General features: G+C 40.9%; 5 protein-coding genes and 1 pseudogene across 8 annotated transcripts in view; 4 read left to right on the forward strand and 2 right to left on the reverse strand.

Moving 5' to 3' along the window:
• mdn1 (midasin AAA ATPase 1) overlaps positions 1–14,408 on the forward strand; it is a 62,468-nt gene extending 48,060 nt beyond the window's left edge. The window contains exons 75-102 of the mRNA XM_087852653.1: positions 1,287–1,433; positions 1,527–1,653; positions 2,079–2,184; positions 2,310–2,425; positions 2,629–3,033; positions 3,121–3,347; positions 3,432–3,569; positions 4,076–4,266; positions 4,452–4,613; positions 4,695–4,829; positions 4,915–5,050; positions 5,145–5,317; positions 5,476–5,607; positions 5,784–5,931; positions 6,138–6,436; positions 6,525–6,680; positions 8,149–8,250; positions 8,330–8,528; positions 8,635–8,805; positions 8,906–9,063; positions 9,369–9,464; positions 9,845–9,960; positions 10,094–10,268; positions 10,477–10,550; positions 10,707–10,821; positions 12,216–12,282; positions 13,178–13,320; positions 13,403–14,408. Of these exons, the coding sequence (XP_087708779.1) occupies positions 1,287–1,433; positions 1,527–1,653; positions 2,079–2,184; positions 2,310–2,425; positions 2,629–3,033; positions 3,121–3,347; positions 3,432–3,569; positions 4,076–4,266; positions 4,452–4,613; positions 4,695–4,829; positions 4,915–5,050; positions 5,145–5,317; positions 5,476–5,607; positions 5,784–5,931; positions 6,138–6,436; positions 6,525–6,680; positions 8,149–8,250; positions 8,330–8,528; positions 8,635–8,805; positions 8,906–9,063; positions 9,369–9,464; positions 9,845–9,960; positions 10,094–10,268; positions 10,477–10,550; positions 10,707–10,821; positions 12,216–12,282; positions 13,178–13,320; positions 13,403–13,588 (4,400 nt within the window). The 3' untranslated portion in view covers positions 13,589–14,408. The remainder of the gene's footprint in view (positions 1–1,286; positions 1,434–1,526; positions 1,654–2,078; positions 2,185–2,309; positions 2,426–2,628; positions 3,034–3,120; positions 3,348–3,431; positions 3,570–4,075; positions 4,267–4,451; positions 4,614–4,694; positions 4,830–4,914; positions 5,051–5,144; positions 5,318–5,475; positions 5,608–5,783; positions 5,932–6,137; positions 6,437–6,524; positions 6,681–8,148; positions 8,251–8,329; positions 8,529–8,634; positions 8,806–8,905; positions 9,064–9,368; positions 9,465–9,844; positions 9,961–10,093; positions 10,269–10,476; positions 10,551–10,706; positions 10,822–12,215; positions 12,283–13,177; positions 13,321–13,402) is intronic.
• A 1,363-nt stretch (positions 14,409–15,771) lies between these two features.
• lyrm2 (LYR motif containing 2) lies at positions 15,772–17,429 on the forward strand. The gene is made up of 3 exons (XM_006796256.2): positions 15,772–15,865; positions 16,858–16,998; positions 17,157–17,429. The coding sequence occupies exons 1-3, from the start codon at positions 15,821–15,823 to the stop codon at positions 17,235–17,237; spliced, it is 267 nt and encodes an 88-aa protein (XP_006796319.2). The 5' UTR covers positions 15,772–15,820; the 3' UTR covers positions 17,238–17,429.
• A 7,712-nt stretch (positions 17,430–25,141) lies between these two features.
• On the forward strand, positions 25,142–28,241 carry LOC148098573 (uncharacterized). The gene has a single exon (XM_087852168.1). The coding sequence runs from the start codon at positions 25,209–25,211 to the stop codon at positions 27,906–27,908; it is 2,700 nt and encodes an 899-aa protein (XP_087708294.1). The 5' UTR covers positions 25,142–25,208; the 3' UTR covers positions 27,909–28,241.
• An 11,660-nt stretch (positions 28,242–39,901) lies between these two features.
• On the reverse strand, positions 39,902–100,442 carry ankrd6b (ankyrin repeat domain 6b). Of its 4 annotated transcripts, none has more exons than XM_087852656.1 (16): positions 100,293–100,442; positions 82,594–82,944; positions 72,676–72,774; positions 63,319–63,417; positions 60,361–60,459; positions 59,836–59,934; positions 57,524–57,622; positions 55,383–55,481; positions 53,985–54,062; positions 53,453–53,557; positions 52,344–52,451; positions 51,065–51,235; positions 48,876–49,028; positions 46,226–46,339; positions 43,276–43,564; positions 39,903–42,414 (listed from the first exon to the last, which is right to left on the reverse strand). In XM_087852656.1, exons 2-16 carry the CDS (start codon positions 82,717–82,719, stop codon positions 41,837–41,839), a joined length of 2,316 nt encoding a protein of 771 aa, XP_087708782.1. In that variant the 5' UTR covers positions 82,720–82,944; positions 100,293–100,442; the 3' UTR covers positions 39,903–41,836. The 4 variants fall into 4 exon arrangements, with proteins under 4 accessions (XP_087708781.1, XP_087708780.1, XP_087708782.1 ...); XM_087852657.1 differs by having other exon boundaries at positions 39,904–42,414; positions 43,276–43,561; XM_087852655.1 differs by lacking the exons at positions 72,676–72,774; positions 82,594–82,944; positions 100,293–100,442 and adding an exon at positions 72,241–72,663 and having other exon boundaries at positions 39,902–42,414; positions 43,276–43,561.
• Positions 67,074–68,197, reverse strand: LOC148098574 (uncharacterized; annotated as a pseudogene).
• A 19,708-nt stretch (positions 100,443–120,150) lies between the features above and the next one.
• On the forward strand, positions 120,151–121,639 carry zgc:112001 (ankyrin repeat domain-containing protein 9). Its single transcript, XM_006796258.2, has one exon. The coding sequence runs from the start codon at positions 120,273–120,275 to the stop codon at positions 121,200–121,202; it is 930 nt and encodes a 309-aa protein (XP_006796321.2). The 5' UTR covers positions 120,151–120,272; the 3' UTR covers positions 121,203–121,639.
• The last annotated feature ends 9,583 nt before the right edge of the window (positions 121,640–131,222 follow it).

The raw sequence follows: 131,222 nt of genomic DNA on the forward strand, positions 1-131,222 counted from the left end.
AAGCCTACTACTGCAGGCTACAACTGCAGTCATGCAGTCCTATGAAAAAGTACATCTAACGATTGAATAAATTGTGGAAACACCTTAAGCAGCAAGAACCTTGATGAGTAGCCGTTTTCAGTAGGACTACTATTCTCTCAAAATGTTGTGGAGGAATTTTGGCGTAGTTCATTAAAGTTGGTGGGTTTATTCATGCACAGCTGTCTTAAGGATTGAAGTCTGGATTTTAACTAAACCAACTACCACCAACCTTCAATCATTATTCTGTAGATTGGTGCTGTGCTTGGAGTCACTGTTATCTTGCATGGCTCGGATACGTTTAGTTTTCACCAAACATTGTTTGGCAACTTTGCAGAGATGAGCCGTGCTTACATGTTATTTCTTCCAAGCAACTTATACGATTCCCTTCTTGTTTTTGTTTTTTTTGTTTGTTTGTTTTTATTATTGTTTGTTTTGTTTTGGGGTTTTTTGTAGGCACTTTTATACTCTAATAGTGTCTTCATTTCATTGTCCTTCCCTTGTCTGGAAACCCCCAACCTTCCAATTATAGTACATTAGCTCTGCGTTCTGAGTTACAGCCACCACATTGACCTCGGGATCTTAGGATGTTGTTTTCTGGAAAAAATATGACATTGTGTTTACAAACACCTGAATATTCTTGTAAATGCCTGAGTGCTTCACATGTTCCATATTTTTGTTTTGTTACACACTTATTCCAAAATGGATTAAATTCATTATTGATCTCAAAAATTCTGTACACAATACCTCACAATGACAAAGTGGGGAAAAAAATTAGCATGAAATTAGTGAGGATAAAAGATACTTGAGGCAGCAGAAGAGGAGGAGCAGTCAGGAACCATCATGGAAGGTCAGGCTTCTGCACCGCACGCACCACCATTAGAACAGAAAGGCTAGACTGAACTCTTCTAAAAAAAAAATTTAAAAACACGTCTAAAAAACATTGATTGGACAGATGAAACCAAGATTAACCTCCACTAGAATGATGGCAAGAAAAATGTATGGAGAAGGCATGGAGCGGCTGATGATCCAAAGCACACCACATCATCTGTAAAACACGGCAGAGCCAGTGTGATGGCTTGGACGGGCATGGCTGCCAGTGACTGTTACACTAGTGTTTATTGATGATGTGACAGAAGAAGCCAAACAAATGCTGAGGTGTTCAGACATACTGTCTGCTCAAATCCAGCTAAATGCACTGTGTGAACTTTTATTTATATATACTGTAAATGTAAAAAAAAAATCTTTATACAATTTTTTTCTTTCAGGTGAGATCATCAGCAACTTGCGGGACCTGCAGAGCCTCACAATAAACACATCAGCAGATAAAGACAAGCAGAAAGCTGAGATAAAGCACATCCTACAGCAGAAACAGAGGGCATTGTCTGACCTGTTCAAGATGCTCACAGAAATAGGTCGGTTCCCCACACTGACTTACATTTTCAATTAACTTATATACTTTTTTTTTAAATAGAATTAATTTTTTTTCTGTATGATTGGCTTTTAAGGTCTGTCGTACCGCAAAGGCCTAATATGGAACAGGACAGCAAAGGCAGAGAAGGCTCTGTACATGCAGCCGCTGGAGATGACGACCGCTCTCTCAGCTGTCAAGACTCAGGAGAATGCAGAGAGCATGTAATTAGAACTTATTCACAGAGGCCTTGTTCTGAATCAGTGCCTCATGCGTGCATGAGGGTTCTGTCTTTCTGTCGTGCAACAGTGCTTTTATTTTGAAGTTATTAAAACAAACACAGAAGTAAGCCACATTGAGTAAGCCACAATATTAATGTTAATTTTAATATTTCAGTAGTTACCTCAACATTAAACGAATTACACTCCAACACTCAAGAACAGATGTAATTGTGAAGTGTGTGGATGGATTCTATCAAACAAGCAACACGTGTAGCTAGCTATTGCTTTACAGAACAGATGGCCAGTGACATACTGCACAATGAAGAGATTAAAAGAGCTTCAAAGGACAACTACAGCGTCGCCTGTAATTGTGTGGACATGCTCTGGTTTTTCAGTGAGACACTGTTTTCTCTTTTTTCCTATTGTAGGTTGTTTGCTGAGTTGCTGACAGCATGGGATGGCTGTCAGAAGTACTTCTATCAGTCTTGGGCCAGGAACACTGCCCTGCAGACTGCTTTGCAGCACGCTGCCAAGGTGCGACATGCACAACTTACACTTGTACCTATGAACTAGATGAAAATCAAGCATCACAATGAGGAACTTAAAGTTCAGCATGTGTTATCTTCATTGTGATGCATGTGTGTCAATGTTCGCTGTAGGAGCTGGGTCTGGGGAATGTAGAGCGATGCAGAGGTTTCTCCTCTCACCTCTTCAAGCTGCTCCTCAAACAGAGGCGACGGCTGGCCAAACTCACTGAACAGTGGGTCCATCTCAGGTCAGTACGCTAGTATAACATGTCAAAGTGTAGGTTTGCTTTTAGAAGTAAAGGCTGCTGTGGCACAGGTGCATCACAGCCTATTCAGTCAGAACATCATTACTGTTTCTTTTTAGATTTACGTTTTATATCAAACTAAAAAAAATAAGATGTTGCAATTGAAACTTTGCAGCATCTAACCTAATTGTTATCACTTCACCCAGGAGGCTAACTGACAATGTCCAGGGCGTCAAGGCCCACCTACAAAGCCAGAGTGAGGAGCCAGGCTGCACCCTCCCACCCCAAGCGTCTCTCCAGGACTGGGTGAAGAGGGGCCAAGCGCTCGCAGCCCAGTGTAATACCCTTTTGCAGCAGCTGGCCTGGTTGCTGCACTGCTGCCCCGAAGACCTTCAGAAGGAGGAGGTGAGCAGCTGCAAGCAGCACACCCTGAGGTGTCCATCCCCACTGGCAGCGCAGCGACAACCCCCTGGCTGCTTGATGAGGAGGGGTGACGCTGCATGGTGCCAACTACATCAGCGTGTCACTACAATGCTGGAGGAGACGCAGAGCCTGAAGGTGGAGCTGGACTGTGCAGCACAGTCAATCTCTGATGGTGTTCTTCATACATGGTAAGACGTTATTGTCTGGCGTTTTTCAAGTCTAACATTACAGCAAGAAATACAAAACAATTGCAACAGCTTTGCTGTTTCCCACAGGAACTACTTTACCGAATGCTGTTCGGCCTTCAACCGTCTGGGAGCTATAGGGGCTCAGATGCCCATTGTGGAGCAGGTCTTCACCTCAGATGTGTGTATCGGCACTCCAGACAACCAACCAGCTGTAATCCAGAGTCTCCAGTATGTGAGAGGACAGGTGGAGGCCACCGTCACAGAATTCACCACGTGGAGGATTCATGTGCTCTCCCTGGGACACGATGACACAGGTCAAAGCACTGAGCAGCCGTACGAATAACTAACAGTGTTTCAGATAGGTCAGCAGTTCATGTTTTATTTTATTTCCCTTACAGATCACCAACAAACCTTCTGTACGGAGTTCTCTGCTGAGCTTGAAGCAAACATCAACACATTGTTGTGTTCTGTCCAGACACTCGTGAAGAAACGGGAGAGAGTACAACAAAGGGAGCAGCATGGAGACACCAAGAGAGGTCAGAAGGTTGCATTCAAACCAGCAGTGGTAACCTAGGACCTGTTAAAATGTTGAGTCAGAAAGCATTATATTAGTCTAATGCTTGACCCTAAAAGTAATGGGGTGCCTAACTGGATACTTACTGTAGATGTCATTAATCTTGGCCTCGTGTGATATAATAGTCGAGCAATGTGAGAATGAATTCAAATTTGTTTATATTTGTTTTTAAATGTATTTAAAAACTTGCTGGAATAATATAAACATGTTTATGCACATTTTTCAATGTTAGAGCCCCGACTTGTGTTCAAGAGAGTGAGGTGGAGATGAGGGAGGAGAGAGCAGTGGTGGATGGGGCAGAGGAAGAAGCGGATTTAGTTTTTTATTCTAACTGTTTTTAATTTATCCTGAGAATAAAATCCTTAGTAGGTCTTACAATGGACACTGGCTGTGTCCAGCCAGTTCAAGTGTATATACAGTGTTCATAATGCAATGATGGTTACCTCTTCCGTTTATGTATTATCTCAGAGGGTGCCAAAGAGGACAAGGAGGAGCCTCTGGAGGACCTGCTAAAGCCTGGTCACCTGACTCGCCTGCTGGAGGAGGAACTGGAGGCTGAGGTGGAGGCTCTGCGTGTGGGAGATGTTAGTGCTGGGCTGGAGAGGCTTCTGTGCCACCTGAAGACACAAAGGGACTCCTCTCAGCCGCCACACTTCCAGGTACCAAGAACATCTGGAACTGTTCAGAGATGTGCTTTCAAAGTATAAATTCATTATAGGTTAAATAAATTAAATATTAACCTGTGAATGGAAGTTTGAGTGCACTCAAATCTGTTTAGGTGCAATGAAAGGGCATTTTTATTTTCAGAATCTCTTCACCTTAACATGTTTCTGCTGACTTTTAGGAGGTAAACAGGGCGTGCAGGATGCTGGTTCGTCTGGAGCCTCTACTAGGAATTTACTCTGACCTTGTATGCTACTACCTGGCTGTGTCACTGGGAGCACATAGAAGCACAGGCAAACTTCTGTCTGTACTGGCCAGCATCTTCACTGAACTCGCTCAGAAGGTACTCGCATGGTCCTATTTAAGAAATAATAATGCCATCAGTGTAATTTTAACTAAGCAGTTGATGTGGTGTCCCCTTCAGGGTTTCTGCCTGCCTCAGGAGCTTATGGCTGGAGATGGAGAAGGAGCAGAACAGTTTCACGATTATGAAGGTGGTGGTATAGGAGAGGGAAAGGGCACGAAAGATGTCAGCGACAAGATCGAGAATGAAGATCAGGTGATGAAAATACTGGCATCTAAGCAGTGTGAGCTGTATGACTGTTTACTTTGACTCAAGCCTTCCTGCCCTTTGCTTCCTTCAGCTGGAGGACACCTTCAAGGACGGGGAAGAAAAGACTGAACAGCACGAGAAAGAGGATATTAAGTCAGAAGACAATGCCGTTGAGATGTCAGAGGACTTTGATGGCCAGATGTGCGACGCTGATGAGAAAGAACCAGGTCAGTTAAGCTGGATAGCACAAGCTGGTTCTATATGAGATAATTGGTAACCATGATTGAATTTTTTCTCTGCATTTCTTTGCTCGATTTGAAGGTGACGGCGAGGAATCAGATAAAGAGGACGACGAAGAACTGGACAAAAAAATGGGTGACCTGGGTGAAGGCCAGACAGATACACTGGATGAAAAAATGTGGGGAGATGATGATGATGAGGAGGAGGAGCAAGGAAGTGACAAAGAGGAGGAGTCTGGTCAGGGCATGGATCAGGTATCTCCACAACATTAACACAATTTAAAAAGTACATATGACAGAGCAGTTTGCATCCAACCTTAAACCTTCATTTATATAAAGCAGCCACCAGAAAGATTTAACTAAAGTTTTCTCTGTGTAACATCATGAATGGTGATTTATTTATTTTTTTTCAGGGTGAGTCTGAGTTGGTTGCCAAAGATGACAACCTGGATGCAGCAGACCCCAAAAAAGATCACAAGAACCAGGATAAAGACCAACAGATGGACGAAGAGGAGAAAGACATGATCAATGAACAAGGAGATGAGGTTTTTCTTCTCACCTAACTCCCATCATTTCCATTTTAATACGTGTCAAAAGTAAAATCGTAATAGTTAACAAACAGTCGTTAGAGCTTTGAACTGCAAATGTCGGTGTGAGCGAAGAACAGGATTTGCATGGATGGACAAGTGTGTCATGCTCTGTGTTTTGTTATTTGTCCCAGAGAGAGTTTGATGAAAATGAAGTAGACCCCTACCACGGTCAACAAGACAAGAGACCTGAGCCCGAGGCCATGGATCTGCCTGAGGAACTCGATCTGGACCAGGGTGACAAGGATGGAGATGATAATGATGATGGAGATGAGGGTGAAGGTGAAACTTGCTGCTTAAATTATAGCTTTACTAACACAGTCGAGAAACACTCATTCATTATTATCAGTGATGTCTTATGTGGTCTGGCTTTAGACTGGGTCATTGTTAGCAAGTAAGTGTAGTAAGTGTATTTGTAAAGAGCTTTTCACAGATATAAAAGCCACAAATTGCTGAAAATGAATGATTCAATTTTTTTCCTTTTTCAGAGGAAACTCCATTTAACATCGATGACAGAGGGATGGAAGCAGATCAGGATGAGGAGGAGGATGGTGAGAAAGATGGAGGAGAAAACGAGCAAGGAGCAGAGGAGCTGGACAAGGACCAAAATGGAGAAGAAAACAACGGGGAGCCTGAAACTGCAGAGGAGAAGGAGGGAGGAGAGGAAGCAGAAAAGGATGATTCGGCTGATAAAGATGAAGAAGAGAAGGACGAGGAAAGGGAGCGGGAGTCGGGAAGAGACGAGGACACTAAGACTTCATCAAATGAAAAAGGGCATGAACCAAAGGTGTGCATGTTCAAAAATAAGTACACCAATGCATGGCGTGAGCAACGGTATTGACTGATGTGACTTTTTATTTAATGCGTGTATATAGGAGGAGGAGGAAGGTGGCGGTGAAGATGAGGAGCTGCCCGAGTGCGCTGAGAGGAAATGGCACGACACCGACGGTCAGACAGGAGAGGACAACATTCAGAGCGACACCGCTGTGGAGCTGGCAGGAGAAGCCTCGGAGAGAGACGAGGCCAAAGAGGTAACATTCAAATCTATACTGTACTCCAGATACTCTGTACATTGTGTGGGCTCGAAGTGACTCTGATTGATTATGAAGTGATTCACAGCGGAGTCTCCCATGATCGGGAGCATATTCCTTTGTAAGTGCGCATGCGCCATTAGCGTGCTGCCTGCTGTAAGCCTAATTTCCTTCGGGATTAATAAAGTATTCTGATTCTGATATTTGATGGTCGCGTATGTGACTGAATATCCTGATGCTGCTGTTCATTAGCAGCGTCGTAAAGACCATTCACAAACATTCGCTGAACAGATAGTTGGAAACTCGTATGCTACGCTCTGGTAAACCCGATACATTTGCCGTGTGGAGGATAAATGGCTAGGTGGAATTCTGATTCTGAAAGGTCGATTACAATAGCCTATGTGAATTGTGAGTTAAATGACAGAGCGCTTTGTGTGTGACAGTTCTGAATGTGTACTTTTTTCCTTCAATACACAAAGAGTACAGAATAGGACAGAGTGTGACGATCTGTCTTTCTTTCTGAATGAGAAAGTGGGAGGAGTGAAAGCACTGGTGAGACTCCCCTCTTTCTGATTGGTTGTTTGTGTGACAGAGAAGCTGTTACACAAACAAGTTGTCCACCCTTGAAGGGCCTTCTTGTGTGCCACAGTGCAGCTTGAGAGCCACACAAATGCTGACGTATTGTATTTTATAATACGTTCTGTGTGGAGCACAAGTTTTTCTTTTGTTACCCCAAAACACAATGCAGTGTCTGGGGATTCTTGATAGTACTTGGAGAGTCTCGTCTCTCTGGTCTAGAGGAGAGGGGGACTGAGAGAGGCCTGATGATCTGGCAACCTCAGGAGCCTCTGAACCATGAGGTAGGAGAGAGAGCTGACAGGGAATACTGGAGGCGTGCTAGGTTGAACACTTCTTTTTTCCTTCCCTGGGATGTGACGGCTCGTTCTTTGCAATAGTCACTGCAAAGGCCTTGGGTTTTCTACCTCAACTTGCCTGGCAGACTGTGGTCCTGGTCCTTGTCTTGTCTGTATTTTGGGCTCACACACACTGCCTGACCTCACAGCAGCTGCTGTTGCTGCAAAGCCCGCTCCTGGCACCTGGTGGGGTTGTGGGTAAGGGCATTTTGAAAGCTTCTCCCTCTCCATGGCTGCACTGAAGAGATCCAAATTTCTCTTTCTAGATATAGAATATAGATCCTAGATGTAGAGTTTTACTTGCACTTGTGGAAAACATTATTAACTGCTAATGGTTTCAGAAATTGTCCTGAAGGCGTATAGATGAAAAAGTGTCACTGTTTTGTACAGCGATTTACAATAGATGATGGCATCCACAAAAATTGCTTGGTTACTTTCACAGAGCGGTGAAGCCCTCCACACCAAACTTTAGCTGGGTTTGGTTTTTGTACACATGTATAAAATATGTCTGCCATGATTTTTGTATCTATATTTATGCTATTATGGTTTTACAGGAGCATGGCAGTGGAGCAGCTGACGCCAGCCAGTCTGAGGGCCACCAGTCAAAGCTGACAGCAACAATGGCTTCACACAGACAAACTCAGAGTCAGACTCAGGTGTGGCAAAATTCTCTGCCTCACCGCTTCTGTTCGGTGTCCCTTTATTCCTCTTAATTACTGTTTTCTTCCTTTCCAGAGCTTGAAGAGGAAACCTGGTCAAGCAGATAGCGAGCGCTCTATAGGCGACTACAACAAGCCTGTCAACAAGCGCCTACGCACAGTCGAAAGAAGCAAAGAGAGCCTCGAGAACAACAGGCAGAGCGACACCCAGCAGGTGTCAGACCTGTACGAGCACATTAAGCACGGAGACCCAAACTACGACACTCAGACATATGGTAGGTGATCACCTGGAAGCTGAGTCTGTGATGGTTTGGCTGGAGTTTAAACTAAGCTTTTCAAAGCAATTACACAACTGTTGTTTGTTGGTGTGACTGCACCTAGATGTGGCCAGTACAGAGCAGGAGAGCACAGCAGGGCCTCGGGGCCAGGATGAAGATGACAAAGAAGAGGATTTGTCCATGGAGACAGAGGACCAGGAGGTTGATCTCCAAGCGGCTGAGGTCCAGGAGCTGAAGCCTGAACAGCTGGACTCCTCAAAGGCTTCCCAGACAGGTGTCAAATTCTCTTCTTCTCCTGCTCGTTTTTTTCATTTCAACAATTTTTAAACTTCTCAGATGTGAAGCATCTCTTGACTAGTGTTGCTGTTGTGCAGGTGCAGACCCTGGAGAGATGGAGGTGCAGAGGCAGGGAGAGGAGCAGGAGGACGAGAGGTGGAAGGAAAAACAACAAGCCGAAGAAGAAGAGCGAGCAAGCAGAAGCACAGACTCTACAATTCATGTTGTTCCTGAGCTGCTTCTGGACTCTGCGCAGGTAGACAGTACGCTCTGTCTAAGGAGTTGCTGTCAAGTGTTGTAGAAGTGAACATATTTGAAATTACTGTTAATTATTGATTATTGTTACATATAACTGAGTAATGTGGACAAAGAGATGATTTACAGTGATGTAAATAAGTGTAGGCCACATTACACTTGTGATTTTCGTACACTGACCGCCATAAAGAGTTAATTACATTTAAAAAAGTCACAAAGCCTTCAGTTCCACATCAGTTCATATCAGTTTAATGTTACACACGTGAAGGATAACTCTGTATGTCTGTGTGTGTGCTTATGTGCCAGGAGAAAGCACAGAAGAGAGACCCAGAAGAAACAAGGAGGGAGATGGAGCTGCAGCTGGAGGCCTGGCACAAACTGGCCCCAGGGACTCAGGAGGAGGTGAGGGTGACCCGGGAGACTCAACCAAACATGTTCAACTGTGGCTGTCACGTAGGAAAGTGTGATTTGCACTGCTATTCTTCAGTTAACTGAAGAAGAGACTCGAGAAGTTTTGTCTTTTATACGTTTTTGTGGCATTTGTTGAAGAATGCTGACACAAACACGCTGCAGATTCAAATATGTCAGCAAATGCTGTCCTTGTGAACATAACGAGGATTATCGGCTCATGTGAAAGTTGGAAATATATTTGATGTATTTTCTAAAACACAAAGCTTCACTCAGGAGACGGTGGAATAGTTAAATGTGTCTCAGAGTGATGGCATAGAGGGAAAACGTGTGGTTCTTTCCTGTGATTAACTGCAACTGCCACTGTGTTTCAGGAGACTGTAGCGGCTTCCATGTGGCATCAGTACCAAACTCTGACCTCGGCTCTCTCTCAGCAGCTGTGCGAGCAGCTCCGTCTCATCTTGGAGCCCACACAGGCCGCCAAACTAAAGTCAGTAAAGCACACAGGAAATCTTGATTCTCTCTGCTGTGGTGAAACTGGCCCACTGTTAATGTGAGCTGATGCTGTGTGTGTGTGTGTGCATCAACTGTATCTTTGTGTCTTTATATGTGCTTGTCCTCAGGGGTGATTACCGAACAGGAAAGCGTCTGAACATGAGGAAGGTGATCCCTTATATCGCCAGTCAGTTTCGCAAAGACAAGATCTGGCTAAGGCGGACGAAGCCCAGCAAGAGAGAATACCAGATCTGCCTGGCTGTGGACGACTCCTCCAGCATGGTGGACAACCACTCTAAACAGGTTCGAGGCTCCAGTTACAATCAGATGGCTGGTGATAAATGCAAGAAACGATCAGTAATAGTAACGGTGTATTTAGTGCTTATTATTGACTGATGGTTTTTCATGTGTCATTTCCCTATAATGCCCAACTTTTGCTTCCCATATCTTATCTAAAGTTTGCATTAATTAAAAATTGCATGTGTGCTTGTGTGTCTGCGTCCATGCACAGCTGGCATTTGAATCCCTGGCAGTGATTATCAATGCCCTCACTCTGCTGGAGGTAGGCCAGGTGTCTGTCTGTAGGTAAGAGCTTCATCTTTCTGTATGTTGTGATTTGATTTTAATAGCTGTGTGATATGATCTAAAACCAAAGAAACAAACCAGCGTGAATATGGCTTCATGTACTGTACAGTTGTGATGTCATCATTAAAATAAATGAACTTTTGCTCTTGTATGCAGCTTTGGGGAGCAGGTGCAGCTGCTGCATCCCTTCCAGCATCAGTTTAATGACGAGTCTGGGGCTCGGATTCTCAGGCTCTGTCAGTTCCAGCAGAAGAAGACCAGAATAGCACAGGTGGGAATCCTCCTCCAGCTATCTGAATCATCACACAAAGAACAAATAATTATACTTTAAAAATATTTTCAATGCTTATATGAGGAAAGTAAGACACAGTAATGCAATATGATAACAAAGCTACAGAGAGCCAGTTCATCTAACAATAAATAGAATGGTACAGAGTTCAGTTAAATTGTTTTATTTATATAACACCAAATCACAACAACAGTCGCCTCAAGTCACGTTATATTGTAAGGTAGACCCTACAATCATAAATACAGAAAAAAACCCAACAATCATGTGACCCTCTATGAGCACTTTGGCAACAGTGGGAAGGAAAAACTCCCTTTTAACGGGAAGAAACCTCCAGCAGAACCAGGCTCAGGGAGGGGCGGCCATCTGCCGAGACAGGTTGGGGTGAGAGAAGGAAGACAGGATGAAAGACATGCTGTGGAAGAGAGCCGGAGATTAATAACATGAGCAAGCACTTGACAAAAGTGGGAAAGGAAAAGCTCCTTTTAACAGGAAGAAATCTCTGGTACAACCAGGCTCAGAGAGACGTCTGCTGTGACCGACACGCTGTGGAGGAGAGCCAGAGATGAATAATAACGAATGAATAAATGCAAAGTGCTGTATAAACACATGGAGAGAGAAGAAGACCCCAGCAGCATAACTGAGGAAAGGTTCAGGGTCACCAGGAAAAGTGTGTTTTCTCCCAAGTCCAAAGACATGCATGTTAGGTTATTTTGTTATTCTAAATTGGAAATGGTTGTGAAGTCTTGTAGCCTAAATAGTCAGTCTGCCCTTGTGCCTCTAAAGCACTCAAATCTAAATGTCAGTCCAGTCCAGCGGTTTATGAGGCAAACTCAGAAAAGGAAACAAGAAAGGCTGGTTTCTTTAAGAGCAAGAATATAAAATAGATAGGACAGAACTGATTTGTACTGTGGAAAATTCTCTGTATGTTAGCGTGAGTAGAAGTATTTGGGTTTTTTTTTTTCTGCTTGCCTGCCTTTTGGTGTAAATGTCAGAGGAAACTTCTTTAGCAAAGGCTAACGATTTCATTCGGAGCGACATGATCTCAAAGCAGCAGCTCTTCCATGGGCGTGGTGCTGATCTAGAACAAGAATCACAAAGTAACATGGCTCTGAATTACAGTCATATACAGCTGGATTATAGAAATGTAATATTTATTTACAGGCATATAAATATTATGTTTGCATTACATTACTGTTGACTGGTACAAAGTCAGCGACTTGCCTTCAGTGAGCTATTATAATGTGTGCGTGATCATTGGCACGGCCCTGAGCGCAGCTCTGAATGTGCTCATACTGTAGCTTCTGCTTAAACATGATGACATGTGGTGAACATGTTGCTGTGTTGCTGCATTCATTCTCTCTGTCTGTCATTTACAGTTTTTGGAGACCTCGGTTAAAATGTTTCTGGCAGCACGGCAGCAGATTCCAGGATCTATGAACTCAGGTGACTCCTCACTCTGCTCAGCTTATTGGACCTCACACTAGATCAAACACCTGAGAAAACAAAAAGGTTACAGGCAGTATGCAGATTAGAATATATAATGAACCCTAACAGTCATGGGATTGTCACATGAATGTGACACGTGAAGTGTTTATATTGTACAAGTATGTATACAACCAAATGTGTTAAATGTTTTATAGTTTTGTTAATTTTTTTCACCCATGACTAGCCAAACATTTCACTTGGGTAAGTGTTGATTATCAATATCGATGCCTAATGCACCTAACAGCCAGCTGCCGTTACTGTGTACGAGCGCTTGAAAACAAACGTTCTACTGTCCTGCCGAGTAGATGTGATCCAGTTCACATTTAGGTTCTCTGAGATTCAACTAATTAGAAGTGCAATAGGAAGTCGTTTAGCCACTTAGTTCTGTATTGAGATGCTCTGTTGTGGGCTTAAAGGACTATTACGTGCAGGACTGTGGCCTCTGTGGAGGCCATGAGTGTGCAGCTGTCATAAAATACTCACTGTAGTCCTACATGAGCAGCATTTTTTTAAATAAACATTCTTGAGGTTTTCATGTGGAGCCTCTGATTACACGTGATCAACAATTACCCTTTTCCCCCCTTTTAAAGCTGAAATTTTGATCATTATATTATATTAACCAGTTTTACCCAGAGAAAACTGTAACTTCTACATAAGGATAGTTCAGCTTCTCTGAATGAGTCTCAGGTGGAATTTCTGTCAATGAAGAAGAAAGTCTGATAGACAGATGCTGTTTGTTCTCTTTAAACAAAGAGGTGGAATTTGTCATAGTCATGAACTAAAGAGGAGCCTGTGGCTCATCCATACTCACCAGATGTCCAGTCTTAAACTGATCTGTGATATCCCTCCATAGAGACAGCCCAGCTGCTTGTGATTGTGTCTGATGGTCGGGGGCTCTTCCTGGAGGGAAAGGAGCGGGTAATGGCCGCTGTGCGTGCAGCACGCAGCGCTGGTATCTTCATCATCTTCATGGTGCTGGACAATCCGAACTCCCGGGTACGAGACCAGAATGTGATTGTTGGGTATTTTCCAAAGTTTAAGTCTCAAATCGTAACTAAACCTCGATACTGTGCTGCAGGATTCCATTCTAGACATCAAGGTGCCCATCTTCAAAGGGCCAGGAGAGCTGCCAGAGATCCACTCCTACATGGATGAGTTTCCCTTTCCCTTCTACGTGATCCTGCGAGACATCAACGCCTTGCCAGCAACGCTTAGCGACGCACTCAGGCAGTGGTTTGAACTTGTCACTGTGGCTGAGCAGTAGGCTGATGAGGAGCCATCTTTTTACAGGAAAGAGGGAAATGGGCAGCAGCCACCGAAAAATGCCAGTCTGCTGCTAGCCTGTCAGAGATCAGAGACTGAGCTGTAAATGTGCCTTTATTTTCTTATTATTACTGTAGGTTCTAGTCGAGTTGGATAGCAAGTGTTGCTGTTTTGTCTGCATCAGGGGAATTTGGTGTCTTTTGTAATGTAAAAGGATTGCTTTAACTTGCACGTCTGAAATTAAATAACAGAAACAAAAATGTGATTTCCATGTGCGTGAAATACCGTAGTTAAGCATCAATAAATACCTCTGCCCCTGTATGATAGCCCTGTTTTACATTTGTTTGAATGTTTAGTCAGTGTTATGAAGATCAAAAAATTATCTTCACCCTGAGCACAACAGCAGGACTGAGCTTTGTATAATAGAAGCCTTTTTCAAGGCTAAACTGAACAGTAGCATGCCGTAGCTGATACTGAAGGAACTCAAACATGTGCCTTGGAAAGAACAGCACTGCATCTCATGTCACACCTCAAGTAGCAGGTGACAGATCAGGATTTTTACTAGTTTGTTTCAGTCGTGTACTGTGAAGCACAGCAGCTGCAGAGTCCGCTTTTTATAAAGGCCTGTGGGAGAACCCATCTTTGTGCTTTAGAAACACTTCAGCTGTGTTCATCTTCCCTTTGTAGTGTGACACAGCTGACTGTCTGTGGAAACATGTTCATGATGTGTACTGAAATGTGTGTTCTTTAATGTGGACATACATGTAGACATGTTTAACGAGTTAATTGCATCTGTCTATTAAATCATGAGATGAACAAGATCCCACTGTCTGTGACTCACTTGTTTTAAAAGCCACAGAGAAGAGAACCACCCAAACCTTGAACCTCGTTTTAACAGAGATTCAGCAGTCGAAGAATCCTGAGCTATTGGAGAATTCCACAAATCAAAGATGATGGAAGACTGTTGACTTTTTCTTCAAAAAAGAAAAATCCCCAAATATGTTCTAACCTCCTAGGACCTGGCGTCCACAATTGTGGACATCACATTTTGGGTTATTTAGACCAAAATACTCAATTTTGCTCTACAAGGGCCTGATATCCACTTACGAGGACATTACACTGCTACATTTCTATCAAAATTTTAAACGAATATCCTCATATGTGGCTCTTATTTTTCTTAGAAACAAAAATAAGGTAAAAAAAAAATAAATCTGCTAATTCTTTGTTTTTACATTCATCGGGTCCCAATATGCCCAAATATCAAAGAGCAATTAAAAATACATGCTGTGGAAGAGTTCGGGTCTTAGGAGGTTAAGATTGCTATCACGGCCCACGTCACCCCTACTATATTGACGTGAAGAAGTACAATGCAATTTGGCCCTTGAAGTTACATTTTTCTTTTAGGGAGCTTTGTTTGTTGTTGAGTGCAATATTAAAATAAGTTCTTTTAAAAGCAAAAATTATTTAATATGAAGGCAATATGAGCAGAGAGTACAAACAAGCTGATGGAACAAGTAGAACAAGTTGTGGCACATTTCTGGGAAACCTCACAAAAATGGTACAAGCAAAACTGTCAAGAGCATCTCTGCACTGAGTAATGCACACCATCTTTTGCATTACTTTTTGCCTTCCTTAAGTACTGTTTAGAAGTCTGGGGAAATACATACTTCAACCTTTATGTAAACTTTATGTAAACTTCAGAAAAGAACAATTGAAATAATTAAGCATGATTTACAGACCACACACTAAAACTATTTTTGTAGTCAAAAATCTTGAAATCTTAAATTCAAGAACAGTTAATGTATTAAACAGTTAATCTTAAAATTAATCTTAAAATATAAAGCACACAAATTATGTATAATGATAGTAAAGTAATATGTTGCCAGGAAGCGTATCGACACAGAAGGGGGCGATAATCTGATGACATTTTGTATTTCTATTTATTAAAACTGTGGATGGACCCGTTCAACCATTATTCAGTTTAAAAAAAACAAACTGGAACGTGCTTTTGGAAGAACATGAAATTGATGACTAGTAGTATGTGTAATTATTATATATTTCTACATATTTTTCCGTTTTTTCTCTCTCTCTTGCCATCAAATGCCACAAAAATAAAACTTAGCACTTTCTGTCGGTACATTCTTGTTATGTCCTCCGCTCCACCAGGGGGCGAGAAACAGTGAAGCGCTATTAGCGTCATCTCAACATCCGCCTGTGAAAGTGACGAGTAAATATGACCGTTTCACGGTTGCCGTCTGCTGCGCTTTCTTTAAAGCAGGTAAATATATATATATATGATATAAAATATCTACAGCAGTGGTAGGTGTAAAATCTAAAAAAGTTGAGTAGCTAACAGGCTAGCGTTATTAGTTCTCTGTACCCTACTACTAGCTAGTCCCAATGTACGCACGTCACCTAGCAAACATGGTGAAAAAGCACAACACCGGCGTCATGTTTTGGCCCAAAGTGTTCAGGGTACCCCGGCAAAAACGAAAGTCGACATTTTTGCCTTCTGTTTAGAAACCTTTTCACCTTTTATTTTGAAACTGTTTTTCAGCCGCTGCAAGACATCGTGAAAAAACGAGTCATTAAAGGTCCAAATCTTTGCTGGGATAGCATACTGTGGCATCAGTGGCCTTTTCTGAAGAGTCGTACAAAAATAACCCGTTCTTAGTGTTTAGTTTTTCCTTCTTGAAGAAAAAGTTATCGAACTTTGGAATAAACACACACAAACGTGTGTAAGGTTAAATTCCACAAAATGTCACAAATATCAGACACTGGACAGGCCATTAGGGAATACAGACATTGTCAAAACAAATGAAACGAGTAGATGGTAAGATATTTTTGTGAGAAAGAGCTGACCAATAAAATAAGAGCACAAAGTCATCTATCTAAATTATACCAAATGTTGAGATTATATAGTCTTCTTAGTTAAAATAGTATTTAGGAGTTCTGTAAAAACAATGTAGAAATGAAAATATTTACTCAATAGAAAATTACAAATGTCCTCTTCTTTCTATGTGTCGCAGAACAACAATTTAAAAATTTTGTGGTTACTTGGTGCAGGGATGTTGTTTTTAAGTATGTTGTTTCATACTTAGGTTAGAAGAGTCTCTAAGGAATCTGTACATATTATCACAGCAATACTGGATGTTTTTAAATAAGTTTCAAACGTTATTAACAGTGGCACTAAAAGCATTAAACCAGATTTGGTCCTAGCACAACTGCATATATTAAACTGTGTGCCCTAATAGCATATGTTTGTCTAAGTTTTTACACAGGCAGAATGTGTTGGGGATCTACAGAAACATGCTGAGGACCATACGACGGGTGCCAGATGAGGCAGATAGGAAGTTCTTGAGAGACTGGGCCAGAGAGGAATTCCATAGGAACAAAAATGTCACACATGAGGTACACAGTTGTTGTTTTTTCACTTTTGTTTTACCAGGTCCACTAAAAGTCATTGTGTCATCAGATCAGAAGTTAGGTATAGGTAAAAGAAAATGAACAGTGAGCAGCATAGGAGTTTTTCCCCTCTTGGACTAAATGTGTCTGTCTGGTCAGTTCAGGATGCAATCCGTATGATGATCACACAAGCTTCCAATCACCTGGAGGAGCTGCAGAAGTCTCTGGCGTTGGCCCACAGTTAATGACTGTAAGCTGCTGGAGTTCCTGTTTTGTACTCTATTTGACTGGTTTTTAGTGAGGAATAATATTTGGTGTGGGAAATGTGGGAATCGAGACCACCTGAGAGTCTGATTGAACCCATCTGCCGTGTGTGTATATTGGCACTGTTTATACTGTACATGTGTTAAATAAAGAATAATGTATGAAATGACAAACACCTTGATCCTTTTTTTAATGCATTTTTTCTGGTATCAAATAGAGTAACAGAAACCGTAGTGATACAGCAGACAGTAATACTGCAACATGACAACGTGTCCTTACGGGGACACTTGGAGCGATGTGGGGTTTTGTCTTACTGTAGGGTCTTTACCTTACAATGATGCAACAGTTATTACGATTTGGTGGTATAGAAAAACATGATATTCCTGGATTTTACCACAAAGAGCAAGCATGTATTGCTTTGCATCTTTCCTTATAGTATACACTCACTGTACACAGGAACCCAGGAGAGGACAGTCTTAAAGATAGTTTTGGATTTTTTTTTTCAAAGTCAACTGGTATCTTTAAAGATTTTAATGTTCCAAAAGATGTAAGCATCTGCAGACCAGAGAACCTCTCAAATTCAGAAACCCTGGATTTTCTGTACAACAAAGTTTGTTCGCTTCTTACTGGGGTAAATCACCATGGTAATTTGAGCTATGTCCCTAACCTGCTCTGGAGCAGATTAGTGTCACAGAACCTTTATGTAACAGTAAAGCCGCTATGATATTCTCATCACCCTGATATGGCACGCACTGCACTGTCGCCTCACAGCAAGAAGGTCCTGAGTTCGATTCCACCATCTGCGTTTGCATGTTATCCCCGTGTTTCTGTGGGTTCTCTCACATCCATCAACCCCCTACTTCATACTATACTAGGCACACTGCCTCTGTCACTAGCTGTAGCTGTAGTGCCTCTTCACTTCACTGTGCAATACCTGTTGTGCAATACTTTTGTTAATAGTCAACGGTGCAATAGACCTCAATACTTTAAATGTGCAATTCACTTGTATTTTTATTTTTATTTTTTATTCCTATTTATTCTATTTATCCCCTTTGTATATTTTATTTATATATGTCTCTGTATTTATATGTGTGTGTGTGTGTATATATAATATTCTGCTCACGCTCTTTGTAACTTCTGTCGGTGCTGTGCTTTTGGAAACCGAATTTCCCAGAGGAACCCACCCGAGGGATTAATAAAGTTTTATCTTATCTTATCTTACTATTTCCAGTTAATGTGTGTACCTGCTGCTGATTTCTAAACCAGCAGCCGGTGTTAAGCAGTTAACTTCACTTTTTGTGAACTGCTTGGTGATATCAGAATTAAAATGCTGGCTTGCAATTTATGCCACTGAAATACACAGGTAAGAGTTCAGCCAGAGTGTGTGTGTGTGTGTGTTTTTTATTATTATTATTTTAACTTTGTTAAATAACCATTCACAGAGTCTGTTACCATAATAAGATGACCTGAGAACTGGGGCAATTCTAGGATCAGAGCTTTGGGGGTGCTGAGCACCCAGAGAGCTGCCCAGCCAAGCAAGATAAACTTTACACGTCACGATGAGACTTCTTCCCTGTCTCTTTCAGTCCCTGCATCCTTAAATGTCTCCAGTGTCCCGAGTTCTCTATGACTGTCTCCTTGGTGCATTTAAACACCTGTTCCTCCCTGTCCTTGACATCTGTTGTCTTCGTCTCGGTCATCAAAATTTCATCAAAACGCAGTTACTGTAACACGTTACTTAATAACGCGTTAGTCCCTACACTGGCAATGGGTAATCATTATAAAATATGTATATTTTTTTGGAAATGGTGCAGACCTTTTGTGCTCAAAGCTGATGAGGGACCACTGGATGTGGAAGACATTGTCACTGACCACATTTGGTTTACTGTCTTAGACCAGGAACTTGAAGTTGTCCATGGTTTCCAGATCAGGTCTGATAGGAATCAGTCAAAAATAACCACACAGGTTCAAAATGGGTTAAAAATAATGTTTTAAATATGCCAAAAATGTTACAAAGCACTGCAGCAGGTTTTTAAATCAGCAGGAGAACCTAATTCACATGATGGTCTTTAAAGACAATTAGTGCTGATTTTTATGCTTGCACACAATTTTACTGTGAGGAGGGAGACACCCAAAAAAGACTGAATCTTAATAGTAAAATTCTTTTGCGAATAATGAATTTCTTGGAAAATATCAAATATGAAAGTTATTATTGGCTCTGGGTTTCTGCTCATTTACACCTTCCACAGAAGGTTGTAGAAAAGGGAACACTTAGATGAGAGCCCCACTGCTTCAAAATTGGCCAAATGACCTTCAGGAAGCTCAAACACCACAGAGATGAAGACAGTACTAAATTATGCATTAATATCCAGAATAGTAATATCTCAAACATATTTTTAGATTGAGTACAAGCATTTGGCAGAATATGGGAGCAAATGCTCACAGTCGGGATGATGTTTACAGTTTGAACTAGTAATCTCATCTGTTTTATTTATTCATATTGACTCCATCTCTCGCACTCAGGCTAAGGTTTCAGTTATTGGAAATGTATTATCATTAAGAAAATGATGTTTACAAGCTTCAAATTAAGCATGTGACACATCAAAGTGGCTGTTTACACTTGCTCTCTGCAGCCTGGAGGACCAACATTTTACAACAGCAGGCGGACACTGATCCTCATCTGCAACCTTGAGGTGAACATAAGCAGGCTCATAATGAGAGAACTGCTGATTTAAACTGAAAATTAGCCGAGTAAACATGTGCAACAGAAAATACAGCAGATACATGGAGTCATTCAGGAGAAATGATCAGGGTGAAGAATGTGGGGTCAAGCTTTTGGCCCTCGTTCTCACTGTGAAGGCAAAATGTAAAGGAGTGTTTTGTTTTCCCCTCCTCTACCTTCCAACAGGCACAGAGTTTTATCTGCAGCAGCATGAAGGATGCAGGATGAACAGAAGACGGCAACGATGCAACACTAAACTGGATGCAGTGAAGGAAACGGGTGGCTCTCTATACACTGATAGAGAAGTCTTTGTGGTTTATGTCATCCACTGAGGGAGTTTAGAAGGAAATCCCAGGAGCAGCGGTTTCCAATTTGTGAGTCCCAACAGCTCTGAGGCATAGCTGATCCTCAGGTATTAAAAAGTCCTTCAAATGAAACTCTCAGAATAGAAAAAAGATTGAACTTGAAAGGAGTCAGAAAGCCATGGCTTCATTTTAAGGAGTCATAAGGGTTTGATTTGGAAACATAAATTAGCACTAATTGCAGTTGTACACAGTGTATCCCAACTATGACTGCGGTGATCCCACACTAACCTGATAAGATAAGCATTTGCTGCATACCTTATCAAAAAGTAGCCTTCATTTTCTTTTAATATCATACACCATCAGCCAATTGATGTGTTTTAAAATGAACATGTAGTATATGGTTTATGAGTATTCACTATGACACAAAAAGGAAAATTATCCTAATTTTTCTATGAATATTTGAAGCAGGAAAAACAAAAAACATCAAAGCTTACAGGAGGATGAGAAAAGGCAAAACTTCACCCACTCTTTTGCTCAACCTGTGGTGAGCTGCAAACATAAAGCTGCTCCTTCCATGCTACAGAAATATCTTGTCCTTCCAAACATGTCCTCACAAAGACAGAAGCACATGAATACACCCACAAATTCACAAAAGAGCACGCACACTCTCGCAGACATGGCCTCACTCTGCCATTTCAATCATCCCACTGTAATAAAACTGTACAGCAGGTGCCATTTTACACACACACACACACACACACACACACACACACACACACACACAGGCGTCTTTTCCGTTGTCCTCCACCAAGAGCAGGTTGGTGTTGTCGGTCACGGTGAAGGTGAAGCGGTATTTGAGTGAGTTGGAGCCGTCGTGGTTGTAGCTGATCTGCCGGTACTGTTGGCTGTTGATGGTGCGCTCGATGGTGCCGTGTCGAGGAGCCTGGATGACGCTGAAGACGATGGACTCCGCCTGGAGGAAGGTGGTGTAATAGGAGGGAAAATGCAGGGAAAGGAAGGACGGCGCAGTGATATCGCCTGCAATGTCTCCCTAGGATGAAGCTACATAAAGAAGCAGTGTTTGTTCTCCACAACCAACAAACCAGCAAAATAGTGAGAACTCAAATTCAGGAATCAGCTTCAAAATATCTATAGTGGCGAACCTTAACATCACTTTTGGGTGTTATTCTGTAAAATTCTACAATAAGGCAGTAGAAAATAAATCTTCAAGTTTTTACTGAGAATACAGAACAATACAGATTTATGGGATTAACAGTGTTGGATTATCCTTTAAACCGGCTGCTTAGTTTAGCCAGCTTAGGTAATGATCTCAAAATAAACATTCAGAGGTCCAGCTCTTTTCTAAACTGGTAACTGGTGCTTTGGGATGATTCCAAACATGATGCCAATTAGTTCACAAATCATACCAAGCTTCAAAGATATGATCTGTTTGTATTGTGCAGCTCATAAAGAGAATCAGATGCTTAAAGAAGGAAGAAGGCAAATAAGCTCATTTAAAGTACTTCATACATATTATTAACTCTACAATATATGCAGCAGAGGATGGAGAGCAACATTTGCTTTAGTTTAGCCTTAATTAAAGGAGAAGTATGAGCGTGCATGCTGAAGAAATCAGCCCTTGAATGCTATATTTTGACCTCAGTTAAACATTTGAAAAGTTTTGTTTTGTTTTATTTTAAGACCTTCTGAAGTGCTCAAAGCATCTCTGTTGTAGTTCCTGCCACAGAAGGTGACACCGATTCTTGTCATAATGTCACGCATATACTGTAATTAAAGCTGTGAAAGATTTGCAGAAAACGTATGTAGCCAGTGTGTTACCTCTGTGTCCGCATCGGTGGCTTTCAGCTCAAACTCAGTGATGGTCTTTCTCCCACCCTCCTGCACCCTCATGCCAGAGACCTGAAGAAGAGGCAGGGAGTCGTCCACAGGCTTGATAGTGATGTAGAAAGTCTGAGCAACCTGAAGACAAAGAACAATAATAACAACCTATGAGCGATACACATATATGTGTAACCAAAACTACATTCTACCAGCAACTTCCTACTTTTCACTGAGAACTTTCTCAACAATTGAGCAAATAGAAAAGTCTCATTGTGATGAAAAAGTTTAACCCCAAAGGGCTACACAACTTCACCAAGCACCACAGTGGCCACAAAGCTTCCACACATTGCAGTCAGCCAGGCGTGAAGGTCAGATGAGCTTTTTCACATGTTTACTCGAGTCCTTGTGATCCTCATTAGTTTGAATTAGCAAGGCAGATTTATCATGAGGTAACGGGACAGGAAGCTGCTACTTTCCCGCTGTTATAAAAGCTGTAGAGTTTGTTAGTTTTCACATTTCTTTAATATCTTTCAATTTAATGACATTGTTAAGGTTTTTTTGTGTTTAAGTGATCAGAAAACATTTCTCTTTCTGGTTTTCTTTCTTAATTCCTGTCAACAGCTTGTTTTCTGCACCATTTAAGGTTGTTCCCTGCACTTTAAAGATTAAAGGTCCCTCTTTGGACACACAAGGACTGTTGACTTATTTCTTGGCCAAAATGGGAAGTTATTTTTAAAACCCAATTAGTCTTTAGGAAGAACAAATAATATTTCAGAGCTTCTGTTGTAGTCAGTAGATATCTGCATCAAGACCTCCTTCATGAATGAATTTTAAAACATGTTAAGCTACCAGGTATCGTAAAAATCTTCTGCCATTCACCTCATTTGTCCCGTCGGACACGGTGAAGGAGAACCGGTCGGCATGTTTCTCTTCTTCACTGGTGTCGACGTACCTGATGCTGCATGATGCCAGGTCAGCCTGCGTGAAGGTGCTGGTCCTAGTGCCTAAAGAGACAAAAGAGAGTAAAGTAGTCGTTAAGCCCAAAACCATTATGTTTATTATTTGATCTTTCATATGAGATGGTTTTACACTGCTAAAAAAAAAGAGTTATGCTTGATGATAACACAAAGTTGGTTATACTTAAGGGATATAAATCTGTCCAATTAAGAAGCAGAAACCACTGTGAGTCCATTTCAACCTCGTTAGTTTAATATTAAAGCGACAGCAGGTGCAAAACAATAAAACTCTGAAGCAGGGAATGGCTTGGCAGACCGTTGTTCTCTCCTGATCCCTCCTGACGGATTTTTGTCTACCTCTGATTTTCTTTGTGTCCACTTCACCAATTCTGGTGGTCTCGGGCAAATGCCAGTTCAATAAAGTGAGAAATTTCAGAGATTAATTCTTCTGCGTCTCTTTCCATTATACGTGTGATGTCTTATCCTTCGTATTTTGTTGTGACATGTGTTTGTAAGCCACCATGGCATTTTCTGGCCACACACTGAGTTTGTGTCCTCAATTTGGCTCTTATCAAATTTACAAGGGGATAAAACTAAACTGAGACTAAAGTTAAACTGAAATAACAATGCTTCTCTTTACTCTGTGTTGCTTCTGAAGATTAAAACCCAGTGGGAAACATAATCAGGTTTGTCTGCAACAATCCAGCATCACTCAGCGTGAAACTAAAGGTGACTGTATTAAAAACAAGTGCCAGATTTTTTTTTTTTTTTTGCTTTCCAGGAGTTCTGTTATCCTCGCTTATTGTGACTGCAAAGACCTGATGCAGCCGTTTGTAAGACAACACATTTATGGTTATTCCTGACATACAAAGTGTGCAACAGACACATTACATAGTTATCTATGTTGTGCATTAATGAGGAAAAGACTTAGACTTAGAGCTTTTTATTGTCATTGTGCAGTTTCTTGCACAGCGAAATTGGGTAGCTTGACCACAAAGGTGCAAAAGTAAGAAGAAGAGAAACCAATAGACAACAAAGGGGGAAAATAAATAAATAAATAAATAAAATAAAATAAAAAGCAATGTATATGTATACATATATGTGAGTGAAACTATATACATGGTGTATGTGTAAGAAATATTGAAACAGAAACATTGTGGGTCTGTATACAAGGGCAGTTATATAATGTAATAAGTAAATAAGGGTGGAGGGGCTATGGTCATTTAGGGTGGAGATGGTAGTTCTACTGGGACCAAGATATTGCACATGAGCCAAAATATTTTGCACAGAACACGGAAAGACTGAGATATTGGACAGAACTTCTTCTCAATTTCCACTTTCATTGATTTCCAGCTGTGATATTTCATTTTCCAACATTTGCACACCGAAAAGTTTAACAAACCCATAATACTATCATATAAATTGCAATATTAAACAAAACAAGGAGTCAAACAGAAAAACAAACAAAAAATGGTTTTAAATCCTGATTTGTATCAGCTACCAGTTAACCTTGTTCCTTTCAGATTAATCAAAGTTTCTTTTAGTTGTTGTTCTAACTGTCTGATCAATACAATCGATAGAACTCCACTCAGTTCTATCGATTTAATTTAGCCTTAGATTCAGTCCACCCAAGGCTTTCACTCACTGCATGCGCAAACTGTCTGGTTATGATACCCAGTAACACTTCAACGAGTTACCAATACAACTCAAACAAAATTAATTTGGCTTGAAAGGTGCTATATAAATAAAATTGTACTTTCACTTACATTCATTACTCACTTTTTATGTTATTGCAATAACACTTTTTTTTTTATTTTTTTTTTTTATTTTTTTTTACAAAAATAACAGGGATTGAAACTTTATTGGTAATTTTCCAAGGAAAAAAGTTATCCTCATTCAAAAGTCATGTAAGAACCTCACTGGCTTACGGAATGTTGATGTTATTTTAAAAAAAAAATTCATACAAAAACATTACCTCATTCAAAAATGTCATGTGACAACCTCATTGGCTTATGGAATTCTGATGTCACAGGCTTCTAAAGCTTTGATCCTTTGAAGCTTTGATCCTCATGAATCCTTAAGTAGGGGTGAGGAGGTACAACTTTTAGTCCGTTATTTGCAGCACTTATGTTAGCAGCATTCGAACGTTCACCAGTAAAGCATTTTGAAATATTTGGATCCTTTTCGTACTCACGGTATACAGACTCCAAAATGTCTCAGAAAAATCAAGAAAGACAAGAAGCTGACTCCAGCTCTATTCCATGGTATGAGTCCCTAGACCCTTATATCAGCTCTCTTCCTTGGGACGAACAAGTAGAATTAGAGGAAAAGCGATTGGAAGAAATGGAGAATGAAAATCTCATGAACAGAGAGAAGATTAAGATCCTGACGGAAGAAAATGAGAGAAAGAGCGCTGAATTAGAAAAATTATCCTACCAACTTCAAGAAAAAGAAGGTATTATTGAGGAGAAACAATTGGCTCTCCAAGATAAGAAGAATCAGGAGCTCCAAGAAAAGCTAGATGAAGCTCTGGAAAAAAATAAAGATCTGCTCCAAAAGGAGAAAAAAGAGAGCATAAAAGAGGAAAATATGGTCAAGAAGAATCAGGAGCTTCAAGAAAAGCTTGATCAAGCTCTGGAAAAAATTAAAGATCTGCTCCAAAAGGAGAAAAAAGAGAGCATAAAAGAGGAAAATATGGTCAAGAAGAATCAGGAGCTCCAAGAAAAGCTTGATGAAGCTCTGGAAAAAAATAAAGATCTGCTCCAAAAGGAGAAAAAAGAGAGCATAAAAGAGGAAAATATGGTCAAGAAGAATCAGGAGCTCCAAGAAAAGCTTGACGAAGCTCTGGAAAAACTTGAAGAAATCCACTGGGAAGAGAAACAACAGGCCGAGCAGAGAGACTTGCAGAGCAAACTCCAAGCAATGGAGGAAAAAAACAAAGCGCTGCAGGTAAAGTATAATAAAACTCTGCACAAAAATCAACAGTTGCTTCAAGACAAGAAGCAAATGGAAATGAAACAAAAAGAAATGGACTCCAAGCTTGACGAGATGGAGGAAAAACACAGATCGCTCCAAATCAGGCTTGAGAAAACAGTGCAGACAAATAAGGAGTTCATTCAAGAGAGAGAGCAACAAGAAATGCTTGAGAAAGAAACGGACTCCGAGCTTGAAGTCTTGGAGGAAAAACTGAAAATGCTGCAAATAACTCTTGAGGAAACACTGCTCAAAAATAAAGAGATGCTTCACGAGAAAGACCAACAGAAAATACGTCAGGAAGAAATGGATTGCAAGCTGAGGAACATCGAGAAACAAAAGGAAGGCTTGCAAGTAATACTTGATGAAGCTCTGGAAAGAAATAAAGAGATCCTCCAAGACAAGAAACAACAGGCCGAGCAGAGAGACTTGCAGAGCAAACTCCAAGCAATGGAGGAAAAATACAAAGCACTGCAGGTGAGGCATGACAAAACTCTCCACAAAAATCAACAGTTGCTTCACGACAAGAAGCAAATGGAAATGAAACAGAAAGAAATGGACTCCAAGCTTGATGAGATGGAGGAAAAACACAGATCGCTCCAAATCAGGCTTGATAAAAAAGTGCACGGAAATAAAGAGTTCATTCAAGAGAGAGAGCAACAAGAAAAGCTCGAGAAAGAAACAGACTCCGAGCTTGAAGTCTTGGAGGAAAAACTGAAAATGCTCCAAATAACTCTTGAGGAAACACTGCTCAAAAATAAAGAGATACTTCACGAGAAAGACCAACAGAAAATACATCAGGAAGAAATGGATTGCAAGCTGAGGAACATCGAGAAACAAAAGGAAGGCTTGCAAGTAATACTTGATGAAGCTCTGGAAAGAAATAAAGAGATCCTCCAAGACAAGAAACAACAGGCCGAGCAGAGAGACTTGCAGAGCAAACTCCAAGCCATGGAGGAAAAATACAAAGCGCTGCAGGTGAGGCATGACAAAACTCTCCACAAAAATCAACAGTTGCTTCACGACAAGAAGCAAATGGAAATGAAACAGAAAGAAATGGACTCCAAGCTTGACGAGATGGAGGAAAAACACAGATTGCTCCAAATCAGACTTGATAAAAAAGTGCACGGAAATAAAGAGTTCATTCAAGAGAGAGAGCAACAAGAAAAGCTCGAGAAAGAAACGGACTGCAAGTTTGAAGTCTTGGAGGAAAAATACAAAATGCTCCAAATAACTCTTGAGGAAACACTGCTCAAAAATAAAGAGATGCTTCACGAGAAAGACCAACAGAAAATACATCAGGAAGAAATGGATTGCAAGCTAAGGAACATCGAAAAACACAACGAAGGCTTGCAAGTAATGCTTGATGAAGCTCTGGAAAGAAATAAAGAGATCCTCCAAGACAAGAAACAACAGGCTGAGCAGAGAGACCTGCAGAGCAAACTCCAAGCAATGGAGGAAAAATACAAAGTGCTGCAGGTGAGGCATGACAAAACTCTCCACAAAAATCAACAGTTGCTTCACAACAAGAAGCAAATGGAAATGAAACAGAAAGAAATGGACTCCAAGCTTGACGAGATGGAGGAAAAACACAGATTGCTCCAAATCAGGCTTGATAAAAAAGTGCACGGAAATAAAGAGCTGCTTCAAGAAAAAGACCAACAGAAAATACAACAGGAAGAAGAAAAACTTATTCTTCAGAGGAAAAATCAAGAACTCCAAGAATTGTATAATGAAACGAGGTACAAAAACACTGAAATCCAGCCACAAAAGCAAGAACAACAGAAGAAGAAAAGAAGAAAAAACGCTTCCACTGTCTGGAGGAGGGACACTGCTGCTTCTCACCTGATCTAAACTCGTCTTCCTCCACCTCTATTCCATCTTAATTTTCCCCCTTCCCCTTTCCCTCCCTCCTTTTTCTTTTTTCACCCTCACCCCCCGACCAGTCCCGGCAGTTGACTGCCCCCTCCTGAGCCTGGTTCTGCCATAGGTTTCTCCTTTAGGTTTTTTTCACTTTAAAAGGAGTTTTTCCTATCCACTGTCGCCTGGTGCTTGCTCAGAGGGGATTGTTGGGGTTTTCTCTCCTCTCTCTCTTTCCTTCTTTCTATCCCTCTTTTTCCCTCTTTTCCCCCCCTTTCCCCCTTCTACCTTTTCGTTTACCCAATAAACACAATTGGCCACATTTTACATGTGTTTGAAAAATGTCTTCATTCAACAATAATTCATCTTAGGTATAAAAACAAGAAATGGGTAATGTGTGTTTGTGTCTGTGCATAGTATACATACTTAACTTGTATCCCAGAAGGAATTAATACTAGAAGGGTAGAGACAGGTTTTAAAGACTAGAAATGAAAACATGTGAGTCTTATAATCTAAGCTTGTTTCACCAATAGGTAGAAACAGACTTTTTAGACTGACTGATGTTAGTTTAAATCAAATCTGAATCCAATGTGCTTATCTGTCTAGTTGTGGTCTGCACAGATGTCAGGTTTTTAAAAATAATTAAAGGGCAACAGTGTGATGTTTTGTATTTATTTATTTCCTTTGTTTTTCCTTAAAGAAATTTGTATTGAAATAAAAACAAGAGCAAGGACTTTTATTTTGTCCTGATGAAATCCACTTTACTATACTTGACATTCTTTTTCATTTATACAGATATGCAGATATCTGTATAAAGATATTGGGAAAGAGTATGAGCGTGCAGCGTTTAGAGCGTGGAAGTACTGACCTTACTTTGAGTTTGATTCCATAAAAAGTGACAAAAACATTAGCATCTGCTGTACACTGCGTGGGAAGAAAACTTCTTTTTACAGCGGAAAAACGCCTAAACTTCCAAGCAAGCACCGAGTGCGCTACCACGGGGATGTGAAATTCACAGAGAAACTCCAAGATTCTTCCACTGACATGCAGCACACCTGCACCAGGGCAAACCTCTGCCTGTCCCACTCCTGTTAAGCAGGGGAAAATAGAGCAACAGGACGGCTGAGTGTTTGATTTTATTTATTTTCTGCTGTGTTTTACATGCATTTATTTGAAAGACTGAGTGTAACACAAAAAACAATTTTTATTTTATGTGCTGGAATGTGCAGAAAATAGGTTTAAACAAATTTCTTCCAGTCAGAAAATGTTGCCTATAATTTAATTTTTGCTTGATGCATAAAGTTAAAAGATTAAAACTAATAAAACTAGTTTTAAAAAGAGACTTTTTCATTTGATCACATTTTATATGCTGGATTATGCAGAAAAAGTACAATTGGGCTGAAAGATCTATTGCTTTATTACCTATTCAGGTTGTAAATCATGTTTTTTTAAAGTAACTAAGTAACTAATTACTTTTGAAAATAAGTAACAGGATTACTTTGGGGGGGAATAATCAGTAATTAGTTACTGATTACTTTTTTCAAGTAACTTGACCAACACTGATTGTGATTGCTTTGGCTGCAATCAGATTGCCATGGTCACCTGCAGTTTGCATGCAGGATGCCAACTACTCACCAAGCAGTGGAAAAAGTTTGGTTTGGTTGGTTTGGTTTAGTTTGGCTTTCAGAGTCGGGATGCTGCTCAACCATGAGGGACAGGCAATCCTTCAATATCCAGTAGCTTCTCGTGTGGACACTGGATTCAAACTGCTGAACCAGTGCAATAGTTTGGCTTTATCCCCAGAAAGAAGCAAGAGGAAGCTTTTTAGTTGGAAACGGTGACAATAAAAATGTGCACAGCTGAGTTTTCAGGGTTTATCATGGCTCAAAATGGGTCTTTGGGAGTTGACTACCCACAACTGCAAAATAAGTCTGTGTAATTTAAAAACAAATGCATCTTTTTTTTCTTTTGCTTGCAAGCAAGCAATTTATTTATATAGCACTTTCAGAACAACACAGCTGAACACAAACTTTTGTACACTTGGCATACCAAAAATGATACATGAATAAGTTAAAAGATTTACCCAAAATAAATAAACAAATAATAATAAAATGAGCACAAATAGCGCAAAATAAAAAAAGTATAAAATGATAATTAGAATTAAAAACAATAAAATCAATAAAATCAGTGTCATACAGCGTCATATGCCTCATATGATCTCATAAAGAACAGTGTCATTTATAGTTACTACCTCTATACTCTGTGTTTATGTCGTCATTTATATGGAGGTTCATACAAAACCTAAACTGTTTTAGGTTTTCTAGCATCACTGCTGATGCTTTCAATCATTGTTTCCATACAAATTTTGCTTAAATGTATTTACATTTTGGGAAAAATCCACAAATGAAAATGCATGTGCGCGTCACACTCCTGGTGTTAACGCACAAAATGAGCAGTTCCAGTACTTGCAGATGTTGACTTGTAATACACAACACCCCTAAGGGGTTAAATAAAGAAGCATAAGCAGATATTTACTTGATAAACTGTCTCAGCCACGAACAGAGCTCAACAAATGTTGTGTTTGTGAACACTAGAACCATCGTGCACTCTATGTATGAAGACGTGGATTCTCCTTTTCACATGTTAGCATGTTGTTTGGCCCACAGCTGTGGCTTACATTACCACAGCTGTGATAAAATGATCAGGAGTACTTCTATGTCTATAAGGGGAAAGCTTTCCTTGTTTACATATAATAACATACTGCAGGTAATGTAAGTCAAAGAAAGTGGATCATATTTTATACAAAGTGCTTCATTAAATGAATGAAGCAAAAAATTTTTCAGTTGTGGTTTCTGAGTTGTGAAATGTCTGCAGCTCCGGGAGTGGACTGTATTTGATTTGTCACATTGAGAGCCAGAAAATTACATAATCAGTGAAGCCAAACACATGTCTCTTTCCTAATATGGGCAATGTCTTTAGTAAAACTCAGCTGTAAGCATGTCTCCAGGCTCTGAATTGAAGGATTTTAGCAAACTCACAAAATCATATTTTACAATCTTGTAGCAATAACCATGTGAAACTGAAGTTTAAATACTTTTCTTCCCCACATCCTGTGTGCAAGAGTCAATTATAGCATCATTTGGAGAGTTATATTTCATTTAGCATGTTATCCTTTGTGAACGCATATCTGAAGGGGACCTAAAATAAAGCACAGTTCAGTCAGAGGGTCTCTTATTGATTGAAATCAACTTTTCCTACTTTTAGGCGATAACTGAAAGTACACATGAAAGGTGGTCAGTAGGTTGTCAGCATTATTTTATTAGCAAATTTGACCATTAGTCAGTGTTTATTTTATCTTGTTACTGACGCTTGTCTTTGTTAATTACATCAATGTGAATTTTGTGGTTTGTTTTGTTCGACAAAGTATCGAGTCAGGTGTTGTACTTAGTTTTTCATAGGACAGCACAGAGTTCTGTGAAAAGTTTCTTTCTCACATGAGCTAGAGCGAAAGGAAAACCTTCAGGCTCATAAATGTTTTAAAAATTGAATAAATAATATTATACAATAGCCAGGATGAACTGTAGCACGTAAACGGTTGATGATAGACTTTAAATATATGACTTTTATTTGATGTTTATTATGCTTACCATCTAGATCAGAAACACTTTATCATTTGAATGACAAACTAAGCAAAAGATAAGAAAGAAGTACTGTGTCAGACTAAAAGAGTTGACTTTAGACTTAACTTGCTGTCGTCTGATCTTCAAGCTTACTGTATACCCATGAGGGTGGTATTTATGTTTTAATTACATAAAAAAAACCCATAAATAAATAAATACCCACCAAACATATCACACAGAACTTTTTATTGCCCTTAATGATATAACCAGTAAATGACACTATAGACTCTGCTGATCTTACTTACTGGATATTATATGTTTTGGTCATGAGTCATGCTCTGAGTGCGTGCGCCATGACGGCTCCACTCCTTCAGTCATTAAGAGTGCAAGCCTGGGAATGCTGGGGCTGGGCACCCCATGGCTGGAATAAGAGAGCTGCACACTGAAGTGGGAAATGGCAGATATAGGCTGCGATCCTGGTGAGGAAAGTCCAGGACTGCCAGTGTGTGTACGGATACCTGTAAGTATATTAATTACTGCAGTGTGTGTTATTGATGATAAGAGTTCTGGTGATGTTGATTATTTGTCTATGAACGCAACTGCATCTTGTATTTATTTAATCAGTGTTTTGCGGTTATCTTATAAATGTGAAAGCATTGTGACATGTACAGCATGTGCTGCGTGCACCAGAATAGTTGCAGCTGTCAACCTTACGGTAAGTTGGTGGCAGAGCAGTGGGGAAGGCTAAAGTAACTGTGTGTGTGTGTGTGTGTGTGTGTGTAGATTATATAAATAAACATATAAATTGTACAAACTGTATAATTTATTAATTAATTAATGCATTATTATTATATCCACAGAGTAGTCCACCCTTATTACACATCCCTGGCTAAACGGTTACTCTGTAGGCTCTCTAATAAAATCGGATGTTGTCCCAGGATTTCCTGGAGCCACTCTCCTAGCTTGGGAGTCACTGCACCTAGTGCTCCGATTACCACTGTTACCTTCACCCTCCACATCGTCTTGAGCTCTTCTCTGAGCCCTTGGTACTTCTCAAGCTTCTGGTGTTCCTTCTTCCTGATGTTGCTGTCATTCGGTATCGCTACGTCTATCACTACGGAAGTCTTTTTCTGCTTCTCTATGTCCGGTTGGCTAGCCACCACTGTTTTGTCCATCTGTATCTGGAAGTCTCACAGGAACTTTGCTCGGTCATTATCGACCACCCTACGACTTCCAGGCCATACTCAGCACAGATGTTCTTGTATATTATGCCGGCCACTTGGTTGTGGAGTTTCCTGCCTGCTAGCATCTTTCACCCAACCTTTACGTGCTGGATTTTCTCAGGGGCATCTTTACACAGCCTGCACCTGGGGTCTTGCCTGGTGTGATAGACCCCAGTCTCAATGGATCTGTGCTCAGAGCTTTTCTGTGTCTTCTCCACACTTTGACACAACAATCCAGCTGCTAAAGGCAGAATCTATATTCATTGCTAAAATTTCTCCTCACGCTCATGCTTAGTGCACCTGTCGCTGACGTCGGTGCTTATGGGCCTGATGGATTGTCTGGACAGAGCACCATTGGCAAAATAATCCTGCAAACTTTGACTGCAAATCTGTAGCAGACCGCTTATGGTTTCTAAATGCAGACAGTGAGCAGAAACGGTCTTCTTGTGATGCCAAGTTTAAAGTTGCCCTATGGCACGGGCTCTATCCACATCAGTTAAATATAGCGTGCTTGGAGCATATATCGCTGCACCAGGGTCCATGCTCACAGGAGATACTAAGTAGGCACCAATCAGGCACTGTATTGTAAGCACCTGGGGTACCTGAAGCTAAAAACAAGAGTCAATAGCAGAATAAGCTGTTTGGCACTGGCAAAGAAGATCTGGCAATTTTTTATGGGCATAATCCACATATTCACCTCTGCTGCTCAACGCATGAATACATTTTCCTTACAAACATGGCCCCATTTAAGGGAAAATAAACAGATTTTCTGTTAGAGTCAAATTGTTAAATGTTGCCATTTTTGTACTTAAATCAGTAAGTCTTAGTTCGAACTGTATGATCAAAGACATTCCTTTGTTTCTGACCCCCCCCCCCCCCCTCCCCCAGGCTGTTGAAAGGTGGGGGAGGCTGTAGTGTTTTATTATAGGCACATCCCAGGTGAAGGTTCTGTTTTCTTGTTTCATAAATTTCCTGCTTTCATGACCCTTTTGGTGAACAGGAGGTCACACAAATGCACCCCCAAGCACAAACACACACACACAAACAAACACACACACACACACACACACACACACACACACACACACACACACACAGTGCCTAATCTTTTATAACCATAGGGTTTGTTTTTTTTTATAATGGGTGTTTGTGTAAACTGTGTCACAGAAATAAAAGGCTGCTGTGTGGTGATTGTTATTCGAAGGGGTCTGACACCGTAGGATAGAAGGGCTGCTCTGAGATCCTTCCCTTGCTAGCATGTGAAAAACCGGTTGAGCTGTTTGTCTTGCTTTGTTAACGGGAATAAGTCTCTAAACCAGCAGGGCCTGTAGAAGTGCAGACCTAACACTTTCCAATAGCATAAGTTTTATTGCCACGTTTTATTGCTTTGCAACAGCAAAGAACTGATTTCCCAAATAAGTTTCCTTACTTTTTCTATGAAGTTTATATGTTTGTAAAAATAAAGTAAACCATCTGCTCTAAACAGGTGTACATAGACTCAAGATTCCTTTTATCATTTTCTTGAAAATGTGTTTTTGGGGTGTTTTGCAAAACTGTAAGTTTCCTCAGTCACACACTTTTTTCCTTCAGTTAAAAAAACTTGCAGATCTGGCATATTGATCTATCACAGGTTTGATAGCTTATCTCTTGACAGTCAGCTTAAAGAAGAATTTGCAAAGTTCATTGTATTTATTTGAGATAATTTTTGACAGCCACAGCTGTGGCACATAAATTATTTTTATAAGACATTTATCACAGACTACAGACTGACAGAACTACGAGAAACACCTTTTAGTTATCGTCCTTTTTAGTCGTCTGAAAAGTTCATATAAAAGCATAGGTTTATCTGTTTTAAAGACACAGATAATTTAAGACACAATTACACAAGTAGATATTTCAAGAAGACAGTGTAAACAAACATTTAGGGGCTGTGGTTTCACATGTTGCTCCACCTATCATGCGTTAGAGTCCCCTTCCAGAAAGTTTCCAGGTCACTTACCCAGTATATGTACTCGGACTGCCACCAGTATGTTTGAGACTCATACGACCAAAAAACTGTCTCCTCTGTTTATTGTGTGATGCCTCAAGGCACTATTGAGATCCTGTTTCTCTTTAAACTTTATTCTACCTTATTCTAGTTGCTCCGACCTTTGCTGGTTAACTACTCCCTCAGTTTTCAGCCAATTTCCACCATTTAAACTTTAATCTGTTCTGCTCCCTATGCTAATGCCAGCTATATCTTTTGGTGCTCATACCTTTCATACTTTTTGAGATATTAAGCTTTTTATGCCATTTTTTGGCAAATCCCACTTATGACGAAAAAAGTTGTCAGTAAACAGTTCAACTTTTTAACCCTTTTCAACACAAATTTCAGCTTTTTCACCTCTTTTCAGCAGAATTTTCCATTTTTCAAACCTTTTCAGCACAGATTCCAGCTTCTTTCTCTGTTTTCACTGCAAACTTCAGCTTCTTTACCTCTTTTCAGCAGAAATTCTGCTAATTCACATCTTTCCAGCGGAATTTTCAGTTTTTTCACCTCTTTTCAGCATAAAGTTCAGCTCTTTCACCTGTTTTCATCACAAATCTCAGCCTCTTCAGCTCTTTTCAACAGTTTTCAGTTTCTTTGCCCCTTTTCTGCACAATTTTCTGTTTCTTCACCTTTTTTCAGCAGAATTTTTAGCTTTTTCACCTCTATCTCAGCACTTCAAGTGAGGAATGAGCTTCGCAAGATCAAGGTGTGGAAGGCTGCAGGTCCAGATGGCGTCAGCTCCAGGCTCCTGAGATGCTGCGCAGATGAACTGTGTGGCATCCTAGGTTATCTGTTCAACCTGAGCCTGTCACTGGGGAAAGTACCACAGCTGTGGAAGACCTCCTGTGTGGTACTGGTACCAAAGACCTCCCATCCCAAGGACCTCAGCAGCTACAGGCCGGTAGCCCTGACATCGCATCTGATGAAGACCCTCGAGAGGTTGGTTCTAAACCATCTGCACCCCCTGGTGAGGTCTTCATTGGATCTGCTACAGTTTGCTTACCAGCCTGGCATTGGGGTGGAAGATGCCATCATCTGCCTCCTGCACCGAGCTCTGACTCACCTGGAGAAGCCTGGAAGCACTGTGAGGATCATGTTCTTTGATTTCTTCAGTGCTTTTAATGCCATCCAGCTACGACTTCTGAGAGACAAGGTGGAGCTATCGGGAGTGGACCACCACATGTCCCAGTGGATACTGGACTACCTCACAGAACGTCCACAGTATGTGAGGTCACAGGGCTGTGTCTCTGACACGCTGGTCTGCAGTACAGGGGCCCCACAGGGAACTGTGCTGGCACCGTTCCTCTTCACCCTCTACACTGCAGACTTTTCCATCAACTCCCCACGCTGCCACCTACAGAAGTTCTCTGACGACTCTGCCATAGTCTGCCTCATCACAGGTGAGGACGACTCAGAGTACAGACAGTGGACTCTGGACTTTGTAGACTGGTGTCAGCAGAACCACCTGCTGATCAGCCGGGAAAACCAAGGAGTTGGTGGTGGACTTCCGGAGACGCAGACACACCACACTGACACCGGTGAACATCCAGGGAGTGGACATTGAGATAGTGGACTCTTATCAGGGTGGCTGTAGCTCAGGTGGTAGAGCAGGTCATCTACTGATCGGAAGGTTGGTGGTTCGATTCCTGGCTTCCCCTAGTCTGCATGCCAAATATCCTTGGGCAAGATACTAACCCCAAATTGCTCTCCGATGCATCCATCGGAGTATGAATGTGTGTGAATGTTATCTAGAAAGCACCTAGAGAGATGTGCTTGTGTGAATGGGTGTGAATGGGTGAATGCACAAGTTGTGTAAAGCGCTTTGAGTGCTCAGAAGAGTAGAAAAGCGCTATATAAGAACCAGTCCATTTACCATTATAGGTACCTGGGTGTTCACCTGAATAATAAACTGGACTGGAGCCACAACACTTTGCTCTTTACAGGAAGGGTCAGAGCAGACTCTACCTGCTGAGGCGGCTGAGGTCATTTGGAGTACAGGGAGCGCTTTTAAAGACCTTCTATGACTCTGTGGTGGCATCTGTCATTTTTTACAGTGTGGTATGTTGGAGCAGCAGTTTATCAGCAGCTGAGAGGAAGAGGTTGGATAAACTCATCAGGAAGGCCAGCTCTGTTCTGGGATGCACCCTGGACCCAGTGCTGGTGGTGGGAGACAGACTCTGGCCAAAATAACATCTATGATGGACAGAGTCTCCCACCCCATGCATGTAAATGTTGCTGAACTGCAGAGCTCCTTCAGTGACAGACTGCTGCATCCTCGATGCATGAAGGAGCATTTCCGCAGGTCCTTCCTCCCTGCAGCTGTCAGACTGTACAATCTGAATGCTCCCAACAAACATAGATGTTTACATCTGCGCTGTAACTGCAATAAGTTAATTAACCGATTCGCACTACAACCTGCTTTGCCTCTTATCTGTAGTTATTTTTATTTAATTTAATAACTGTACAGTACTCTGTTTATAGTAACCGTTGTCCTTAATGTAAATATGTAAGAAAAATTGTTTATGTTTCTGTTCTGTGTCCTGTGTACTGTTTGTTTGTACATGTGTCTTTCTGGCTGCTGTTACAACCAAATTTCCCCTTGTGGGACAATTAAAGGATTATTCTATTCTATTCTATTCTTTTCAGGACAATTTTCAGTTTCATATCTTTTCAGTCACCTGAGAACAAGTTTGGCTCAGTGAGATGCGCAGCTGCCTTGAGACCAGTTGGTGCTGGTTCGAATCCTACCTGAGGTGCTTGCTGCACGTCTTCCATCCTTGAACTCTCAAGCAGCAGAGTTCAGCTTCTACACAGTGTTTTCAGCGGAGTTCTCCTTCTGCTGTTTTCAGATTCCACTACACGGCATTCACACTGCATTTTTGCAGGAAAAGCAACTTTTTCTAGTTTATTTTACTTTTAAGTTATTACAAATGGAACAACAGAACCAGGGGATAGGAAAGAGAAAGACAAGAGAAACTGTGAAAAAGAGAAGGAAAGAAAAACAGAGGGGAAGAGGAACAGAGAGAGGAGACACTAAAAATCCACTAGATCACCTGTTGGGAAAACCCTCTGAAAACATATATTTCCACAGTCTTGAATTCACAGGAATCAGCCTGAATGTCCCTGTACACTGCCCGACACGGTAAGAAAACTGTTTGATTCCACAGCTATTTAAAGCCTCCACTATCCACAGTGCAGAAGCCTGACTGCCCCCCCTATGTGCAATTACAGTGTATTACAGTTTTTCTCCATTGGTTTGGCTCATTTCTTGAAACAGAAATTACATTCTCAAAACTCTAAGATCATTTGGCAAAACACTCTTACAGTTTAGCACAACACTATAGCTCACCTGCAAAAGCTCATATCTCTTCCAAAACTGTTCACTCAGGCTTCAATCTAAATCCCTTTCTCATTTAAACAGTCAGTGTCTCCAAAATGGCAAAGATCCTTCTCAATAGCTTTGGCTCATTTCTCGACACAGATCGGACATTCTCATCATTCTTGGTGCTTTTGTCAAAATAAACCTGGATGGTTGATCACAACAACATGGTCCACCTGCAAAAGCTCATATCTCCCCTAAAACAGTTCACTCATGTGTCAAAACTACATTTCTTTCTAATCTGAATAGTCAGTGCCCCCAAAATGCATCGTCCCTTTGGCATTGTATGAGTACTGCCATACAAAATGTTTAGATGTTTTGTCACTATGGCAGAGAACCAACAATATACAACAGAAAAGAGTAGCCTCCAAGGTTTGACATCACAGATTGCACTCACACTGCCAAGGAAATGATAACCATTTTTTATTCACACGCAAAGAAAGTTTCATACATATGTAAAAAGAAAATGTACATTACAGTGGTAAATTGCATGAACACAAAATCAAAAAACAAGGACTTATTCAGTGTTCGCTGTACTCATTCTCCCGCTGCACAGTGACTGGAATACTAACTAAACTGTATGAATTATGTAATTCCATAGTTTACAGTAATTTTTTCAATATATTTCTTGTCATATTTAGTATCAAAACATTCCACTAGTCCTCTCCACCTGCTAGTATAGACCTACCACTGTAGGCAGATGCACACAAAATCTCTACAGTAAGTTATACATTTTTTGCCTCACGCACAGTGCCCTGTCCTATACAACATATAATTCCATCATAGATTACATAGAGTACATGCCTGTTTTCCCTGCGAAAGGTTTGGATAATGGAGGAGACTGTAGAGCGAGGCACCTTAGGCTGCATTCGACGACCTGCCTCTGCCATTGTGAGGCCATGGTTTATGACATGGTTTATGATTGTGGCCCGAATTTCATTCGGGACAGCAGTGTCTTCGTGCTCCTCGGCCTCCTCTTCCCCCTATTCCTCCACCACGCATTCTCAGTCCTCCTCTTCTTCTTCTTCTTCTTCGTCCTCCTCTTCCTTGAGGAAGAACTTCCCCTTGTCCGTTTGCTTGGCCTTGTCTATCCATGTTCAGAGATCGGACTGGCTCTGGTCAAGCTCTATATATCTGTGTTTGGCAGCACACAATCATGGAACACACCTGTGTGTGACACCTAGTTTCACCTGACTGTCAATGACTGTCATCAATTTATCAAATATTCAAAGAAATTCATATTTGGTATCCATGGTATTATGTTCTTGACCAATTTTGACAATTGAACAGACGGTTGTGCATGCGAGTACTTATACAATGAAATCATGCTGACATGTTTTGGAGGGAATGATCATTAGACTGAGAATCAATTAATCAGTTTAGATCTACAAGATCTATTCATTTGGAAAATGTGCTAAATGTGGGCTAACTGTATAACTGTAGGCTACTTGTACTTAATCATTTGCAAAGATGCACTGAGACAATTGAGACATGTACTAAGGCATTTGCCATTTTATAAAATGAATGAGAAATGCCATTCTGTTGTGAACATTTGCCAAGAGGTTTGGAGGTTTGTCCATGTTATTTTGAGAATGTAATTTCTGTTTCAAGAAATGAGCCAAACCAATGGAGAAAAACTGTAAAAGAACAGTACATAAAAATGAAATCCCCACAATAATTCATATCAGACTTATTACTAAAAATACATTCTGTGAAATGTGAGTAAAGTAATTTACAGACCTTTATTTTACTCAATACTGTTCACCATAATATTTTATTACAGTGATTAGAGCATGCTGTAGGTATTAAAGGTACTGCTCTCGTTAGTTATGGAGTTCTACAGGGTTCCGTTAGGCAGTATTATTAGAAAGCAAAGCATACATTTTCACTTTTATGCAGATGACACCCAACTTTATATACCGATGAAGCCAGATAACACACACTTATTAGTTAAACTGCAGGAATGTCTTAAAGACAAAGCGACCCGGATGACCTCGAATTTTCTGCTTCTAAATTCAGAGAAAACTGAGGTTATAAAAAAATCGTCAAAATATGGTCTCTAACCAGATGGCTACTCTGGATGACACTACCTTGGCCTCCAGTAACACTTTGAGGAATACTTTTTGAACAGGATATGTCCTTCAAAGCGTACATTAATGTAGAAGGACTGGACCCAGACACACAGTGTACGAAATGTTTCTTTTTATTTCTCGACACAGCAGTGTACTGTAAGGTTTGGCACACACGATTCTCACTGCAGGTGTCTCCTGGCGTTGCGCACGCCTTCTAAAGCCTTTCCTCCTCTCGTGAGTGTCACGACTCACTCGATAAATCTTGTAATAACACTGCACGGCTTCAGGGCACACCACGTGACAATTAATTTCTATCACTTGGCTGAGCCTAGGATGTTATCACGAGACTGTTCCAGTGGAAAATCTCCCATAAAGTGAACCTCCCAAGCTGGCGGGACCTTCTAGTGAGGCTATTAATGGTTGTAATCGCATCCCTGCATGCTGCCACAACAGTTTATTAGACTGGCCAATTCATACCCAGAATTAGGGGGTGCGACAGGCACGAGCAAACCGCACCCTTAATCCTATGTGTTTTGTCCTTGTATTTTAATATCAGTGGCACAATAGGATACTTGTGAATATCACCATGAACACATCTCACTTCCATCCATTCTGCCTCCAACAATGCCCCACGGCGCAGCAACTGCAACCAGCTGCTCCAGGTCCCGCATCTGCTGGTCCAGCTATTCCCACAACTGCTCCATCTGCTTCTGTTGTGTGCCCGCCTGATCACGGCTCATGGTCGCCATCTCTCCCAGCATCTGGGCCAGGATTTGGAGTGGCTGCGCCTGTGGCGCGGCCTGAGGCTCGGACATACTCCGACTGGGTTTCGGCACCACTGTACAAGGACCGGACCCACACAAACAGTGTACGAAACGTTTCTTTTTATTTCTCGACACACAGCAGTGTACTTTTAAGGTTTGGCACACACACTTCTCACCACAGCTCTCTCCCAGCGTTGCGCACACCTTCTAAAGCCTTTCCTCCTCTCCACTCCAGCATCACTGACAACAGTAGAGAGCTCATCAGTGCCACACGACTACCTGTCCACTCACCTACCTGGCACTGCCCCTTGAACTCACTGCGCCACCCCTCCCCTGCAGCTGAGCCAGGGACCACACCTCCACCACAATTAAACATACATGTAGGACTGTTTTCTTCTATTTACACAATATCTCCAAAATTAGAAACATCCTGTCTCAGAACGAAGCTGAAAAACTAGTTCATGCATGTATTACATTTAGGCTGGACTACTGCAATTCATTATTATCAGGGTGTCCGAAAAAACTTCAGACAGGAACTAGAAGGAGACAGCATATTTCTTCTGTACTGGCTTCCATTCATTGGCTTCATTGGCAAATCCAGAATCAAATTTAAAACCCTTTGCCTGACAAAGTCTTCTATAATCAGGGTGCATCTTATCTTAAAAACTTCATACTACCACACCACCCCAATGGAGCACTTTGCTCTAAGACTGTGGTTCTGAGGTTCTGCAGTTTTGTATACTGGTCCTCAAGAGGAATCACATTTATATGATGTTTGGTCAATGCTGGACAGATCTCAGCAGTGTTTTTCTCCCTCCAGCAAATGGATTGTATCTTAACAGTCCTCGTCCCGATGCATTCTCAGCATACGTAGCTCATCCTCCAGGTAGGCAATCCTATTAATCAGAGCATCTTTCTCTGTCTGAGCCTTCTGATCTGCCTGCCATTGAGCCTCCTGCACCTTCCTCTCATACCAGCGCTCCATCTGAGTCGTGACCGTCTCAAAGAAATACTGGGTCACCTCAATGGCATGCATGTTGTCCCTCTCCTGAGTAAACGTAGGCTGGCCTCCAAAGACCTCTAGAGGCCTGACCTTTATGTCCCCTCTCAATTTAGTCCTACCCTGAAAATATTTCTTCTGGTGCTTCCCTGTAGCACAGTGTCCTTCCTTCTCTCTGATCCCTATGTCATTTCCGCTGCTGCAGCGCCGCTCCGTGGCTGGAGAGAAGCTGCTGGATCTTTGGCTCCTGGCCCCACTCCTCATTATGTCCACATCATTCAGCTCCTGGTTCTTCCTCTTGGTGTCAGCAGAGGTCACAGAGCGCTCCTTTGGCCGAACCACCTGAACAGATGATGGGGGGTTCTTGGCTGCTGCGGGAGAGTCATCCTCTGTATTCTGATCCTTATCACCATCTGTACAATTCACAAGAGGTTCAGCCAACATTAAACTTCATGGTACCCTGCTGTGCTTCTAAATTCTGATTGGGGGTTTTCTCTGTATTATTCTAGGGTCTGTACCTTACAATGCAAAGGTACAGACCCCCGAGGCCTCTCTGTTGCTGTATAAATAAGATTAGAATAGAACCCACTAGGCAGCCTGATAATTAGCATGCAATGCAAATCTGCAGTCACAAATAGCATGTAGCATTTTCTCTGTTGTATTTTCATGGTGTGAATAGACCTATAAATGCTGTATAGAATTCCTGTTTTTTCAGATTCCAGAACTGATGCCAAATTTGGGTGGGAATGGGTAGGAATTATGTAATTGTTCATTTCTTTATTATTTGTTTATGTATACTGAAGATACTTGCTGTTTTCTTTTGCATATCACTGGCCACTTAGCATTTAGACATTATCAAGACAGACTTTGATGACCAGCTGTTCTGAATTTTTCAGAAACTGCTGGGTTACTGGGATTTTCCCACACAACCATACACAGAAAAATGTGGAAAACTATTTTGTGAGCAGTTCTCTAGGCACAAATGCCTGGTTGAGAATGGGCAAACTGAGTTCCTGAAACAGTAACTCATTACAAGCAAGGTATTCAGAAGAGCATTACTGAACAGTGTACACATAACATGTAGAACCTTGAAGCAGCTGAACTACAGCAGAAGACCACACCAGTTATCACTCCTATCAGCTCAGAACAGGAAAATGAGGTTTCATTGGATTCATTTTATTAATTTACAGGGTTGCTGTTTTAAATTTGATTTGAAGCTTCTTCTTTTTTCTTTTAAACAAAACAAAGCATCTTTGTTTATGCTGATTTGTTACCTGGAGAGCTCTCCACATGAACAACAAAGTAGTGACTGGCTGTGCCACCCTCTGCCACACTGGACTCTTCCCGGCTGAACTCCAGGAGTGGAGGGTCACTGTGGTGCTCAAGGCACTGGGAGCTGCCCCCTTGTCCAATGGGCACCACAGCGAAGGGTGCTACATTAGCTTCGGCCACAGTAGAGGAGTGCTGTAACTTGGTGCTGCTGGGCTCTCCTGTGACACGGCCCTCCATGTTCTGCAGTTTGGACAGACACCAGCTCTTCAGTTCACTGGCCAGAGCTGCCTGCTTAGGGGACACAATGAACCACACACAAGAGTTCTATTAATGACAGAAGAGCTCATTAGATCAGCTCCCATTCATTTAGTGCATACACTGTCCTAAAAGTAGATTAAAAGAAAACAATGATGTAATCTTTAATGGAGTTCATCTATTCATCATTATATCCTGACATCCACCTGATGCAGCACATTAGTCCCGTATAAGATCACCTGCAGAGATTGAAAAGTTGTGTACAGTTCAGTTTAATTAATTGTGGTAAATGGTAAATGGACTGGTTCTTATATAGCGCTTTTCTACTCTTCTGAGCACTCAAAGCGCTTTACACAACAATTGTGCACAGGTCAACTGATCAGGTCCCCCTGCTTGCAGATATATGGGCACTTCAGCATACTGTGGACCAGCAGTACAGAAAAAGAATGATAATGCTAGCTGCAGGAGTCAATAGACGTACTGAAGCATATATTACTGACCAGACAGAATTGCACCCTATTAATATTACAGTGCCTCTTTGTACAGCATCAAGCTATAAGAGAAGCCCTGGAATCTCTTTGGATAGACCTTCTCCAGATTCAGCTCGCGTGAACATGATGCAGTTGAGGAAATTTTATACGTAATATATCGAGAACATCTGACTAGTTTAATGTTCTGGGGTTCCACAGCCAGCTGAGTGCAAATGAGGCAGTGAAATGACTCTGGGTGGAATGTGCTAATGTAATTACACGGCAAGATATTCCTCTGCCTTCAACAGCATCCACATCCAGTTTATAGGTTCATAGAATGTGATCTATAATTGTGAGCGTTTGCAATACTGTTATTTTAATTCAATTCAATTCAATTCAATGTTTGGGCCCACTGTGTAATTATTAGTATGAAAATCATGACAACTTAAGAAATGCTTAGAAAAATTACCGTAACATCTATTCTACTTCACATACTTATGACTTAAAGGAATGGACCACAGCACCAATAGCTTCACATTCACAATTAAAACAACTATTCTATTTTGTTGGCTAGATGTAATAAAACTATAACAATTGCCATGAGGGCATTGGTTACCCTGTGAAACATACCAATAGAGCACTTCACTCCCAGACGCCGGTTTACTTGGGGTATCTAGGATATTTAAAAGTAGAATGGGAGGCAGAGCCCCTCTTTTGTGGAAGCCTAACAATAGGTATAAACGTTCCTTTTTGAGGAAAGCATAAAATTGGGGCTGGATCAGGTGACCTTAAATCCTCCCTTAGTTATGCTGCAATAGGTCTAGGCTGCTACAGTTTCCCATGATGCACTGGGTGCTTCTTCACTTACCTGTGTGTTTACACGTAATAATTAGTTATTATTCTCTGGCTTTCTTGCACAACATGTCTTTTGTCCTCTTCTCACCCTCAATTAGTCACAGCAGATGAATGCCCCTCCCTCAGCCTGGTTTTGCTGAAGGGCACTGTCACCGAGCATTTGTCCATCTGATTGTTGCAGTTTTCTCTGTATTATTGTACGGTCCTTAACTACAATAAAATCCCCTCTATACAGTGGTGTAGAATAGGGTTAGGGTTAGATGGCCATATATTCTGCTTCAGAGCTTTTGGTATACAGCAGAATTCCTGGTTCCATTCACCTCAGCAAGACTTCCCAGTCCTGAGGCAGCAAAACAGCCCCAGACCACCACACTAACACCAATATGTTTACTGCTGGTACTCCTTTTCTTATATGCTGTGTTACTTTTACGTCAGCTGTAATGGGACACACACCTTCCTAAAGGTTCAGCTTTTATCTCGTCCGTCCACAGAGTATTTTCCCAAAAGTCTTGGGGATCATCAAGATGTTTTCTGGCAAAACTGAAATGAACCTTTATTTTCTTTTTGCTCAGCAGTGGTTTTCGTCTTGGAACTCTTAGCCTGCCATACAGGCCATTTTTGCTCAGTCTCTTTCTTATGGTGGAGTCATGAACACTGACCTTAACTGAGGCAAGTGAGGCCTGCAATCTTTAGATGTTATTCTGGAGTCTTTTGAGACCTGTTGGATGAGTTGTTGCTGCTATAACCTTTGGACTGGACCGGACTGAAAGATCTCAATTACTTTGTTTGTCATTTTTTCCTGAATTTCCTTGGATCGCAGGATGATGTCTGGCTTTTGAGGATCTTTTGGTCTACTTCCCTTTGTCAGGCAGGTCCTATTTAAGTGATTCCGAACAGGCGTGGCAGTAATCAGGCCTCGGTGTGACTAGAGAAATTGAACTCAGCATTCCAAAGATGTGATACACCACAGTTAATTTATTTTCTTAATTATAAACACCTTCATTTAGAAACTGCATTTTGTGTGTACTTGTGTTATCTTTGCTTAATATTTGAAGTTTTTGTTAATCTAAAACATTTAAGTATGACAAACATACAAAAAAATAGGAAATTAGGATGGGGGCAAACACTTTATCACAGCACTCAATGATGATGCCCAATTTCGATAGCTTGTTGTGTCCCAATGTTATGCAGACCCCAGTTAACATTTTCTATTGCCTTTGTTTGATCTGGAGATTACAGTAAAAGGTCTGTTATGTGTTAAATTTCCTTTTTCTTCATGAACAAACTTCACACACAACAAACATCATTCTGTCATGGCTTCATACACAGAGCAGTCAGAGTTCCACAGTCAGAGGTATCCTGACAGTGTTACCTGTCTCTTTTCTGCTTCACGTCGTTCCTGCAGGGCCCGTTGCTCGATCCTCTTCAGACAGCTGCTTCTCTCTGCTGACGCTCTCTCCACTGTCATCTTGTCAAGAGCCCAGATCTAATCACAGACAGCAACGTGAAAACAGGGCTGACACCGTTAAAAATATAAAGGATTTATCTACTGTGCTTCCTATCATTTTACTGCATGTCTGCATTCAAACCCTGCTGTCACACAGGCTAAAGGCAGAGCTTTATTCACCTTCATTCTACAAATTCATTCAAGTTTAGGCTTCACTAAAAACCCAAGAATAGACAGACATTCTTGTTCTGTTTATTCTGTTCTGTGACAGTTTTACAAATGTGTATTAGGGCCACATTAAGAAAAAAAATTGAGAATAAAGTTGTAATTTTATTTCAAGAAAACAGTCATAATACTATTTTGAGAAAAAAGCCAAAATGTGCACATTACAGTTATTGTTTTAAGACAAACTGTCAATGCTGCCATACCCTCTACAAAATGACTCGTGTAGAAACAAACTTGGTGAAACTAATTGATCGGCTGTTTTGTGATCGAACACACATTCTCTTTATTGCACGATGGTGTAATCTGTTCATTACCATCTGTCCATATTTTGTTTTGTAGCAATCCACTCTTCCCTGTTTGCGTGTTTTTCAGTCTGACCACATGCATCCTCTTACCACACTATGTTTATGTGCCAAAAGAGAAATCATTTCCTTCCTTGTAACTAAAGACCATTCTGAATTTTTTATTGTCATGTACTAATATTATTTTATTATTATATGAATATAGCACAAGGTTCAGTTACCTTTGTACAAAAATAGTTGGTAGAATTGTCCTTCAAGGAGCTACTTTTTAATTTCTTACTTGGAGTACATTCCAGAGCCTGCACTTTTTCACTTTGACTTGAGTAAAAAAGTTGCTTCAGTACTTCAATCTTACTGGAGTAGCTTTCAACCTCTTTACTTCTACTTAGATAAGTAAATTCTCACACTAATAGGAGTAACTAAGGTGCATCCGGAAAGTATTCACAGCGCTTCACTTGTTCAACATTTTGTCAAATTGACATTAATTTTTCACATCAAAATTCTAGACATAATACCTTATAATGACAAACTGTAAAAAAAGTTTGCTAGAAATTCTTGTAAGTTTATTAAAAATAAATAAATTAATATATAAATTTACATATAACATGTGCATGTAGCCTTGTTATTTTAGTGAAGCATCTTTGGCAGCAATTACAGCCTTAAGTCTTGAGTATGACGCTACAAACTTGGTACACCTATTTTTGGACAGTTTCCTCTTGCAGAACCTCCCAAGCACCATCGGGTTGGATGGGGAGCATCAGTGCACAGCCATTTTCCCATCTTTGCAATTCAATTCAATTTTATTTGTATAGCACCAAATCAGAAGAACAGTTCCCTCAGTGAGCTTTACGTTGTAAGGTAAACCCTGCAATAAAAAAACAAACAGACAGAGAACCCGCAACAATCAACTGACCCCCTATGAGCAAGCACTTTGGCGACAGTGGGAAGGAAAAACTCCCTTTTAACAGGAAGAAACCTCCAGCAGAACCAGGCTCATGGAGGGGCAGTCATCTTGACCGTTGGGAAGAGAGAAGGAAGACATTTCTCTCTCTATGCAGCATTCTGAATCAACTGAAGGTTTTTCAGGGAGTAGGACAGCCTGATAATAATTATAACAATGAATTACAATAGCCTAGCCAATTTACAACAGCAGGACTCCAAGTTGTAGAAACATCTGACAGATGATTGGTAGAAACAGGATTCACCTGAGCTCAAATTTTGAGTAGCAAAGTCCGTGAATGTTTCTATACTTATGTGTGTGGTATATTTTGGATTTGTATACATTTTCAAGGAATTTCAAACAACTTTTTTTCACTTTGTCCTTATGGGGTATTGTATCTAGAATGAGGTGAAAGTGAAAATGAAGTTAATCCATTATGGAATTAGGCTGTAAGATTTTAATATATGGAACAAGTGATGTGCTGTAAATACTTTTTTTGGATGCACTGTAACTTGCTTCCATTTCAACAATCTGTCAACAAGGGGATTCCCAAAGACTCGTTAGCAGAAAACTTGGCATATCATGACTTGGTGTGCAGCACGTCCTTGAAAATGTAAGAAAACTTGGAAAAGTGGAAACCAAAAGATGAAGCCAAAAGGCAGGCCTATAAAAAACCTAGACGGTAGATGAACAGTATCTAAAAAGCCTTAGTCCTTAAGGAATGAATCTGGTCGTTCAGTTGATCTATCTACACCTCATGAGACCTTATCAGAAATGGCCTCAGTCATGCCTAGGGTGTACGCGTACACCCTGGACAGATTGCCAGTCTGACACATAGAGACAGACAAACATTCACACTCACATTTACACCTATGGGCAATTCAGAATCATCAATTAACCTCACTTGTGAGAAGAAGAGAGAACCCACACAAACTCCACACAGAAAGACCAGTCATGAAGGAAGGGAAAAACCAGGGCGGCAGAGTTGAGAGGTAGGGAGGCCTCTGAAATGCTGTTAACCTGGTGAATAGCACCAACTGCAGTTAATGTTATGTGAGTGCTTACTTTCTTCTGTGGATCAGTTGCAATGAGCAACTGTATATGCTACCTGGTGTTTGTTCTTGCGGTCGAGCTGGCCCATCTTGGTGTTCAGTTGGTCTTGAATGATGTGGATCTCAGTTTTCATTTCCTCCTTGGTAGCTTCCAGCTGGTTTTCCAGTTTATTTATGAGAGGCTCGCAGCGGCAGCCATTCAGAGGAGCCTGTAACACAAACCAGAAATCCATATTTAAATCATTAAGGTATTGTAGTGGAAAAATGACAGAAACAAGGATGTTCATTAGGAATAAATGAAAACATTCTGAGCACTCACATGTGATGTAATTAACTCTTTACCTTTAAAACAGATAAATAGTGAGTGCTTGGTACAGTTGCCTGATATGCCTCAATGGTCACATTAAACATGAAGGGCCATTATGTTTTAGCCCATCATTACATTCTACAGTCTACAGGTAGGTTGAAGGGCAGAGGTGGAGGGTTGCCTGTAGAATGTAGCACATTACCACATTCAGGCGTTTTACACAGCGCCCATCAGCTGCGCACACTCAGCATAGACCCAGGGTTATTATAAATAGAAAAATACACCAGAGGAAAGTAGTAGAGTAGTAGACTGAAGCTCCTTGCATGAATCAAAAGCAGAATTCACAATTTTCTTCAGACCTCCACCATAGGCATGCCACAGAAAATGGACAAAATCCAGAAGTTTATGAACAGTGTGATAATAACCTTTGGTTTGTGTAATGTTAGAAGAGGAAATTAAGGAAATTCCAGCAGAAAAAAGGGAAATATGAGTTTTGTGGATTTGTGTATTTTGCTGCAGTAACAACGTTTCTTAGCAATAAATCATACTATGGGAAAGCTTTTTCATTTCCTCTTAAATGATGTCACATTTGAAAGAAAAATGCATTTGTGGGCTGAGCAACAGAGAGGATTTAATGCCAAGAAGCATTGCTACGACAAACAAATGGACATTTTCTTTAAATCTTCATTATTCGCTCTGGTCACTGTGGTATAAGTGTCTCTTAATTATTTTATTACACGATTTAATACACACTACTAACCCGTTCATCCATAAGTTATGTCAACCTCAATCAGGATATTTTTCTTAAGTATTTTTATTTATCTGTTGGTATGAAAGGAAGAATAAAAATACTTAAGAAGAAAATCCTGATTGAGATTGTGATAATTCATGCATGACAGGGTTAAATAAACACATCATAGTAACATATAACGACCAGTGTGTGGCAGGGTATGGGGTGGCACATCAGTGTCCAATGTAGTGGTTTAGTTAGAGGTCTTAAAAAACAAAATAAACCTGTCTGAAGGATAGAAAAAAAAACTTTAGGAATTTTATTTTTTTATTTCACCTTTATTTATACAGGTAAAATCATTGAGACACTAGGTCATATTTTCAAGATATATCCATACAAACTTCAACATGTTAATACATACTATAGCTATTAAAAATGGAATGGCAAAATCAACAATATGGTACATTCTTAAAAAGAAGGAATTTAATAGCCAGCTCAGCAGCAACAAAAAGCCTGCAAGCCCACAAAAATGGACAAGCACTTTTTTTTTCTTGATTAATAGAAACCTGACTAGCCAAGTCAAGAACACACTCAAGGAGATATCAGAGACATGTCCATGAATGTAAATACAGAGGATTTACAACAAGGTGCAAACCACTCGTTATAGCCAAGAACAAACTGGCTGCTGATTAATTGTGAAATGTACAAAACTATACTCTCCGCTCAGATTAAGCCATGTGGTGTAAATGATCGCACAGACTTCATAGTGTGAGTGAACAACTATCCAAAGCATACTACAAAAGCAAACCAATAGCTTCTCGAAGCAAAAAATTGATATTCTGCAATGGCCAACTCGGTCACAACATCCTAACCTAACAGTACATGCTTTTCAGTTGCTGAGGATACAAATGAAGTAACAGAGACCTACAAACAAGCAACATCTGAAGGTGGCTGTAGTAAATGCTTTGTAAAGAATTTCAAGGGGCAAAACACAGCATCTTGTGATGTACCTGGATCCTAGACTTAAATACTATCATTAGAACTACTTTAGTAATTACCAGTAACCAAGCTAGATACAAGATACTGGCATTTACTGTCTGAAGAATAATTATTTGCTTTTCTCAGTGTCTACCTAGCCTGGTTGTTATTTAACAGCACCTTACTTGTGCCAAATTGGCACCCTCAGTGATGGTAGTCTATTCACTTACCTGCATTATCTTGCCATCTTTTGCTCGGTACAGTGTGTACAGCTGATAGGCTTTGAAGTTGTGTGGAGGGATGGAAACATAAGGGGCGGTTCCACGCAGTTTACCTTTCTTCTTATGAATGGTTCCACAGTGCCTGGTCTCTCTGCAGTGCAGAGGGTCAGACAAGGACGGCTGCAACAGCATTTGTAGGGAATTAATATGTTAAGCTTTTGGTTTTTATATTGTGCAATGTGTACATTGTGCCTTATCTACATTTTTTAGTTATATCAGTGGCACTTCTTCAGGACAAGCATGTAAAAACTGACATAAACTAAAAAGCTCCTGGCATGTTTGCATCCATCCTTTACATTACTGCCATCTTGTGGTAGTAGTAGATATTTAACTAACTACGTAGGTAATAATATTTTACAATCCATTGGCTAGGAAGGAGTGTAGAAAGATGAAGACATCCATATAGAGTGCAGACAGGCAGGTATTTTTTGATGTGATCCAATTTATTTTGTTAAACTGGTAAACAATGCAGTAAGATGTTTTTGTTTGCGTGTTTAGGCAACAGGGTGGAAAATCATCTGTGTCACCGTGTGTCACTGACTTAAGTTGTATCTATATTTTATATTATATACTCTATATTATATATTTTGAATGGATATATCATGATTTATAGTCTGATTAATTGCTCTCGAAGATTAATGGTTCATGCTAACACTATGCATCAAGTCTTATGACCTATTGCTCTGCAGTGACCATAAAACTGCAATAGTTAACCAACACTATGTGGTTGTAAGTTATTAATTCATTAGTAACAAGTAATTGATTTTGGCTACAAAAATATCCTGCTGGCCATAAATAAGTTGCAATCGGAATTACCTCTAACCATAAATGTGTCAGAAAGATGCCAAAATATCCCTTCTCTCTGTATCTTTCTGTTACGCCTTCTCTTTGTCATTGTCTGTCTTTGTCTGCTGCTTGTGCAACACCAGTGCTGTACACCCCAGGTTTGCTTGGTTTTTGCTGTGCTGTTCTGTTCTTGGTTCTAGAAACTCATTAAACGGTTTCAACATTCTCTGCTCTTCTCCAGAGGACAATTTTTCAGTGGTTTTAAATGGTTTTTAAATGGATCTAAAAAAGGTGACTCTTCCTGTGACCAGCTGGCCAAAGTCCAGGACAAACCTGGGATAGTTTCTTCTGAGGTTAGCCCTTATTACTGGTTACTTTTGTTTTGTTTTTTTTAAAGGTTTTTATTCCATGGTTTATTCCATATTTATATGCATGGTCTTACCTTTTTTTTCCACTTCCTGTTCTTTCCTCTCCTGGCGTCAGTTACCTTAGTGTGTTTGCAGGCAGCTTGGTCACTGCTCTGGCTGTCGCCTGCAGCAGATGCACTACTCTGTAGAACGAGAGGAAGGTTTATCTAAGCAGTTTCCAGAAACATTTAAACAGTATGAAAGATTTTAAAGTGGACATTATGAGACATATTATGGATTTTTGTCTTTTCCCTTTTCTTTTTTCAATACTTCAAGTCTACAATTCTATCAAAATCGCAGTGTTCCCAATCGTTTCCTTTGCTATATTCAGTGGAGTATTCAGTGGCAAGGACATTTCACGACTGGATTTGTGCACAGGTGGCATCCTATTAAGGTACCACACTGGAATTCACTAAAGTCCTGAGAGCAACTCATTCTTTCGTAAATGTTTATAGAAACAGTCAAGCATGCCTTGGTGTCAAATCGTATATACCTGTGGCCATGAAAGTGATAGTAATACCTGAATTCAGTAATTTGGATGGGTGAGTGCATACTTTTGGCCAATTCAATTCATGTCAATTCAGTTTTATTTTTATAGCACCAAATCACAACAACAGTTGCGCAAGGCGCTTTATATTGTAAGGTAAAGACCGTACAATCAGACAACCGTCTTTGAGCAAGCACTTTGGCGACAGTTGGGAAGGAAAAACTCCCTTTTAACAGGAAGAAACCTCCAGCAGAACCAGGCTCACCGACAGGCAGCCATCTGTCATGACCACCTGGGGGTGAGGAGAGGGAGACAAGACAAAAGACATGACATGCTGTAGAAGTGTGCCAGAGATGAATAATAACTCCTAATTAAATGAATTAGTGAGAAACTAATTCCTGGCACACAATGATATTGGCACTCTAGCTAACTCTAGCTAAAGAATATGATAAAGGCATTGTCCCCACAAAAATATAAAAATCCTTAGGGCTAGCACTGTGTGTGGCCAACGCCAGAGATATGTGGAAACAACCCTGACTCCCCTCCTCCATAAAAAAACATTCCTGTTCATTCCAGTTTTTGCTGACATTTTCCTATTTTTGTGAGGAAGTCTACATTCATTAAGTTTCAGCTACACTGACATTTAAGTATATTCACCTTACAGGGTAGCATCGCATTTCTAGGCACTGACTGGGCCCGACCTTCTGCCTTCAGCTCATCTCTCCTCTTCCTTGCTTTCCTGCCACGCACAAAACTTTGCACCTGAACACAAGAAGACACACAATTCATCAAGTATGATTTGTGAATTATATATTGTATATATTGTATTGATAAGTATTGATGAGTACAGTTTTTACTGGCTTTTCAAAAAAAATTAAATTTTAGCTGTTGGTATGTTAAATATAGTTTGTGATCTGATTCTTTTTTCTTGTATTTTATTTATTTATTAGTTTTTTACATTTATTGTTTTTTTCTTAAATTGATGAACTAAAAATAAGAGATTAAAATGTTGGGCAGTGAAATTTGGTAAAATATGAGCTATAGTTACTAAACATGACAAATAAAACCTAGAAAAGCCCATGAGAAAGAAAAATCACACATCCTACTTTTCATATACGTGGAAAACAATCAAGCTATTTATTATAGTTATAAATTATGTCTGCCTGTACTGGTCACAGTGAGAGTTTACCTGGGGTGCTTTAGTCAGTAGAAGAGCTACTTCTGGGTTGTTGTGTTCTCTGGCCTGGTCCAAAGCTGTTAGACCTGCCTGCAGACACCCAGAGATACAAGTCAAGACAGACAAAACATGAGTCCACCTTCAGCTGGTCACAGTTTCCTCTTTCTTCCATGCAGACCGGATGTTTTCCCTGGCTTGTGGTAAAACCTATGATATTTTTACTTTTTGTATGTGTTTTTATGTGAAAGGTGAAAATGAATGAATACATTATTTTCTTGTTGTTGTTTTTATAAACTCAATATGTGTTAGCAAATTATTAACTTATTTTCTATCACTGTGAACCTGTTAGTATTGATGGGATATTTTAATGTACAATCTGAACCTTCACACATTTCAGGGTGGCTGTAGCTCAGGTGGTAAAGCAGGTCAACCCTAAGTTGCTCTCCGATGATCCATTGGAGTATGAATATGTGTGAATGTTAGTACGCACTTCTACAAGTGCTTGTATGAATGGGTGCTCCAGGAGAGTAGAAAAGCGCTATATAAGAATCAGTCCATTTAACATTTCATTATATGAAATGACATCTCCAAAAAAGGTATAATGATTTGTAATGCGATTAGAGAATTTCCAGCTACTGATGGTCAATTGCTCAAATGCTTTTCAAGGTGCTACCTGCTGCTTCTACAAAGAAATGGTGAATAGCACAGCTTTGAGTTAAAAGCAAGAAGCAGCGACTGGCAGCAAGCTGATGGAGGAAGTGGATGCATTGTGAGACCCTATCCCAAGTCAACCCCCTACAATTTCTTAAGACAACTCCTTTTTCAGTTATTTTGACAAGTGAGTGGAAGGAGAAATGATGTAGTCATAGATGATAATTCCTGTTAGAATTTATCATATTTATCATATTTAATATGGATCTGACATCATTATAAATATGTCTGCCTTTAAAAAAATACTGGCACTCGCCAGTGCTAACCCTCAGCCTCCTGTTAGGCATACCTATGGTTTCAATTTCAAAATTCTACGCTGGCTTGTTGTTAACTTATGGCAGTCACAAGATTTTCAGAAAACTTGACCTCTGACCTTGAGGTTGAGTCCCCTGAGATTCTAGCTTGTGACAGACAAAGACAATAATGAGGAGCTGGCTAAAATGTGATCCAACAAGGACATATTAGTGGCTGGATATAGTTGGAGAAATACACTAATTAGAAAAACTGAGTCATCCCTTGAGGACTAAAGCAGGAACTCATAGAAAATCATAGGCCAACCTCAAGTCAAGACATTTTTTATAAATTTCTATAAAACTCGTGAAACTTTTAGACAACAGAAAGTGCCACTTATAACTACTATGGTTTTTCAATGTGCTAAAATTAAAGACATGCTTCTCCTGAGTCTACAGAGACACTCACATTGTTGTTGATGCGACTGTCTGCTCCAGCCTCCAGCAGCAGGCGTATCGCCTTCTTATGATTCAGTGTAGCTGCCACATGTAGTGGAGTGTCTCCAGCCTGAGGAAATTCATCACACACAGACATGCACATGAATATGAAACAAATAGTTTTTAAAAACATCAATATTAAAAACAAAGGAGAAAGGAGTGCTTCCTGGATTTAAATTGTGTCTCTTTGAGGTGCTCTTTGGAAGGGATAAATAGGCTAAATCATCAAAGAACAATTCTTCTCAAATAAATGCACGGTAATGTTTGACATAAAAAAGGTGTGTTAGGTAATGTTAATATAAGTTTAACCTTAACTTGAAGATCTCAAACAGATGCCAGTTCTTTATTATTGTGGTCTATTAAACAATGCAATTACTAATCCAATTACAAAACAGTTGGGATCCTGTGTAAAATGTAAATAGCAACAAAATGTTATGATTTACAAATCATAAAACAGTATTTTATTTACAAGAGAACATAAAAAGCATACTGATTATTAACTATGAGCTATATATCTGAATAAAAAAGGTTATTTCAGTTAACTTCTTCATTTATTAATTTTGATCTTAATATGACTCAGTCAACATAATATCCTCACTCCTCCATGTTAATCTTACCTTATATGATGTAAATAATCTCATCCTTAACATGCAAATCCCCACCTTATATGGTTCATTTAATCTACTAGTTTCTCTACTAGTTATAATTTCATTATATATTTTTACAAGTTCAACTAATATGATATATGCAATCATGTGGAAAAACTTGTGTGTCTCCCTTTCCATGAATCACTGCCTTATCATGGAGGAGGGGTTATATTGTCGGGGGGCTTTGTTGCCTACTGGTAGGGTCTCCCATGAAAAATTGGTCCAGGGTGAGGAACCAGACAAAGGGCGATTCAGAAGACCTTGCCAGTACAAGATCAAGGGAACAGCTAAACCCCTTCTCTTCTCTTATCTTATCTTATCTTCTCTTATCTCAGGATAGTGTTACTGAGACCCCGCCATGTAGCCTCGCCTGGGAAGGGTACCCGAGGGCAAGCACCTGGTGACCAGGCTTTGGCCTATGGAGCCTGGCCGAGAGCAGCCCAAAGAAGGGACATGGAATGACCCTCCTGTAGACCCAGCACCCACAGAAGGCACTGTGTGCCAGGTGTCCCTGGGGAAAATCTATGCCAGGGTGGTGGAAAGGAGAGTCCATCTGTTAGTCGAACCTCAGATACAGGAGGAACAATGCGGCTTTCGTCTGGGCTGCGGAACACTGGACCCAGCCTCTTAAGAATGTTTCAGGGTGGGTGGGAGTTTGCTCAACCAGTCTACATGTGTTTTTTGGGAGTATTCTATGGGAGGTGCTTTGGGTGTATGGGGTGTCTAGCTTGATGTTATGAGCCATTTGGTCCTTATAGAACCACTGCAAGAGCTTCATTCACATTGCAAATCATGCTCTGCACCGGAGGGTTCGAGTTAGGGTTCAGGACCAGCCAGTGGAGCACCTTTGGCTCGGGCAAAGCAGGACCAGATGGCAGTGCTGTGACCTCTTGCCTGTATTCCTGATGCTGGGGTTGCACAGGGCACACAGCTTGCGGTGCTAGAGCCTGAAGGACACCCTTTATCTGAGCCCACACCAGAACCCAAGGGTGCTAGGCAGCCCCCACCAGCACCTGAATTTGAGCCTGAATCAGCGAGTCCTGCATCAGCAGAATTCAACCCCCAAAAATCAGTACTTGTTGGCCTCAAGCAACCAGAACCTGCGTCCGAGGTTTCCACATCAGACAGCGTGTCTGCAATAAGTGGGGCTTAGAATAAAAATATTAACACACTTTATGTCAAATACAGGAATAAACTTGTTCTTTCTGTTGAGTGCATGTATACAGCACCAACTATAAAGTCAAGGCACTTTTTATTATACGGTAAAGACCCTATGATATTACAAAGAGAACTCCAACTATCAGAAAAACAAGCACTTGATTATAGTGGATAGAAAGAGCTACTAAAAAAAAACCAGTTCTATAATTCAAACGTGATTTTTTTCACATTACAGGAAAAAAGTTCCAATTAATTTTTCATCAAGTAGCTTTTACCAGAAAAATGCCCCAGTCAGTCGACAACTCACCAAATTCTTCTCTGACACAGAGCAATATGCTCCAAGCAAAATACGAATCACAGCCAGATGATTGTAGCGGGCCGCCACATGTAGACAGGTATCACCTGCCTGCAAGAAATAATCACTGGTAAATAATTTTACAGCATTCACATTCCTCAGGTCAAAGTAGTAAATCTCCCCAAACACAGTGTAAGAGATTTACTACCTTCACTCTCAAAGCAGATAACACACATAGCCTAGGACTCTGTGTGGGGGACCATGTTATCGATGCTGTCCAGCACTTGAATGTTGCTGACAGTATTCAAGTGACAGTATTCAACTTTTTATTCAACTTTTTATTTAAAAAGAAGAAAAAACAAGTTCATTTGTTTTTGAAGCTCAAACAATGAAGGTTTGGAAATATATAACAATATTACAAATAGTATATTATGAATAATAATATAACACAGAGCACAGTATGCAGGGCACGCAGCACACACACTAAAATAATCCTATTATAAATAATAATATAACACATTAAGATTAACTTAAGGCATCTATGAGTCATTAAAGGCATTACCATGCAATAAATGAATCCACTCTGGCCCTGCTGTTGTGACAATTCTTGCCCTCTCTGTACCTAACAAATGCACTGTCTGAAAAAGATCAGATCTTTAAGAACAAAAGAGGTCGTATATATTTTTCTTTCAAGTTTACATTTTTTAAATTCAAACTCAAAATAATAATCAGCAGTAGTGATTGTTTTATTATTATTTTACCATTCTATAATTATGGTGCACTTGGATGCTTACAACACAGAGTGTGAACTTTGCTAGGATTTAAAATCAGTACCATTTATTTGCATGAAAGTTATATCAATAAATATTAATAAATAAAGATTGGAAATTTTTTCCACTATACTTTTTTATAGTTTACTATATCTGCTGATGTGTTAATAATGAAGAAAAATGACAAAAAGTAAAGTCACACAAATAAAATGCATTTTGCGATGATGAGCACTGAGCTTTAGAGGTTCAGCAGAACACAGTGATTAAGTACATGTCACGTCGGTGTGTGGAGAGAGGGAGGAGAGAGGACCCAAAAACAGGACTTGCAGGCTTATGAAGGCTGTGGACGGTGCTTATTGTGAAGACAGGATAAACAGAATATGAGACGACTGACTGAATGACTGGCTGGAAGAATTTAACTGAACTGACCTGACAACACACAACCGGGACTGATGATGACAAGACAAGGAACTTAGGAAAATTTAGGGCTTAAATACACAAGCTGATGATGATGATAAGAGACAGGAGAGTACACAGCTGAACTAAATCTAACTAATGACACATGGGAAGTAGAACCAAACATAATACACTAAGGCTACCTTCACACTGCAGGTCTTAATGCTCAATTCAGATTTTTTGATCAAATCCATTTTTTTTGTCTGCTTGTTCACACTACAAATAAAATGTGACAGCAAACGCGTTCTAGTGTGAACCCTCAAAGCGGCCCGCATGCGCAAAAGAAGACTCTGTTTAGACCCAGACCAAACAGTATTGTTTGACTGATGGCCCTTAACATAAAGACTTGTTTCGGACTTTACGTTTCCCAATTTTGCTTTAAGTTATAAAGTTATTTTGTTATTTATATATGTCCTAATACTGATCCTTATTGCTGTTTTAGAGAGGAGCGGTGCTTCAAAGGATAGTTGCAGATTTCTGTTTGAATCTGCAGATTATACAGTACAAATAAAATGTTCACGTTTTCCAACGTTGTCTTCCCAACAGTTTCACTGGATGGCCAGGAAGCGTTCACGATGTCTTCTCCGGCGCTGATAATTGGCGTCTGTCTTGTGTCAGTGACGTAAAAAACGGATTTAATGTGACATGACCATTCAAACAGCAGTCGCTTTCTAAAACATCAGATATGTATTGGATTCAGTACCACACACGAAAGTGACCTGAGTCGGATTTGAAAATATCGGATTTGTGCCGTTTACACTGTCATACCATGATTGGATATTGGACGCATAGGGTCAGAAAAGTCGAATTTGATGCGCTTTCGTCTGCAATGTGAACGTAGCCAAAGACAGAGGCTAACACAATAAAACAGGAATCAAATGAAAAAAAAAAAACACTCTCAAAGTACAAAGTGAAAACACTGGGTCAACAAACCAGAAACCCTGACAGTACAAGATCTGCATACAAATTAAGAACACCAAACACCTGACAAACACTTCACTGCCAGAGTGGATATTAGATATTAGGGTTCCACAACATGCCAAATTTCATCTCTGAACAGGAACAACTACCAGACACTTGCAAATGCACATAACTTACATGGTTTTTGCTGTCAGGTCTGGATCCACCCAATAACAGAACCTTGGCGCTCTGAGCATGACCATTCTGACATGCAAGGTGGAGAGGTGTATTTCCTGCCTGCAAACAGGAGCAGAGAGAGTATGACATTTACTAGTGTTCCCTGGAGATACTTTTGTTGCAGTGACATATACCATATATTTATATCGTCTTTTTTATGTGGAAGAAGTATTACAGTATAAAAACTGACTCACAGTCCTCAAGCATTCACAGACTGGCTGTATTGACAAAATTTTAAATAACACAGACAAAAACTAAAGACATTTTCTACCAGCGTCCTTAGTAGAAAATGTCTTAATCTATTTTTTTTCCAAGCATAGATTATAGCCTCAGTTTTCTTTTTTGTCTAAAGTTTTTAATTTCAACTATCAAGCATATCTTTCACACTTTAAGATTTTTGTTATATTTGGTTAACTACAACAATATTGATTAGAACTTTCAGCTAATGTATTCAGTGCTGCAATCTCAGGTTAAGCCTAGGTTCACCTTGTTTTTGGTATAAACATTGGCTCCAGCTTTCACCAGCAATTTCACAGATTGAGTGAAGCCATGCCAGGACACCTCATGGAGAGCAGTATTGCCATCCTGACAGAAGACCAAAAGGCAAATGAACAACAAACAGATTGATGTTTACAACTCTGTCAACTCAAATTGAAGAGAAGCTTAATTTGATCAATTTTCAATTTTATTCAATTAAATTTTATTTATGCAGTACCAAATCACAACAACAGCCGCCCCTAAACAGCATAACAGTAGACCCCACATTCATAAGGAAGTCATGAACTCAGGTTGGTTATGAGGGAATTGGAAGGCAAGCACACCGCAAAACTGTAGAACAACAGAATCAACATAGTTGTTATTTCCAGTAGAGGGTCAAGTGATAAAACTGTAAATGCAAGGCTTTAATTTGGAATTTAAAACCAAACTACACCTATCTTTTCATCATTTATAATTGAATATAGACACACCCAGCATATTGCCAAAACTATTGGCTCATCTGCCTTTATAAGCATATGAAGTCAGTTACATTACATTTTACCATCCTAAAGGTCAGGACTCTGTGCTGGCCAGTCAGATTCTTCCACACACAAATTTGTTCCTCCATGTCACTATGCACCTTGCTTGTGCACTGGTGCGCAGTCACAAATAGGGTTAGGAAACAGAAGAGTTGTTAATCTGAGTTGTTAATCTGCCGGTCTATCAATTCTGTTTATTGCTTACACTTGCGCTTACACTACAATCAGCTGATTTCAGTTGATGTGTGGGAGGACGAAATAGCGGCACAGTCTACAGTGTGGATATGGGTATTGCTTTGGTAAAAAGTGCAAACTGCGTCTATAACAGAAGACTGCAGTCATAGAAACAACAATGATACTGCACAGCACTTTCAAGTTCCCAGGCCTCTGGTAGAGGACCCGAGTTTGCCATTCAGACTGGAGAAGTGTAGATGGATGGTAACAAAGACAGAAAAGCTAGTCAGAACCAAAAGGATTGCACAACTAGAAGGCAACACTGCAGACATTTGGGATAACTTTAAGTACCTTGGAATCCCAAAGCAACGGTGATAAGGCTACTAACAAAGTAGCAACCACCAAATACCTGCACAGAGTAAGGCAAGTCCAGAGGAGTCAGCTGAACGAGAAGAACAACATCCAGGCAATCAACACCTACATGCTGCTAGCACATCGCTGCTGGATTAATAAGGTGGCCAAAGAAGGAGATAGAAGCCACTGACAAGAAATTTCCTTATCATGCATGGAGGGTTTCAACTAATGGTGCAACGGATCACGGTTGATCCATAATCCGAACTGATCTCACTCCACGGTTCGTCACGCACGTGATCCGAAGATTCGAAAAAGAAGAAAAAAGTATGTGTATGGTGCACGTGGTCAGTCTGTCAAGCGATAGCTATGGTCAGCGCTAGCGGTCCAAGTGGAGGAGCAGAAGAGTTTGCGGTATTTAAGCAGCCCTTTGCTGCCCAATCTGACCAGGCTAAAGCTATTACAAAAGCTATTGGGGTGTTTAGCTGCAGACGGGAGGCTGTATTCTGTTGTGCAAAACAAGGGGTTTAAACTAGTCAACGCGTTAGTTAACGCATTGACGCCGTGCAGCCCCACGCACAGGAAGATCCGCTGTAACTAGTTAATGGAGATTTGCCGCGTCAATGCAGTTATGGCATTAATGTCATTTTAACGAGATTTACGCTGACAGCACTAGTTTAAACTATGATGAACGTGCTTGAGCCACGCTATGACATTCCATCGCGCGTACACTTCAGTGACAAGATCGCTCCAAGCGTGTATGAGTAGGAAAAGTTTAAAGTTATGACTGAGCTGTCCCAGGCATCTTCTGTTGCCCTAACTACAAATGGGTGGATCTCCAGGGCAACGGAAAGCTACGTGACCATGACCGGTCATTATATCACAGCGGAGTGGTAGATAGAAAGCCTTGTACTGTCCTATATTGCATCTTAATTTGTTTTTATATAATTGCGTGGAATGATTCTTGAGTTGAATGTTTTTTAATAGGCAAAAAATACTTAAATAAGTCTTCTTTTTTTTCTGCTGATCCGAAAATTGATCTGATCCGTGAGGAAAAAAACGTGATCTGATCCGAACCGTAAGACTTTTGATCAGTTGCACCACTAGTTTCAACCCACGTCCAGCACCATTAGACTGTATGCTAAATGGAAAGAAAGTAGATTTTCAGAACCACTATCCAGAATGAAACAACACAAATCCATTAGAAAGAGTACATCAGAAAGATGAACACAACGAATAACGTGCATATTGACTATCTCAGGCAGCAGAAACACAAGAAAGAAAAGGAGCAAGAAGAGGAACCATCATGGAAGGACAGGCCCCTGGACAGCATGTACCAGCAGTAGATAAAAGAAGTGGTTGATATTGGAGGTCTCTTCTGCCAAAAAACCCCCCAAAAAGTTCTTCTTCCCACCATTGTTAAAAGTTGCTTTGTGGGGGAATTTTCAGATTTCTGGAATTTTGTCTCTAACCTTACTATATAAAACATCTTGAGGTGACTGTTGTTGTGAATTGCAATTATACATAAAAAATGTACTAAACGGAATTCATTTTGGATCAGACCAAACTAAAAAGTCTGAAAGTAGGAAGCAAAAAAGTAACTTAACAGTAAATATGAAGACAGTCAACTTTTTTAAATACTGCTTTGCAGCTTGTCGATATTAAAATACTAAACTCATGACTACAGAACAGTTTAAAAAATATATAAATATTTGTAAACATTTATGCACAGAACAAAGCCACTGTATATTTGTATATTCAGTCTCCAAATTTTGACCATTTAAGTTTATGACTTGATGTGTAGTTCTACAGAAAAACCAAAAGCAAAAAAGTCCAGTTGTAAAGAGGTTCACAGAAAGCAGTTTATTAAATATGTATCTGAAATTATAGTAAATGATCATACCTTGTCCTGTCTGTCCAGTGCGCAGCTTTCCTGGATCAGAGCATTGATAATGTCACTGTTTCCCACCACTGCTGCTCTATGTAATGCCGTCTGTTCTCCCTGTCAACAGAAATATAAAGACATAGAACTAACTACTAACACATGGTAACAACACAACACTGATTAACTGCAAAGTGTTTGAGAATCTTGTTACCCCAATTTGCAGTCCTTGCAATGATTCACACACCTCATTCAAATCTATTATTTGAATTTTGTTCAAAGCAATAGGAACTCATATCATTTTAAAATAACAAAACAAGAACATCAAATTTGAAAAATTAACATGCAACCCAGACCCATGAGGGAGGGAGGGATGGATGGCAAGACGGATGAATGGGCGGTCCGTCCATTCATCGTCATCCGTCAATGGATGAAAAGCACGACACAACAGCTATGAACACCATGCAACTGAAATGGAAGACATACCCCATTCCATCAGCTCTGCTTGTTTTACCTTGGGTGTGCAATTGGTTTATTGGCTTTACCATGAGGACTCTACGTGCCTATTACGGAGCCTTCAGTCATAGCCTACCTCCATATGTGTACCCATTGCATTGGGCACTATTGCTACATGCTATGTGGGGTGTGAAGATAAAACAGCTAGCACAAACCCGGGACCCACTAGCTCCTCCTCATTTTCAGAAATCTGGCACTGCTTAGCAATTTTGTTACTCCTACAGGACTTGATTCACAATTTTTAAAGTTACAATATATTTATATCTCTATATATTTATATATATATACACTACTAGTCAAAAGTTTGGAAACACCTTCATTTAATGTTTTTTCTTTATTTTTACCAATTTCTACATTGTAGACACATACTGAGAGTATCAAACAAGATATATGGAATTAACTCTCATCACTCAAGCTCCATTCAAACCACCTACATCTCATCTCCAGCACCAGCGTCTAGACTCCAGGGGGTCCTGCTCTAATCCCCTTCACAGCTGGGGTTCTGTTCTGACAGGACGGGCCAACAGAGTTTAACTGCCAAACATTTATCTGTATTTTGTTCATCAATAAATCATGTCCATTCTTTCTAATGATCTGTCCTTATTGAAGGTCAGTCCATCCAGAAAATTGCTAAAACTTTCAATGTGTCCCGATGTGCAGTTGCAAAAACCATCATGCGCTATAACGAAACTGGCTAACATTAGGACCGCCCCAGGAAAGGAGGACCAAGAGTCACTTTTGATGGTGAGGATAAATTCATCTGAGTCACCAGCCTGAGAAATCGCAAGTTAACAGCACTGGAGAGGGTCGTGCCAGTGGAGAGGCAATGCGTTGTCGCAAAGCTGCGACAGATGGAAAACAGGGTGGACCTTCATTGTGGGTGGAAGACGTAAACAATAAGTGACCGGATTGATTCTGCCATGATTTAATACGGGCCAATAAACCTGTGAGCGAGCTTTTTTTAGATCTTTTAGATGTTTTTAGATTTTTTTTTTAGATCAAGTGATCTTTTGCTTTTAGCTGTACCGAGGTCGAGGCTGGTTCATAGAGGTGATCGAGCATTTGCAGCCGTAGTGCCCAAGGTGTGGAATAATTTACCCCTACACATCAGACAGGCTCCCACTGTCAATCTTTTTAAATCTTATCTTAAAACGCATTTTTATTTACTGGCTTTTAATACAGCATGAGAGTTATCTGTTAATTCATATTTGGTGTTTGCTTTTAATACTCTAAGTTGTTTTATTAGGTATGTTGTATTCTTGTACAGTTATTTTATTATGTATGTTGTATTCTTGTACAGCACTTTGGTCAACGCTCTTGTTGTAATTAAATGTGCTATATAAATAATTAAACTATTAAACTATTTTTGGCTTCGGTACGGAGTTTCAGGTGTCTCGTGGAGAGCCAGACCCAGTTCCCTGGTTGAAATGAATGGCCTGGCCGGTGTCGGCAGCGATGTTGTTTGGTGTATTGAGCATTGCATCAAGAAATAGCAGCCCATGGCTCGATCCAGGCCAGACGACATCAACAGACCAACCGCTGGGCTGCAGGTACTTAAACCTCTGCCTCCTGGTGGTCAAAGATAGGAGGGTGAAAGCCACGATAAATTTCGACCGGTAGAGGAAAAGATGTAGAGGTTGTGAGACAGCTCTGTCCACAACAGCTAGGCCAAAGAGACGGTTGGGTGGAGATGAATCATCTCAAAAAGCGTCCCAGTTGTTGGGCGGCCCCTTCCGCCAGCCCATTAGTCTAAGGGTGGTAGCCAGACCTGAGACTGGAAGAGGCCCCAATCAGACTGCAGAAGACCTTCCAGAAACTAGCGGTGAATCGGGGTCCCCTATCAGAAACGTTAGCCCAGGATGAGAGGAGAGGATGCAGCAGAGACCACGAGAAACTGGATCTACTCCTAGTGGTCCCCGATGGACATGGAAACTGGTTGGGTCTGGAACTGAATGGGGTAGTTGTTGGAGACGGTGTCCGTCTACCAATTGACAGGAATAAATGGTTAACTGGGGTTAGCGAAATGTGGAGTTGAGAAGCTAGATTCAGGTCGATGAAGTTTTCAGCCACCCCTGAGTCCAGGAGAGCCTCAAGAGGGAACCTTTTTTGTTTCAGGTGAAACGTTACCTTAAGCTGGAAATGGGACGGGTCTGAGAAACAGAAGGAGCCAAGTAGGACTCCCCCGCAGTCTACCTGGCCACATTGTTTCCCGGACCTAGAGGACACTTGGGGCGGCTATGTTGGGCCAACCCAGAGTAAGCACAAAGGCCTTCAGGCAAGCATATATTTCTCTCCTCTTTGGATAGCCTGCCCAGCTGCATAGGCTCCTCGGTGGAAAAATTGCTGGTATTAGCAGCTACTCCTTCAGAGGAGGGGGGAGGCGGCGGAGGAGTATCTCTCTGAGACTGGAAGGGTTTAAAGACCCGAGGAGTGTGACGAGGTGGTGACATAACTCGATGATCAATTTTCAAGGCGAAATCTACAGTCTCGTCCAGAGTCTTGGGAGCCTCGCGTACTGCCATCTCATCTCAGATGTAATCCAGCAATCCCGCCATAAAAAATGACTGGAGAGCAGCATCTCCCCAGTTTAACTTAGCAGCCAAAGTACGAAACTCTGACAGGAAATGACACACTAACTGATTAGCCTGACATAAATTAAGTAGATGGGACCCCACCTCCACTTCACTGCAAGGGGGACCCTCCATGAACAGGGCATGATCATTGTAAGCTGGAAACTTGCCATTGTCAATGGCAGATGGCCTGGCCTCCCCCGTCACCTGACCTAAACCCAATCAAGATGGCTTGAGATGAGATGGACTGCAGAGTGAAGGCAAAGGGACCAGCAAGTGTTCAGGATTTCTGGGAGCTCCATTTCAGGTGACTACATCAAGTTTATTGAGAGAATGCTAAGAGTGTGTAAAGCAGTAATCAAAGCAAAGGGTGGCTATTTTGATATCTATGTATCCCCCCCCCCGCTCGCCCCTGCGGGCGGTCAGTCCTTCAAGCTCAGGTCCTCTACCAGAGGCCTGGGAGCTTGAGGGTCCTGCACAGTATCTTAGATGTTCCTAGGACTGCGCTCTTCTGGACAGAGATCTCGATGTTGTTCCTGGGATCTGCTGGAGCCACTTGCCTAGCTTGGGAGTCACTGCACCTAGTGCTCCGATTACCACTGGGACCACCGTTACCTTCACCCTTCACATCTTCTCGAGCTCTTCTCTGAGCCCTTGGTATTTCTTGAGCTTCTCGTGTTCCTCCTTCCTGATGTTGCTGTCATTCGGGACCGCTACATCGATCACTACGGCCGTCTTCTTCTGTTTGCCTACCACCACTATGTCTGGTTGGTTAGCCACCACCATTTTGTCCATCTGTATCTGGAAGTCGCACAGGATCTTAGCTCGGTCATTCTCCACCACCCTTGGGGGAATCTCCTATTTTGACCTCGGGACTTCCAGGTTATACTTGGCACAGATGTTCCTGTACACTATGCTGGTCACTTCGTTATAGCGTTCCATGTATGCCTTGCCTGGTAGCATCTTGCACCCTGCTGTTATGTGCTGGATTGTCTCAGGGGCATCTTTACACACCCTGCACCTGGGGTCTTGCCTGGTGTGATAGACCCCAGCCTCTGTGGATCTTGTGCTCAGAGTTTGTTCCTGTGCTGCCATGATTAGTGCCTCTTTGCGTCTTTAAGTCCAGCTTTGTCCAGCCACTGGTAGGATTTCTGGATATCAGCTACCTCCGCTATCTGCCGGTGGTACATACTGTGCAGGGGTCTGTCCTTCCATGATAGTTCCTCGCCTTCCTCCTCTTTTTTGGGCTTCTGCTGCCTGAGGTATTCACTGAGCACGCTGTCAGTTGGGGCCATCTTCATGATGTATTCGTGGATGTTCATTGTCTCATCCTGTACTGTGGTGCTGACACTCACCAGTCCCTGGCCTCCTTCCTTCGCTTGGGGTGAAACCCTCCATGCATGGTCAGGAGCTTTCTTGTCTTGGCTTCTATCTCCTCCTTTGGCCAGCTTATTATCCCAGCCAGGTACCTGATCACGGGCAGGACGTAGGTATTGATAGCCCAGATCTTGTTCTTACCGTTCAGCTGACTCCCCAGGACTTGCCTGGTGGTTGCAGCTTTCCTAGCGGCCTCTTCATGGTTTCCATTTCCCTGTGGGATGCCCAGGTACTGGTAGCTGTCCTCTACGTCTGCAATGTTGCCTTCTGGTAGTTCCAACCCCTCAGTTCTGACTACCTTCCCTCTCTTTGTTATCATCCGACTACACTTCTCCAGTCCGAACGACATTCTGATGTCATTGCTGTATATCCTGGTGGTGTGGATCAGTGAATCAATGTCTTGTTCACTCTTGGCATACAGCTTGATGTCATCCATGTACAGGAGGTGGCTGACAACTGTTCTATTCTGTAGTCGGGATGTTGCAAAAAACAGCAAGTTGAAGATACAATTCCTTGAGTTATAAAATTCCCTGTCTGAACATCCTTGACATTTTGAGCCAGCTGGTTGAGTGTAAATTAGCAAATTAGCTAGCTACTTAAAAACAAGAGATATTTCAGTTTAAACTTGCAGGTTATTAAAAAAAAACGCCAGCACGGCAGTAACACGCACCAGCCACTCTGGGTTGCTATGGAAACCTAGCCTCCAGTCCTGCCTGCAACGGTGACACCTTCCTACCAGATGTGCTGAACAACTTCTATGCACGGTTTGACGCTCAGTGACGTGTTGGCAAGGAAGTCCACCCACTCCTCACAACGACCAGATTATGTATGTGACCTCGCCTGATGTGAGAAAAACTCTTTAAAGAGTTAACCTACTGAAGACTGCTGCGTCAGATAAAATCCCTGGGAGAGTGCTCAGAGAATGTGCAGACCAGCTGACAGATGTCCTCACTGATATCTTCAACCTCTCTCTGAGCACTGTTGTCATCTCAACGTGCCTCAAGGCCACCCCCTTCATTCCTGTGCCAAAAAAGTACCCAGTGTCCCCAGTGTCCTGCCTCAATGACTATCGTCCCGTTGCACTCATACCAATCATGATAAAGTGCTTTGAGAGGCTCGTCATGAGGGACATTAAGACCCTGCTGCCACCCACACTGGACCCACTGCAGGTTACACTGCACCACTTTACAACTTGCCCTCACCCACCAGGACAATAAAGACACATATGTGTGAATGCTGTTCATAGACTTCAGTTCAGCATTCAACACAATAATTCCTCAGCTTTGGAAAACTGAGCCTGCTGGGCCTGAACACCTCCCTCTGCAACTGGATCCTGGTCTTTCTGACGTAGGTTCACATGTGGGCGATCGTGGCTCAAGAGTTGGCGGTTCGTCTTGTAATCGGAAGGTTGCCGGTTCGAGCCCCAGCTCCGACAGTCTCGGTCATTGTGTCCTTGGGCACAATTTCACCCTTCACCCATTGCCTACTGGTGGTGGTCAGAGGGCCCGGTGGCGTCAGTGTCCGGCAGCCCCTGCCAGTCATTGCGCCCCAGGGCAGCTGTGGCTACAATGTAGCTCGCCATCACCAGTGTGTGAATGTGTGTGTGAATGGGTGGATCACTGAATGTAGTGTAAAGCCCTTTGGGGTCCTTAGGGACTAAGTAAAGCGCTATACAAATACAGGCCATTTACCATTTAGAGACCTCAGACAGTCCGGATCAGTAACAGCATCTCCAACACCACCAAACTGAGCACTGGAGCCCCTTAGGGCTGTGTGCTTAGCCCACTAACCGCTAACTCATGACTGTGCAGCAATGCACAGTTCAAACCAGATCGCCGATGACCCGACTGCGGTGTGTCTTATCAGCAAGAACGATGAGTCAGCATATAGAGGGTATACAGGGTGAAACAGTGGACTGGTTTAGCATCATCAACCTGTCTCTTAACATGGACAAAATAAAAGAGATGGCTGTGGGCAGTTTAGCATGTGTGCACATGCCATACGGCTAAGAGTGGCTGGCTTGGGTTTGAATCCGACCGCATGACATCTGACCCTCTCTCTCTCCCTCCGCGTTCTTGCTCTTAGTTCATTGTGTCTGTCAATAAAGGTGAAAAAGGCCAAAAAACTAATAGATGGTTCTTGAGATCACTGTCCACTTTACATTGATGGATCCTCTGTGGAAATCGGCAAGAGCACTCTCTCCTCCTGGTCAAAAATTGTATTATGCATGTTCCTGGGTATCAGTATCAAATTTGAAATTCTAACCCTGAAATTCAAACAACCCTAGTTCCAACTAATGTTCTTCTTTTTTTTAGGGGGGTCTTTTTGTGTGCTTTTTTTTATATTAGACCAGAGGGTGGGAAGACACAGCAAAAGTCCACAGGTTGGACTTGAACCAGGGACAACTGAACTACACCAGCACTCTAGGTCCTACTAATGTTTACATTTTTGTATATTCCTAAGGGTAATGAGTTACAGTGGGGCAAAAAAGTATTTAGTCAGCCACCGATTGTGCAAGTTCCCCCACTTAAAATGATGACAGAGGTCAGTAATTTGCACCAGAGGTACACTTCAACTGTGAGAGACAGAATGTGAAAAAAAAAATCCATGAATTCACATGGTAGGATTTGTAAAGAATTTATTCGTAAATCAGGGTGGAAAATAAGTATTTGGTCAATAACAAAAATACAACTCAATACTTTGTAACATAACCTTTGTTGGCAATAACAGAGGTCAAACGTTTACTATAGGTCTTTACCAGGTTTGCACACACAGTAGCTGGTATTTTGGCCCATTCCTCCATGCAGATCTTCTCAAGAGCAGTGATGTTTTGGGGCTGTCGCCGAGCAACACGGACTTTCAACTCCCGCCACAGATTTTCTATGGGGTTGAGGTCTGGAGACTGGCTAGGCCACTCCAGGACTTTCAAATGCTTCTTACGGAGCCACTCATTTGTTGCCCGGGCGGTGTGTTTTGGATCATTGTCATGTTGGAAGACCCAGCCTCGTTTCATCTTCAAAGTTCTCACTGATGGAAGGAGGTTTTGGCTCAAAATCTCACGATACTTGGCCCCATTCATTCTGTCCTTAACACGGATCAGTCGTCCTGTCCCCTTGGCAGAAAAACAGCCCCATAGCATGATGTTTCCACCCCCATGCTTCACAGTAGGTATGGTGTTCTTGGGATGCAACTCAGTATTCTTCTTCCTCCAAACACGACGAGTTGAGTTTATACCAAAAAGTTCTACTTTGGTTTCATCTGACCACATGACATTCTCCCAATCCTCTGCTGTATCATCCATGTGCTCTCTGGCAAACTTCAGACGGGCCTGGACATGCACTGGCTTCAGCAGCGGAACACGTCTGGCACTGCGGGATTTGATTCCCTGCCGTTGTAGTGTGTTACTGATGGTGACCTTTGTTACTTTGGTCCCAGCTCTCTGCAGGTCATTCACCAGGTCCCCCCGTGTGGTTCTGGGATCTTTGCTCACCGTTCTCATGATCATTTTGACCCCACGGGATGAGATCTTGCGTGGAGCCCCAGATCGAGGGAGATTATCAGTGGTCTTGTATGTCTTCCATTTTCTGATGATTGCTCCCACAGTTGATTTTTTCACACCAAGCTGCTTGCCTATTGTAGATTCACTCTTCCCAGTCTGGTGCAGGTCTACAATTCTTTTCCTGGTGTCCTTCGAAAGCTCTTTGGTCTTGGCCATGGCGGAGTTTGGAGTCTGACTGGTTGAGGCTGTGGACAGGTGTCTTTTATTCAGATGATGAGGTCAAACAGGTGCCATTCATACAGGTAACGAGTGGGGGACAGAAAAGCTTCTTACAGAAGACGTTACAGGTCTGTGAGAGCCAGGGATTTTCCTTGTTTGAGGTGACCAAATACTTATTTTCCACCCTGATTTACGAATAAATTCTTTACAAATCCTACCATGTGAATTCATGGATTTTTTTTTCACATTCTGTCTCTCACAGTTGAAGTGTACCTCTGGTGCAAATTACTGACCTCTGTCATCATTTTAAGTGGGGGAACTTGCACAATCGGTGGCTGACTAAATACTTTTTTGCCCCACTGTATTCCTGACTATGTCAGTAATGGTTTTAATATGGTGCAGTTATAGCAACACAGATAATGTTGTTTAGTCACAGTTTGTCCAGTGTGGTTCATGTGATGAAATGAAAGTAGTCAAGTCCCAGGAAAAGTTTCCACACTTAAGATCAGCCGTAAATGGAATGCTGGCCATAGAGAAGATTAGCAGTGAGTGACATGACAGTAGTAGTAGTTTGACATCAGAGCACAAAAAGAAAAAAAAGAGTAATGACTTCCATGAGATAAAGAACACGAGGGAGAGGCAAAGAACAGGGTCAATCCAAGCTAGAACGAAGCTGAGCAGTGGTTGAGTAGTAGCAGTGTTCAGGGAAAGATGGGGGGGGTACAGATTTTTGTTGAATCAGTAGGACCAGATTTGGCTAACCTCTTTCAATTTCCCTGATCCTCCATGCTCTTTCTTAGCCTTTCTCCAATGGCTTCTCCCTTCTTCCTCATCGTCCTTTTCCTTCTTTCTCAGTCTGCATCTCTTGCTCCCCCCAGTGTTGGAAGCTGTACTGCAACCTGCTGCAGAGCTCATTGACCACAGAGAGTGAATTTGGCAATACCAGAGATCTGGGTTATCACTGTCTGTGGGAAAGATGGACTTGCATGCTGAAGGAAGACCCATCAGTGGGCAGACCAGAGAGTCCCATTCAAGGCCACTGGGGGCCATCAAACTACAGTTATGTTTGTGTAAAAAGCTGAATTAAAAAAAAATAATTGAGAAGCAAAAAGAGAAGCCGCTATTGGTGACGACATGCTTAGGACTGCGGTAAGAGCTGGAACTGGACAGAAGGATGACAGACTTGAATCTACTCACATCGTCTTGGATGTCCAGGTTGCAGCCAGCTTTGAGTAGGACACGAACAACCTCAATATGGCCTTTGTAGGCAGCCAAGTGTAAGGGACTTCTGCCATACTATGGACATAAAAGAAACATTAAGACAACATCAGAGTGCACACAAGATTATCACTGGAGAGTAAGCTAGTCAACTGTAAAAACTCTATATCAATATTTGATGCTGTAGACTGTGACTGTGGTCAACTAGAGGCACAATTCAATTCAATCTGCTACATGGTATCAGTAAAGAGTCAACTGAAAACCCAATTCTCAGTCCATGCTTTAAAAGTATAGTACACATTTTGCACAGAAAATAAACAGTGCATTACAGTGTGTTTCTCCCCAATATAAGGACCCTCAAATATGAATGTTATTGTATACATATAGACAGTAAAATCCATATTTTTGCTGTATATAAGTATATGTACTGTCAATCTGTGGCACGGTACCACAACAAAGGAGGTCTGGATCAGCTCACTCTTTAAAAAAGCCATAATCTCTGATCCTATGGGTATTATCCAGTAGGCAGTGTAGAGCTAAGGTGGAGCCAATGGGTGAGGGGACCCGCCCAGAACTGATTACCTTTCTCCTCCGGGTGTCTACCCCACTGCCTCTGATAAAAGCCGCCCCCAAGTAGCCTTGCAGTCCCAGCATTCATGAGCCACACCCGTTAAAGGAAGCTCCCCTCTAGATCCCTTGAAGTCCCAAGAGTCTTTCACTTTTAGGCTAGAGTAGTAAGAGCTATTTATACATGTCCACCACTTTGACTTTTTAAATGTTCAATATTTTATTAAAGCAATTAACAGGAGCAAAGCAGAATCAAATAATAATAACAAAAACAAAACTATTAAAAAACAAATAAAACAAAACAATAATCAAAGCATTTGAGTTATACTTTTCTATTTAACGCACTCTGACACAGTGATTTTTTTTTTTTCTAATTTTAGAGAGGAGAGAGGTTGAGAAGAGACAAGTACATCCAGACCTGAAGATGAACTTATCTCTGTTTTTGTTGTTGATAATAACAGTCCAACGGGAAACCAGCACCCTTGGAAATCCAACCCCCCCCCCCCCAATGAATAAATTGGAAATCCAAATGTTCCAAAAGAAAAACAGAAGTTGTAATCTAGCAGGAAAACAATAGAAATCCTATTGCTGTTTTAGACTTATAATCTAGCACAGCAAAAATGAGCAGAGAAAAAGCCAAAAAGCACAAAATAGGTTTTTAAGTTCAGAGTTTGGACAGCAGTTGATTCCTCTGATGTCTCTGCTGGAATTTCAACTGTAAACTCCTAGATCCAAGAGTTCAAAGTTTGTCTTCTGAACTGCTCCTCTCGCAGAAGACAAAGAGTGTGAGTGAGAGGCCCGTTATTAAAATCCATCCATCCATCCTCTCCTGCTTATCCTTATCAGGGTCGCAGGAGACTATCCCAGCTACCAAATGGCAAGACAGATGGATAATTGCCACTCTGTTGCAGGGCTAACACAGAGAGACAGGGAAAAGAGAACACACGCAAACTCCACATAGAAAGGCCACAGCTAGATGGTGGAGTCAAACTTGCACCTTCTTGCTGTGAGGTAACAGTGCTATTCGTTATTGTCACGGCTGGGGCGGCAGTCGTGTGGAGGGTGAGAAAGGAGGATCCAATAGCAGACAATGATGGAGATGTGAGTGGAGGTTTATTTACAGTGAAAATAACAGAACTGAGGGCAGAACAGAACATAAACCTAAACTGGGTGAAACTAACAAACAAACTTGGAACATAAGGTCAGCGGGAGAAACTCAGAGATAGCAGATGAGGACGGCAGACCAGAGAGACGTAGAGAAACATAGGGAATGAACACAGACGACGCAACGAGAAGCACAGGCAGACACCAACTATAAATACACACACCAGGTAATCAGAAAATGGCACACAAGAGGGGACACAGCTGGAACTAATGGGCATAACGAGACACAGACCTACAAAGTAAAACAGGAAACACACAGACTGTTTTACAACACAAAACTCGGGGACCTGTACAGAGCACAGAGGGAGACACAAGTAGGGAAAATAAACACTACAAACCCCAACAACCAATACAAAAACAGAATAAGCTAGAAAATAATAATCACAAACTCAAAGCGCTGGGTCACCGACCCAGGACCATGACAGTTATATAGTTTAAACTTAGACCTGATCATATTCTGATCAGTATTAAGCAATTAAGCACGGTTAACCGTCTGCATAACCACACATAAATTATAGCCCCTTTTCCATTAGTACCTACTCGGCCGGGGCTCAAGCAATCTGAGCAGGTAATAAATGTGACGTGGTCAGATTGCATGCCACTGACTGGCTGGTTAGTGTCTCGTTCAAAAAATCAAAACCACAATTTTTGAAACTGGTAACGAGGGAAATGGCTCCAAAAAAACACTGCTGTGTTCCCTGGAGTCTGATGAAAAACCACAGCCCAAGCAGCAGGTATATCGTTAGCTTGATGTCCACCTTTGTCGCATATTAATTACGTCACAGGACGTGCAGATGTGTTGCTATGACAACAAGCACACACGGGGTAGTACTGGGTTGTAATGGAAAACCAGTTGAGCTGAGTCGAGTTGTGTTGATCTGTGGCTAATCGATCTGGGTAGGTACTAATGAAAAAAAGGGGCTTATGATTCTGTTACAACAACAATAACAATTACAACACACTTAATACCATTTCTCTTAGAATCTCAGAATCACGTATAATGATAGGTTGGGACACAGTGCCTCTCCCTTAGAGATAGGGTGATAATTTCAGCCATCTGGGAAGGGCTCAGAGTAGAGCAGCTGCTCCTCCACATCGAAAGGACCCAGTTTAGGTGCTTCCAGCATCTGCCTCCTGGGCGCCTCCTCAGTGTGGTGTTCCCGGTATGTCCCACTGGGAAAAGACCCCGGGGCAGACCCACATTGGAGAGATTGCATGTCTCGGCTGGCTTGGAAACGCCTTGGTGTTCTCCCAGACAAGCTGGAGGAGGTGGCAAGGGAGAGGGCCTTCCACACATGAATGTTTGCTTCAGTTACTACCAGAGCCATAATTATCTTGGCCTGCCACTACCTCTTAGCCTAATAGGAGTCCTTATTGGCTCATTTCAACTCAGGTGTAAACACACTCCTAAACCACGAGGAAAGTCTTCCCAGAAGATTTGAAGCTGTTATAGGGAAAAGGGTAGGCCAATATGTGAAAGCAGATGAGTGAATACTTTTGGCAATATTGTGAACATTCTTGCAGACATTGCACAGTTTTGAATATAGATATAATGAAGGCAATATGGGATAACACTTTGATGTTAACCTTACCATTTTCCAATAACAGCAAGCTAACACTGGTGTTAGTTCAATGACTAATCCTGAAAATTTCAGCATATAACAGCAGCTTAGTCAAACCATATACTAACGTTCACGGGCAACTGAATAGTGTCTGTAATTGATAAATCTGTTTCCTAGCAGAGGGGAGACAAGTTGCCCTGTTTATTTAGAGTAAGAAATGCATATTTGGAAAAGCATAGTGTGGACTCAGCTTTTGACCCAAGACATATATAAAGAATGAAGCACAGCCCTAAGGAATCTGTGTCAGTGGAATCCATCTGGCTCTACAGCAGCTCAGCTGTGATACTGTTAAACATCTGGATCCCTGCAGCTCAGTGCCAACTTCAACTCATTATGTTTAATTGAAACATGGAAACAGCGTTTTCTTAAATGCAAAAATTATATAAATAATCTCAAGTATAGTCAAATATCAACTACATAATCTAAACAAAGGCATAAAAATGTACCTTCAGTCTGTCTTTTTGGAAGGTTTTCTGAAAATAATAGCAGACATGTTTTGTGCTGAAAACATGTTACGAGCATGTACACATTAATTAATATTAATATTAATAATATTAATTCAGCGTCTAACCTAACAACCCTCAGGTCAGTGGCTCAAAGTTTAATGGTCCATGTATATGTAAAATGTACATGGACCAAGTACACCCCATCCACCCTTTACACCCACCCCTGTTTGCTGCATGTATCACTTCCATATACAATAGAAAAGCTGCCGTCAGCCTTCAGCAAGCTGTATAATTTAACAAGTCTAGTATTAGACTAAGTTAACAGGTCATCCGCATCTGTTTTAATACAACTTCTGAAGGCTTACTGCAGATTATTGAATAATCACCCCATTAGAGCACTTTGCTCTCAGACTGCAGGCTTACATGTTTTCTAGAGTTTCTAGAGTATTTATGAGCAGAATGAGAGGCAGTGAGCCTTCAGTTTTCAGGCCCCTCTTCTGTTAAACCAGCTTCAAATTTGGATTCATCAGACAGTTTTAAGCCTAATTTTGAAAGTAGAGACAGTGTCTTTTCTTTTTGGTAAAGCATATAGTATTTCTTCTTCAGTCACCTTTCTCACTCACTATTTGTTAATAGACCTCTCTGCATTGAATCATACTTGTTATTTATCTCTTACTCTGCCACAGCATGTCTTTTGTCCTGTCTTTCTCCCCTCACCCCAACCAGTTGCGGCAGATGGCCGCCCCTCCCTGAACCTGGTTCTGTTCTAGGTTTTTTCCTGTTAAAAGGGAGTTTTTCCTTCTTCCTGTTGCCAAAGTGCTTGTCATAGTAGGTCATATGATTGTTGGGTTCTATTATTGTTGGGTTGTTGTATTATTATAGGGTCTACCTTACAATTACAATATAAAGTGCCTTGAGGCGACTGTTATTGTGATTTGGCACTGTATAAATAAAACTGAACTGATTTGAATTATTCGCTGTATAAAATAAACAGGAGAAGCTACAGAGTTTGCTTTTCTTCTCGTTGGAGTTTTTTGATCAGGTGTATTGATGAAAGACTCCCGATAGCTTTTTCCCAGTAAAGGTTTTATTGGTGATTACAGGAACAAGTGCTGCTGTATTGGATGCTAGAAACACGTTTTCATTCACTCAACTTGAGCTAACCATCTTGGTAACAGCTCTTCCTCTTTACTCTTCGCGGTATGTAAACAGACTCCAGCTCCATGTTACACCATGCCAACGTCATCAGCACTGCTGCTGTTGTGTTATCAGTGTTTTTGTTTTGTGTTTGGTTATGTGGGCTTAACATTGTCAGACTTTTTATTCACTTGCTGCTCCTAAATATTTGTATTGCAAGTCTGTTTTTAGGTGTAAATGTAGGTGAAATGTTCATGATTGTTAAACAAATCGATGCACTACAGAGCTGTGTGTTAAACTATGCATCAAAGCAAAACATTTGTGTCCAAAATTTTTTTAATCAAAATATTCTAATTACTTTCTCAGTCTCAAAGGAATACCATGATCTCCATCTGGTGTTCAGTAAGGACAAAGTTCTGTCTCTGCCTCCAGACTGCCCATTTGACTGTGCCATCAACCTTCTACCAGGAGTCACACTACCCACCAGTTTATACAACCTCTCTCAGCCAGAAAGAGAGGCCATGGAAAAATACACGGAAATGCTTAGCAGCAAGAATCATCCAGCCATCTTCTGATCCGGTTACTGTTAGGGTTTTTTGTTATTGCCAAACCAAAAAACATGACACTGATGCCTTTTTCCACTTGTACCTACTTGGCTCAACTTCACCTGACTCAACTTGATTTGACTGGGTTTTTAGGGTTTTCCATTAAGGGGTACCATTTGGTACCAGGTACTTTTTTTTACCACCTGTTCTGATAGGTTCCAAGTGAATTGAGTCCATCCAAAAATGTGACGTCAGCAGACTCCATGCCATACATTGCCCAGTCAATCGCGTTACTCGATGATTCATGAGTGTGATTCCTATATAGAAATCAAAAACCACCATTTTTGAAACCCAACAATGAAGGAAATGGCTGCACAAAATCCAAGATCGTGGTCCCCAAGTCTAACAACAAGCCATAGACTTAGCAGAAGGTATACCATCTCAGCTTGAGTTGAGTCAAGCCGAGTAGGTACTAGTGTAAAATAAGCTTAAGACCTTGTATAGATTAACATGGAGTTAATCAGAGCAGATCACCATTAAAAATAAATACCCACTCCCTCTCATCAGCTCAGCATTCAAACCATTACACAGAACCAACATTTTCATAAAACTGGACTTGCCTACCACCTGCTTAGACTAACAGAATGATGGGTGGAAAAACTGCTTTTAACACTCCCTTAGGACAGTTTGGGTATTTACTGATGTCTTTTGGTTTGACTAACATGGCTCTTAAAAACCATGTGTTAAGTTATTTCTTGGACATGTTTGCTTTCATATATCTTGACAATATTTAGGTCTTGTTCAAATCTCTCACTAAACACTGCTGTCATATAAACCAAGTCCCCCAAAGGCTCCTGGAGTATTGACTGTACATGAAAACTGAAAAGTGAGAATTTCATGTGTAACATTTTTGGAATATGTGTTCAAGAGATGCAGGTGAAGACAGACCTGGAGAAGACCAAGGCTATGGATGAGTGGCCAGTACCAACCACCCAGAAGCAACTTCAGCACTTCTTATGTTTTGTCAGCTTTTACGGAAGAGCCCTCCATAACTTCACTCAGACAGATACTCCACTCACCAAACTCATCTCTCCCAAAGTTCCCATCTCTCAGTCCACAGAATTGACATTGCCTTCCGTCAATTTAAGGAGCGTTTCACACCAGCACCCATCCTGGTCTAACCCAACCCCAAACTTTAGTTCATTGTGGAGTTAAATGCCTCTAGACTCCGATGTCAGTCCAGTGCTGTTCCAATATTCAGGACAAAAAAGTAAGCTTTGCCCCTGTAGTTACTTTTCCCGGCTTCTAACACCTGTTCCATGTAATTATGATATTGGAAAATGCAAGCTGCTGAAAGTCAGGCTAACCTTTGTGGAAGGGGTAACTGGAAGGCCTTAATGTTAGGACTTCACACTGGGAAATGACCATCTTATCCAGCAGGTGTTGCAGGTTTTGATTAGATTTTGTCACTTGCTTACCTCCTTATGCAGAGATATTAGTGGTCTCCATAGTTTGTTTTTTTCCCGCCTGTCCCGTTTGGTTCTTTTGCCATCAGAATTATTGTCTAAAGGCAAAGAAAGATGCCCAACGGATTTACTTTACCAAATGGACCATCCCGGCCTTGCCGTATTGGTCTATTTGATTTCACCTTTGATTCAAATCAAATGGTCTCCATAGTTAATAGGTCCACTATTATTGTGTCTTCCTGGAGTTTAAAGTTATCTTGGATAGCGTATGGTCACAACTCACTAATGTTATCTGGTACAGAACTCTTCCCATTTGAAATATCCTTAGCTTACCAGCATTCATTAGTCCCAGCTCAGGAAAAGGATTTGGTCACACCATCTGTGCAGCAGCCCCTGCACAGATGCACATGGATTTGAAAATATAACTGAAAGCACTTCTCTGCACTGCTGAATAGAATGAGCAGCAATCTAGAGCTCCCTGTTACCATCCAAGGTCTGAAAGTTTGGTTGTCTGCAAGTTACACTGGCCACTACGTGATCAACTCCATTACCAGCCCCACTACTGTCTGAGTAAAACATTCTGCTTGCCTTAGAATACATCCCACCTTCCATGTTCCCAGATTGAACCATTTCTTTCAAGCGCCTTGTTATACCTTAACGAAACGATTTAACATTTTTTGTCAGTTAGTTTTCAAGCTGAAGTACTTGAGGCTGACAAAAATATTTGTTTTGCAGGTTTTTGCAAAACAAATACTTCTCCAAAAAATGAATTGTTGGGGAAAAATTGAAATTCAACCTGATCAACAAACTAGAGGAAATTGCAGGCTTGCACCATTTGTAAATGGTGGATGAAGAAGACAGTTTGACTTATAGCTGTCAAGATAAATTGCTCTTTAGACTGATGAAATTGCCATCTAAGTGACCCTGCAATTCTCAGCCCCAGTGGTAAGTTTAGGTGTAGGTTCAATTCTAAAAATTATCCGATTATTTGAAAAATTAATGGTTGTGATCCCTGGTTCTTTGAATTTGCATGTCAAATTTCTTTTAAATCTTTGTGTGTGACAGAAAGCACAAAGTACTGCGTCAGTGTGTAAGAGTACAATAGCAAAAGTAGTATTTAAGTACACTACCAGTCAAAAGTTTGGACACACTTTCTAATTTAATGGTTTTTCTTTAGTTTTTACTACTTTCTACATTGTAAATACAAACTGAAGACATCAAATATATAAAGCAAGATATATGGAATTATGTAGAAAAGAAAAATTGATAAATAACTCTAAATATGTCTTATATTTTAGATTCCCCAAAGTACCCTTGGGTTTGTTGATAGTGCTGCAAACCCTTGACCTTCTCTCAATGAGCTTCATGATGGAGTCAACTGAAATGGTTTTCACTTCACAGGTGAGCTTTGTCAGGGTTCATTGGTGGAATTTTTTGCCTTCTTAATGGGGTTGGGACCATCAGTTGTATTGTGTAGAAGTCAGTTTGGTACACAGCTGACAGCCATATTTGACAACAATCAGCTAAGTAAAAAGAAACAACAGTCCATCATTACTTTAAGAACAGAAGGTCAGTCAGTCTGGGAAATTACAAAAACTTGAATATGTCCTCAAATGCAGTCGTAAAAATCATCAAGTGCTACAACAAATGGTAAATGGACTGGTTCTTATATAGCGCTTTTCTACTCATCTGAGCACTCAAAGCGCTTTACACAACTTGTGCATTCACCCATTCAGACCCATTCGCACAAGCACATCTTTCTAAGTGCTTTCTAGATAACATTCACACACATTCATACTCCGATGGATGCATCGGAGAGCAATTTGGGGTTAATATCTTGCCCAAGGATATTTGGCATGCAGACTAGGGGAAGCCAGGAATCGAACCACCAACCTTCCGATCAGTAGATGACCTGCTCTACCACCTGAGCTACAGCCACCAACAACACTGGCTCACACGAAGAGCGCCCCAGGAAAGGAAGACCAACAGTCACCTCTGCTGCTGAGGATAAATTCATCCGAGTGACCAGCCTCAGAAATTGTAAGTTAACAGGACCTCAGATTAGAGCCCAGAGAAATGCCACACAGAGTTCCAGTAGCAGACACATCTCTACATCAACTGTTCAGAGGAGACTGCGTGAATCAGGCCATTATGGTCAAATAGCTGGGAAAAGCAACAAGCAGAAGAGATTTGTTTGGGCAAAGAGATATGAGAAATGGATATTAGACCAGTGGAAATCTGTGCTGTGGACTGATGAGTATGAATTTGAGATATTTGGTTCCACCTGCGTGTCTTTCTGCAAAGCAGAAAAGGGGATGCATGGTTCCCACAGTAAAGCATGGAGGAGGAGGTGTGATGGTGTGGGGGTGTGTTGCTAGTGACACTGTTGGAGATTTATTCAAAACTGAAGGCATATTAACCAGCATGGCTACCACAGTATCCTGTAGCAACATGCCATCCCATCCAGTTGGACCATCATTTATTTTTCAACAGGACAATGAGCCCAAACACACCTCCAGGCTGTGCAAGGGCTATTTGACCAAGAAGGAGAGTGATTGAGTGCTGCACGATGGCTTGGCCAGTCTCCAGACCTAAAACCAATCAAGACGGTTTGGGATTATACGGACTGCAGAGTGAAGGCAAAAGGGCCAACAAGTGCTCAGCGTCTCTGGGAACTCCTTCAAGACTGTTGGAAAACCATTTCAGGTGACGACCTCATGAAGCTCATCAAGAGAATGCCAAGAGTGTGCAAAGTAGTAATCAAAGCAAAGGGTTGCCATTTTGAAGAATCCAAGATATAAAACATGTTTTGAGTTGTCACACTTTTTTGTTTACTACATAATTCCATATGTGTTCATTCGTGGTCTTGATGCCTTCAGTGAGAATCTACAATGTAAATAGTCCCGTGTCCAAACTTTTGACTGGTAGTGTACATAATTGTATCACTTACCTTGGTAACGGCTACTTTTGCGCCTTTGTTGATAAGCTGGACCACACTGTCAACTTGTCCTTTGTGTGAAGCTACGAGGAGGCGCTCGGAGAGTGCGAGGACCTCCGCTGCATCCCGCTGGTTCATGAAGCAGGGTGCTGTCTCCAGTTGTGGTTGCTGCTGTCTCCAAAAAGCAGCTGTAGAAATGGGCTATGACATGCTCTAACTCATAGTGAGCGCCAGTGCAGACAGAAGTCCCAAAGAAGAGCCCAAGAGGATGCCGTTTATTCTTCTGTTCTTTTGTTTTGTTCTACAACCTCTTCACACTACCAGGATTCCTCCTCTTCATCCTGACAGCTGCTGGGAAGAGAACTGGAAACAAGCCATAGCAGGTTATTAACCAGGAAAACCAGACAGTGACACCACTATTCTTCAGGTTTCTTGGCCTATGTACATTTCTGGTAGAATCAAGTGAGTTGAACAGAAATAATCTAGTGAGAGCGTAAAACCCCAAAACAGGGGTCAAATTTGGTAATTTAATGGCTGGTTTGCTGAGAAGCAAGCCCTTAATACACACTGAAACTAGCTCAAATAGCTGTAAACTGAATGAATATTTAAGTTTTCAAACATTACTTAAATTAACTTTCTTTACATATGTCACTGGAAAAAAAATCACACATTAAATCTCATTTAAAAATATTAAATAGGGCTGCACTGATCCATACCATATTTTACATAAAAAGAAGGTAAACGATATGGAAACACAAAAGAGCTGTAGAGATTAAACAATAAAAAAGGACATAAAAAGTAGCTTAAAAACACAGTCAACACCTTACACTGGGTCAAAGTCAGGGAGTAAAACTGTGTTTTTAAACGTCATTTCAAAACAGCCTGCCCGATGTACAATGGTAAATAATTCCATAATTTTGGGGCTGCAACTGAAAAAGTTCTGTCACCTCTGAGTTTGTGTTGCATTTTCGTACCAAGCAAAAGGATCTGGTCTGAGAGCCAGAGACAGGACATGTGGGCGCAGCGGTTCAGACAGATAAAATGGGGCACAACCATTAGAGAGACTTAAAGACAAATAAAACGATTTTAAAATGGATTGGTAAAACACTTGAAGCTAAAATCTGAGTGATGTGCTCCCGCTTGCTTGCACTAGATCGAGCAGCAGCGTTTTGCACAAGCTGAAGGTGAGCAATGGAGGCTTGGTGGATTCCTATAAAAACAATCCAATACCAATACCTTGGCTTGGTATTACAAATACCAAGTACAGATTTAATATCAATGTTAAATAAATAAGCTACAGTCCTTACTGTAAGGAAGAGTTTGGAAATCATTTTATGTGTAAGCCAAGACCAGTCTCAACTTAAGCAGCTGCAAAGCTCTGTAAAATCAAATATAACAAATACATTAAATAACATAAATTTACTGCTGTTTACTAGTAAAATAAATGGCAACGTGCCAGACATAAATCAAATGAAAGTCATTTGAGTCATTATGCTGCTGTCATTTAAAGTCATACTACTTACTCTCCTTTTTCCTCCTTGCACACACGTGTTTGAAGGTGATAAGAGAAAACTCAAGAGAAATAACAACTGAGTTGATGACAAAATGTTATGTTACTGTAAGCAGATGTTTCACTAAACCAACATCCCTCTAGCTTCTACATTATTTAATGTTTCTGACCAAACATGATAAGAGAGAAAGTAAATGAACAAGCGAGAGAGTTATGCCATTGAGATGTTATTTGATGATTTTAGTCATGTCAGTCATGTCATATGACAGTTTTTAGTTATATAAACAACATACAAATACAAGTGTTTTAGTAAATGCCTCCAAATTGAAACTTTACTGTTAACTGTCTCTAAGCCAAATTTGTCCTACTAATGGCTGGTGCTGGTGGTGAAGTAAATATAAAAACAACACAGAATTCAATTGTTTGGAACATGAATTGGGTCAGAAACCTAAAATTCCTAATCCTATGCTATAGGCTTTTGCCCTTGCATAAACTCTGTCCTCTGGTAGAAAATTATATCATATCATCTGTGAGGTGTTTATCGGTGCTTAAGTCAGAGCTGCAACATGCATAATTCATAAGGTCTAACAAGCAAAACACAAATTAACAGCCGACCAATTGAATTCAATTTAAATTCAATTCAATTTTATTTACACAGCGCCAAATCACAACAACAGTTGTCTCAAGGCACTTTATATTGTGAGGTAGACCCTACAATAATACATACAGAGAAAAACCCACCAATCATATGACCCCCTATGAGCAAGCACTTTGGGTCGAAAGGGGAAAGGGCGAGAAAAAAAAGGGGAGAAAACACCAACATTTTGTATCGCACGTCTCATGTCTTTCTGTGTCTAATTTAAAAATCTGATCTTCCAAACTTTTTTTCTTTCTGTCATACACAACAAACAGATTGCTACAACATTTCAACGTTTGTTACATGTAGTTATTTACTTTTTTGCAAGCCAACTCTGCTCAGGTCAGCTGGTTGTTGTATTTGCTTAAACAGCAACAGGGACGTTGCCTTCTGGTGGACAAACAATGCAATGTTAACAGTCATAACTTGTTTGAAGGTTTTCTTTTGTCACTTATTGGCCTCTTAAAGTTAAGCTGTCCATGTAATCATAAGAGAACGGCAAAGCCAGAATGTTTTTCTGTGCTACAGGTGGCACAAGAAATTTCATCTCTCTGTTCTTCAAAGTCACATGAGAGAAGATGACAATAAATTAAAAAAAAAAAATCTTTGTAACCTTAACCTCAACAACAGAGAAATGTATCACTACACGAAGAAACATGATCAGTGAAATGATTTGCACTTTGTGATGATTTCTTTTTACATGGACATCATAAAAGCAATATACAAGCTTGTAACCTACGTTTTAGACAGGAAGTGAGAGAGAGTAAAACAGCATTTCCACTCAGCACTGATTGTACAGCTCTATTCCACAGAGGAAGAGGCATGGTCCATCTGATTCCTGAAGTCTATCTATGATGACAGTCCTATTTTATTTCTTTTTTCCATTACAGGAAACAGCAGAGAATGAGATAACATGGTACAGAAGAGATCAACAGGACTGATGCACCACAGGCCTGCATGGCTAAATCCAAAGAAGAGAGACACTAACTTTTTAACCTAACTCACACATAAAATATGGCAGTACATAGCTTTCTTTTCCCAGTTCATTCCACTTGACATCATTAGTTTTAATATCACTAAACCTTTGCACAACTGGGCACCTATGAGTTATTTAATGTGTATGATATCTTTTTAACATGCATGTTTGTGTGTATAATTGGGTCATTCACTGTCCATCAGGCTATGGCATGTTGATACAGTGGGAGAAATAATTTTTGATCCCCTACTGTACTTGTAAGTTTGCTTACAAAGAAATTGCTAAAATCTCTCATATTTATGGTAGTTTCCAATAATTGAGAGATGGATTAACAACCAAAAATCCAGAAAAACACATTCAATTAAAGTTACAAATTGATGTAGATGTCCATGAGGGAAATAAATATTTGATCCTCAAGTAAAACATTGTGGCGCAACGGTAAGATTTTTCTTGTTCTTAGTCACCAGATTTGCACACAGCCAAGGAGAGATTTTGGCCTACTCCTCTTTACAGGGACACTAAATCCTTTATGTTTCTTGTATGCTGCTTTGGAACTCAAAGGTTAAATTCCCTCAACAGATTTTCTATATGATGGAGTCCTGATCTACCTAATGAATAAACTCTATCCTAATTGAAGACAGGAAAGAAAAGTCTGCAAAAACAATGACTGTGTCAATCGACTGCCTCACCAACAAACCACAGTACATTAAGGACTATGTCTGTGAGGTGGTGGTATGGAGCACGGGGCCCCTCAAGGAACATTACTCCCTCTCTTTCTCTTCACCCTCTATATTTTGCACTTCAAATACAATACAAAATCCAATAAAGTGAACTGGTCACATAACAATCATACTCTGAAAAAGAAGGGGCAAATATGGCCCTATCGGCTGGACAAGCTGAGGTCGTTTGGGGCGTGCAGAACATTGCAAAGGACCTTTTATAGCACTGTCATGACTTCTGCTATCAGTTAGATGTCTGCTGGGGAGGTGGTCAGTAAGAGGGACAGAAAATGTCTTAATTATCTGTAGGTATCTGCCTAATTATGCTTGAAATGCGTCTGTTGTTTTTCTAGATGTAGATGGGAGTAGGAATTTTGACATGACCATGAGATGCTTCTCTTTAAAATAGCAGGACTTATACCCAAAATCTCCATCTAGTCAGTAATATTGATAACCCATAAGCCAGTGGTCCCCAACCTCCCTGGCCACGTACTGGTACCGGTCCGTGAGTCGTTTGGTACCAGGCTGTGAGAGTTGAGGCTTGGGTGTGAAATTTATGGTTTTCAGGGTTTTTATCGTTAACTTGGTTTCCCTGGGTCTTTTCCCGTGGTGTAGTTGTGTGTCTTATTTTGAAAGAAATATTTACGTGTTACCACAGCGACCAGAGAGCATTAAGGGGCAGAGAGGAGGATGTTACTCTCAGTTTAGTTGGCACATTTCAGGAGGACGCTACTAATAAAATTACACAATTACACAGTGAATTTGCGTTTGTTATTATATTTACAAAATACCACAGTTTTTGTCTTGGTCGTATCATTTTATTCTGTTGTATTTATCCGCGACACCTTAAAGGCTGGTCCGTGAAAATATTGTTGGACATTAAACCGGCCCGTGGTGCAAAAAAGTTTGGGGACCGCTCCCATAAGCAACATAGATTTGTAGAAACCATGCAGTCTGTTATAAGACTTGGAGGTTTGAAAGTTTCCTTGAAACTTCCCCAAAAAATTAAAATAAGATCACACAAACGGTGGAATGGCAAAGAAAGCTCACAGGCCTATGTCACTACTCTCGGAGGCTGATTGACAGGGGCTGAAAAGAGTGCCAATGCACCATAGTAACATTTGAATGGCTCCCTGCTGCCAGGTGAAACTGAATTTAAAAAAGGGGGGAATTCTCTCCCAGACCACATTCCTGTTGATTCTGCTGAAGAGTCTGTTCAGCCAGAGACCCATGCACACAAAGAAGCCTTGGCAGTCACAGTGAGGCTCTTCGCTCACAGCTAGACAACAAAGCTTTTGTGCAAACTTGTAGGAACTCAAAACTGAGTACAAAAAACAAGAAATGCCAAGCCCTCACTTTTCACAGAGGTCAGGGGAGGAAAACCTGCAACCTGCTCACTCCAGAAAAAAACATCCTTCTCATGCACAATCCATGCAAGCTGAATTTCTTAAGTTGAAAAGGGAAAATTATTAAAAGAGATGTAATGCCTGTATTATGAATAAATGTTTGTATGTTATTTCTGTTTTATAATTGTTAATAATGTTTACTGATAACATTACTAATGGGGTATGAAAAGTTGCTTAATCCAGCAAAAGGGTTCTTAAAGGTAGCAATGATGAAGTAAACTGCGACATGTGAGTGAGATGGATGTCAGGAACCCAAAATGAGATGATTAAAAGAATAGTAGTAGTGATAGCTGGAGGCCTCAGGGAAGGGACTGCACAGGGTCATCTAGTGTGTGTCACTACGGGTTAATGCCACATAAGCCCCATTATTTATGTTTTGATTATTTAATTTAAATGTAATAAATAAGTACACAATATTACAATAATTTACTGTGTTTTGGAGTTCTTTGTGTATTTTATGTTTCCTAGTTTAGTTTGAGTTTCTTCAGTATTTCTCGTCTAAGTTGTTATTTGGTCCTGTTCACGTCTTTGTCTTGTCTCTGTGTCCTTCCCTCAGCGTTCACCCAGTTAGGTCAGTATTGTCTTCATGTTTGTCTAGTTCCCTGTTTGCCCAGTCATGTCTCTGGGTGTGTGTGTGTGTGTCTGGTTTCTCTCGTCCCTCGCGCTCTCTCTCCTTCCTCTGTTCCCTGGGTTCCATCAGTCTGTGTGTCAATCTGTGTGTTCCCTGTACTTCCTGTTTTTCTTCGATAGCCTACTGGTGTGCGTCATGTTCAGTTTTGCTTTCACCTGTCGCACTCTCAACTTAGAAAATTACAAAAAGAGATTACAGCCTGCACATTTAGCTTATTAAATAGAAATAGCACTTTGAGATTCTCTGACTCTGAAGGTGAAAACATCAAAAACTCTAGCTGTATTACCTTTGTGCAATGAGGCGGATCATAAACACACAAAAATGAACTTGTGCTCTGAGCCACAACACTGCCCGCTGAACATTCGCCATTATAGTATTTAGGTCATGTGTTATGCTTCTGTGAGTGCTCATGTCTGTAAAGTACATCTGTGGAGTCCCATGGTGCACTGCATGAGCTTTCAATACACAGATACTATATAGCCTAGATTACCAATAGGCGGACCGCGATCATGACACAGACGCCATTCTTTATACCAGACCTTTTACTAGATTTTGACAGACCATTTCTATTTTTCCTATCCTGCACAACATTTCTCATATGCAATAGGGTTATTTTAATCTATTTTTTAATCTTTTTCTTTGTCTTGTGGTTGTCAGTGTTTGTACACAAGAAGCACACATACCAGTCACATACATTAAACTAAACAAGAGTTTTTTAGCGAGAGACAGAGAGAGGCGTTGAAAGGCTGCTCCAACGGAACTTATTGTTTTTGAAGGAAAACACGAACACGGTGTACAGTCGAGTCTTAATAGCTTACTTACAGCTGGGCTCGTCAGGCACTCTTTTTGGCTGCAGTGGTTATTATTATATTTACATGCTTCCAGCTCCCGTTTTTGCTCGGTGACAGCTCGTACTTTTCCTTTTTCTCCCTCCCTCGCTCACAGACACATTACTGGTACGGCAGTCCATTCTCCCTGCAGCACGGACTACACTGCCCATCAGGCTACATTCTTTAGAGCTATGCCTGTAGCATTCTGCCTATTAGCTTAGCACACCAACAACAACAAAAAGGCGCTCTATCACCCAGGAAACACAGAGAGAGAGCATCACCCTGTAACCATGGCAACCGTAATGCTGCCGCCTGGAACAACAGAACATAGCTGTCAAACAAACCCAAACAATCCTGACCCGCCACAATATGAAACAGGGAAGTACCGCCGTGTAATCCATTTATTTCAACAAAGTAACTGTATTCTAAATACCACCTTTTTAAACGGTAACTGTAACGGAATACAGTTACTCATATTTTGTATTTTAAATACGTAACGGCAGTACATGTATTCCGTTACTCCCCAACACTGCCTATACGCATATGAATTTGAGTGGCACCCCATTCAATCCACAGGTTTCAATATGATGTTGACCCACACTTTGTAGCTTTAACAATTTTAACTCTTCTGAGAAGAGTCATCTCTTGACAAAGTTGAAGACCTGTGCACACTATGTGCCTCAGCATACCCTGATCCTGCTTTGTGAGCAGCAACACTTAATACCATTAACAAATGACTGGGGAATATTTAGTGGCAAGGAAATTTCACAACTGGACTTGCAAGATGCAAAAGTGGCATCCTATAATGGTACTATGCTTGAATTCACTGAGCTGAGTTTGCACCCCTGTACACCACCTGTCAAAGAGGGCAGGTCCAGAGTGGTGGAGCCCAGACCCTCTACAGCCATATCAGGCTAGGTTGATGTACACAGTGTAGGAGGATCGACCAGCAGAAGCACATTACTAATGGTTAAGCTACTGAAGCCTTACACACCATGATTTTAGGTGTGTGAGTGAGATAAAACACAAAACGAGAAAAGAAAATGTTAACAAATACTCAAACAGCAGCGTTACCAAACTTTACACCTTAACAGACAGCCAAGGGACCAAAAGTCACCAAAAGTCACTTTTGTTTATATTGAAAACATGGTAACATAATGTACTACAGCACATTTATCATGTTCAACTTATGACAGAAAATAAATATTATTTAAAATCAAAATTAACCTTTAAACGTGGCATAAATAATAATTTAATTTATATTGTGATATATATCAATATCAACTGATTTGAATTTTTTTTTTGTCAAATCATTTTCAAGATTTATTTCCATATATACCAGCCCTGCTCCTGAGGCCCTCCCCTAGGCCTGGCTCCAGGTTGGCGGTCCAGTAACCCCGTCCCTTACTAAAGTGAAGAGGTCCTTCAGGTTTTGTTTTTCCTTAAAGACAAATTATCAAAGGTTTGTTTGTTTTGTGCGCTTCCCTTGTTTATTTGCTTGTTTTAACGTTACAGGAATTTACTTGTTTGCTTGCTTGTGCCAGAATGTCAAGGAAAGATGAGTCAGCTTGTTTTAAAAATAGTTTAAGTTTTAAAAAAGACGCTTTTTTCAAGAGTTATGAAGAAACATAAACCTTAACAAGTATGTCCTGGAGGAAAATACCAGAAACTATGTGCTGTCAAGTGTCTGTTTCAATCTGAAAAGTATCATCCACATGGAGTCGCGAAGAGAAAGCATTATAAAACATTATAATCAGCTTAGTCGCTGCTGAAAATTTGTGCTTTTTCATGCAGAAACGAGGGCCTAATGCACTGCTGGCTAATCCTGAGGGCAGTCATGCATAAGAACCTACTATCGTTAATGTTAGGCCAGATGTAACAGTATTTATTTAAATAAATAGTGCAGATAAAAACATAAGCATGAGAATGAAAATAGCATACAATATTCTATGCTATATTACCTAGGAAAACAGGTAATATAGTATAGAACATTCTTACAATTGGTCAGTTTATTGTGCTGAACAATAAACTGACCAATTGTAAGAATGTACACATATGCATAAAACCCGAGTGTATGATAAACAGATACCAGTTTATGTCTAAAAGAAGGTTTTTCCTTTTTTTCTCTTGGCTGTATTCTACTTTGTGCCGTGGAAATACTTTAAATGTGGCTATATGAAAACAAAAAGCTCCCAATGGAACATCGGGTATTCGCTTCCATAGTTATAGCAATAATGTGTGGTGTCTAAAGGACATTCATCTTTCGGTATTCAGGATTGCACATGAGAACATGTCATCAAAGCTGTTGTGTAACAACAGGACACAGTGCCAAGAAGGTTATCTCTGAGATTATTAAAATAATACCCTAAAGTGGCATGTAAACAAAATGCATCACTGCAGAGTTGGTCAAAAGTTGAGCTCGAGTGAAGACACGGTAGTATTTTGTATGTCTGAATACACGTAAAAAAGTTGTTAGCAAGAGCTAAATATCATTCAATAAATGGATAACTAAGTAGGTAAGTAAAGTTTATTTATTAGGCGCTTTTCATAGACAGGCAGTCACAAAGTGTCATACACAAAAGATAAAAAAAAAACAAGAATGTTAGGTACCAAAATAGAAAAATACAAAAGATTAAACACAGCTAGATTAACAAGTAGCTTTAAAATAAAATTATTAATCCATTTAAAAAAATACTCAACAGAAAGCCTGTTTCAACAGAAAAGAAAAAGATAACTGTTTGAAATCGGTAAGTTGGAATGAGACAATGAGATGTCGGTTATTTATGTTAAACCGACTGCACCGCCCTACACAGCTCTAACCACATCTTCAAGTTCGCTGACGACACAACCGTGGTTGGACTCGTGAACAGCAACAATGAGTCGACGTGCAAAGGTTCAGCAGCTGGCGTTCTGGTGCAGCGAGAACAACCTGTCACTGAATGTGAACAAAACCGGGGAGATGATTGCCGACACCCACACACCACTCAGCATCCACGGTTCCACAGTAGAGACTGTTAACAGCATCAAGTTCCTGGGAGTTCAAATCTCAGAAGACCTCATCCTGGACCACCAACACCACCTCCATCACCAAAAAGGCCCAGCAGCGCCTCCACTTTCTGAGACACCTAAAGCAGGCCAACCTTCTTCCTCTCATCCTCACCATGCTCTACAGGGACACCATAGAGAGTGTTCTGACCAGCTGCAACTCTGTGTCGTTCTGTAAATGCAAAGTTGGCGATCTCGGCCAGCTCCAACGGATTGTTAAAGCAGCTGCCAAGATCATCGGAACATCTCTCCCTCTGCTACAGGACATCTTCCACAAGAGCTGCATCAGTGAGGCCTCCTGCATCATTCTTGACCCCTCACATGGACTCTTTTCTCTCCTTCCATCTGACAGACGCTATCGCAGCATCGGGACCCAATCCTCCAGACTTCAAGATAGCATTTTCCCACAAGCCATCAAGCTCTTGAACTCACTACCAGCTTTCCCACTCCCCCCCACCACACACTCCCACACAAACCGTTAACTGCCTCTATTGCACTCCACATACCACTGCCTTTGTAATGCAGATGCTGCTCTATGGACAATCCTTACTCTCAGGAATTCTGCTCATGTTCACAAGCTGCCACACTGGTCACTTTAAATCACTTCAAGGTCACTTTAAACCATTCAAACAGTAAATTTTAAATTGTTATTGATCCTTTTACCTTAGTCTTAAAGTGTATATTTATTTCTTACTCTTCTTATATTTCTTGTTTGTCTTTTGCACAGAATGTAACTGGAGCCTCGTCGTCTTGTCTTCCTATATACTGTACTGTATATAGCGGATATGACAATAAACTTTACTCTGACTTTGACTTTGAAACACAATTCTTACATTTGATTTCTTTGTTATATTATTTATCCTTTGTTATATTATTTATCCTATTTATCCTTTTATTTTGCATTCACGCTTTTTTTTATATACAGTGCATGCACTGTGCAGAGCCTGACCTTAGTGTAAGAGTGTAAGAATCCAAACATCACAACAGAGAATATCAAACACTGTCCCATAGTGCATAGAAATAAATTTGGTTAAAAGATCATGCTCTAATGAGAGAAGATCATTTAATGCCTGTGCAGTGCTGCAACCTCAACAGGACAAAAGGATGCCAAAATTCACATTTTGGACAGAGAAGCATAAAAGAGGCCATCTATGTCCAATATAAATAACCATAATTGAACAGGGGGAGTGGGTTATGACATCAACTGTGAGCCACCTACAATGCTACAATGTAGTCTTGAGTTTGTTTCCCAGGTGCCTCAATCCCCACTCCCATTTTGCATCAGGTGACCTCAATAGGCCTCGTGATATGATGATTTCACTGATGGAATACTCTGGTGGTAATTACCTATCTATTTTTACAGCTTGACTAATGTGATGACACACATCGTTAATTAGTCCAGTATAACAGCAAAATGTGTAAGAGAAGAGAGAAAGCTTGAAATGGACACACATGCAGAAGCCAACATGAAAATAAGCAGACGTTACTAACACATTCACATGCATATACATATTAGCCACCTAGCTTAATTGTTTATTGATTAAGGGCCCTGGAATGTACTTCATACCTTTCTTGCAATGTCTTGGCTTTAAATATATTATCTCCCCTTGCTAATACTGCAACTTCTGCATGTGTGTCCATTTCACACTTTGGAGAAATAAAGCGTGAAATGGACATGGTGGACCAGATTGTCTATTACACCCTGTGCTGTGATATCGGGTTGGATTAATCGAGTGTCAACGACCCTCCTAAAGGACAATGATTTAATACATGATTATGCTTTTTCTCCCACCAAACTTTCAACACAAGTCCACCTAATTCAAATTCATTTTAAAAAAGTGTCTGTATGACCACCTCTCTAGTAAACTGGAAATATAATTTAATATGCATAAACAGATAGACAGGATCCTGATGATCTCCTTCTCTGTTTGACTCCAATCCAGCTGGAAAAGTGCCATGTTGGCTGTGGCACAGAGCAACAACATATCTCCACCCTCAGCAACCCCCTTCCCTCCCACACTTACACCTCTGATCCAATACACAAGCTTTAATCTTTCTGTACTCTAACCCTGTGCCCTATTTTCCAAAGCGCCCTATATCACAATCAGAATCAGAATACTTTATTATCAGAGAAAATTATGTGGTCTAAGTTGCTTCAAGACAGTAAGAACAGTAACTAACTAAACTAAATTAAATTAAATAATTCTATAAATAATAAAGTAACAAAATATTACAAAATAGTATTAATGAATACGAATAATATATAATTACAATTATAAAAATCAATCATATTGACTTTGTTATTTTCTCTGTAGACGATATGCAGATATTAAGGCTCTGCAACTATTGCAGTGTGTACTTGTGCTTTAGATGGAGGAATTGTACAGCTAGATAGCCACAGGCAGGAATGAAAGATGAAACCATTCATGCATATTGGCCCAATTCCCTTAATAGTATTCACTGAGAACTTTAAAACAGCAGATGTAATATGAGACAGAGTAATGACCCATGCCAAAGAATTCATTCTTGAAGTTGACAATAAAGGTTTAAGTAAGACTAAGCAAAAGACTGCAGTAAATTCATTCATCATCAGAATAGTTTCCGATCGAGCTGCAGACTCATCTCTCTCAATCAAACTAACTCGGTACAAGCAAAGAAGTTTTCTCCATCACTAACATTGAAACAAATCCAACAGACTGCTGAAAAAGTTGCTCTATAACACAAAACTGGCCAAAACTTTTACAGATGATCTTTTAGCTAACTTGGGTTTGGAGAATATTTAAAATAGAAATGCTGCAATGCAAACTTGGGATATGAAGTTTAAAAGATGTGATCATTCACTATTGTTCAAAATGTCCTGTACCCCCAAATTAATTAAAGTGCCACACTAAATCACTCTAAATGTCACCGTACTGGGTCTGTTTTTTGAATAATTAACATTCTTTGATTTAGTATTATTCATAGATTTGGTTCTCCTTACTGTTCTCCTTGTGTGTTTCATATTTGCCATGGTCTGTGTGTAGGCAGGCAGGAAAAAGGACCCAAGTGCAGGAATCGTGGAGGCAGAAGTGAACTCAAAACAACCACAGGTTTATTGCTGGCGAAATGCAAAACTCAAAATGGCACATGAACGGAACACACAGGCAGGAGCGGTGGTACGACACAACAACAAACGCTGAAGAACACACACTATAAATACAGAGGCAAACAAATGGGGAACAAGGACCAAAAGGGGAACACAGCTAATGCAAATTAACTGACGGGACCAGGTAGACGCAAAACTAGAAACATCAACATAAGACACAGACCTTCAAAGTAAAATAGGAAATCCATAGACAAAACTCAGAGGCACTGAACCAAACTTATATTAACCCTCTCAAGGCAGACGTTGCCGATTTGCAACAGTTAAAAACTAACAACCTGATTACCCCACATACATATTTTATGAGGTTTTTTTGCTCAGAAGTACCACTGCAGGACTTGGTTGTGCATTAGCAACAAAAAGTTTAATTTGAGCCTGAGAGGGTTAAACACTAGAAATAACAAATTACAATAATAATACGCAAAACACTGAGACACAGACACAGGACCATGACATAGTCTTTAGGTTTCTGTTTCTACGCCTTCCCATGCTCTAGGTTTCATGTCTAGTCACCCCAGTCTCTATTTTCGTCAGTCACGTCTCCATGTCTTAGTGTCTAGTCTGTTTCTTTGTGAATGTCTCTTGTTTCTTGTTTTACTTTTAGTCTTGGGTCCTATTTCAGTTTTTTCAGTGTTTTCAGTTTTGCTTCCTCCCCGTTCGTTATGTGGGACCACTTCCAGCTCTTCTCCTCTGTCTCATTGCCTCGTTACTCCCTTGTGTATTTAAGCCCTGTGTTTTCCTCTGCCCTTGTTACCATCATGTTGCTGTGTGTCTCTCCCTGTTTTCCTCGTTTACCTGAGTGGTTCTAGTTAACTCACGGCTCCTGGTTTCTGTTTATTGTTTTTATAGCTTCCTAGTTTTAGTTTCCTGTTTAGGTTATGTTTTGTGTTTTATATTGCTGCCTCTTTGAGTTATTCCTGTGTGTGTTGAGTCCTGCCTTTGGGTCCACATCCTGCCTACCACAGCACTAACCTTGACAGAACGACACAACCAAGACATGGACTCAGCCGAAAGAGGTACCTTTTCCGGATTCAGAGCCCGGTGAGGTGAGTTTCCCATGTCTTGGACGCAAGGACAATATCTGTTGGACTTAATGCCTTTGAGGCGATCCTCGGGCCTCACTTGCACCAGCTCTCTGGGATTTTGGAGTTTGTCCGCGATCTGGGCCAGACAAAGGAGGCGCTTCAAGCCCAGGAGCTTGCCAATCTCATCCGCTCCCCTCATTCCACGCCGCCGCAGCAGCAGCAGACAGTGCTCTCCGTGACCCCACAGCGGTAGCAGGCAAATTCCTGCACGTCACTGCGGCAGTGGCAGCGGGTAGGTGTTTCCACACCGCTGACGCAGAATCTCTTGCCCTCCACGTTCCAACCTGAGCATCCTAGCAGCGATGTGGTCAGAGGATGAGGAGTCAATCTCCAGCTCTCTGTCTTCACCGGCCTCCTCTGTCATCTGCAGCAGCCTCCGCTGGGAGCTTCGGCAAGCCGACCCAACTTCCTGCATCAGGTGAGAGCTCATTTGGCCCGCTACAGACTTCACGTTGCTGTCTCTGTCTGACAAGTGACCTGAGCAGACTGAATGCACTGCACAGCCCAAGCTGCTGCATTCTGAGACGGCTGTGTGCCCTATGCAGCTCCAGCCAGCTCCGCCTCAGCCAGATGTTTCCAGACCATCTGGTCCTGGTTCTGCTTGGCCAGAGGTTTCCACACGGTCTGGTTCAGTACCTGTCTCTGCTGGGGGCTCTGGAGAGTCTGCCTAATCATCGCCTGTTTCTGCTGGGGGCTCTGGAGAGTCTGCCTAATCATCGCCTGTTTCTGCTGGGGGCTCTGGAGAGTCAATCCAGCCATCTGTGGCTTCCACACCCCCACCTGTTTCTGCTGGGGGCTCTGGAGAGTCAATCCAGCCATCTGTGGCTTCCACACCCCCACCTGTTTCTGCTGGGGGCTCTGGAGAGTCAATCCAGCCATCTGTGGCTTCCACACCCCCGCCTGTTTCTGCTGGGGGCTCTGCCTGCGGCTGCCACACTGCCACCTGCTCAGCTGCCTTTGGCTTCTGCTCCACCACCAGGTTCAGCTCCATCTCTGCCAGAGGTCAACACGCCTGCCCATCTACGTCCTGCACTGCCTGCGTGTCCACATCCAACCACCTAACCACACCAACACCAGCCCCCTTCCACGTCACCTGAAGATTTCCACTCCCATTTTCTTCCCCTTTGGGGTCCTGGAGGGTCCCTTCTGCACCACCGCTGATTCCCACGCAGTCGGCCTCCAGACCTGCTTTGGAGCTGCCACCTTCAACGCAGTCGGCCTCCTGAACTGTCTCATCGCAGGCAATCCCCAGAACTGTTTTTTCACTGTTGTGGACTCTGTTTTTCCCTCATGTTTCCATGCCTTGTCAAATAAAGCTGCCTCTTTGAGTTATCCCCGTGAGTGTTGAGTCCTGCATTTGGGTTCACATCCTGCCTGCCATAACACTAACCTTGACAGTAAATCTACAACATGGTCTCTGCAGATGACCACACACATGCAGACACACATATCCCATACACAATGGTAACTTTTCGCTGTCTTCCTATGTGCAATAGTACCAAGTGAAATCTTCCCAATATAACAAAGTACTAATAAAGGTTTATCTTATCTGCCAAGGTAAATAGTAAATAGGACTACTTTACAGCAGTACTGGGTAGAGCTGTGCGATATGACCAAAATCTTATATCCCGATATAAGAATTCTATCGTCCGATACCGATATAAATCACAAAAATGTAACATTTTCTGTCAATTCTGTGAATCTCGGGCAGCTCGACTTGCATGAAGTGTTTCCAGCTGCGCGTCATGTAGCTGGAGTCGAGTGTTTTAACCAATGCATGAAACTATACATTTTTAGACATAAGTTGTAACAGCTGCCGTTTTCTTTGTGAGTATTTATTACATGGCGTGCTGCGGAAAAAGCCTGTTCTAACGTATTGAGTCTAAGGTTTATTTTTTAGCACCTGGCGGCTCTTTTTTACTTCTCATCCGTAAATAATCTGCTCTTTCACGTGATTCAGTTTATTTTGAAAAGTCTCAACAGGATCTTGAGCTTTACTGTGAAAGGTTTATGTGGAACATAAACAAGCGGACACGCGCTGGTGTTACCGTCATTGTTGCTAACCACAGCGCATAAAAACAGGCGCTTGTCCGTCCGTAGTGTGGTTATATAAAATATAAGAGAAAGAGACAACTTTAAGAAATTAATATAGCCACTACAGTGACCATCAAAACGATGAAAAAATATTGCCGTAAACAGTTTATTTTGCGACACCACGAAACAAACGATAGCGTAAAATGAAACAATAGACGTTTTTATATCGTCATCCGATATATATCGTTATATCGAACAGCCCTAATGCCACTTCTGATTTGCCCATGTTTAACTTGAATAATTAGTTTTGAACAGGTAAATGTCATTTTTAAATCCATTAACAGTTTCTCAGAAAATACTCTGGCTTATCCCAAATATGCCAATTACCCTTGGGCAAGATAGTAACCCCAAGTTGCTCTCCGATGCATCCATTGGAGTATGAAAGTGCGTGAATGGTAGTCAGTAAGCACTTAAAAGCATAGAAGACAGTGCTTGTGTGAATGGGTAACGTGGCATGTTGTATATAGGGAGAAGAAAAGCGCAATATAAAAATCAGTCCATCTACCATCTAATCTACATACATATATATAGCACAAAGTAAAATTTCAGTTACCATCATATTCTAATCCTTTTCCCAAAATTTAAGTCAGTTTACACATGTTAACATGAATGAAATTACTGACAAAGAGGGGGGAAAAAATCAGTTTTACAAGACAAAGGGCAGCCCTGGTGGAGTCTAGATGGGAAAATAGCATTAATAAACAATGAAGCTTTATGACAAATCATTGTAATTCATCAAAGCTAGTTCACAAGATTTATTTTTTCTGTCTTCTGGATCCAGCTTACTAAATTGTACTAAGCTATCATTTTAAAATATCACTGATAAGCGTTTTCTAATTAGCTCATATCCCATATTAAATACCCTTAAATACCCTCTTTGCTTATCTTAGCCTAATTTATTTCAAAGTAGTTCTTTTACTCATCAGGTGTAGCTGAACTTGCACCAGCATGGGAACATTGCAGTGTGGATCCCGAATAATATTTAACTACTGCAGTTATTCTATTTTCATATACCCTTCACATTCACACCAACTTATTTTGTAAACACTATAATTGTGCACACCGAGGGAAAATCTTGATCTTGTTGAACAATAAACAGCATAAGTTACAACAGCTTTCTTACATGTACCAGGGTATTTCAAGCTATAAATGTAAAATTTGACAAAAAAAAAAACCTGTCTGACAAACACTACTTTTCAGAATAATTTATACCAGAGAGGCCCAACGTAAACGACATATCCTGATATTTTGAAGTAAAACAAAGCCACTATAAACTTTGTTGTTACAGTTGTTGTAGTTCGACCTAAATAGAGCAGCTATCCGTCTTTTACAGCCGAGAAGTTGAAAGAATACAAAAAATAAAGAACACAGAATGTTGAACTCAGCTGTCTATCCATGGAAATATTCAGTAAGTTAACATGATGAAAGTAATTGAGGGCGATAGGACTAGCTAAAATAATTAACATACTAGCAGTTATTTTTTCGAAGTAAACAGAATTACGTCCCTGCTGCTGCCGTAATTCAAGTCAGTCCACACGGAAGATTCATCCAATGTACGGAGTGTGTACACCGTGTTTACAAGCCAGGCATTCAGATAAAACCACCCAAAATAAAGAGAGTAAACGAAGAAACTCACCTCGGAGAGAAAAGTCCACACGGAACTTGGGTTTAGATTGAGTTTCACTGTTTGCTAGTCTCACAATCTTGTGGACTGGGAAATTGAGTGAAAACAGTCTTTAGCTACTACCGTAACTGCGCACCGCTTTTGCAACCCCCTCCCTCTCTGTCTGCAGTTCACACACAGACCATGAGTGCTGCTAAACCGCACACTTTGATTCCTTTGATAGAATCAGTTCTTTCCGACATTATCTCATATTTTTTACCCGAGTTTCTCCAACGGGAGTACCAATAATTAGACAGGTGAAACTGGCTTTAAAGGGAGAATCAAGAAACTGTTTAACTTTAACTGATTTCAGTGTTCAACCATTTCATTGTTATCTTCCATTCTATCGCCTGTGTCTGAAGAGGAAAACACGAGAATGATAATATAGCACATATTAATTCAATTAATTTGTTTTACAGTATTCTTGTAAATATTGTAGTTATTGAACATTTAAACTTGTTTAATTGAAGTTCATAATTATTCTAAAAAATATGACATTGACAGCTGTACACTTAAATCGTAATTTACCAGCAATCAAGGATATGTCTTAAGATCTATCTTTGACGTATCAAAATCATCATGATAATCCTTTATTAATTCCAGAGGAAATTATATGGTCACAGTTGCTCCAAGACAAGAACAGTAATTATATACATTAAATTAAATAATACAATATACTACAAAGTTACAAAATATAACAAATAGGTCTAATAAATACAAATAGCTCGAATTATAATTAGAAATATCCCAGCAGTAGTACTGCTGGCTTAGCAGGTGATATGCAGTAATAGACTGGGGTGCCAACCAAAGACACAGTGGTAAAGACTGGAGAGACAATTGAAAGCTTGGGAAGAGGGGCAGCCAATAAGGGCAGGGAGTGCTAACATCTCAGTGTGCTTCTTCCAAGAGGAAGAATGCAAGCTACAGATTTGACATCAAAATCATACCCACAGGTGAGCCAAAAGAGGCAGGGTTGGCATAAGGGGGAGACAAGTGATTCTTTGGGCCCATTACTGTCAGAGTCCCTAGAAAGCAGTTGAACACTCTTATTTATTTATTTATTTATTTATTGTTATTTAAGACAATTATTAATTAATTATGACCATAATTGTAAACGTGCTTATTTCCTAGCATTAGTTGGATTTTTTTATTTTTTATTTTTTTGCAACAAAATAAAATGCAGTCAGCCTTTGACCCTGCCTCCCCCTCTTTATTTCATGATTTGGTTTGGTCCAAATACCAAAGGGGCTCCATTAGGGGAAGACTCGGTTTTAAAAAAGAAAAGACACACAGGTAGGAATTCAATTCATAGCAAAATCTATATGAAAGAAACTGCTTGACTTTGGATTACTTCATTCTAATAATGTGTTTGTGTTATTGTAGCTAACATTTGGTGCAGGCAGACTCTTCTATACAGAAGATTCACTTCATTTATCTGATGACCTGATGCCGGGCCAAACAGAACAAACTCAGGCTTAGCGATCCCACTCCCGTTTCCTCATTCCCACACTCCTGACACTTAAACCAGTGCGACTAATATCTAAAGAAGTAGGTGAGTTCTTTTATGTCAAAAATGTGTCTGCTCTTCATTTCTCAAACTCAAACAACCCTGCAGCATCACTGAGAGTTAAAAACTGTCTAACTGTCTTTCATCTTTAATAAAATCAGTGTGACTGCTTTATCAGGTGTAACAATAAAATTTTAACATCCAGGCATCCATGAAAAACAGGATTTATGAAGTTTAACTGAGTAATACGCTAACAGGGAGTTAGCTCGCTAATTTCTTAAGATGATATACCATGTTCTGACAGGGATTTCTGAAAAATTAAAGCTCTGCCATCACTTTGGACATGAATGAAGACAGAAAACTAAACAGCAGCGACATCACTCAAGTTAGGCTAACTGGTATATAAACCTTAAGATAAACCTTTATTAGTCCCACATGTGTGAAATGTTTTGGTCACAGCAGAAAGTACAAGTTAAGAGCAGTAAAAAATAAGAAAAACACAATAGAATAAGATAATATAGAATAACATACTATACAAAATAGGATAAAATGCTTTGTTTGTTCCTGCATGGGGTGGGAGATGTTGTCCAACAGCTTAGCCACCGTTTTCATGTCATTCACCACCTCCACTGGGTCCAGAGATCATTAATCAGTAATAGTAACTGCATGGTTTGGGTTACTCACTATGAAAGCTTCCTGATCCTCAGATTCATATACCCATTCAAATCTTTCAAAGCCTCAGAGTGATTCTTTTTTGACCTGTTTAAATATTTGGTGTCTGGCAAACCGTGAGCCAATGGCCTGTAGTTACATCATAAGTTTTTAAACACTGAGCTTTAAAATGTGCTGCAGGTGATGAGCGATAATAAAAACCCAGAGAAGCCAACGGTGATCACGGACTATTTATTGGAGATTGTTCAGAATAAATGGAATGAGATACAAAGCATTAAGAGATTTTAAAAAGATCACAGCCTTAATGAACACATTATAGTTTGGACGCGGAAGCAGGGTTTATTAATAACCAGACTACGTCTTTGAACAGAAACATATTTTAGTTGGCTATACTTTGTTTAAAAATTGATATTGAAAGGATTCTTTAATCCTTCCTTTCTTGGTCTGGAAAGATTTCTTCTTTCCAGACCAAGAAGAAATCAATGGTACACAGTTGAGCACAGGTGTTGGTAAGATGCGGAAGGAGCCCACCCCAGAGACAGTCCACAGTACCCAGTGCTGTACCCTTTGGCTCCAGGCAGAGTAGCCCAGAAAAGAAGCCACCACTCACTAAACTGGGGCAGATTTTTAAGTAAGAAGTGCCAGTGTATACGCTACATCGGCGCCACTTTAGACCTCTCTGCATTGAATCGTTTCTCTAGACTCTTGGTTGATTTTTGTTTTTATGTTTTAGCATCTCTGTGAAGCATTTTGTGATTTTCATCCTGAAAGGTGCTGCACAAGTAAAATTTTAATTTACTTACTTACTACATGTAGGGGATCTAGATTCCTAAGGAGGAAAACTGAAGCAGGCTGGAACAGTTTAAAACCATCTCCTCGCTTGAAGTTTCACCTGACCCATCAAGTGATATTCCTTCTGAAAAATGCCTACATTGATGTTTCATACACAAAGGAGACATTTCAGGTGGCTCGAACATACCAGAGTTGTCACCAGGCTCACCAGGAAAGGTTGCAAAGGGAAAGCAGATCTTGTGGTGCTTTGGGTTGTTTGGCCAATAGATAAGACTTGATTCCCCACAAGCTTGCTGAGACAGCTCTAGAATGTTGTTATGTACTCAGAAAAATCAAGAACCTCATAATCAATAACTACAGAAACGTCAGACTAAGTTACTGCTGGGAATTCAACATCTAAATGGCAGTTATTGCAATATTTCCTAGATGAAGTAAACAAGACTGGGTGGGTTTAGACAGAATTTGATATTGCCTATGAGAGATCGATGCACTGACTGACCTCCTTAAAAAACTGTCTTAAGAAACTCACTTTTACCAAGATTGAGATGAAGGAAATTGAAATGCATCCATTTAGTAATGGCAGAGAAGCATTCACTAAGGCAGGAGATAGGGCTGTGCCATATGATGAAATATATTGGATGACGAAATGAAAACATCTATGATTTATATGCTATTATAATATGCTATATTCTATTATATGCTATCGTCTGTTTTGTGGTGTTGCTAAATACACTGTTAATGGCAATATTTTTCATCGGGGCACAGAGAAGACCAGCATAGCCAGTGAAGATGAAGCAGAACCAGGTAGCTCCAAACAGAGGGACCAGTCAAAACAAATCGAGGATCTTATTCCTAAATGAGGGGCTTTCAAAAATTAAAGAACAGTATTTGTCTCTTATATACAATACATCTATATATACACTGTAAAAGATACTTGTCTTTGAGATGAAGATATAAAGTGATAGGAAATATAAATAAATACAACTTGAATCTTTACTGAAGCTCAGTATTTGAAACTAAGTTAAATTTTACTGCTGTAAGTTTTTAATTGAATACATTTCATTTATTAATGTAATAAATTTAATATTGGCATATTACATTTACATTACCCAAGGGAGATGACACTAGTGTCATGAACAACATTAGATAATTGTTATTTTCTAGCTAACCTTCAAATTGCTGTTACAGAAATGAAGCCCAACAATGTGGTCTCAGCCTCAGATACTTAACAAACCAAAAACTCTCAAACTGGTCTAGACTTTCAGACTAAAGATATGCAGGATCATCACTATGTTTTGTGATCTGAGAAGGGATCCCCTTCACCAAAAGAGTGAAAATCCAAAAGACAGAAACACAACTGGTGTCTAGATTAAACCTCATCCTTTTCATACTCACCACAAGCTTCTTGTCCTAAACTAAAAATGTGCATAAACATTCCTATTTATTCTTGTTATCATTGCAATTATAATTACCCATTATAATTACAATAGACATGTGACCCTTCCATTGCTTGATAGCTGTCAACAAACAAGCTAAACAACAAAAACAGCTAGTTATAAGCTAATATTATGCCAGTGTCCAAAAAACTGCATAAACATTTGAAGGATCTTATGAACATCCATCCATCCATCTTCATCTGCTTTATCCGAGGCCGGGTCGCAGGGGCAGCAGCCTAAGCAGAGAAGCCCAGACCTCCCTCTCCCCAGCCACCTCCTCCAGTTATCCGGGGGAACACCAAGGCGTTCCCAGGCCAGCCGAGAGATATAATCTCTCCAGCGTGTCCTGGGTCTGCCCCGGGGCCTCCTCCCGGTGGGACATGCCCGGAACACCTCACCTAGGAGGCGCCCAGGAGGCATCCTTGTCAGATGCCCGAACCACCTCAGCTGGCTCCTTTCGATGTGGAGCAGCAGCGGCTCTACTCTGAGCCCCTCCCGGATGGCCGAACTTCTCACCCTATCTCTAAGGGAGAGGCCAGCCACCCTTCGGAGGAAGCTCATTTCTGCCGCTTGTATCCACGATCTCGTTCTTTCGGTCACTACCCACAGCTCGTGGCCATAGGTGAGGGTAGGGACGTAGATCGATCGGTAAATTGAGAGCTTCGGTTTTACACTCAGCTCCCTATTCACCACGACGGACCGGTGCAGCGTCCGCATTACTGCAGCTGCAGCCCCAATCCGTCTGTCAATCTTATGAACAGTTTGATTAAATTTAACAGAGGCTAACAGCAACTCACAGTGGCAAAAGCAACAGTGCATATTGACAGAAAAGTTAAGGATATGCTCAGCAACTCACCTCAGTATCGCTATTATCCGAAAAAAGTGAAGTTCGCTGTTTCATTAACTTGTGTTAGACTCTAACAAAATTTTATAGCCTCCTCACTACAGATGAACTGTGGCCAGTTGTTTGTCCTACAGCAGCCATTGTACCTATTATAATGCACTAGAAATCGGAGGGATAGAAAAACAGAACTCAGTTGACTGCAATTTGAAATCTACTGACACCTAGTGGTGAGATTTTACAAACTAAAACTTTAAGTTGCACTTATAAGGGTTAACCCTCCTGTTATGTTGGTTTCCAGGAACACCAATTATGCTCCTGGGTTAATTTGACCCGGGGCAAATTTACTCATCCAAAAGTGTCAGAAACACTGGCATTGATTATTTTACAATTTTCTTTTATAATTTTGATTTTTTTCATTTTCTGTAGTGATGCAGATGACATGTGACATCTCTTCTGTTCTGAGTCAGTCTGACCCGCAACATAACAGGAGGGTTAAAGGTGGTGGCCACAGTAGCAGGTGAGCTTGAGATGAAGCTGGAGGATCAGCAGGAGCAGTGGCGGTGCCACTAACCAATCCAGGACGGTGCTGATGCCCAGTCTCTGTAGGACAGAGTTGTCCAGGTGTCTGTGCAAAAAATATGCAGCAAAGGAGTGACACAAGGGAAACTCCGCTATCTTTGCCACCACTACGCATCAGACATAACCCGTCTGCCTAGTTGCCTCCAGCAACCACTGGGAAACCACTTGTTTTTTCGGGCGATCGTGGCTCAAGAGTTGGGAGTTCGCCTTGTAATCGGAAGGTTGCCGGTTCGAGCCCCGGCTCGGACAGTCTCGGTCGTTGTGTCCTTGGGCAAGACACTTCACCTACCGCCTACTGGTGTTGGCCAGAAGGGCCGATGGCGCGATATGGCAGCCTCGCTTCTGTCAGTCTGCCCCAGGGCAGCTGTGGCTACAACTGTAGCTTGCCTCCACCAGTGTGTGAATGTGAGAGTGAATGGGTGGATGACTGGACGTGTAAAAGCGCTTTGGGGTCCCTAGGCGGGACTAGTAAAAGCGCTATACAAATACAGGCCATTTACCATTTACCATTTACCATTTTTTCACATTCACTTCTCCTTACACCCCAGTTTTCTTTGGTTAGTAAAACATAACCCGCACATTGACTGGACTGACAATAAAATTAACCGTTGGAGTTTAGATCAGGTTCCACCAGCTCCATCTCAGTCCCTACACTTGCCCCAATTGAACTTCTGTACCCTCTGAATATCATAATTTATAGGTTTTCAGTACAGATAAAGCTTTCTCCCTGCCACCTCATAGACCTTATGACTGCACCATAGACCTCCTACCCAGTGCACCACTCCTCTCCAGCCAGCTATACAACCTGTAGCAGCCAGAGAGGGTCAGGAGCCTATTAGGATCATCTGTCCATCTTCCACTCTGGTAGGTGCCAGTTTTTTCTTTGTGGATAAGAAGGATGAGACACTGAGACCCTGCACTGACTACTGTGGGCTAAATAAATTCACTGGGAAGAATAAGTACCCCCTGCTGCTAATCAGTTCTGCTTTTGAGGCCCTATAAGGAGCCACTGTTTTCACTAAACTTGACCTCTGTAATGTTTATCATTTGCAAGGGGAATGAATGGAAGAAGACTTTTAACACTCCTCTTGGACTCTCCAAGCTCCTGCTGTGTTCCAGGCTCTGGTAAACGATGTTTTGAGAGATTTTCTGAATGCACTCATCTTTGTTTACCTTGATGATATATTAACTTTTTGCAGGTCTCTGGAAAAAGTTAGGATTGTAGAGTGCAGCACCTGTTGGAAAATAGAGTCTATGTAATGGCTGAAAAATATGAATTCCACTCATCATCTGCCACTTTTCTGGGCTACATTCTCACCAGAGGCCCGGTGAACACTGACCCAGTCAAGATTAGGGCTGTGATGGAGTGGCCCACACACACCTCCCAGAAAATGTTTAAACGATTCCTCGGCTGCTTATGGTGAAACTGGCATTGGAGGAGTGGCAGCATTGGCTGGAAGGGGCCGAGCATCCATTTATTATTTGGACTGATCATAAAAATCTCAGCTAAAATGTTAAATACCTGTCAAATTTGCTTGTCTTTGTTGTTTGGACAATTGAATTGAAACATTTCTTTTCTGCCAGCGTCCTGAAATGAAAATCCTGAGGCCCTCTCTCTCCAGTATTCAGAAAATGCCAGCCGGTAGAAGCCACAACTACTTCTGCCCTCTTCCTGCACCGTTGGTTCATTAACTTGGGACATAGAAGAAACCATCCAATGAACTGCAAGACAAACCCAACCCAGGCTCAGCCCCACCCTCCCCACCGATCATCGCTATGTTTCTGCTGCTGCATATTCTGCTGTGATCCATACCGCCTTCTTTGCCTGCCACCCCAGGGTGACCTTGGGGTGCTTCCTTCTCAACTATGTGGCAGCATGCACGATCTATGCAAGAAACAAAAGAAGCACGCAACAGGTGTCAGGCATGCTCCAGTCTCTTTCTGGTCACACATTTCTCTCGACTTTGTCGCTGGTTTACCCACCTTCCCTGGTAAGACAGTCATGCTATCCATCATTGACAGATTCTCAAAAGCCACTCATTTTGTCACCCTGCAGAAACTACCTACTGCATCTAAGCCTGCTAAACTGTTTTCAGGTTAGATGGAATCTAAGTAGCAATCGTATCAGACCAGGGGCCCCAGTTCACCTCATGACCCTGGAGGGATTTTTGCACCACTCTAGGAGCCTAGGTATATTGGAGTTCTGGCTTTCATCCACAAACAAAAGACAGAAAGGCTCAACAACGAGCTTAAGACCCTGCTCTGCATCACTACAAAAAATCCCTCCTCTTGGTCCACATGGTTATCCTGGGTCAAGTATGCTCATAGCTCTCTTACCTCTTCTGCCATAGGTCTATCCCCATTCGAAGCATCTCTAGGCTACCAGCCACCTCTGTTCCCCACCACTGAGACTTACCTAGTTTCCTGGGTACAACATCATCTCCAGCAGAGTAGATAAATCTGGGAGCAGAATTGAGAAGCTTAAAATAAGAAATATGCAAAAGGTATGGCTCACTGCTAAGCACTTTCACTTGAAATCCTTGACCCACAAATTGGCTCCACGTTACATTGGTCCCTACGAAGTGGATTCTGTGATCAGCGCCACTGCAGTCAAACTCAAGTTGCCTTCAACACTATGCATCCATCCCACTTTTCATGTCTCACAAATCAAACCTGTTCGGTCCATTCTATGATGCCCTTTAGTCCACATGTAAAAGTGTCCTTGGACAAGATACTGATGCTGATATTGCTTGGTAAGTGCTTATGAAGAATAAATCAGTTAAATGTGTTCTTTAGTACACAAAACTTTGAGTGTTCAGTTAGAGTAGAAAAGTATATATGCAAAGCATTTTGTTTACCATTCTGGTAGCGATAATGGGAAGGTGGCACGCACTAGACATGTATATAATAGGCTAGGCTGACATGTCAGTGTCATCTTTTTAAAAAAAAAAATTGATCTTTGGCCTTTTTCAGCTTTATTGGACAGAGCAGTGAAGAGTGACAGGAAAGCGGAGGGAGAGAAAGAGAAAGAGGAAGACATGTGGCAAAGGGCCTCTGGTTGGACTTGAACCCAGACTGGCAGCTCTCCACCATGCGGCATAGGGTTGCCAGCTCATCCCAACAAGCTAAAATGAAACCCTATCAGCGTCACCTTTTGATCAGAAGCTCACAAGTGATACGTTAGTTGTTTTTTTGTTTTTGTTTTTGTTTTTTGCCTGTCCTGTTTGTCACTGTAGCAATCAAAATTATTGTCTGAAGACTGATAAAAATGCCCAACAGATTTATATTCCCAAGTGGATTATTACTGCTCTACTTGATTGACCTTGTGTGTTTGTTTGTAACTTTTAAGTTATTACAATAGGAACAGAAAATGACCGTGGGATAAGAAAGGGAAAGACATAGACAAGAGAAGTTTAAGAAAAGGAGAGGGAAAGAAAAACTGAGGGGAAGATGGACAGTGAGAAAAGACACAAAAAAATTGGTAGAAGAAAACAAGTAAAAAGAGAACAACACAGTAGGGAGACCACAGCTGTGACCTAGATAAGCATAACTAACAGTAAATAATAAATATTATATGCTACTGAGCAGCACACAAGACCGAAACTCAAGATATGTTTAGAGACAGCAGCCAAGGAAGATGGTGTGTGTCTGAGCACACCTCTGTGCACAACTGTGGGCGTGAGCGTGCTTGTATTCAAAAGGTTTCTTCATGTAACTGTCTAATAGTAGGTGTGGGAAGCCATAGCCCTGCCCCCCAGGTCATGAAGCAAAGTGATTTGTTAGTTGATATCGGGAGTTTCAATTCAGTCACAGTAAATTTACTTTTCTTGCCCACCTCTGAACTTTGATGTGGAAGAATGCTTCTCAACAAAGGCTGTACAATGACATTTACCCTTCTCATGTCTCAAATTTGTAATGCAGAAATTTGAGTCTGCATTACACCATAACCTCCTGGTTTTGCTGTTGAGTTTTGCCATGGGAAACACTGAGGCTGGGTTACATCAACCTCTTTGAAATCTAATTCTAGCTATACTTTTGATCAACAACCCTTCCTTTAGCGGTATAGAAAAAGCTTAAAACATGAGGAGAACCACAAGGAAAATTTTTTAGCTGTTTTTCTTGATTTGGCTGCAAAAAGGATACCATGATGAAAATAAATAACATGGGAGATGTTCCACAGACTCCAAAATAGCCATTGCTTATAGCCTTTAATTTCACTGCAACAGTAATTTCCCAAGTGTAGGCTGGGGCTCACCCAGTTGGTCAGTGTAATAACAGAAGTAACAAAAAGTCAGCTTAAAATTACTTAGAAATGTTACATATTATATACATTTGTTAACTTATATAGATACTGAATTTAAACTGGTAATATGAGGCGTTTCCTTTGTGATGTTACTCATTACTCTGACCTTAGTTTCCTTTACTTGTACTGAAGTTTGTATCTCAGTGGCAGGTGGATCACACATTGTTTTAACAGTTTGCATATGACTGCGTAACATTAGCAATTTATAGCCAGGCCAGCATGCTATACAGGAACATCTGTGCCGAGTATTGCCTGGAAGTCTTGGGGTCAAAATGGGAGACGCCCCCTAGGGTGGTGGAGAATGACCAAGCTAGTCCAGATACAGACAGACAAACTGGTGGTGGCTAACCAACGAGACACAGTAGTGGTCAACAAGCAGAGGATAGATGTTGCTATGGTCTGTGAGAGTGTCTGGGGTTTCTCCCCTGCTAGCTGTCCATCCTGGCTCATCCTCATTCCCCACCTACCGTGGCTACCTGCAAGCCATCAATCAGCCATCCAGTACTTGAGAATGGCATTGACTTCCAATCTCTGCCAGACCCTCTGCTACCCCATAGTGGTAACTTGGCTCTTGCATACTTAAATCTAACAAATCCTCTTCTGTATAACCTTGTGTCTCTTTGTGTTTCTTGCTACCTCTGTCCAGGACCATTACCCACCACACCTACAGTTAATTCTCCCATTCTGGATTCCTCTCTCCACTCACCCGAAAGAGCTTACGGACTAGCTCCTCTGACAACGCTCACGCAAATTCCCTCTGCCTGCCCTCCTCCCTGCCATTCACCTCTGGATCACACAGGTCAACTGGATTAACTCACTCTTACCCTGTCGGACACTTGCACGGTTTCCCCCCTCCTTCCGGATCCTGGTCTCCCATCTAACCAGTAAGCAGTTTCCCTAATTCTAATCATTACCTGGCAATTCCTCCAGCTCCCTCACTAATCCCTCTCAAACACACTACCACAAAACTCGGACATTAGAACAGTCATTTTCACTACTCAAACTACATTTCTCATTTATACATTGATCAGACTTACATGTTAATTGAGCTTTGATTAAAAATAAACATGCTTTAATATTAGGAAATAGAAAAAAGCTCTGTTTTACCACTGATCATTTTTAATGATATAAGGGTGGATATTAAGACCTTTGAACCTCTCTTAGTTATGAAGCTTCCACAGGGGGACTTTAATCTCTTTCTACCCCCTAGTATCACAACACTATCTTCCTGATGTAGTCATGGATTTGTTGTTTCATCCTGGATGATCGTCCTAACACTCACTAGTTCTCGGACTCCGTATAGAAATCCAGCACCGTCTCATCTCATTCACTCATGTACACCAACACACGCACTCAACAGGCCATTTTTAACATGGACAGGCGGGGAGGGGAGCCAGGGCTGGACTGGGACAAAAAATCGGCCCGGGCATTTTGACTAGAGACCGGCCCACCAAAAATGTGACGTCATTCAGGGGTAAAACCGCAAAGGATTCTGGGAACTTGTGGCAAGAGGTACTAGCGCAAGCAGGCTTTCAATTGAACTCAGTTACACAGCGATAAAAAGAAACACAAAAAATGGCAAGAAACTGTTGTATTATTAACTGCAATAGCCGGGTGTTGTGCCAAAAAGTGATTGTCTGCCAAAAACAGATTTCTGGTATTTGCCAAAAACTGATTGCTCGTATTTAAATTCCTATAAGTAACTTGTTGGGCTATAATATGTGAAACATATGTCAAATGCATCCCTCATGGATGACATAAAGTCATATTGAGTTACAAACAACATTAGTGTAACAAGGTAGAAGCCGCAATCAGTCTTTGGCAGTGACTTTTATATAACCTTTATTTATGCCGTTAAAAAAATCGAATTAACATTAAAAATGTCTTTTATAAGAAGTAGTTGGACAGCAGAAATGGCTCAAATATTACAATAGTTCTGTAAAAATATTTAAAGTGGGGATAAAGGACCGGATTGGTTATAATGTAAGTACAATAACACAGAGTTGTAAAGATACTTGAAAAAACAGCTAATTTTTTAATTCCATATATAGCCCCTTTGTAAACGCTGTTCACCGAAGTCTATTTACCAACATACGTAAAGATATTACACATAAAAAATACACGCAAACATTTAAAATCACTTTTTGGCAAGCAATCACTTTTTGGCACAACACCGGCGGCCGCCTCGGGTCTCTCTTCCTCTTGCCTCCCCTTTCCCTTATCCACCTGCTGGCCTCCACCACTTGCTGATGTTGCTAAATCTGTGGAAGCTATGCCATAGCTACCACCAAACAATTCAGTTATTTTTACACATTTGGCAGCGTCTGCCTGAAGGGCTTGTTTCTTTTTGGCCCTAATTTTTTCTGCACCTCCTTTCCTTTTCTTGTTCTCCATTTTCTTTAGTTCGTCTATAAGATTGCTAAACAAGGGGGCGGGTGCATCCGACCTCCTCGGCAGTAATTGGTCCAGCCCAGAGTCGATCATGACCAATTGGCCAATCCAACACCTTTCATTATTTATACCCTTCCAAAAAAAATAAAAAATAAAAAATCGATCGGCCCATAAAAACAAAAAATCGCCAGCGGCCCACCGGGCAAATGCCCGGTATGCCCGATGGCCAGTCCAGCTATGAGGGGAGCGATTCTTCTGCGTCTCATAGGGACCTTGATCACTAAGGGACGTAGATATTAAAGGTAGGAGATTCCCTTCCCTGCTACCCCCAAGTGGTTGCCACTGTCTCAGCTTTAAATGCCTCAGCTTTATAGATTTTAAATATTTCAGTATAGTTTGGGACGGATGAGACATTTCAACTAAGGAAAATTGATTGTGTTTGGACAACAAAAGCTGTTTTGAATGAATGAATCCAAAATAGATCCAGATGGCATGAGCTGTGAAATGACCAGAGCTGAACTGGATCCAGGACTGATCCGCTCTGAATGAACCTTATCTGTTTTAGGTCCATCCTGCAGTGCAAGCAGACTCAGACACAGGCTGTATCCCAATTCAGGGTCTGCAGCCTTAAAGTACGCAGCCTCAACGATCCTCAAGGGCCGCGTACTCAAAGACTGCTAAGGCCGGAAGTGCGAGGTTTGTGAAATGGGACGGTCTAGCCTCCGTTGCGCTGCCCAGGTTGCCTAGCAACCATGATACTAACAGCTGGAAATGTTTCATACAGCATTTTTGACAGAAATGAAGGAGAAAATCTTTTGTTCATTTGTTTGTTTGTTTCTACATGAGCTTTGATCGTTCTCTGTAAGATTAAGGTCAGCTATTGAACGGCGTTTATTTTAAAGTAAAGGCTTTAAAACCAAGTTAGTACAAACGTCACTAATGTCACATAACTTTGCCAACATGTGGCCAACAGTAATGTTTTAATGTTCTTCGTTATTAAACATTTGCACATAAATAAGTGACATAGTATTCAGTACTTACTTAAAGTTTACTCTTCGGGTGCCCCTCATCCGCCGGCAAAATTATCCACACCCACCGCCCGCCGCACTATGCATTCTGGGATATGTTGGGCCACGAAGTCTACACTGCCACGACCTTAAAATTCAGGGAAATGAAGGACGCATTTGAGGGCTGCATTTCGAGCAGCCTTCGAATTGGGACAGCCTTCGTCGCGTCGCTGTGACGTAATCGGCCTTAAAATGCGGCCTTTAAGGCTGCAGACCCTGAATTGGGATACAGCCACAGTTTGCTTATCCTTCATGGAGCCTATATCTTCAGGCAGATCCGGTTCTGGGTCAGTCCAATGAGACTGATTTTGGTGATTTTCAGTGGAAAATCTGTTGAGGTTCAGACTTTGAACCTTTAAAATGTTGTTTGACATCATTCAATGACTGAATCTCAATCTCACAGAATTTTAATGAGATTGAATCTCAACACATTTCAACCTGAAATGTAATCAGATTACAATCAGACTGTCTGTAGCTGCTTTTAAAATGTCACTCTAAATACATTTAGTTCAGTTTTAGAGTCTTAAAGTCCATTTCCAAGATCCTGCTGTGACAGACATTTTTCCAATCAGTGTGACCAATTACAACACTTGAAATGATTGGTTATTGATCACTGTGCGACATACAGTAAATGTTTGCAGTACAAGAAAACTGACAATACAATAGCTGCATTATGTAGATAGAGTGACAGCTTTTACAGATTTTATTCTGAGCTGATAAAAAATCTGTAGTCACTGTCCTTGTATGTTGATGACCAAATAACTGCAAAGCAATCAACTAATGTTCATCTGACATTTCAGTGTTAGCAAAGAGTAACATAAACATGTACAAATTAATTTGCTCTTCTATGCACATTGTGTCATGACCCTGGGTTTTGTACCCAGCGTTTTCTGTTATGGACCCCGTTACTGGTTTGATATTTTCTGTTTGACGTTATTGGAGTTTGGATATTACCATTGCCTAGATTATGTTTTCATTCTGATATTGTTATTCCTGTCTTCCTATGTCCCCCATGCCTGGCCTGTGTTTCTGTGATATTTCCCATGGTTAGTCTTCCAAAGCTCAAAACCAGCCACCAGCCTCCCACCTCCTAACCTCCAGGACCCCGAACTCCAGCAGGTCCCTGGAAACCATGAAAACCACTGTTGGTCTTAACTACACAATAATTATGATTTAAGAAACCTTTCACTTCAATCCAGTATATGGGCTTTGTGTGATCCCAGCCCGCACAACAGCACCCTCTTCTGGCTCACATCCGCCATCATCTGTCAGATTCGTCTATTTTCTATAAGCTGATAACATGCAACATGGTTGCAGCCATGCTGTGTTGGAGTTCTTTGTGTTTCAATAAACTCACTGTGTTTAAAGAGTAATGTAACGACTTGTGTTTTTGCAACTGATTTTGCCTGCGGGCACCCCTAGATCCCGCATGTTTGTCACATAGCTAACTGCTACAGTCCACATAGTGGTGAATATTAAAATTTGCCACCCACACACCACAGCCACAGTCTGGGTGTGACAAATAATGCCAAAACAACAATAACTCACAATCAGTAACTTTTAACATTTCTTTTTTTATTTGATTTTATTCTTTTCTCCTTATTTTTTGTCATCAAATTGATTGAAAACAATTGTAACTGAAAACAACTTAGGAAGTACTGAGAAACATATGTCTCTCTGCTCCTCATCATCTGTGCAGGCTGAGAATATGACAAGAAAGTGTTAAAGGTCAAAAGGTATTCTCCTTTAACAGTGAAAGCTCGGAAATGGATAAATTATTAGCCACAATTTTGGCCTCTTCTGTTTGTGTGACTGAGGATGTAGTTCAGAAATTTCACCAGTAGATGAAAGCATCGTTAAAGGCATGTCAAATTGGAACTTGAGCTGGTCTGTGCTTCACATTACAGAGGAAGAACACAGGCAGACAAACACACACACACACACACACACCCCCAGCATATGCTATATTGCCCCAAAGGTTTCTTCCAGATCTATGCCATGGTACGCATATCTCAATTTCCAACCTCGCAACTGCGATTCATTAAGTGTGGTGATAGTTACAAATATGTAAGAATTGCACCAAACTGATTGAGAAAAAAATTTACCTGAAAATAATTTGAGCTATTGACAAACATATTTCTCTCCCTGTCCCTCATCATCTGTCCAGGCTGAGAATATTCAATTTCATGGAGTTTTTAGGACATCCTGATAATAATGAATTACAGTAGTCCAGGCTAAGAGTAATAAATGCATGAACTATTTTTTAAGCGTTACTCTGAGACAGGATATTTTTAATTTTAGAGATGTTGCGCAAATGAAAAAAAAGCAGTCCTACATATTTATTTAATATGTGCATTGAAGGACATATCCTGGTCAAAAATGACTCCAAGGTTCCTCACAGTGTTACTGGAGGCCAAGGTAATGCCATCCAGAGTAAGAATCTGGTTAGATACCATATTTCTAAGATTTTCAGGGCTGAGTAAAATAACCTCAGTTTTATCTGAATTTAGAAGCAGTACAGAGGTCATCCAGGTCTTTATGTCTTTAAGACATTCCTGCAGTTTAACTAATTGGTGTGTGTTATCTGGCTTCAAAATTATTAACAAGATAATCGACCTCTGTTGGAGTAGCATTCAGGTAGCTGCTCTGCTCTGTGTTGGTACAGGGCATTGAAGATGATAACAGTGGGTAGATTACATTCTTAAACTCAGTTACAGCGCTGTCAGACAGACATCTACTGTGATGAAATCTACTCCCCACTGCTGTGTAATCAATTATTGTAAATTAATCAGGAAATGATCAGACAAGAGAGGGTTTTCAGGAAACACTGTTAAATGTTCAGTTTCTATCCCATATGTTCAAACAAGATCTAGAGTGTGATTAAAGTGGTGGGTGGGTTCTTTTACATTTTAAGAGAAACCAATTGAGTCTAATAACAGATTAAATGCTGTGTTGAGGCTGTCATTTTTAGCATCTACATGGATGTTAAAATCACCCACAACAGGAAATCAGACAGAAACTGTGTAAGGCCCAGGTGGACGATAGATGATCACAAATAAGACTGGACAATAATTAGAATGACTCGGGGGTGTTGATTCATTTAAACTAACATAATCATCCTGCTGTAACCAGGTTTCTGTAAGGCAGAGTAAATTGATTTGTGGATCAATTGTTAAGTCATGTACTAACAGAGACTTGGAAGAGAGACACCTAATGTTTAATAAGCAACATTTCACTGTTTCACTGTTTTGGTGCAGATGTGGATACTGTATTGTTCATTTTTGTGGTTTTTTTTATGTTTAAGTCATTTTTTGCTGGTTTTTAGTTTGTTTTTTGACCTGACACAGTCTCTAAGGGGAGTTTGGGGAGATAACAGGAGGATAGAAGCTGCAGAGAGGCAGGTTTCCTTCAGAAAGTTTCCCAATTATCTATAAAGCCCACATTGTTTTTTGGACACCACTCAGACAACCAGCAATTTAAGGAGAACATGCGGCTAAACATGTCACTCCTGGTCAGATTGGGGAGGGGACCAGAGAAAACCACAGAGTCTGACACTGTTTTGGCAAAGTTAATAAAAGGATTGTGTGAAACTTGTAAACATCTCTGCGTGATGTCTACCAAGACAAAAGGATCGGAGAGACTGGAGTTGTCTTGACAATTTGGTACCGTGACCCGGATCTTGGAAGCTGATCTCGATTTGGACCTTGGCTGAGCGGAAGGGACACAGGGGGTATCACCGGCAGAAAACAAGGTATGCAGAGCCTGTTTTACCCTCCTACATAAATGATGTTTCATGTACTTTTTTTATTCAAAAGGTATAATTAATAATAAACGCTGTATTTTTGTAATTTTGTTAACAGGGCAGAAAATGAAAGTCAAGGATGTAGAGCAGGCCGAGTAATAAGTAGACAGGACCGGCTATCTATCACTGTGGGTTCAGAGGTGACGTGCTCTCAACCATCAAGCACTACACCACAACTTCTAGTGGCCCTGTCCCAAATATAATGGCAAGCACCTTTGCATCATTCACGAAACTAACTCTAACCAGGGAAAAGCCTTTTCTTACCTCACCTGACATCATCTTAATTCTTTCTTACCACTAGTTGCAGTTCCAAAGACTTCTGGAGAGTAATTAAAAGAGCTCTTGAGCTACAAAGACAAAGAGCTTGAGACCTATGCCAATCCTTAATAATTAAGGAATGGCATATATTATATATATTTGTGGCAACTGTTGTGATTTAGTGCTAAACGAGAAATTTGAAATGTACAATAACTGTGGAGTGTGTGGATGCGGGGGCGTTTCTATGCACCTCTGCCATTTCTTTCTGTCTCTCTCCACTTTTCTTTCTCTCTCGCTCTGTCTCAGCGTGGTGTATTTGTGTGCATATCTGTTAACTACACCTTACGCCTGCAGGGACGGGAAACTTCTGGGATTTCTGCCCTCCTCCTGGGCACACCTAAAGTAATCAAGCTCACCTATTTGTCAATTGCTGATCAGCTGGCTCCTACTTAAGCTGGGAACAAACCTTCATTCTTTGCCTGAGCGCTGTATGAACTAATATTAGTGAAACCATCTTCAATCTATAAGTCTGTGTCTCTGTTACCTTGAAGATTATGAACTTGTCATCTCATCTGTGCAAAAGCCCTGGCGTTTTCCCTGTGAGAGTGATTGGTCGTAGAGAGCTGGATGAGATTCTATTTCTGTGTCAAATGTTATCTGGACTCTGGATACTGTAGCTCATCTGAAAAACTGAGCCTCAAATCAAAAATACTTGACTACCTGCTTTAACTCTCTAACATCCAGATTAAAACAGATAACTCTAAAGCTGGAAAGAAAATGGCAACATCATCATCATCATTTAGCCTGGAAAAATAGTTTGCTGCTTTATAAAAAAGCTCTCAATAAAGCTAGAACATCTTATTATTCAGCACTGATTAAAGAAAATAAGAACCCCAGGTTAACAAAAAGTCAGAGCTCTGTTGAGCCAACCATTCCTTTAATGTTAATTAGTAATGCCTTCATAATTTTCTTTCCAAATGAAGCTAACCATTAGAGGAAAAAGTTACAACCGTCTCATAGATGTGGCATTATCTACAGCTACTTTCAGTACCATTGATGTCTATTTAGAGTCTTTTTCTCCAATTGATCTTTCTGAGTTAACTTCAGTAATGACTTCCTCCAAACCAACAACGTGTCTTTTAGACCCTATTCCTAAGACTCCTCAAAGAGGTCCTACCATTAATTAATGTTTCAATCTTAAACATGATTAACCTATCTCTATTAACCAGCTATGTACCACAGGCCTTCAAGCTGGCAGTATTTAAACTGTTACTAGACCGAGCGGTCTTAGCTAATAATAGGCCAATCTCTAACCTTCCTTTTATCTCCAAAATTCTTGAAAGACTGAGTAGTTGTCAAACAGCTAACTGATCATCTCCAGAGAAATGATCAAAAATCAGAATAAGACAGTAAATGGAGAAATCCTTATCATGCTTCTGTGTTGATTTTTTTTCAATTACTATTACACCTTGAGCCTGTCACCTTTGTCACAAAGCCCAACATTTCTGCATTTCTGGATTTCTTAATGATGTATGTAGTTGAGTGGCATTGTGCTGAATTCAGTATAAATTATGTTGTCTAAGCTAACATCCATCATGAACAACACCTCCCACCCCCTGCAGGAGACTGTAGTGCTCGTTCAGCAGGAGACTTTTTCACCCACAATCCAGGAAGGAGCGCTACTGCAGGTCATTCTTACCAGCAGCTGTCAGACTATAATGCAGCTTAACATTCTTTTGGTCATCTTACTCACCAGCTTGTTTGTTTACTGTACATTTTATACATATCTCCGTACAATTTTAACAATTTTCTATACATACTCTGCACATTGTTACCCGTATATACCTGTGTATACGAACTTCGGTTGCTTGTGTCTCCCTTTGATACTTTATTTTCCCTTGCTGTAAGAGCTCTGTAACGCCGAAATTTCTCATCCGTGGGATAATAAAGGTTTATCCTATTCTATTCTAAAGAGTTGCGAAAAGTTGTAGATTAGTAAACGTAGCATCAGCACCAAAATGCACTTGAACATAGATGTCAAAGTAACTTGTCTATCCTTTATCCTTCCAAGGATGCAGCCCAGCCCCCGAGTTTGGACACAGCCCTTGTAATCAGCTCACATCTCAACTGTCAATAAAGTTTGTAAAACCTTTTAACGTTTGTACGTTGTGCGCATGCGCCCTCGCACAGTACTGCAGAGGGCTCGAGCAGCTACAGGAATGTCGGTTATTTCAAACACTGACTCATTAGGTCCCTGGACTCGAGCTTCTGTTGGGAAAATGGTAGTTTCTGCGCTCTGTGAATGAAACCGTGTAAGGTTCTGGGAATTTATACCACTCGGGTTGCCATGGCCTCTTTAACCGTCACTTCGGAGGCTCGGAGCGTCGAGAAGCACCGAAAGTCCTTCTCGCTGCTCTTCTACCGGGCCGTGCGGGACCTAAAGCCGGTCTGGATGTTGGAGGACATGCGGACGATGGAAACTTTTTACTTGGACGAGGACTCTGGCCAGAGGATTTACAGCCCGTCGGAGGCGTTGCTGTACGCTATAGTTCATGACCACCAGGCGTACGCTCAGTACCTCCTCAGCCGATACACGGATGAAGCGCTAGCAAAACCCGGGGAGCGCTTCTGCCCCTGTCCGTCCTCCGCGCCTCACCTCGCTATGGCTGTTCGCTACGACAGACGCTACATTCTCGGCCTCATCTTACAAGAAACCCACCGTATAGCCATTACCCCGTCCTACACGGACCGAGCCGGGTGTTTTCACATCGAGGACGGAAGAACCCCGCTACATCTGGCTTGCGAGCTTCTGCGTCCCGAAGCGGTCATCTTGCTCCTGGGGAGCGGGGCGTCCCCGTACGCCCAAGACCACAATGGCTTGACCCCGCTGGACATTACTTTGGAAAAGCTCAGAGACTCCACGGTGGTCAGAAGTGGAGAGAAAAGGCGGTGTCTGGACAACCTGCTCCTGTTTATGCCAAATGTTCGCTTCAAAATGAAGGAAGCTCTGGTTGGAGAATCGGAGCGCTGGAGCAAGGTGCTAGGCGAGGAGACCTACCTATACCTGTCGGGAAGGAGCCCGGCGCCGTTGGTTCTCAGCGCCATGCAGACTGTTCTGCAGCAGCTGAGCCCTGCCAGCTTTCCGGACAGCCTACTCGAGCTGCCCATTCCCTCCTCCCTCAAACCACCAGGACTGCCTGTGAGCCAGCGGGACAGGCAGAGGGTGGTGTAGCATCAGTGACACATGCATGCCCTGTTTGGATACTGCTGTTTTAGCATGCTGTGTGTAAGCATTTGAAGATCCTGTATGGCTATTATAGGCCTGAACAGATAAAACACTAACAGTCAGGGAAAAAATAGACTAAATTAATGTGATCTAATGATGCAACATAAGCCACGCTGATTCCACAGGAAGGAATAAAAAAGCCATACTGTAGCGTTTCACATCGATTCAGGTGCCATGAATCATTTATGTGTCTATGAAATGTTGTATCTAGTAATGATACTGCAAGTGTATCGTATCAAAAGGATGGACAAACACTAATACTGACCTGTGTTACTGATGAATTTAATTTATTAAAATTATAGTATTTATCAGCAACATAAAGTAGTCATAAGAAAATGACTGAAAACATTTTGGATCTCTGTCTTTGAATAAACAAAAATTTAAGTGACTGTCTTCCTGGGCCTTCATTGACAGAACATGTTTGTTGCTAATGGAAATGAAGAAGGGGGTTCATACTGTAAGGAATATAAGGAGCTTGGAAAGAAAAAAGCGCCTCCAGTTCTGAAGAAACTGAACCGGAGAAGCTTCGAGAGGTAAAACATCGTCAAGAATATTAAAGAAGTCCAGTTGCTTTTCTTTCCAAGCTCCTTGTTTTACTATAGCCTGGGTGATTGAGAACCTACACAGACAGTAAGTTAAATATAATTATTAACATAACAATGATTATTAAAATTAAAGATTTCAATATTTAGTAGTATTCAGTTTGAAAAGGTTTTCTGAAACTTCACTTATTTGTTGGTACACAGAAGGTCTGATGCAGTTTGTAGATAAGGAACAAATTCAACCTAGAAAACATTTGTATATACAGTGTACACAAGAGTTTGTGTGTATGCATATAGACTAACCAATACTAAAACTGAAGATATTACCTCTATTTGTATTGTATTTTAGCTTAGTGTTCCAAGCTCACAAAATTGTTTCCAATTAAGTTTGTTGTGTTTTGGGTTTTTCTTGGTCTGGTTTTCATTTAATATTTCTATTTCATATTTATGATAACCTTGGTTTTGAACCTGCTGAAGGCTTTTCAGGAGGTTTTAACTGATAATGACGAATTACAATAGTTCACTAGTGGACCACAGTGTGCAAGCAGGTGGTGGGAAGCAACAAAGTAGAAATACTTTATTAGCTTTTGAATAACTTTTGACTAACAGCTGAATATAAACACCTCCTTTCTGGTCATTACATTTTCAGAATAGGCTTGCTTGTTCGTTGGGTTTAACACATTTGAGGGTTTTGCTTTAGTTTTATTTTTTTCCATCTCTGCATGCCTTCAAACATCAGACTTATTTGAGCCAAAATGGAAAAGCACCCTTCAATTATTATCACGGGAAACACAAGGTCCTTGGGCAGTGAGATACAGTGGCTTGCAAAAGGATTCTGCCCGCTTGAACCTTTCCACATTTTGTCTGACTGAGCTGGAGTTGTTTTGCAAAGAAGAATGGGCAAGGATTTTAGTCTCTAGATGTGCAAAGCTGGTAGAGACATACCCTAAAAGACTGGCAGCTGTAATTGCAGCAAAAGGTGGTTCTACAAAGTATTGACTCAGGGGGCTGAATAATTACGCACACCCCACTTTTCAGTTATTTTTTTGTAAAAAATGTTTGGAATCATGTATGATTTTCCAGGCATAGAGATCAGATTGATAGCAGCAGCAAAGTGAAAGGTGTATTTTACTATAACTGCTGCCAAAAACAGCCAGGGGGTCGAGAGGTGATGGTTATTCTTTTTAATCGATTATTGCCATTTTAGTCACTACACAACTGCAGCGCTCGCCTGCCGTCTGCTGGCCAAGGAGCAGTCACAGCAAGCTGGAAATTAGCACTCTTAGCAATATATTACACCCTCCCTTCTTCAAAAGAAACACAGACCAGAGCCCTGATATCCACAAGCAACACAGCAAGTCTTTCAGGTGGCTTCAACGTTCTGCCTTACTTGGTGGCAGTGTTGGGTAAGTTACTTTAAAATAGTAACTTAGTTACATTACTAGTTACTTCTATCAAAAGTAACTCAGTTACTTCAAGTTACTCGTTACTTTCAAAGTAACTAGTTACTAGGGAAAGTAACTTTGGTTTTACTCAGAATTTTCTTGTTAATGTGTTGCTTCCATAACTTTGCCAGTCTTCTAGCTTGCTTACTTGCCACAAGTGCACTGTGCCACCTACCAATAGAAAGGAAAAGATAATGTGCATATTTCCACGAGAGAAATCCCACGCCTGGACCATCATTGACTGCTGCCATGATTCTAGCCTATGTCACAGCGTCATGTGCGCCTTTTACATCCAACACAAAAACTGCAGTCATGGTCCTTTGATTGTACTCAGAACTCGGAAATTCTGCCTTCTGAATAGGAAGATGTAGGTAACACCAGACTGCAGATGAGCTGCATACAGGGCTGGACTGGGACAAAAAATCGGCCCGGGCATTTTGATTAGAGACTGGCCTGCCATTATAGGAAAAATCATAAAGCCTTTGAATGAAAACAAACGCTGTTGTGACAGTGATGTACACTGTTTTGATGGTATATATGAATCAATCTATCAATCGTTTGTTGTAAGATTCAGATAATTATTTTTTAAAAGCTAGACATTTTAAATGAGAATAAGAAAGAAAAGTATTTCTTTGTGCCCACCTCTTCCTGTTAATGCCCTACCTGCCCCCCTAGCAAAACTTTGCTAGATCCGCCCCTGCACAGTTTCCAGCTGTCAGCTACCTAAAAAAAGATGCTCGTGTTATTTGTCTCTCAGAAACAGTTCATAACTTCCCTTCAACTCATTTATGTCACCTAAAAGGTAAACCTGTTTCTCCATCACCTGCTCAGCTCTGATGATTCAGTAAGGACGTCTCCTGGTTTCATCTTCATGTTTCCCTCTCACCAGATAACCAAACCGACATCATGACCAGCAGCTTTTTTACAGCTGTGGCTCCAGCAAACATCAGCTGATACTAGAAATTAATATTAAGTAAATTCTAACAACAGCTGATCAAGCTTAAACGTGCTGCTGTTGTTTAACGCGACATCGGCTGGTTTCCTCTTTCTGGCGCAAGTGGGCGATAAACAAACAAGAGAGCCGATCAGCTGATCATTGATCAGTTTCATGATCGAAGTAGAAACGGGAGAGGGAGGGGGGGTATGAAAGAAGAAGAGGCAGCTGTGCAGCAAAGACACAGAATAACTCCAGCTTTGTGTCTTTTTCATTGTAGCTGAATTACGGGACAAACTGTTCCTTTTCGCCTCAATAAGAAACGCGTAATATTTTCTCTGAATACCAGACGGGACGGTTGGCAACTCTAATAACTTATGAACAAAATAAAGTTCAACATCATTAACTTCATAGCACCCACCCAGCTGTATAGAAACTCCGTCATGCTAGCTAGCACGCAGTACGGAAAAACTCAGAATAACCAAAATAAACTCCACCTAAACTTGGTTTATATCTGACCCAGATAGACTGCAGGTCATAACTTCTTACCTGAAGTTCAGTTCACACTCGGACCAGCGGCCGCCTCGGGTCTCTTTTCCTTCTGCGTCCCCTTTCCTTCCTCCACCTGCTGCCTCCACCACTTGCTAATGTTACAGAATCTGTGGAAGCTCCGCGATAGCCACCACACAAAGTAACCCTATCTAAATCCCAGTAACGACTAACGCGTTCCTGATTTTGGCATAATAACTAGTTACCGTGCTTGTTACCACAATAATAACGTAGTTACTGTAACGCGTTACTTAATAACGCGTTAGTCCCAACACTGCTTGGTGGTATATGGCACTGAAACCTGAACTCGACCAGTGTCCTAAAGTTGTTTTTCTGACACAGCTGACTGTTCAGTGGACACCTGTAAAGGCATCTCCTGTTCTGTTGAAATATCAGTTGACGGTCCAATTCTCATCACTTATAAAATGGCAGGACTGTTTTGGAACTGCTGTACTCCTGCAAAGATGCTGGCTGTTGCAACAAAACTCCTTCCCACCTCAGTCCACAGTGTAGGACCAGGGTGCGGCACATTCGCGAACAACAACTGCCGGAGCCAATTTGGCATTGCCCAGATGAGGTTGCATCCTGACTTCATTTTCTGGTGCTAGAGGAAGACAGTCTGTTGTTGCTCTCCTCTTGTCATAGGACCTTTGCTAGACTTTAGACTTATCCAGCAGCTCCTTGACCCTGACAGTTTTGTGTGCTTTTGGGACAAAGCTTTTTACCTGCAGGCAGCTTGTTTCTTGGTCTCCTACCATTCAACAGTTGAGCTGGTGATAAGCCAACTGACTCAAGGGGGGTGGTTTACAAGATGATAGTGAGACCTATGATGTATAAGAGGTTACTGTAGATTACAGTAGATCTTCAGGTATTTAACTTTTTTGAAAACCTTTTAGTTTTACTCTCCACATTTTAACGCGAATCTATACTTTCTATTTCTTACATTTTTGAAACAGACCTGTTACTTTAGGTTTAATAACTCAGTAAATATCAGGGAACATACAAACTGTTTGTGTACAGTCTGTTGCACCATGTGTTGCTAGCTAAAGATTCACCTGCTGTATTTCCCAGGGAGATCCACAAAGATGTAAGCGAGACAGGAGAGGAAAAAGAGATATATTTAAAAGATATATTTAAAAGTAAGGACTGCTCAGTGACACTTGATAAACTGTAGATTTAAAGATTACATGTAAAGTCATTATTAAGGTGTGGCTGTAACTCAGGAGGTAGAGCAGGTCATCTGGTTATCTACTCATGTGCATGCCAAATATCCTTGGGCAAGATACTACTCAAGATAGAAAGCTTAGAAAAAGTGCTTGCATCAATGGGTGAATAAGGTAATTTGTATCAAGCACTCTGAGTGCTCAGGTGCTGAAGAAGTCTATTTACTATTTTGAATTACATCTGTAAACAGTCTTTAAATGAATTATATATTTTCATATTGTGAAGTTTCCTGCAAAACAAACTAAGTATACTAATTTTGTGTTATTGAAATGTTGCATGAAAATGCTCTGTAGTTTTGTACAGGATAAACGGGTTAGCTGGCAGTACTGGTGAAATCACAGTAAGACACTGTGTGGGACTGGTGCTAATTGGCTGCGGAGAAAGAAGACCCAATTTGAGGTCTAGTTGACAAGTAGCAGGGCAGACCTGCAACAGGTCACTAGTCTGTCACTTTAAGTAAGTATTTGGCTTACAGGGGCACCATGTACGCATTCATCAGTCTAGCCACTCAAACACAGTAAAAAAGTAACTCCTGGCAATGTTTCTATAAGGTGTTTTTGTGCAATGCTAACTGAACCTTAAGCTATATTCATGTAATACAATTCTATTAATACACAAGAAGCATGTGCCCTACTTCTGCAATGCTCTGCCTGCATGTGAGCTTGCGTCACACATCATGTATGTAGGTGCACTCCAGGTAGTAAGCCAGTTGTATTTACCTGCTCAATTTCATGGATGACAGCAATGATCTGTGTGCTGCATAACTGAGGCAAACAAAGAAGAAAGAGTTTTTGTTGTTGTTTTAATAAAGGATGCTCATAATAACAAGATGAAATAACACTTGTACATGTAAGAAAGTGTGCATATGTATTCAAAAGGTAGCAAATCAATACTTCCTCTTTGTTTTTCACAAGAATAAAATAGCTCTGTTTTCTTTTTCTATGTAAAGTTGCATTACATTTTCTGAAATTTCACCTTCACTCCATCCTAATACACTCGAATAAAATCAGATGTCATTAGTTAGTTTAGTAAATTAAATAGCAACTACTATTGCATCACCTGTTGAGGATCCACCGTCACAGATGTGTGACAAAAAATGAGAATTGGTAACTGTAATTTCACAGACCAACCATGTAACAAGTTGGCAACACATATTGTATGTGTAACTTGGCTGGATAAGGTCAATAAAAATATTTTACTACATTATCATTTAACATATTCTCAAACCTAAATGTATGATGACCCCTACACACTGAGGACATGTATTGGGTCTGTAAGGTAGGGGGTGCCAGACAGCAGCTAAGGAGATAGACCGCGTTGTCTACCAATGACAAAATTGGTGGTTGGATCCCTGGATCCTCCAGTCTGCATGTTGAAATATCCTTGGCAAGACACTGAACCCCTAGGTGCCCGTGACTCATCCATCAGAGCGAGTGCGTTTGCATTAATGTAAAATAAAGTGCTTAAAAGCATAGAGTAAGAGTGCTGTGTGAAAGGCTGCACGAGGCTTGTAGTCAAAGTTGCTTGGCTAGAATAGACTTCTTCGTCTGACTGCATGTGGTGTCCATGAACCTTACTATTTATCTGGTTTCACGCATAATATTTAAACAAATTCATGACAAAATAGCAATTTGATAAATTTAAGTAATTAATTATTGATGTTTATGAGTTAATGGCAAATACATTTTACGATGATGGCAATTTAGGGTTATTCTAATTTTAAACCAGTGGAGGTGGTGCAATCCTAATTTATCTTATTTTATCCATCCATCTTCTTCCATTTATCCGGGGCCAGGTCACGAGCCAAATTTCACATCTCCTGCTACAGATGATCACTGTGACCTCAGAGGCCAACTGGTCTGCAAAGCTGGAACTGGAGTCAGGGAGAGAGGAGTCATCATCCAGCTTCAAAAAAAACATCCAGGTAAAGTGATTTGGATCAGTAGATGAACCCGTCTCCACTTTCAGAGGAGATACTCTTAGAATGAGACTGTCTGAGCCATTTTAGCCTTAAATTATAGTACAGGAACATTTTTAAAGGACAAAATTAACATCCAACTTTGACCATAATAAAAATAATAATAATAACAACCATAACAATAATAATAATGATAATAATAATAATAATTGTGTGTTTTCAAACTGTAACCCTTGGTATGTAGAGTTAACTTAACTATAATTACTTTAAACACATGCCATCCATTTCTATTTACCTTGATATTTCCTGTCAGTTATTTTAGAAACCATGTGATCATCTGACCCAACACTGTTTCTTCTTGTTTCCCTCAATGTTGAAGTGTCAAATGTCAAAGAGCTGGAAAGGAAACTATACAGGTGTACTGTGATGTTTCACCAACATGTGCCAGACACTGTTCCTGCCTGTCATGGTGACATCACCATATATACAGTTTCAGCCTACAAATGTGAACTGTCTAAATATTAACGCATTAAAAAAAAAAAAAGTTGTTTACAAACATTCATGTCGCAGAAATAAGCACAGCTGTTCATGTTTGTCATTATAGTTTTATTTGTAAGAAAGTTATGAACTTTAAATTGTTTCTAATCAAAGGACATTTGACAAGTCTGATTCATTCCTTTGTCCTGTGACAGCTGGACTCAACATATATCCTGACAGTTATAGTTGAGCAAACTTCAGTTACATCTTAAAACAGTAGATACAGGTGGAAATGGGATCAGATTAATCTTCGCATAGTCAAAAGCAAATACCGCCTGTGTTCAGTCCATCATATTAAAAAAGAAATGATAGCACGCTGTATCATGTAGTGTAAGCATTAAAAGATCATAAATGAAACACTAACAGTTATGTACATTAAAATGAACAGTCAAAGAATCTGAAGGATGTGAAATTTATTTTGGGGTGTAGGTGTTCATCAAAATAGAAAACAGAACTAAACAAACCGTAGCATGCACTAATATTACACATCTAGCACCAAAAATACAGATTTCAAAGTTTTTAATCAGTGTATTGATTGTTGCTTTGGACAAACATGTTGCTTTTAAAACCACATGCAGCGTGTGACCATGATTGGCCCACTGAAGCATTCCTCTTCTTCTTCTTTTTCTTGCCATCAAAATGGAAGCAGAAACAGCAAGAGCCGCTTTGATCTACCAAAAGGAAAAAGCAGAATATCTGAGCTGAAAAAAGTCAGCTGAAATCATTAAGATAGAAACAATAATTCAAAGCAATGTCTCAGCGTAGTCCGTTATAACTGTTAATACAAGCTCAGGGAACTCCAGTGTGGGAACTAGTGCCTTTTATGTTTTTATGTTTGTAGTCATTTAACTTCTATCCATCCATTCATGACTTGGTTCACTTTGTGGCTGGGCTTTATGTGGGGTTATATCATGTTTTTGGGCTGGAGTACCTGTCCCCTGATAGGTTTAGCAAGTTTCTCCAAGAGTTTCTCCATGAGCAGCACTTCTAGCTCTTCTAGCTTCTAGCACATCTGTGGCTGTGCAGGCTGCCAGTTTTTTGGTTGCTCTTTTTACCCCATTGGCCATGTAAATACCCCCACTAGTTATCTTGGGCTGCAGTTAACTCCAGAGAAAGGGGTGGGTCTCCCATGACAAGATGAAAAACAATTATCTGGGATACATAAATTTCATAATGCATGCATATATCTCTATCAATTAAATCTGACCTGAGGTCTGCCATTTTTCAAAGATTCTCTGAAACCCATCCATCCATCCATTCACTTCCGCTTATCCTTTTCAGGGTCGCGGGGGGCGCTGGAGCCTATCCCAGCTGTCATAGGGCGAGAGGCGGGGTACACGCTGGACAGGTCGCCAGTCTGTCGCAGGGCCAACACACAGGGACAGACAACCATTCGCACTCACATTCATTCGCACATTCACACCTAGTGGCAATTTGGAGAATTAACCTATCCCCACAAGCTGCATGTCTTTGGACGGTGGGAGGAAGCCGGAGCACCCGAAGGGAACCCACGCAAACACGGGGAGAACATGCAAACTCCACACAGAAAGACCCCGGCCTGATGGTGGAATTGAACTCAGGACCTTCTTGCTGTGCGGCAACAGTGCTAACCACCGTGCCACCGTGCTGCCCATTCTCTGAAACATTTCTGTAAATGAATGAAATGAGTTCTTCAGGTGACTCAGCAGTCCCACAGTGACAAATGAAAAAACTGCCAGATACCATCCTGCAAAACATTTAACAAATACAAGATCGCTATATAAATGATGATTACATTAAAAGCAGATATTAAGTATTGTTGCTCACCTATGTTTCTGATAATGTTACTGTTAAAACAATCGTAACCTATGAGCTCTCAGGGGTGAAACTTGGCTTTGAGGGTCAGGAGCAGAAAAAGCTTTTAAGGACCTTTTGATTTCCAATCCAGTTCTGCTTTAAAGTATAAACGGTGAAGCAACAGGGCTCCTCTGTGCTCCTCTGAAATCTGTGTTAAACAACAACAAATATAAGTTAGTAACAAAAACACAGTGTAGAAGGTAAGAAGAGGTTTTACACCACCATCAGCCATAATGCTAAATTTGCATCTTCAATCTGTTTTCAACAGTCCCACACTCAGTGCAGCCTGACTGCAATCCTGATCATAAATGTGAAGCACACAGACAGAGAGGTACGGTTTAATGTTTATTGTTAACCTAAGTTACTGATCATTTACATTATTACAGAGTCTTTGCATGATGTAAAGGTTACTTTACGTTTATAGCTGAGTCTCAGACGTGACAGGTGTGACAGCAGGAAAGAGGATCAATAAACCTGCATCAACCTGCATTAAATGAGCAGGATTAAAGGAGCCAGACTTTGTTTACACAGGTAGGATTGTATTTTACACTGACCCTGGATCTGCATGAGTACCATACAGTTTAAGTGAAGCACTGGAACATGTTTATTATAGATGCACTGAAGCTAATCGGGATATTTGCTGTGAATCTAGCTATCGGGCTGATTTTCTGCTAATAACGCCCATTGTATGGAGTGATAACATCCAGGTGATACATTTGGCTTACTGTGTCTATAGGCACATATCTCAGTGACCACAAAAGGAGAAAAAAGAGAGAAATTATAAAGAACAGTGATGTGCAGGGCTCTTACCCCAGCCCACAATTCTGCATGCTTTTGGTAGGAAAATGGAAAACAAGTCCATGGGTTTATTAATCCAACGCTGGGGGATTTCTTTACTTCAGATCAATAAACTAAATAGACCAATAAATTTAGATTGGGTAATATACAAAAAAAACTATATAAATCTGGATAATGCACATA

The sequence above is a fragment of the Neolamprologus brichardi genome, chromosome 15 (assembly GCF_056152115.1).
Source record: "Neolamprologus brichardi isolate AB-2024 chromosome 15, ASM5615211v1, whole genome shotgun sequence".
NCBI lineage: Eukaryota > Metazoa > Chordata > Actinopteri > Cichliformes > Cichlidae > Neolamprologus > Neolamprologus brichardi.

Excerpts from the sequence above, each read along its gene's own strand:
- ankrd6b (XM_087852654.1), bottom strand. The coding sequence starts at position 72,528 with ATGGCCCCCAGTGGCCTTGAATGGGACTCTCTGGTCTGCCCACTGATG. Across the intron at positions 57,623-59,835 it reads GACCTGACAGCAAAAACCAT|GCAGGTGATACCTGTCTACA; the intron begins GTAAGTTATGTG and ends TATTTCTTGCAG. Across the intron at positions 52,452-53,452 it reads ATGCGATGCTACCCTGTAAG|AGTAGTGCATCTGCTGCAGG; the intron begins GTGAATATACTT and ends CTCGTTCTACAG.
- LOC148098573 (XM_087852168.1), top strand. The coding sequence starts at position 25,209 with ATGTTAGCAGCATTCGAACGTTCACCAGTAAAGCATTTTGAAATATTT.
- zgc:112001 (XM_006796258.2), top strand. The coding sequence starts at position 120,273 with ATGAAACCGTGTAAGGTTCTGGGAATTTATACCACTCGGGTTGCCATG.
- lyrm2 (XM_006796256.2), top strand. The coding sequence starts at position 15,821 with ATGACCGTTTCACGGTTGCCGTCTGCTGCGCTTTCTTTAAAGCAG. Across the intron at positions 15,866-16,857 it reads CTGCGCTTTCTTTAAAGCAG|TTTTTACACAGGCAGAATGT; the intron begins GTAAATATATAT and ends TGTTTGTCTAAG. Across the intron at positions 16,999-17,156 it reads ACAAAAATGTCACACATGAG|GATGCAATCCGTATGATGAT; the intron begins GTACACAGTTGT and ends TGGTCAGTTCAG.